General features: G+C 33.5%; 10 protein-coding genes and 1 pseudogene across 11 annotated transcripts; 5 read left to right on the forward strand and 6 right to left on the reverse strand.

Annotated features, from left to right (window-relative positions):
• The first annotated feature begins 5,281 nt into the window (after nt 1–5,281).
• On the forward strand, nt 5,282–6,217 carry LOC131844722 (protein dpy-30 homolog). Its single transcript, XM_059193667.1, has 2 exons — nt 5,282–5,498; nt 5,570–6,217. Exons 1-2 carry the CDS (start codon nt 5,427–5,429, stop codon nt 5,825–5,827), a joined length of 330 nt encoding a protein of 109 aa, XP_059049650.1. The 5' UTR covers nt 5,282–5,426; the 3' UTR covers nt 5,828–6,217.
• A 773-nt stretch (nt 6,218–6,990) lies between these two features.
• On the reverse strand, nt 6,991–9,310 carry LOC131844713 (radial spoke head 1 homolog). The gene is made up of 4 exons (XM_059193659.1): nt 9,191–9,310; nt 8,855–9,005; nt 8,003–8,476; nt 6,991–7,711 (listed from the first exon to the last, which is right to left on the reverse strand). The coding sequence occupies exons 1-4, from the start codon at nt 9,236–9,238 to the stop codon at nt 7,473–7,475; spliced, it is 912 nt and encodes a 303-aa protein (XP_059049642.1). The 5' UTR covers nt 9,239–9,310; the 3' UTR covers nt 6,991–7,472.
• Nucleotides 9,311–10,883: 1,573 nt separating this feature from the next.
• On the reverse strand, nt 10,884–13,428 carry LOC131844684 (coiled-coil domain-containing protein 85C-B). The gene has a single exon (XM_059193624.1). It carries the CDS (start codon nt 12,983–12,985, stop codon nt 11,768–11,770), a length of 1,218 nt encoding a protein of 405 aa, XP_059049607.1. The 5' UTR covers nt 12,986–13,428; the 3' UTR covers nt 10,884–11,767.
• Nucleotides 13,429–17,468: 4,040 nt separating this feature from the next.
• LOC131844718 (phospholipase A1 member A-like) lies at nt 17,469–29,052 on the forward strand (annotated as a pseudogene).
• Nucleotides 29,053–31,473: 2,421 nt separating this feature from the next.
• On the reverse strand, nt 31,474–36,713 carry LOC131844651 (RNA-binding protein 42). Of its 2 annotated transcripts, XM_059193589.1 has the most exons (8): nt 36,596–36,713; nt 36,457–36,517; nt 36,105–36,333; nt 34,799–34,999; nt 34,161–34,298; nt 33,607–33,723; nt 32,705–32,843; nt 31,474–32,122 (listed from the first exon to the last, which is right to left on the reverse strand). In XM_059193589.1, exons 2-8 carry the CDS (start codon nt 36,501–36,503, stop codon nt 31,989–31,991), a joined length of 1,005 nt encoding a protein of 334 aa, XP_059049572.1. In that variant the 5' UTR covers nt 36,504–36,517; nt 36,596–36,713; the 3' UTR covers nt 31,474–31,988. The 2 variants fall into 2 exon arrangements, with proteins under 2 accessions (XP_059049572.1, XP_059049571.1); XM_059193588.1 differs by having other exon boundaries at nt 36,457–36,713.
• A 360-nt stretch (nt 36,714–37,073) lies between these two features.
• Nucleotides 37,074–38,034, forward strand: LOC131844652 (RNA-binding protein 7). The gene is made up of 2 exons (XM_059193590.1): nt 37,074–37,267; nt 37,343–38,034. The coding sequence occupies exons 1-2, from the start codon at nt 37,181–37,183 to the stop codon at nt 37,877–37,879; spliced, it is 624 nt and encodes a 207-aa protein (XP_059049573.1). The 5' UTR covers nt 37,074–37,180; the 3' UTR covers nt 37,880–38,034.
• A 783-nt stretch (nt 38,035–38,817) lies between these two features.
• LOC131844658 (TLC domain-containing protein 5-like) lies at nt 38,818–43,483 on the reverse strand. Its single transcript, XM_059193595.1, has 4 exons — nt 43,142–43,483; nt 42,414–42,642; nt 39,889–40,126; nt 38,818–39,289 (listed from the first exon to the last, which is right to left on the reverse strand). The coding sequence occupies exons 1-4, from the start codon at nt 43,353–43,355 to the stop codon at nt 39,236–39,238; spliced, it is 735 nt and encodes a 244-aa protein (XP_059049578.1). The 5' UTR covers nt 43,356–43,483; the 3' UTR covers nt 38,818–39,235.
• A 388-nt stretch (nt 43,484–43,871) lies between these two features.
• Nucleotides 43,872–60,338, reverse strand: LOC131844653 (uncharacterized). Its single transcript, XM_059193591.1, has 9 exons — nt 58,744–60,338; nt 58,276–58,420; nt 57,184–57,312; nt 56,562–56,765; nt 55,080–55,223; nt 54,341–54,396; nt 52,841–52,953; nt 52,019–52,085; nt 43,872–45,383 (listed from the first exon to the last, which is right to left on the reverse strand). The coding sequence occupies exons 1-9, from the start codon at nt 60,285–60,287 to the stop codon at nt 44,249–44,251; spliced, it is 3,537 nt and encodes a 1,178-aa protein (XP_059049574.1). The 5' UTR covers nt 60,288–60,338; the 3' UTR covers nt 43,872–44,248.
• A 3,014-nt stretch (nt 60,339–63,352) lies between these two features.
• LOC131844647 (VWFA and cache domain-containing protein CG16868) lies at nt 63,353–67,391 on the forward strand. Its single transcript, XM_059193582.1, has one exon. The coding sequence runs from the start codon at nt 63,564–63,566 to the stop codon at nt 67,143–67,145; it is 3,582 nt and encodes a 1,193-aa protein (XP_059049565.1). The 5' UTR covers nt 63,353–63,563; the 3' UTR covers nt 67,146–67,391.
• Nucleotides 67,392–68,758: 1,367 nt separating this feature from the next.
• On the reverse strand, nt 68,759–74,777 carry LOC131844655 (la-related protein 7). The gene is made up of 9 exons (XM_059193593.1): nt 74,693–74,777; nt 74,254–74,595; nt 73,797–73,964; nt 72,841–73,122; nt 72,147–72,176; nt 71,418–71,742; nt 70,821–70,939; nt 70,030–70,122; nt 68,759–69,523 (listed from the first exon to the last, which is right to left on the reverse strand). The coding sequence occupies exons 2-9, from the start codon at nt 74,566–74,568 to the stop codon at nt 69,308–69,310; spliced, it is 1,548 nt and encodes a 515-aa protein (XP_059049576.1). The 5' UTR covers nt 74,569–74,595; nt 74,693–74,777; the 3' UTR covers nt 68,759–69,307.
• Nucleotides 74,778–75,383: 606 nt separating this feature from the next.
• Nucleotides 75,384–115,047, forward strand: LOC131844648 (1-phosphatidylinositol 4,5-bisphosphate phosphodiesterase classes I and II). Its single transcript, XM_059193583.1, has 21 exons — nt 75,384–75,628; nt 75,756–75,902; nt 82,014–82,151; nt 88,297–88,430; nt 92,544–92,729; nt 93,169–93,360; nt 93,635–93,817; nt 99,350–99,612; nt 105,907–106,073; nt 106,475–106,706; nt 107,334–107,491; nt 107,971–108,108; nt 108,859–109,092; nt 109,543–109,719; nt 110,267–110,455; nt 110,996–111,125; nt 111,839–112,052; nt 112,866–113,055; nt 113,628–113,765; nt 114,122–114,241; nt 115,000–115,047. The coding sequence occupies exons 1-21, from the start codon at nt 75,533–75,535 to the stop codon at nt 115,045–115,047; spliced, it is 3,474 nt and encodes a 1,157-aa protein (XP_059049566.1). The 5' UTR covers nt 75,384–75,532.
• Nucleotides 115,048–125,628: the final 10,581 nt, after the last annotated feature.

Raw genomic sequence — 125,628 nt, forward strand, 5'->3', positions numbered from 1 at the left:
AAAAACTCTAAAATCTAGAAAATTGCAATTTGTTATTAATTTTTAATTAAACTTAACTTCATTTTATTTTGCAATTTAACGTTAGAATCCACCTCTAAGTAAAGACAAGTATATAATAATAATAATAATAATAATAATAATAATAATCTCAAGAGAGAGAGAGGGTACTAAATAACTGATACAAATACATAGATATATATTTTTATCGTAAGTTCATATTATAGTACACATAGAAAACACCCAGACCGATACAAACAATCAAAATATGAATACAAATGTTTTTGCCGTGCGAGGAATCCGTGTCATCGGAAGAAAGGCGGTGTGGCATATCATCTTCCACTGGTGCCCCGCCAGCGTAAACCGTTAGCGCAGGCGGGTGCACCATTCCATAATCACGCATTAAAAAAAACCGCTAGACCACCGAGGCCGTCAAAATTATATACCTATTTATCTCAACTATTTACCTATATTTACCCTACAGTAATTTTCTAAAGAGAAACCTTGAAGGATGACTAGAATAAATATTTTTATGCATTTACATATTGTTTATTTATTAGCGTATTTCTATTCTCTAATAACTTTATTAGTTAAAAAATTATAAAATTCTTCAAGTATCACGATGTTTGCTCATTTCAAACCATAGTTACAGGCGTCTCCCGAATACATTGATATGAAATAAATCAACTTAAAACCATAGAGCCACAGGTCTTCCTGAGTTAGTCACGAAGAAATCATTGGAAGTTTTCTATTGGAGTACAATATGAATAAGAAAACGCTATTTCCGCTGTTTACTGCAGGTATAATCAGACCGAGCTGCAGTTATTTTTACCTTTTTACTACCTTCTAGGAAATATAAGCCTGAAGGTGATATGTAGTATCGAAAAGTCGTGTCACCCGTTCATATGGTCAAGGCTATTAGAGATAGTAATTGTCCCATAAAAGTTTCGTTCTTTAAGCATTTCCTCTTAATGGCACCACGTATTAAGAGCCTGGGGAACAGCTAGTATTAAGGAATAATTGTAGAAATATGTATGTTATAAATTAATGTTATATTTTATTACACGCGATATAAAATAATGATATAAACCTACATAGTATTTAATGACTATTAAAATGGAACACGTATACCAATTAAATCTGCCTGAAATAACAATCTGCCGTGTACACCAGATGTACCAGTATGCTTCTCGGAATATTCTCGATTACGATCTGATTCAGCGTCAGACGAATCTGCTGGCTCTATTACTCTAGAACAGGATGTGGGGGTTATGGAGATAAGTCGGATATCCGATACGTTACTATAATATACATACCGTAGTACTCCATATATCCATAACCGTGACCGAATTAGATTTTATGATAATGTCAGATAATACCGAGGATTTACGGTATTTATTATTGATAATTAATAATAATATTATTTATTATTAATAATAAATAGGTTTATACCTAAACGATCCACACAGCGCCATCTAGTCACAAGATAAGCAGAACTTGTGTTTTTTTATGGATGATAATGGAATGGTGCACCTGCGCTAACAGTTTACGTTGGCGGGGCACCAGTGGTGGATGATAAGATGAGCTTGAGGTCAGGTTAGTTAGCCCATCGTGGTAAATTCACTAGGAATTTGTAATGATAGTTGAACCACGTGGAGGTCAACCTGACATGGGACATTGCTAGCAATGAGGTCTTCAGTCCCTATTACTAACAATCCCTTTTCACCTACAGAACTTGTTTTATGGGTACCAGACAACTGCTAGAACACTTAAATACATTTTATTTGTAAATACATGCATAATAAACATACTCGTAGTAAACTCTCATACCTGAAAATATCCGAAGCTAAATATATGGAATATCCTATACTTATATCCTTAATAAAGTTAATTCCATAACCATATCTCAAATTGGTGCAATATTGTATAAATACCAATAACCACTATCTAGATTCGGAATTTGATATCCACATCATCCGTGCAGTGTCACCCGTATATATGCTAGTACTGGATATAACATACTGTGCTGATATCAACAAATTCTTTGGCCCACATTAACTCGTGACTGTACTGCATTCCATAGCAACGCAATCGAGCGCGGAAGGTCGCCCCAATCCGCTCTGTGGTCATACCTGTTGCCAATTATATTTAAAATTAACAAATAAAGTGGCAAGAATATTCAATGACCTCCGTGACGAAATGATGGACACGTTGTTCTTTCCAATTCTCAGGTATTAATAATAATGGCAATCCCATTCCAATTTAAAAGAATAAATCTGTATTTTGTAATCATGAAGAAGTTGATTTTAAAATAAGAGCTGAGTTTCTTGTCAGTTCTTCTTAGCTAGAACTCCGAACTGACGATATATTTGAGATTTCATAAAAATCTGTTATGACTTGGCTTTGGTACAGGGACAATTTTATCCTCGTTCGCAAGTTTGTACGCGATTTTGATTTAAGAAAATCGGTGAATATATTGTACAAGGTTAGAGCTAAATTTACCTAATGTACGAGATTTCGTATGAGTGTTTTAAGGCTGGCAACCCTGGAGTCCCAACAACTTAGTCGCTCATGAATTGGCAACACTTGAGATCTGGTATCATTGGCGACTATCATCACTTTTCATCAGCAGCACCTTCAACGTCTTATTTCTTCTAATATAATTGAAATAAGAGCGAATCTCTAATGAAAGCTACGAGTTAACATGTCGTCGATAAAATAGAAAAATGGCAGTATTCATAATTCATAAAAGTAGAATTTTCTAAGAATTCATTCAATTCATTGATTCATCATGCAAAATTGTTTGCTTTGGTAAATTAACAGATAATGCAAGCATTGCGGGACTTAGGAAATAAACGCTATCCTTGAATTTTTTTTAACATATAATTTATTATTATTGGTACTCGGAATTGAAAATTATCCGCAGTCAATTTGGCTCTACTGAGTTGCAAATTGTCACGCAAACCATATGTAGTTGCGACATCTCGGTGGTCGGAGTAATTCAAGAAACGTTTGCCAAGAATATCCAATTCTGTATCATTCTCTCAGATGTTCCATATCTGATTTATTTTAACAGAGGGCCGGCCTAATGGTACAGTAAAGTACAGTTATTTTTATTATTATTTATATTAGAATGCAAATGTAAATTGGTCCCTGTTTTACCCACTTCACCTCGCTTTTAAACCGTTGTACGTGTATTGTAATAGAGTATTGACCACAAATATTTTTATTTCCAGGCAAGCCTCCGGCAGTTGGATCTGTCCCTTCTCTCAGAGCTGTGGACCCTCAGCGAAGCTATGGCGTCTTGGCGGCGACAACTGGAGCGGGGTCCTCGCCTCCGACCAGCACCGCCGCCCCCGCCACCGCCACACTATCTCAGAACTTAAGACAATATCATCAGATCAATAAAGGAATTTCAAATGTAAACCGTCTTAATAATTATTACAATGATTGGCCACAAACTGTTTTGAATCTATGTATAATTCACAACGCACGCCTGATCAAGTCTAATGTTTTGCTTGAGCTAATGTATATTTTGGCATAATACATTAAAAAAGCATTGTGGTATTCCCATGGTATTCCCAAAAAATATGATATACAAATCGACGGTTGACATGTTTGCTAAGTCGATTATATCAGGCGCTGTGTAGAGATTTTTGTCGTGTGAATAAGATATTGTGATTGCACACATCAATGAATACATAATGGATTAAATTATTTATATTCAGATTAATATCAAATTAATCTGTCTACATTTATGCATATATATGCTATTACGAAACATTACTTCGTTCTATACGTTGCTTTAATATATTTATTATTATAATTGTGTATAAAAAATAAAGGTATATAAAAGCACATTTTAGAACGAATTTGCTTTCAGAAATAGTTTTGGTAAATGTAGATAATTTTAATAAATGGCTACTTTTCAAAAATTCGGCTTATCATGGATAAATTTGAGAAACCTTAAAAATTTCTGTGTCATCAATAATTAATAAAGTGTTACGTAGATTTATGTATATCGTGTGCATTGTAAAAACTTTTAGTTATAAGCTTAGGCATTTTCGTAAATAAATATTTAATAACAGTTCCATGTGTTTTTGTTAATTAATAGAAATAACGCCATCTACAATAAATTACAGCTATGAAATGTGACGAGTATATAATTGTATATTGCGGAGTGCTTGGTTATTTGATACTTAGGAATTTAAGAACTATATGGCCAAATAACGCACCGGAATTAAGCAGAGCATCTCCTATGGACTAATATAAGTAATACAATATAAATATATATTTGGAAATATTCTTCATATAGAAAATACTCAGATCATTTAAAGTGTATACAAAATGTTTATATAGAAGGGGCTTGAACCTTAAACACAAAGAAAGTACGGTTAAACCGCTACTCAAGGTCGTCAGTAATTCTAAGAAGTTCATAGAATCAAAATGATAATGAGATGAATAGCGAAATATAATATCTTTACAGACAGAGGCACAGAAAGGTTTGTGAAAATGACAATAGTAATTGCTCATAACTAATAATCAAATATTTCTAAATAGGACTCATAACAACAGGTTTTATCAAAAGTAACTTACATTGAAAACCCTTTTTCCTGCATTTTTAAAAGAACAAATTCGACTATTATTTAATTTAAACTAGTTAAAAGTTCTGCAAATCGTATCAACAATAAAATTAAATAGATATTACAAATTGTATATATAAATATAAAATAATACAAATACAGATAATTCAAACCAGCCAATCTAGTCCCAAGCTAAGCAGAGCTACTTGTGTTCTGAATATAAAAATATTTAAATACTTTGTTTGGAAATACATATAAAATAACTAGACCAATACTAACAATCATACTTATAATTACAACAGTTTGCACTCTACGATACATTGAACCCGCGACCATCGGAAGTAAGACTTAGTGCTAAACTGCTAGGCCATCGAGGAAGTCAAATGTCCATTCCTATGCATTTATTTAGGTTTTTTACTGCTACAAGTAGTAACACACAAATTTCACCGTTAATGTTATTAATATAACGCTCTTGCAATTATTTCTTTTTTACGACACAACTATAAAATATTAATAAAATATAGTAATCTTTTAAATCGCTTATATACGTAGTGATTACTTACTCAGTCAGTGATCACTACGTTTACCATCGTAGCAGCGGTAGAAACTTTTCTAGCAAGTGTAGGACAATAGTTAGCAACACTGTTTAATTGTCAAAATCAATGTCATTTTGACAGTCAGTGGCCAGTGTTAAAATCAAATACTGTCAACTGTCACTTTTGTTTATAGCAACTGTATCTAACCAAATTGATTCATGAAAATAATTAAATAAAACAACTTTAAATATTAAAACAAAATATCAACGAACTGCTTCTAGTATTAATAATACATTATTAATTTCAACCGATGTCAGAAACTTCACTGCAAGGAAGTGCCAAAGAAGAGCAACCACCGTCCAAGATACCCGAATCGGTTAAGGTTAGTGCCGATTTATTGGTTTCTCTATTTTTATATATAGAATTATTTCAAAGATCGATCTATTGTTACAGAAAATAATATCAATGGAAAAGGAGAATGAAACGAACGCTAGTCGCAAATCACGAATTGATCTCAACGCATTACCTACTCGCCAATACTTAGACCAAACAGTGGTTCCGATACTCCAACAGGGTCTATCAGCACTGGCCAAAGAACGACCGCCAGATCCAATTAGTTATTTGGCAGCTTACTTGCTCAAAAATAAAAGTACATTTGAAAATAGTAATACTGGAACAAATAATAATCCCCCTCAAAATCCTCAAACATAATTATAATGATAATATTAGTTTAGTTTTTATTATAACAACATGTTCAACAAAACCAGTGTGGATTCTATTCTAGTACTTCAGCTCAATAAATATTGACTTACACAATGTATATTTATTATTAAATTAATGTATCTATAATGAGTAAATTACTCAAATCATCTTGTGTTCTGTAATGTAGATTTACTATTAATTATAATAATGGTAAGAATTTGAATTTATTTCGATGTATAGGTAAGTATTATAAAAACTTACTTTTGAGTATTTTTTTTATATTTATGTATAAATATATGTATCACAATATTCATTAGTAATATAGTTACTTGTTATAATATACATTTTAGTATCATTATCATCAAACAACCAAATTACATTTTTGAACTATACTTTTATAATATATGCTTATCATATATTATAAAAGTATAGTATAATGATTACCCATCAACAACATATAAATACTGATCTCGTCATTATTAACAGTTATGTGTAGTTATTTAAGGAGATTGTCTACAGACTGCTTTATAATTAGATATTGAAGTAGACAATATGTTAATAACAAAATTTTCATATGGATCCTAACATTCGTGTTACATCATTATAAAGAAAATGGTAAAATAACATCTTCACCACACTCCATAGTACATAGCAAGTGTTTAAAATCCTGCAATGAATGATTGCAAATTGAATAGTAAGACAGAAAACAAGCTTTAATATAACAGTTACAGATTATGTAGAAGAATTCATTTAAGTAAAATAATTCATTCTAGTGCCTTATTAACACCTGATATGTTCTGCGAAGCATTACTGACTATTAAAATTAATATCTGATGAATATGGAATTTGTATTCCTGAAGACATTTTTAGCCAATCTCGATGTCCATGTAAATAACTGTATCTATCAATTTAGAATTAATACAAAAGCTCTGCCTTGAAATTTTCGAAAGTTTTATTCTTGCCACATAATGTAAATTCTACAGGCAATCAACTTGCACCTATATATTAGTAAGATTATAATATAACTTTTTAGCATTAATAACATTTGGTTGTACAGTATTTTTGTAATTGTTATGTATATTTTGTGAATGCACATAAAATTACAATCATTTAATTCGATGCAGAGTTATTACAAACTTATGTATGAATCTAGACTTAATTTTATAGTTTCATAATACGAGGATGAAATTTTGAAAATGTCAGCACCATGGTCTGTCAGTCTCTCCTTATAATATAATATTAAAGTGATAACGCGACAAACCAGGTGACATTGTATTGGGATGCATTTTTATTTCTCCTACTGAATAATAAGTACACTAAAGTAAAAATATTGGAAGAGGGTGGAACCCTGACCGCAAATGATTCAGTTAGATGCTGGTGAAGGTCAATGTATCAAGAAAATCTGTGATTATATATAAATGTTTATATGTATACACAAACATTTACATATATTGGAATATATCATAAACCACACATCTAATTTATCTCATCTAAAAGTTGACAAAAGAGCATAACTAAGCGAAAGTGTTCTTCTTGACGAAATATGTACTCAAACATCTTTCTAGTTTATCTAAATCTATTTGATAATTTTAAAATAATTGCAACAATGTTTTTATATGAAAACAAATCACGTACAATGAACTAGCTATATTTATTATTTCTGCTGAGTTTCTTCAAGGAATTTTTGTCTGTGCAATAACCACGAGTCATTGTCATCGGCACCCTCTTCTTCGAGTACGACGGACGGTGGTTCGAAGTGCATGATGTCGGTTTCGATGCTCTCGTCTGTTAGTGAGGGAACTGAATCATGCACTGGCAGAGGTACAGGCTCGGGAGGCAAAAACTCCGCCATGTAAGCTGTGACGTTCCGAGCACGCCAAACGGCTATTTTACCTACAAATCAGAAATCAACTTTAAATATGAGTGCCAAACAATTACAGTACATATTTGTCTTGTAAGGCCTAAGAAGTACAATTATTCCACATATTGTACTAATAGCCTGACTGTCTCTTTCTCATACTATTGTCGTCCACTGACTGTCAGAGTATCGTCAGCACCATCCGATCTTTATACAATAAAAAAATCCTATTGTAGATCCTCACATTTCGCCCAGAACATTGACTTATCCTCGACTTTACCTGTTGTCGCCATAGCTAGAAGAAGAAACTTTATGTTCTCATTTACCTAGAGATTCGTCAATTTCTGCTTCCTCTTCCTCCTCCCCTTTTTCCTCTTTCAAGTTTTTCTCCTCTTTTTCTTCCTCACCTTCACCATATTCTTCCAATGAGGGATCTTTTATCAACAAGTAAAAGCCATGTTGCATACAATTGGTATCGAAAACGAAACATCCAGGTCCTTTTGGCATTCCTTTCAACCATGAACCATGGTATCTGACTCTAGGATAAATAATTTGACCTGGCCCCTCAATCACGCCATCAACCCATGTTCCCATGAATTTGACTTGAGATTCTGCAAAGAAATAAGTTCCTAGGCCGTGTCTCTTGCCTTTAAACCATGCGCCCTCATAAATATCACCATTTGGATAGTAATAAGCACCAAATCCTTGCTTCATATCATGCCTCCAGTCGCCTTCGTATCGCGAACCGTCGGGGTATGTCATTGTTCCAACTCCATATTTCATTGCTCGTCGCCATTCGCCTGAAATAATATAGATATTTTAAACTTACTACTTCAATTACAGGTGCACTATTGCACCTACAATTGAGTACTAATACTATACTCAATTGTAGGTACAATAGTACACTGTAACTCTCAAATGGTTTAATTTTTATAATCCTTGAACTGTTGATTTTTCTTCCATCTTTATGGCAATCTTGAAATTTAATCAACAGATTTCAATTAATATTTTCGACATAATAACGAAAAGTTAAAAAGAGGTATACACTATTAAAATAAACTGTTTTTTATACCAGCCATCCATCGGTCATACAGTCCATCTAATGGTAAACAAAACAGTATAGGTCTCTGAAATACCAAGGGTGTCACGTGTTCGTTGCCAATCTTAAAAACTGTTACCTTCATATCGAGCCCCGTTTTTGAACACATAGAGGCCTTTTCCATTTCTCATACCACGACAATAGCAACCTTGATAAAAGTCCCCATTAGGAAGTACTGCCCACCCTTCTCCATGTCGCTCGCCATCAACATTCCTACCGCCTACATAAGTCTATAGAGCAATTATCGACATTAGTATATTTTGCTGTTAAAGAATATCAGGCGATTAAATATAGTAAATATGATTAAAATATAAATAATGTAAAATATGACCCATTAAAATTTACCTTACAAATAGTACCTACGATAACTAAAACAGTTTTATACTTTTGTATATAGATACTAAATCAACATTACCCCGATAGTATCAACATCTTCAGGCCCTTCACCTTTTTCCTCAACCATAATTAAATTTTAAACTTATGAAATAAATCGATATAATATAATGTAAGTTATGTCATTAATGAAATGTTAGGATTACTTCGTGTATAATGTTGGCGTCCTTGTCAAAATCCATAATTATGGCTGGCAGTAATGCCAGTAACACGAAGCATAAATAAATCTTTTGTAAATCTAACTGTACTACTTTAACTTAGGTACATTTAAAGTTGTACAGTTAGGTTTAGTTTAGTTTTGTTAGTTACATAAGTATAGGAAATATAATGTGAATAAAAATCTACACATTTATACATATAATTAAAAAATTATCGATTGCTGTCTGTAAGTAGATACATAGAAGATATATGAGAGAAACTATTATTGGGAGACTTTAAAGACGTAATAGAATCCAAAAAAATATTATGTCTGTCTGAGAATAGTACTTATGCACAATTATTAACATTTAATAGAATACAATTGTAGTGTCTATAATGTTAAATTGACAGCTTATCACTAAATGCATATGCAGTATTTATATCGAAAAACTATTAAATTATAATAGTTTTTCGATATAAATACCGCATATTTACCGCGTTTTTGTCTGTTTCTTCTTAATAATCTCTGAAATGGCTGGACCGACATTGACAGGACTTTCACTAACAATTAGGTAATGTTATAAGGTGTAACTTAGGCTACTTTTTTATTTTAGAAATTTTATTTAATACTAGCTGTGCCGGCAAACGTTGTTTTGCCTTAAAATAAAAAAAAATTAGGGATGGACTACCCCTAACATTTACGGGGATGAAAAATAGATGTTGGCCGATTCTCAGACCTACTCAAAACGCCCACAAAATTTCATGAGAATCGGTCAAGCCGTTTCGGAGGAGTATGGGAATGAAAACTGTGACACGAGAATTTTATATATAAGATAAATCCACAAGGACAAAATAGCAGATAAGTTATAGCTTGTACTAGCTGCTACAACTGATATGAATACATAGATACATTTTTTTTGTAGACCACCGAAGGCGTCTATTTTTTGGTAGAAATGAGTATACCTATATATTTTTTGTGATTTTCAAGGTCGAATATGATTTCCTGTTGTGAGTCTGAATTAAAATCTTACGCAATTTTTATTTTGTTACTAACAGAGCCCGTAATTACGTGTCCTTATATTTTTTTATATGAATACTAGTTGACCCGTGGCTACTTCGTTGGGCGGTAAATATTTTTACAAAGTTTATCGACCTCCGACTGTAAAAAATTTTTAAAGTACCAATACAACACATGTTTTTTATTGAAAATTCATATTTAGTTTATTTAAAGTTTTCTCATATATTATTATCCATAAACAAACAACAAAAGTTTTCTGAAAAGTAAACTTTTTATTATACCAACCTAGTGGTATTTATTTTCCTAAGTTATTACATAATCTAATACCTACATACTGAAATAATAAATAACAATTAAACGGAAATAACTTTATTTGTCATAAAATTCGCTGCGTAAATTACAATGCATTAAATTAAATAAAACATACTTAAATACTAAATAAACGAAACGACGATAAATTATAGTCCAGGAAATTCTAAGGTTGTTTATTTTATAGGCAAGTATAAGAGATCTGACTAGAAGTCGTGGGCAAAATGAGGACGTCTTAAGATACCTTTTGGATATTAGTGGTCATTTTTCAACAGTATACTACAACCACAGATTAAATATTTAGTACTTTCTACTACTTATTCTATACAATCTCAAAAAGTATACTGCATAAAAAGAATCTCTAACGATCGACTGGTAAATAAATTTAAATAATTTAATTCATTTCTTGGCACTATCATTAATTACAACATAAAATATAATTCACATCAAAGGAATAGTATTTTAAGTATTACATAACACAAACAGTAGAAAACATAAACATTACCAGCATTACCAGATTATTTATATATTCTGTGACATTAAATTAGTTGAAAATAGCTAAAATAATAATAATACATTTAATACAAAGTTTATCCGAAAAATCACAGATGTTATTATAACGATTATTAATAAATTTGTATAGCCTCATGTATGGATAACCCAATCATAAAATTTATGTAAACGAAATAATATAAATTTCTTTTTTAATAAATTCTGTTACCGTTGGTATAAATAAATATTTTACTATTCCATAAGCATTTTGAATGTCTAAATTAGAAATTCGTGAAGTCATTAAAACTAAAATCTACATGTCTACAAACTAATTTCTTATTTCATTTGTACTGTACGGTATTTATGTATAATCAAACACATATTCCATGTTGAATGATATTCTTTAAATATTTCTTCTACTTTCTGGGCCCTATACTTAGGTACCGAAAGTTCTGTTATATTAGAGTATTGATAAACAAGGTCAAACACGTAAGTGATTCTTTAGACCACGAAACTTGTCATGACCTCGATCAAGTCAAATTCCAAACAAATAAACGTGTAGTACGGTGTTCACTGTTCATTCATTACTTTATCCTTAGATAGTTACCAATGAATAGCTATATTTTTAATACCCCAATTAATTCAACGCGGTGGTGCTTGCGGTGGCGCCTCTTCTAACTTACCCCACACCACATTACACATTTCCCTCACTAATGCCTGTTCTCCAGTGTCTAAATCTGGCGCTGGTCTTCTTCTTTCCCTTTCCACTCGTTCTCTTACTTCTAATACTTGTAATGCACGAACTACAGCCTCAGGTCTTTCGCTAACTCCTCCGCCTATTCCTTTTTCTGCCTCGAGTTTTCGTACTTTTTGCTCCAAATCTCGTACATATTGCACAGTGCGTTCTGCAAGTTGAGGATGAGTAATAGGAACAGACGTTGGGGCTCGCGAAACTTCCTCGGCATTTGTACTACTGCTACTGCCGTCACCGTCGTCCCTCTCCCTTCCAGCTGCCCTGCCACAATTCATACAGGTGCTTCTCTCATGCTCTTCATCCAACAATAAAAATAAATTTTTCATCTGTAAATTATCACGAATTAATTCCTGTTGCTTTTCGTCCAATTCTTTTAATTTATTCTGGTATGCTGACACTTCTTGACGCATTACAGATGCTGTATACCTGCCAAATCGTTGCCACTCTCGAGCTAATTTACGTCCCTTCTGTCGGTCATCATCTAAAAAACAACACAAATCACGAAGTTCTCGATTGTCCTCGCTCAGACGTCGATTAGCTTCTTTCAGTGCCTTTATTTCGTCTAAGAGCGTTTGAATTTGACGCCTTTGATCTGTCGATGCTCGCGGGCCATCACTTTCAACTCGTTTTGTAAATTTGAGCATGTCGGCGGATCTTCTATGTATCTGCTCCTCTTCTATATTCCTTTGGGTTCGTTGAGTATCGTCGGCACTTCTTGCTCGAGTTGTAGGCTCCACAGGTTCGTGTACAATAGCCTTTGTTATTACTTCAGCTGAAGGGCGCAATACACGAAGTGCACCTGGCGGTAAAGGATATCCTGCGGGGTAGCCTTGTGGATATGCTCCAAACGGGATCGATCCGCTAGGATATGCACCCGGTATTCCACCGTGCGCTCCTAGCGGATAATGTAATTTGCTCGGATCGATGGGTTTACCGTATGGAGGTTTAAACTCTTTAGTGGTCGAGTCAACAGTGGCTATATTGGGAACACTTGCCGCTGGCGGAGGCGGATGATATCGTGGTGGAAAGTTAACCAGTTCTGAACCTTGTTTACCTAGTTGTTGCTTCTGTTTACTAAACTGGCCTATGTTCGGATTGATTGACATTGTTATTGAAACAGATTTGCTATCACCTCATTACTCAATTCATTGTTCCTATGCTTCTCTGACGATTGTGTTCAAATTGGCACCAAATTGGGATATAGAGCTCTTGAGAAAGCCCAAACAGCATGCGGTCGACTATTGGTCCTTGAATGAACGAAAGAGGGGGACGCCGCCGGCTGCGTAGGTTGTGGACCGTGGCATTCGCGCTATTAAACTATCTCGTGTTTTTTTATGTTATATAGAGACACTAAATACACTTCTTGCACTTTTTCTTCCATTTAAAGTTTATTGGTCTGGACAATAATAACACTTGTAGGCGATTTTTTCTTGTTTGATAATAAAAGTGTATAGTTTAAGATTGTACTTAATAGCGCCTATATCGTGCGGCAAGAGGACGCGGGAGCGCGCGGGGCGCCGGTCTCGGACTGGCTCGACGCCTCCGCAACTCTACCTGGCCGAAGGCTCTCGCGGTGTCCCGCTCTACCGAGCCCTCTCACCTGTGTTCACACACACAAAGTTAGCGTATATTCGTGAATAGCAATTATTGTCATCTCCACTATACACAGACGTGCGCATGCGCAAGTGCGCATCGACATGGGTTATGTTGATTAAGAGCATGCACATGGGCTCTGACGAGTAATTCATTCGCGTTAAATAACCTACGTCTTTAAAATTCAGTAAATTCTTTCTATTACAAGTATAGAACTGAATATATATTTTTCTTGCTGCAGACAAAGCTACATCACTAATTTTCAACTGAGGCCTTAGAGTAAATAAATGCACATAAAACAAGTAGTACAAAGAAATAATTTTGGATCGACTTATACCGAGAAACTAAACCAATCAGAACATAGATTTTAGGTTAGGTGATTTCTAATAATTCATTATGTCAACTTAAACTGTCCATACGTTTCTATTTAAAGTATTAAAACAGTGTTGTTACATTACAGTGGCAGAGCGAGTAAAGTATAACGGGTAATTATCCAGAAGAGGATACGAGAAGGCATACATAGAAAAAATCGAATATTTATTACTCAATTTACAAAAAAAATGTGCTTAATGTATAGAAACGGAAACATAAAGGTGTTAAGATAAAGGAGGGCTGAGATCCTCATCTGTACCATTTGAACACAGCTAACCATGGGTTTGCTGGGTTCAAATGGTACAGTTACACCGCTAAAAACAAGGTTATAAGGAAAAACCTAAGCACTCCAATTCAAGGTTTTGAATCATGTATCCATGATCACAGAAAAATTATGTAACATTTATTATACAATTTATAATAAAAAATGTGTTTAATTAATAGAAACGATAACAAAATTATTAAGATAAAGACATCGTCATCTATCTCAGATTTCAGAAAACTCTTATTTATAATAGAATAGCCAGAAGTGGAATGGACAAATATAATTATTTTATAAGAAATAGCGTAACTTATCGGACATTGATTCAAAATAAGTTAGAAAAGGATGACGACCTCGGTGGTCTAACGGTTTAGTACACCACTTTTCTTACCGATGGCCGCAGGTTCAATTAACTCACAAAACAAACATACTGATGTATTTGTGTATATTTATTTGTATTGGTCGCAGTGTTTTGTTTTTCTGTGTGTATTTTTGACGGTCTCGGTGGTCTAGCGTTAATGCACAGGACTTTACTTCCTATGGTCGTATGATCGATTCCTCACACTGGTCTAACATTTGTATTCATAAATACAAATGTTTGTACAGTGCGTGTTTGTATAATTGTTTGTATTGGTCCAGACTACAAGTCTAAATATATACGTAATACACATAAAACACATCCAGGTGATATCTATCTAAATTATGTATGCACTTATACAAAAATATAAGTATATCTATTAGTTGTCTAGTACCCACAACACATGCGCTATATAATATGGGAATATAAAGCACAATTTCTATCCTGGTCTATTTACTATTCTTAAATTGATCAAAACTGTGCGTATACAAAAATAAAAAAAGTATAATAAAATAAAAATACATTTGTTACATACATAATGTAGCCATAGAGGTCAGACAATAGGTTCAGGGCCAACGTCAACTGAAGTTAATACACCAGTGATTTCAGCATAGCATCTTATTTTCCAAGAGTTTAAAATATACTTATCTATATGACGGACTCGTGGGTCTAGCGGTTCAGCACGCCGCCTTACATCCGATAGTCACGGGTTCGATTCCTCGCACGGTACAAACATTTATATTTTTGACTAAGACTGTTTGTATCGATCTGGTTATTTTCTATGCATATTATGTACATATTTATAAAAAATATGTATTTATATCAGTTGTCTAGTACACATAACACAAGCTCTGCTTAGCATAGCACTAGATGGCGCTGTGTGAATTGTTTTAAGATATTATTATGTAATTTAATTTTCTAATATTAGCCAGTGCTTATTAATTTTACCAAAAATAATATTGTAATTAAAATAAAATTTACTAAAAATATAATCATTGAAATAATTTATTTTGTCGAGAGTACAAACGTAGATAATAAATTTAGTCTTAAATATTTGCCTATTTACTCTTAACGCATCGAATTTAACACCGAAATACAAATATACCCACCACAGAAATGACTTCATTAATAGCTAATACAAATTTGTAAAGCCGAATGAATTATAAATATGTTTACTTTAAAATATATTTAAATATTAGCTTATTTGATTTGATTATGTAAGCGCTAATTTTTCCCGCCATGCAACATCACACCGGTAGAAGGTCATACAACATCAGAAGTAGGGATGATCACTCGTTACTAGCAATGTACCATGTCAGATTGACCTCCACGCGGTTACCCCTGGAAACCATCGTGATAAATTACTAGTGAATCACTAGTGGTCACGATGGGCTAACTGATCTCTAACCTCATGTTCATCTTATCCTCCTCCACTGATGCCCCGCCAGCGTAAACCGTTAGCGCAGGTTGGTGCACCATTCTATTATCATCGAAAAAAAATACATCGATGTTAGTTCTTCGATAACACTGAAAGTGGAAAAGAACCGTGAAATTGAAAACCCAAAAATGGTACATAACTAGTACAACAGCTGATGATAATGGATGAACTAAAACAAAATGTGTACTTGATAGTTGTGGATTTAATAAATATAATTGATTCGATATACAAATTGATATGAATTTATGAGGGTTTTTTGGGTACAGAACGGCATCTAAGTTCAATGAAATTTTATTTGATATATCTCTATAAAGCAATATAACAAGAATAATAGAAGGACAAGAAACAATGTAAAATCGTTGACACATAACTTTCCGAGTGCCTGTACTAACAGAAATCAGATAGACTACTTCAGAAAATCTCGAATTCCCCATGGATATTGATTATATCGATCATTCCTAATCGGCTAGACACAGTAATAAAGTAATTGAAAGTAATTACACCCTTAAAGAAATGACTAATAACAAAAATTTTTTAACCATAATTTATTTAAATGTTTTGCAAGTTAGTCTCTTCTTGTTGTGAGAAAATAAATGACGTGTTTAATATGGAATACGTGGGGAAAGAGATTATTAGTAATGTGAATTAATTATGATATAAATAGTTCACATTAACATAGCACATTAGCTAGTACTAAATCAAATGGAGGTAAACGGGGTTCCACCTAAATAGTGGTGATAAATTACTGGTGTATTTGTCACGATATGCTAACTGGTGCTCCTCATGCTCATCCTATCATCCCTCACTGGTGCCCCGACAGCGAGCGGATAATCATCCAATAAAAAAAGGGATATCGTGATATCCGCGTGAATTCGGAAAGTATATTTACAATATTTCTTCACATCATTAAGTTTCAGTCGTGAAATGGTAAGAAACAAATAGACGGACATACTTATTATTTCATAGTAACAGTATCCTGGGACTTCATCATACAATTTATACAATAAAAGTAGGCTAAGCTACTCGTTATAGCTATCTGCGAGCGAGAGTCCAGTCAAAATCGGTCTCTGTTTAGACAGACAAAATTTTACTTAAATTATTTTTTATGACCTTGACCGCATCTACTTTGCATATGCATTTAGCTGTTAATTGTAAATTATAAATAGTCACTGTAATTTTATTTATTTGTACATAGTTCAATTTAATATTAATATTATTTTTAACTGTATACGTATCTGTTAATATGTTAATAACTAAATTAAAGTAAACTATTATCACTTTTTTCAGGAAATAAATGATTTGATTCGATTTTATTTAATTTTAATTTTGTCATAACAAATTGTAATTACACCAAATAGATGCAGTCCATAAAGAACGCACTTATTTATTATTATTAGTATATAAGTGCGTATTAAATACGTCAATAATCAATTGTATATTATGTAAAGTAATATAAAATTGATTTACAGATGAACTGTATAATTTGCAATCATTACAAATGTCAGTTGCGAAGCTTACGAAACGCATAGACTTCCAGCAAAGTGACGCAGAGGAAAAGTGTACGCAATGAAAATTCTTTTACATACTGAATATATTACAAGTGTCCCCCCCAGGTCGAATACGATACAATATACCAACCAGTCATCAGCCAGGAAGGATGGCGATTGCACGGGCGCCAACGGCGTTTGCTATAGCAACGCTCCTTGCTTACGGTGAGTGCATCTTGCAAAACATTGTTAAAATTAACGTATGTACGTAAGAATTATTACAAATAATAGGCCATAGTTCTGCAATTGATCATTAGAAATGTACACTAATTCAATTAATTGCTGTTTTTTAAAGCGATTTTTTTTTGTCTATGTATGCCTAATTTATATTTATTTTTTATAAAAAAGACTAAGATATATTCTTATATTAAAATAATGATAAAAGGAGTACCTACCTACTTACAACGTAATTTCCTATAAAATAAAATTTTCATAATTCATGTATTTATTTATTTAAATATATTTATAGAAATATGTATTTCATATATTATAAGTAAATGGAAATAAAAATATCAACTGATTTTTACGTTCCGGCGGAAAGTTCCAACCCCTAGTGGTGCTGTCAGACTAGAGACAACCCCGAATTAAAAAAACTGAATGGAAGTTGACAATCCAGGACATTTCAGTTTAAAAAATAGGACGCAGTAATAAAGTATGTAGTGAAAATAAGTGAAATGAAAGACAAGTAATTAAAAGAATCATGTTTTTTAATGAAAGTTTCAAAAAAATTATACGAGTTAATAAATAGTTAAAATTAAAAACCCAGATGCTGCTTAAAATCTATGCAGGATGACCTAGGCACTACAAAAACAGGAGGATATGTGTGCGAAAATTGTATTGGCAACACTAACTCAGACTAAAGTCGCATTCGACCCGTCTTCCCGCGGTTTGGAGTGATTTTTGCACTAACTCCTATGGCTATCAGCCCTTATAAAGGCTAAGGCCAAAAAAAATAATTCGAAAAGAAAAATTATATATAAAATAAATAAAATTGAAGGGTCCATTTGCAATTTCAAGTTAACGGCTCTTCACTAACAAGGTACTTATATAAAAAAGATATTTGTCTGTTGTTTCTTCTTACTAATCTCTGAATCGGCTAGATCGATATTGACGGGTCTTTCAATCATAGATGGTTAATGTTATAAGAAGTTGATTTATGCTAATTTTATTTTAGAAATGTTATATTCCACGTGGAATTATTAAATACTTATATTAGTCAAGTACGTTTGAACTGAGATATCGCTGCTACTGGTGTTATTTAGTATTCTGTTAAATTGTTTTATACCCAAGTCATTGTGAAGAAATTGTTAATCAAGTATAGAAAATATTTTTTTCTATTAGCACAGCATTGACCCTGAATTAATGACATCCTAGTTAATTCTAAGTTGTCTTGTTGATATGTGCTAATGAGTTTGTTAATTAATAAAAAACAAACTTTTTCAATTACCATAAAAGTGACAAATTAAATCGTTACTTAATTAAAATAAGTACTTTTCGATATCTCTACTTAGAATTTTTCATAGTCCTCTGTATTTATTAATAATTTTATTTTAAATGCAGAAACCTTAAAATTAATCCAACTCACACTTGGGATGTTTTTTTATATACACGATTTTATAGTCATAAATAAAATAGATATCTATTGATTTATGTTACTTTCTATAGCAGTTGACAGTGTGAGCGGAATATAAGATACGGTGAAATTTACGTAATTTGCTGTTACATACACACGGGGAATATAAAATCGTTTTCTCAACTTTTTATTAGACTACCAACAAGAGCCAATGAAGGAACATCTTACAATAATGAGTTAAACATCCGTTCAGTGTATGCCACTCTTTATTACAGCTTGTTCAAATCTGTAATTCTATAGAATTATAAATGTTATCTATAGAGCTTAAGGGACGAGTGTGTATATTATATAAACAATATATTTACTTTATAGCATTATTCATCTCGATATTTCGAACCTGTTGCGAACATTCTGTGCCTCTCTCTGGAACTGAGAAAGGGCGTAATTTCTGTATTATAATAATAATGTCATTTATTCAGCATTACAGCAGTATTCTTATTTACTACTAGCTGTTCCCACGACTTCGTCCGCGTGGAATATAACTTTATTTTTCTAAAATAAAAGATTTTATCTAAAATAAAAGTAGCCAAAATTATTCTTTATTACATCAGCTACCTCCCAAAAAAAAGTCCTGTCAAAATCGGTCCAGCCTTTTCAGAGATTAGCCGGAACAAACAGATAGACAGACAGACAAAAAAAACGGTTATTTCAATATTACAAAAAAACACTCCAATTTTATTTATATGTATAGATATATCTTATTTAATGTTTACTATATAACTTAAAAGCTAAAAATATAACTACTGGTAACGCTGAATGTGACTCCCATTCAGCATTTATACTGTAGTATAACTAAGTTATACCACAGCGCTGATTTCACACACGAGACAGCGTACGTATATTACAAAATAAAAGATTTTTTTTCGGACTACTCTAATGCTGCAATGTGTATAAATAAATTAAAATTTCATTAATGTATTAATTAGCTTTTTTTTTTAAGCTACTTTAAATAAGTACCTATTTCTATTTTGAATGTTACAAGAAATACGGTTCTCTTTATTGTTGTTAGAAATATCGTTAGTTACGTATACCGTAACTAACGATATTTCTAACAACGGTTAGATATACAAGATAGCAACGGTTTAAAAGACTGCAATTAACGTAATATTTGCGATAAAAAGTCATAATTCGAAATATGTAGAACAACAGTATTTTACAAAATATATATAATATAATGCCAGAAGTTACAAGTCGGTTAAACCTAACAACTAAGTTCTTTTTTGCAACAAATTAATCTTTTTGAATCTATTTTAATATGCCAAACAGTAGACGTTATTAAAAATGAATTTAATTGTACTTCATTTATAAATATTAATTGCATTATATTTCTATCTTACTTCAATATTATGGTCAAATATTGTTAAGTAATTAGAAAATATATAGGTAATACGCAATGTCTTTTAGCGCACACCGGCTGTATCCCATTATTCATAGAGAAATAAAATAAATATGTACATATACAGGTACGCTGGCCCAAAGACCCAACCCTATCAAGGAAGCACTACTGCTGCATAACACCAACTTCACAGAGGCGACGTTCGAGGACTGCATATGGAAACGAGATAGGGAGACATGTCCGGACCCTGATGTTATGCTACATCTTTATACAGAAGCGGAGCCGGTCAAGAAAGTTGTAAGTGTTTTTTAAATATGGTCTGAGGGACTAAGGAAAGTTCCTATACTAGAGGTTACTAGTAATGGAACTTGGGTTTAATGTTACCTCCACACGATTTACCATCGTGCTTTATGACCTATGTAATTACATTATCTTTTACGGAACATTCAGTCATTCAAATTTTACTCGAGCTCTTTGTAAAGAATATCTACATTGTACCTTATTCTGCCGCCACAACTTGCTTTACTATGTTTTGGTTTAAAAGACGAGTAACATATTGCAGTGAAATTATAGGGAAAATACAGAGACATAACAAATTAATTCTCAGAAAAAACCAACACTCTGGTACTACAGACATTTTAATGTATTTTTCAACATCACATTCATGTAGGCTATAGTCGCCATCAGGCATTCATCTGATGTTCAGATTAGGCATTTCACTGCCTACAGGATAAGAGGCATGAAATCTTAGTCCTTTGAAATAGCAACGCATCAGTAACGTGATCTTCGTAGTGCTATTCATGCAACTATTATGTTCCCGCCAGCGATAATGGTTTACGCTGGCGGAGCACCAGCGGAGGATGATAAGATGAACATGAGGTCAGGTCAGTTAGCTCATTGTAACAAATTCATTAGGAGTTTATCACTAAGGTTTCCAGGGGAAACATGTTGAAGGTGAACCTGACATGGTACGTGGCGAGGAATGGGGTCATTATTACTAGTCGGTATTACTAACAATCCCCTTATGTATTACGAATATCGCTTACAATCAGCTGGGCAGTCAATTTGAATATAATAATTATGATTAGTGGATTTATATAGATACAGGCAAATATGATCGTAATAACAAGTTATAACAGTTTTATGAAACATTTGTAGGTACCTACTGCTTATTTTAATTATCAATGGGTACTTTAACTTTTACGCATAAATTAATATCGTGTAGTTGCGTGTTGTGGTGCTTTGTTCTTACGTGGTTCCCACGCATTTATTACTTGTTGGACATAACGCCGACACGTCTAAAACTTTGTACTCGTAGCTGTTGTAACATGCGATTTCAAGTTATAAGTATTATTTGTTTTAGTATATCAAGCGCTCCATATAAGTTCCTTTTATCATAAGGTGATCATAAGCTGGCGCTTGTTTTTGAAGTGGGTACATCTCAGAACATCTTTACACAGAAATGTAAAATGAAGTCGCTTCCGCGTCTAACAGCTCAGCGGATTTTAATGCAGTAGCAGCAGTTAGCAATAGATAGAGTGATTCAAGATACCCACTTTGGCTTCGCTCGAGTATACATATAAACCTTCCTGTTTATATGTATACTCGTGCGAAAACGGGACTGGTAGCTAAACGAAAATAAATAACGCTATCTATGTATAAATTATAAAATTGTCAACATCATAAAAATAATTGTATTGATTCCAAAAATAAATGTTTTAATTAAGTTCTGTACCAATATATTTATCTAGATAGATTGTAATTAAATGATCTAAAAAGTTTAGATTAAAGAAATCCATGCCGTCTATTTAGAATTTAATTTACAAAAAAATATTGATACCACTCTACTCCATTAAAATAGGTATTGAATAAACATAGATAGAAGGGAGAACATGAACAAAAAACAGATGGATTAACTTTATGGAAGATTTCTTATAAGCGAGAATAGTAAGATGACGACTGGTAGGTTCTAAATCAAAGTTGAAGAACTTGCATCAACCTCAAATAACGTGATAAAAGCAACGCATTTCAATATGTGTTGATACATTGGGAAGCTATGGTCCTACACAAACCAATGAAATATTGAGGTAATATGTAAATATTTGTTTACATTCGGTGTCAACATAAAAAATAGTAATAATGGAAAGTGTTCCACGGTCGATTCTGTGGAGTGTAACTGGCCTGTATACGCAAGGGCAAGATTAATATTTTTCAATACAATTATCTGTTATTCAGCAGTATATGATGTAGGTAGGACCTTATTATTTGCTTATCTTCGGAAAATAAACATTAGACTTATATATTTAAAATAATAGTGCACATAGATTTCCAATGCATCATTTTACATTACGAGTATCTCAATAAAAAACGAATTTACGTTTTATATATTTATATTTCTTTTGGTTATTTTTTGATTGTAATTTTGTATATTACAATAAAACATAGTTTAATTTATATAATAATCATAAATACTGACTTATTCACGATTCACACAGGAATTAATATATATTATTGCATAATTAAATCCACACCTACATTAAAAACTGTTTTTTATATTAATAAAAAAATATTAAACAGCTAAAATATATACCACAAATCGAATAGATGTCGTCTATTTGAGGTAATTTTCATTTTTCCTAAATCAATTGTAATATAGATTCACCAAGCTGATCTATAGCACAGAGTAGCTTCATGAAATGTACGCAACTTAGTGTTTAAAAATATAAATTATCAGAAGTCCCACATAAATTCCTAGAAACTGTCAACATTGCGGTCTTCTCTTTCACTTTTGTCTGCACATTATAATGTAAGGAACGTTAGCGAGACAGTTTTGTCAGTACTACGAAGAATGCGACCGGAATACCGCTATTCGTCCTCAACGGGAGCCTTACTTGCCATTGTGACACAGTCATGGATTTCATTGTACATTCTATATAGAAGAATTATCGAAAATCAAGGTCTTAACAGCCCTACATTTTATTCGAGGACGAGGGCATAGTCAAAACTTTTTCTGAATCTTAAAAACAAATCACAATGTATTGTACTATATTCTATTCTATATACTGATCTACATATCTGTGTCAGTGCATTTTACATGGATACAGATAGTACAGATAGTAATCAAAATCCCTTCTTATTTCCAATTATGCATGCAAACACGATTCATTATTACGAAATATTCCCGCGGTTTTTAGGTAGGTATATGTATACATATTTTTTTGAGGATATTTAATTTTATTTATTTTAGGACGATTTACGGTGTAATTTTACAGGTTACTTGTCATGTTAAATTGTCCTATGCCAATTAACAATCTTCGCCAATAGTATATATATACCATATATATATATATACCATAGGTACACTATGTATTTTCTTAAAAAATAGAAAAATTATCGGAAAATTTGAAATCCGAATAGTCTTTATTTTTCAATTTGTTAGAACCTACGTTTCTTAATCTTTTTGTTTTTTAACACAAAATTAACACTCAGGATTATGTATAAAGTGCCCTAACTGCTTTAGTACGATCACTGATAAAATAATATTGTTTGATCTTTGTTATTTTGAGGTGGACTTGGACAGCGGGGATTGGCTGAGACAAAGTGGATGGGAGCCGTCACATGAGACTGTGCTATTGATACACGGGTATGCCGGCGGTGATGATACCTTACCAATTACAGTACTTAGAGACGGTAAGTAATGATATCTACTATCATTGAACTTCAAAACGCATTCTTTTTTTAAAGATATTTATTTTTAATTTGGATATGTATATTTTTTTAATGGCATAATGCCATTGCTTTTTTAATTACTATTGTTGATATTATTTTTCTATTATGCAAACGTATAGGTATATTAACCAGTACATATAATTTTATTTACTTTTTTATGATGCTTCATAGTCATAAATATCTAGCTATTACCTATTATTGACTTTGTCTGATTTATATTTGATATAAAAGATATATATATAGCTTATGTCCAAAACCGTGATATATTTGTCTAATTTCAAATTTCACCAAGAGTACTTCAGCCGTTTAGTCGTGAAAAGGTAACAAACATAGAGACTGACAAACTTTAGTATTTATAATATTAGTATTGGTTTAAATTTATTAATTATACTCATAATGAATGTAACAAACATATTATTTGAATACTTAATTATTATTTACTTTGACCTCACACAATATCTCTAAACTCGATGTAAAATTATAAACGCAATTATTATGTTTACGGATATATTGTATACATAATATTAAAATAAATTGAGTATGGTGAAAGTGAAAGCAATAGCGCGACTGCCGATTGCCGGCTCACAAGGAAATAGTCCTGCCTGACACTTGTTTAGAACAGTATTTCTTAATCTGTGGTTCGCTGACTAGTGATCGCGGGGTCTATAGATATAAAGTGCCTATATTTTTTTTACGGTTTGGTGATCTAGCTTTTTAGTACAGCTTACTTACGTAAGATTATGTATCTTATCTGTGCTTCCGATGATCGTGGATTCATATAGTCTGGTCGGTCTGGGTCTTTTCTATGAATATTATGTGTGTATTACAAAAAAAATATATATATTAGTTTATTAGCACCCATGATGCAAGCTCGGCTTGATTTTATCTGTAGTCTAGATGGCGCTGTGTGAATTGTCTTGAGATATTATGTACTAACGTTAAACGCAGGCGGTGCACTAGGATGAGCCTAGTGAGAAATTAATACAGGGGTACCGGGTGGGGGTTGGCCTGGTATATTATTAGCTATAAAAATGATGTCCACTAATCCCTGTTGATAAGGATCCCATTTCGCCATCCACAAATATTATTTACTGCATCATTCGTTTAACTACGATGCCACATAAAAACTTGTAAATTATAAATAACATAAATAGGAGTAATAGGGTACAAAAAGCGGTTATCTCTTCCAGACAACCAATATATAATTAGCTGACCCGCGAAACTTCGTCTGCATCACACTTACTTCATATTTACCATTATGTTTCGCCCGATTTACATAACATCTTTTAAATGTGTTATTATGATGCAAAAGCTATATTATTGTAAAGTTGCACCAAAACCGTTCACTAGTTTTTGCATGAGAGTAATACCATCCATTCATACAAACTTTCCCGTTTATAATATTAGATAAGATAACCAATCAATTGTCTAATGTACTATATAAGCGAATAAAACGAGTACAGTGGCTGAAAAATATTAGGAAACCCATCAAAGTAGTACCGCGCGGTCGCCGGGCTCCTAGCTTACATCAACTCCCATGACTTTCTCCCGCTTTATGCCATGTCAACGACCGCCGTAGTATTGCCTCGTAGTAATCACCATGTCATGGTTAAATCGTACATACACACATCCGCAGGTACCCTTACCGTAGGTAAATGTTAAGTGTTTCGACGACCTCGGTGGTCTAGCGGTTTTGAACATTGCCTTACTTTCAGATGAGTTCGATCCTCGAACTATATAAACATTTGTATTCTATTTGTTTTGTCTTATGTTTGTAATATATTATGTTCGCATAACGAGATGTTTTTAAGTATGACGGTAGGGAATAAATATTAATACAAAAAATTTGATGTTTATAAATGGCTAAAATGTCCTAAATGAATGATTTTTATTTTAATTTTAACTATTGATACCCATGGTAGAAGTTGTGCTTAGTTGGAGCTTGCGTAGTTTAAACTGTCTTTATACTTTATCTTAAATGTAGTTTTAAAATTAATTATTTAAGAAATACAGCTGCAACCTAAATGGTTACCATTGAGTTAGGCTGTAATGAACGTTCATAAAAAAAATATTATTTCTATCCTATTCTAGCGTATCTCCGCCGCGGTGGGTACAACGTGTTCATGCTAGACTGGGGCGCTCTGTGCCAGCCTCCTTGCTATGTTGCCGCAGTCCATAACTTGAGGCCGGTAGCTCGCTGCGCGGCCGAGACCCTCAACTCCCTGCGGCGAGCAGGCCTCCGCCCCGACCGCCTCACCTGCGTCGGACACTCTCTCGGCGCTCACCTCTGTGGCATACTCGCCAACTATATCAACTTTAGATTGAACAGAATTATTGGTACGTATTTAACATCCTCTTCCGTGAGGACGGGCAAAAAGTTTCTGGAAAAACGCACGATGATCCTCCACCGTGCGCAGACTGGACCCATTGGCTTTCTTTGCAGCGAGATCTCGGTGAGGGTTCTGAGGAATTGTTCGAATTAGTACCAGCTGCTAAGTTTCACATCGTACCACCCGCCAGAAACTAACTACTAACATTCAGATCATCTGGATGGCTGGTGCTCCTCCACTATGCAGTTTTCTAAAAACTATTTGTTAGTTTTTGTTTGTATCAGCCTGTATGTTTTCTATGTATATTTAAGAATATTTTTTTATTATACCCATAACACAAGCTTTGGTTAGACTGGGTGATGCTATGTATTATTTCTATTTCTTTTCCAGGTCTAGACCCGGCACGTCCTTTAATCAGGTCTGCGCCTGCCCTACGTCTAGACCCGGGGGATGCCCGCGCAGTGCACGTGCTGCACACGAACGCCGGCCGATATGGCGAGGCTGCAAGACTTGGTCATGCCGACTTCTGCCTCAACGGTGGCCGTAGTCAACCTTACTGCGAAGACACCCTCAGTACGTTTACAATTTATTATCATCGACCCCTGCTGGTATAGCGGTTAAGCATACTGTCTTAATGTTCAATTGTCATGAGTTAGAACCCCGTGCAACACAATTTGTACCTGTTGTAAGAGACAAACTTCTTAGCATTCTATGGGTTCTACGTGCGCGAACCGGGTCCATCGTATGGCAGAGAGGAAGCAGTTTCTTGGGACTTGGGACACGAGTGTAGATTTACGGTGGGACGTACATTGTTGATTAAAAACACAAGCAATGAAGGTGAATGTTGACTCATCTTCATTGCTCGTGTTTCTCTCCCTGCCCAGCTAAATTTAGTAGGAGCGGATTAGGTTTGCCAGTAGATTAGGTAGGATGCAGATTTAGATTCTAGTATGACAACCCTAAATTACTACCCGAAATGTTCACCCTTACCATTTTTTAATAGCAATATTAGTAGTACTTTAATAATCTCCTACTCTCTGCGGCTGTTGAAATCTCTTTGCACATTTTTATATATTTATTTTTGTGTTTGTTTTGAATGTCCTTTTTTTACAGTTATACAATTATCTGTTACTACTACTGTTTGTACCTATATGCAAATATTTTTACAATTTTTGTCCATTGTTTCATTCGTCTCTAACAGTCCACTTGTTCTATCGCCCTCAGGGGTCGATAAATGATCAATTTATATGGTAAAACTACGTTTAGCCGGGTCAGATACCAAAAATATACTATTCCGCAGACGAGGCGTTGTGCAGTCACGTGTGGTCGGTCTGCTACCAGGCGGAGAGTCTGTTCAAGTCGCGGGAGGCTGTCCCGTGCGGCCGCCGGTGTTCAGTGCGGGTGCCTCCGTCGCGGGCCTCCGCAATCCCAGTACCACTCGGACAACCCGCACCCATGACGTTAGTACTCTATATATTTATTATCTATGTACCTCTATTTGTGCATTTGCGCATTAGTTTTAATCTTAATCTATACATATAAATAAAATTGGAGTGTCTGTTTGTAATATTGATATAACCGTCTTTTACTACATGCATATGAATATAAATACGGTACATACACCTATTTTACAATTTTTGTCTGTCTGTCTGTTCCGGGCCCGGCTAATCTTTGAAATGGCTGGACCGATTATGACGGGACTTGTTTTGGCAGGTAGCTGATGTACTTTCATTTTAGAAAAATAAAGTTATATTCCACGCGGACGAAGTCGCGGGTACAGCATATTATAAACGCAAAAGTATGTAAGTATGGATGTTTCTTACTCTTACACGCAAAAACTGCTGAACGGATTTTGATGAAACTTTACAGTATTATAGCTTATGCATCAAAGTAACATGTAGGCTATATTTTTTATTGAAATTTGACGCGGGTGAAACCGCGGGCACAGCTAGTTAGTATATACCTTTGCCTCTAGGTGTTAAGTCCGCCTAATTACATCAGTGGTCTAGTATCCGTAACACAAGCTTTCTTAGTTTGTCATTAGTTGGCGCTGTGTGAATTGTCTAGTGGTTATTATTATTGACATTTGTCATTATTACTACCATCACCATTTCAACCATACTCATTTATACATTTGCTTAACATCCGTTAAAATCAAATTATGTTTCATACATTGTATATTTTTTATTTCATTTTATTGATATATCTCTTGTACACAGTTTTAGAATTCAACAATGAACAAGTAAATATCACGTACAACTTGACATTACTCCAACTTTTTGTTCTGCTAGTGCTTCAGGCGCCTACTGTATCGAAGATTTCGCGACGCCATTCTGTCCGAGCACCACAGGACTCGCGGAAGGTGACCGTCGCTGCTGTCTAGACGATCAGTACGCGGCTGCAGCTACCACAACGCCACCGACCAGAAAACGGCCGCGACCACTCGTCAAGCTCCGCGCTAACAGGGTGAAAACTGGCCTCGACAATGTAGTGCCACATGATTAGTGAATATTAGTAGTAAAAATATTAAAAACTGGATCGAAACAGCGGTCAGGTATGCGACAATTTAGGGTTATAAGTAAAATTTTGGTTTGGACAGAAACCGAAAAAAAAAAACTGAAACGTGTTTTGTTGATAATTTTCAAAGTCGGTGTTAATTTTACGAACTGGTTGAATCGAAAGGAAAAATTAGATAAGAGACTATCTTTTTTCGTGTAGAAATACCCATAATATATGTACAAAACATATATACTATAATAAAGATCTAAACATGTTTCGTTTATATATGACTATATGTAGGTATCAACCAGCATCTTTCATCCATATAGGTATACTTATACATTTTTCCATTTACAACGTTAAGTTGTAAATATTTATGAAGTTGTATACGTTTATACTTTGAATTTACAAAAGGAGAATCAACTGAACTGATTCAAATTAAATTGGCTAGGGGTAAATTGTAAATAATTATTTAAAAAAGGGTCTAGATAATAACGGTGAAATGAATTAGACGCATAGTCGCAGGTAACAATTAGTTTGGTCAAAAGCATACTTTATTTCCCAAATAATAAGTTTGAGAATATAAATGTACAGATAGCGTGAAACAAAGTTCAGGGGGCAGTCGAAGAAAAGTTCAAAATATGTAAGTTCTATAGTATATAAGGATGTACATAGCAAGAATTATACCTATCCTTAATTATATCCTAAAAATACATTTGTAAAATTGTAGCAATGTTACCATCAATTCCTGTTTGAGACTTGGACAATTTTTTGTGGTATAAAGTTGCGCTGTTAAATATCTTGATATGTAAGCTAAATACTATTTATCTTTATTCTTCTACAAATAAAAAAGATCTGTTGTTTATTTTTTTTAATTTATACATTTATAGCGTCCGTTCAATATGCATTTGTCCATATTTATGTAACAGTATTTAATTTAGACTTTAGATAATTACTTAATAAGTAGGCTAAGAAGATTTTTACCAATAGATATTAAGCCAAAGAATCTACTCTTTACCTGCTTATTGTTGAATAAATACTTAAAAAACCATTCATGTATTTTTTTTACATTACGCCTGCGGTTGCGACTTGTTATTGTTTATTTACGTTTAGGTTATTTGTTAAATCGCATGAAGTAGGTGGATAAGAAAATTGTTAGAAATAAGGGTTCTTTACTCCATTGCTATCAATTATCTATGTAAGATCGACCTCCACGCGGTTCTCTCTGGAAAATGTGGTTAACTCTTGGTGATTTCCTCACGGTGGGCTAACTGACTTGATATCGTGGTCATCCTAGCACACTACTGGTGCCCCGGCAAGCTAGCAGAGCTTATGTATAGGAGTAGAGAATTGTTTTAACTATTTTTTGTAAGTCAGTCATAGTCATGAATACATCGCTCAAGGAATCGAGCCTGCGGAAGTAAAGGGGCGCGCTAAACCGCTAGACCACCAAGGCCGCAGTCGTCGTAGCCCAAGGAAGTGTATTTAAGTATTTATATCAGTTGTCTATTACCCATAAAACAAGCTTTGTTTAGCTTAAGACTAGATGGCGCTGAGTGAATTGTCCAGGTTTATTATTATGTATAATGTACGGAAAATTGGTTAAGTTTGCCATTATCAGCGATTTATTTACCATGTGCATATAAATGCTCCCGGCCACTTATTACATGTTACAAGCGAGCATTTCTTCGTCAGAAGGAAATTGCAATATGAAATATACATTTAAATAAATTTATTACAAAAAATGGTACAACTAGGTATAATTTACATTTCATTACTGCTGGTTCATTATTCTTATTCAATTACTAACATAATCCAGTTTGTTATTGATACTAAATATGAGTATTGGGATATTTCTTTAGAATTATTATTGTAAAAGAATAAATGATATAATTAGTAGCATGAAGTATGGCTATTTCTTCGTTGAAGAATTATAGTGTATTGTGTGTACCACCTCCTATTCTATGTACATAAGTTCTCATTTCCTGGTTGTAAAAAATTGCTTATAGCGATAAGACTGCCTTTTATTACTTTACTATTTATCATATTACTAGCTTTTGCCCGCGGCTTCGCTCGCGTTAATTTATCCCCTTAGTGGTGGAATTTATCAAAATCCTTTCTTAGGAGATGTCTACGTCATAGTAGCTTTATGCATGCAAAGTCTCAGCCCGATCGGTTTAAAATTGACAAACTTTCATCCCCTATTTTATCCCCTTGGTAAAATTAATCAAAATCCTTTCTTAGCGGATGCCTACGTCATAACATCTACCTGATTGCCAAATTTCATCCCGATCCGTCCAGTGGTTTGGGCTGTGCGTTGATAGATCACTATGTCAGTCACCTTTTGAGTTATATATGTTTAGATATTTCTTCTGCCTTACAATTATCTTCAGTTATTGTGACTTTCTTTTCATATATTTTATCGGAATTAGTTAAATAAATATAAGATACAAAATATAATATACTATAATTATTCAATAATTATGAAAACAAAAAATGAAGATGAGCAGAATAATGATCCAAGCTAATTATTAATTCTATGCACATTTCAATTAAAACACTTAACAATATGGTGACAATATTGTTAACACAATTAAAAAAGGCAGGATACACACAAGAGATGTACAATTAAAATTCTATACATGTTTAATTAATCGACTGTACAATAGTGCTTCAATATAAGTTCATTTGAATAAATGATATTCTATTCTATTCAACGAAAAGATATAATGAGGTCGACATGTTTGGTAACAAAGACTCACAATCAATTTTGATAATAAAAAAACACTTTATGCCTAAATTTCATTAGGATGCCAGTACTAATTTTACCAAATACAAAAATTTCTTTGAATAAAAATATTATCTATTTATAAAAGTGACTTAAGACTTGCAGATATTCTGAACAAGCCCGCCTAAGAATAAGTGCACATTAGTCTTTCAACAAAATTAATGTAACTATAAATTCAGATGTCATAATGTTCCTTGAGCACATCACGTTTGGTTATTTTGCTGTCAGCTCTTGTTTGTCGACATTAGCAATGAGAGTAGAGCCGCCTTTTCCTTCTCCTTCTTCCTCACTATATCTAGAGAACGATTCTTCCACGTGCTCTTCCTTAGTTTTATCGGTCTGCTGCCTACGTACCGACCTAAAATTCATAACGTCAAATAGTTGAGAAATGCGACAATTGTGTTGTGATGAGAATTAGTGAGCTAGCACTGATATATCAGGTTAACCTCCACGCGATTCTGAAAACCCGACTTGACTTCATGCTCATTCTATCATGCTTTAGTGGTACCCCGCCAGCGTTTGCCGTTAGCACAAGCGGGTGCAACAAAATAAGTCGTGTTGAAATAATAAACATTTCTTCCTTTATCTATCTTTAACCTATCTCTTTCTTTTAATTAAGTAGTTCGTAATTTTAAAAGAAATAATCAATTAATAAAGTACAACCTATATAAGGTTGTACTTTATTAATTGACGGCTTTGAATATTCCTTTCATTGGCAGTTGAATTCATCATACTATTTAAAAATGTATGTATGTTCCCGATTATCTACTAAACTTTTGAAGGGATTTTCATACGATTTATCAACAGATTTTTGAGGAAGTTTATATTCTTTATTCATAAATATTCTGTGTAATGTCGCTATATCCGTGTTAAATAAAGTATCCATGCCAAGTCACATGTGTAATTTACTAAATTTAGATTTTAATAAAATTAATCTTACCATCCATTTCCTTCATTGCTTTAATGAAGTCACCAGGGTCTTTGAAGCTAACAAACCCAAAACCTTTGCTCTTGTTTGTGCGTTTGTCCCTCACGACCTTAGCACGTTGGAACGAACTGTATTTGCTAAACGTACGCGTCTGAAAAGAAAAAAAAAACAAATAATAACTATTAATAATGCTTTCTCGAATTTGTATTCGAATAGATAGCTACAAGCAATAATGACTAGATACCATAAAATAATGATTTATTTGCATTCTCAGTACACATACAACACAATAAGAGTAACCAATTTGGAGTAATAAACATGTAAATAAACTAATGTCGGAAAATATCTGTATGTTACAGATTAAGAAACTATTAAGCCTAGTTTGGTTTTTATCCAAAAAACAATCAGATTATTGAGTTATAGCCTGGAATAACTAAGGGTGTGCACCCACCTATATCTACCACTACACACTACCACCTATAGCTTTGATAATAACATACATAGTTGAATGAGATATCAAACTGTCTGATTAGTGTATATTGCTTTTTTGTTACACAATATCATACAGTACTTATAATAAAAGAATAAAATATTCTGAAAAATCACTACCCCCCTTGGGTAGTGATTTTTCAGAATATTTTATTAGTGGTGGATGGCAATAATAAAATGGAGTCAGTATTCACGCCAGAGGCCTAACAAGGTAAGCAGAGAGTGCTATTGGATTCTGTCTTTCATTGACATTCATAGGTTGCCTTATGCATTCTAGTCCATTCTGACTGAAACCAAAATATGAAGATTTTTTTAGTTGATTCCTCAAGCTAGACATTGTGGCTGTCAATATATATGAAGAGATTAATAACAAATAAAAATATATAAAAGCTGTTACATAGAGATATTAAAGAGTCAGCACTGACCAGCAGTTCATCGGTGACGTCATTCCCGAGGTCTCCGCAGAACATTCTGAAATCATCATCGGGCCAGTCCAGGAGAGTTACATCCTCCCACACTTGACCGCCTGCCGTACGGACCACCTAAAACAATAAAACTCTCCATTATATTGCATTTTAAATAGGTTATTTTATAGCATAGCTGAGGTTGCGGCTCACCTGATGGTAAGTTATCACCGCCGTCCTTGAGCACCCCCAACACCAGGGGAATTTCAAGAATATTGCCGGTCTTTTAAGAAGAAATAAGCTGTGTTCTTACAAGTCACAATATCGGTACGGAAATACCACTGCTAGATGGCGATTCCACAATGTGGTTGTGCTTGGTAAAAATTAAGTCATAAGTTCAAATGTATAATTTTATGTTTTAACCTAAGTGTTGTACCAGTATTTTGGTAATTTCTTTTGTTTACCCATACTTAGCAACATAATAATTTGTTCATATTGTTAACCAGGTCTTAACAGGAATAACAGTTGCTCCAGTCGTGGTTACGAGCTGAGTCAGTTAGTAGTTATAACTTTACCTTTCTACTCTTTTTTTCTTTCTTCTTGGGTACTACAGGCTCGGTGGTAGTGATTGGCAGAGGCTGAGGCGGGGGCGTAGGCTCGGGGATCACTACCAATGGCTCGGGCTTCGGGGGTGGCGGCGGAGGTTCCCGTTTCTGTAAATACATTTAGTAACTTATATAAAATGAACTGTTACTCGTAATATCGTCCGCCTGGAATTCAACATTTTTAACATTAGTGTACTCCTGCTTATAACATTAGCTACCTGCGAGAAAATCCCGTCAAATTTTGCAAAGATCCTGATAACGTGTATGTTTCAAGTCATTTCACTTTCTTTTAAAATTTTACTTTTATTCCACAGATTTCATTTTGCAAAAATATATTTAGGATTTATGAATTGTCAATAACTCTATAATTATGTATTTACTTCAGATGTCCTCCATTTTGCAATGATGAATGATTATTACAGGCACTTGACATGCATGTCATAATTAAAGAACGCGGAAAAGTCCGGGCTTCCGCGCATTCTCCTTCTCTTTAACTACATCTACATAGATATTCTAGCAGATACACGCGTGAAAGAGCGTACGAGTAAATGAAGCTGAATGAAGCTGTTAGTAAATTCATAAATAACAGAGATAGATAGAGTACTCACTCTTTTTCTACTTTCATGTTTATCTTTTTTTTCTTCGTCATCCTTTGGCTGTTTATAGAGTTTTGGTGCAGCAGACAACACTATGGGTTGTGGTTTAGGTGGTGGTGGAGGTATCAGCTGAGGTCCAGGCATACCAGGCCGAAGAAATGGCATTGGTCCGGGGAAGTTGTCTGGAGGGCCGGGTGGCCTATGTCGTTGAACCTGAAATAATAATACTAACTTAGGACAACTCACAAAACACCGTCTAGTCCCAGGTTAAGCAGAGCTTGTATTATGGGTACTAGACAACTCATAGAAATACTTATTTAATTGTAATTACACTTATATACTATACTGGACCAATACAAACTATCATATCCATGAATTAAAATGTTTGTACCATGCATAGACCATCGCAAGTAAAGGGGTGTTCTAGCCCACTCCACCAAATTAGTTATTTTTAGTTTATTTGTTTTATTTACTGTGCTGAAAAATTACTCTGCTGTTAAAGTACACTAAGAGAAGTGATTTTATTTTGTATTATGTTCCTGTTTAGCTGCAAAGCTAAAAAATGCCTATTTTTGCAATTTGGATAGACATGACAATCCATATCTAGACTATTAGAAAGTCAGGTTTTTATTCAACTTTTGATCAACAAAACAGAAACAATAATGTTTAGACAGTTCTTCCTTTTGTAACTCTAAAATGGACTCCCTTGTCCAAGTAGCATAAGTTGCATTTGATCTGTTGTGCATATAGTGCAGAGAATACTATAGGCAGTCAAGCAATTCCACAAATTCTCCCTTTTATAGTAGTTGTTTTTTTTTATTTAATGGGCTTATATTTAAGACACTCCATCCACCCTGTTTGACATGGACAATGCTTGTTAATTATCAAAGTTTTTTATTGCAGTTTGTTCAAACTTGGAAGACTCACTAAGAAACAATCCCGTACTTACATACTAAAGCTAGTACTGTTATTAAGAGAAGGGATGGCACTGTAGGAAACATCATCCTCGTTTCAAGCACACTGGGGTCAAACTGTGGTATCAGAGATAGACAAACAATTATCCCAATTATAGTAGTTGGTTTAAATTTAGGTCAGTAAAAACAATCAAATAAATACTAAAGCTGGTACTGGTATTAAGGGGGTGGCCTTGTAGGGAACATCATCCTCGCACTAAGCACACTGGGATCAAATGGTAATATTAGAGACAAAACTAAAATTCTCCCTTGTATAATAGTTAGTTTAAACTTAGGTCAGTATTACCAGAGCCAAAAGAAGAGGAAAAAAAACTTAGGTTAGTAAGAAACAATCAGATACATACTGAAGCCGGTACCATCATTGAGGGCGGGGGCGGCGGAGGTGGTACCGTTGGGAACATCATCCTCGCACCGAGTACATTGGGATCAAACGGTGGCATCAGAGACGGAGGCGGCGGCGGTGGCGGTACAGTGCCTTCTAGCTGCCGCTGTACTGCACCAAATGTTCCAGCACCAATTACAGGCCGATGTGCCACTGAAGGTATATCGGCACCGGATATTTCCGCTTCGAACCTGTTACAAACAAAATATTTAATTTACCAGCGTTCTCATGCTAAGGTACCACGTTTAAGACTAATTTCTGTACTCGATCAAACTGCATATAGGGTTAACTTTATAATATTCGTATGTACTAACCTGGACATTTCATCTTGCATCTGCTGGAATTTGCTGGGTTCGTCCATGGTGTAGGTTTAACCTTAAAGAAGCCCAAATAATTAACGTACTAACGAGAATATTATTTTGTACGATATTTAACTTTTTCTTCAATACATACACTTTTGTACATTATTGACGAATTTCAGTATTCAAGTAAATAGTAAATATAATAAAAAATATTACTAAGAACTGTGAATTAGAACAAATTATAAACAGAACTCAATATTTTTTTTAAGTTCATTCAAACACAGTATGACTGATGACACTTGCTGAAGAATGACTTCAGACTCAATGATCAGAAAGTTTGACTGATGTAGTTAGTCTCTAGGAACTTATAATCTAAACTGTTTCACAGATCGTCAGTATATAACTGATTGCTAAATTTTGATAATTAGTACTGTATGAAGATGTTAAAATTCAACCATAGAAGTTTTGTTCTTTATCATTGGCTGAAATTGTTGACTTATAAAGTTAGTATCCAGGGCTGTAAAGTCATAAAACCGTAGTTTTTGATGACTGTCATTAGGCTGTCGTCAGTCTGCGTCAGTTATTTATATTGAGTTCTTAATCATTCCTTTTATTCGTTTCAAAGCAAATCATTCATCTTAGTCTATTCATTCAATCTATTTAAATTTTTATTTATTGTTCTCATAGTTTTTTAACTATTTTTATTTTTATGGTGAATGCATATTCATAAATAAATATGATTGATGAAGATAGAAAAACGTTATGGTGTGGTAATCTACCTGAACAATCTACTGAAGAATTACTTTATGAGCTTTTCCTACAGGTTAAAACGTCAAACATTACATACCTATTTTGCAATTCTTGTTAAATCTTTCGTCTAATGTTTGTGTGTTTTCAGGCAGGACCATTGGAGAGTGTAAGGATAGGTAAAGACAAAGATGGACGTCAGAAAAACTTTGCGTTTATTACATACTGTCATGAAGTATCAGTTCCTTATGCTTTGAAACTATTTCAAGGTACAGCCTTGTTTCATAAGAAGCTGACGCTGCAGTTCCGAGGTCGTCCAATGCCACTTCCACCGCCGATACGATGCTACGGCCCAGAGATGACAATGGACTTTGACACTCTCAATAATGTTACTCAAAAGTTTATAGACATGACAGAAAAATTGAAACATGATGACTATGCCCCTATTCATAATGTACGGCAAAATCAAGACTACAATGATAAGCTAGTTAGGGCGAGTTTACAAGGTAATTGGTCACACAGGCATCACCCATACAACCCACATAAAGACAATAATATGTATACACGAGACAGCTACAGATCACGGGATAACTATGGGGACAATTATAAAAGTAGCAATCGCAATAAGCGTTCAAGCAATTGGCATGACAGACGGCATCACCAAAAAAATTATCACAGGAGAGAATGACAGATTATTGTAATTAATACAACAAATCATGAACACAAAAGCAACAGCTAAGTTTATGTTAAAAAATAAAGACGGGAAGTGTTGATAATTTTAAAAGAAACATTTCAATAAGGGAGTTGGTATTAACTGCTAAATGTATGATATTAAAAAAAATTGCAAACATATTCCACTGGCACCACACTTTCAACAATACAATGTTCTTTTTTTTAATGATGCTATACTTGTACTTGTTGTAATTTCTATTATTTATCAAAAACATTTTACAATCAAGCTATCAAATTTGCATAGACCCCTGATTAAACTATGCCTTTTTATATTGTGTGTTACCATGTAACAAAATACAGTCATATCTTTTAAAATATTTTAATATTTTTATTATGATAAAATCGTTTATTAGACCAAAACATATGTTTATATTATTTTAGTTCTTACAGATAACGGGGATAATTCTATGGAAGATATCTATGGGTTTATTTGTCTTCCAATTATTCAAACATCTGAATTTTAATAGCAATAATTTATATATTGAAATCTTAATTAATATATCTAATTTTTTGTATAACTTTCAGTTATTTTTCAAACATGTTAAGTAAAGATATATTGTAGTTTTCAAAACATTATACTATTAACACAGAATAATATACATACATATATATTATAATACAGTATAATAGTTATAAGGCATTGACTTGTGTTTTAAAAACAATGTAGGCTTCCGACTGGCAGTATATAAAAAAATTAACATAAATAGTATAAGAAATTATATTTGTTTAACCCTACAAATACAATTTCTTATACTATGTATGTTTATTTTTTGACCTAACCTAATTAACCTCTATCATACTACCACTGAGTTTTGGTGACATTGACTATTATAAATATGTCTATCCTATATCCAAAAGGAATGTATTCAGACAAATCTGTAAATATATATATGTCTATCCTATATCCAAAAGGAATGTATTCAGACAAATCTGTAAATATATATATATATATTTATCGTGTGAAAATATAAATTATCAATTCTTTGTAGCAGTCCCTAATTTATATGTTTTTTCAAATATAACCCAAGTAAATTTATAAATATTATATTTTAACATATAGTTTTAGTTTTATCTTAATTTAAAAATACATAGTGAACACACTAGCGTATTATATTCATTCATGAATAAACACTGGTGAATAGCATTTTAAAAATAAATATTACTGCCAATTAAGTACTGGACACTTCTGATGTATTGTTTTATTGAAATACACATATTATGTAACTTAGTTTTCGGCAAAATGCACTATTGTGCAATCAAAGAACGAATGATTGATGTATATTTTAATAAAACGTGCGTTATTTTTACAATATTAACTTTCATTCAATAAAATTCCTCTTTCGTCCAAAAATCCCCTGAATTCTTCCTGGAAAATAATAATATGTTAACAAATATGAATAAAAATAACATACTTTGCAATCAATATGATTTAATTAATTAATTAAATACATTAGTCGTTTGCGACTGCGTGGATACCTCTGTCTTACCTATTTCAACGACCAAGAAAACGGTGCTTTGTGAGCAGTTCGGTTCTATTTACATCTTGGTTGTTATGTAAAATATGATGAAATAATTACAGGGTAGGTTAATACCTGTAATTTCAAAATTTTACCTGACCTCGTGGTCTGACACCTTAGTCTTCTTGAAGGCAACGTACTGGGGACACAATCACAGAAGTCACGTCACTTGCGTCAAATGATGACGTGATGAATGGTGCTGTTCATATAATAACTGTTACTACTTTGGGCTGCGAATTCAGATTATTCAGACTTTGGTGTTTTCTTATTTCTTTTAACTCGGTATTTATTTGTAAATACATACTTCTGTCCCCCGAGATACTACTGTCACTCGGAGAGGACAGGGCGAGTTGAGAGAAAAAAACTGTTTATACTTGTTTACTTACTTACCGTCAGCTTGTGTACCATTTCAGTAACTTTAATAAAAGTAAAATATCCATATACTTACGATTTTATTTTTGTATTTATATAGTACGTATCCAAATATATCGTACATGAATGCTATCGACACAATATAGAATACAAGAGACATAAGTTTTTCATCCATATCGAATAAGTCAGATTTTAATATCTTGTACATAATATAGCTACCGAGGAGTCCCCTTGCGCCCAGGAACATTATTAAGTATGATGCCTCCACTATGATATATATCAGGGTTTTATCATATCCCTCATGCCTAAGAAACCTGTCAGACAAGGTATTCGATTTAATTTATAATTAACTGTTACCAACGACGAAAGTAGTCTTAAGTTACTCCTTATAATATTAGCTATTTGCGAGTGAAGATCCCGTCAAAATCGGTCTACCCATTTCAGAGATTAAAAAGAAAAAAAGAGGGACAGACCAAAATTTTTAAAATAACGTACTATCAAATGTACTTCCATATGCATTTCGTGAAAAACGTTAATTTGAAATGACAAACAGACGTCAATTTCATTTATTTAGATTGAAAAATGTTCTATATTCTTGATAAGGAGCGTCGTGGTTTACTAGTTTACTAAAATTAAGAAAGTATCGTGTCAATTTATATTTTTTACTAACTCCCTGGAATAATTAAACAGCGCTAGTCTTACAGGTTACTTTATACTCAAATTATATATCAAAGACGATTTATATTTGCCGTTAATTTCACATTAATGATTTTTTAATTTACTATTCTAATGCTTTCTCTTTGTTTGTCGAACTAGATGTTGTTTTGGGGATTGCTTTCTACTTCAATACTTAATGAACTTTATTATTTTGTTTAATTTCCCCTAGTACCTAATTCCAAACACTATCCGAATTTTATTTTTATTTATGTAGGTCTATTACTTACTCTTATGATCGAAAATCGATAAATCTACCGTCATTTCGGAATGCTTTCGAGATGAGAACTGACAAGAAACTCATATTCTTTTCAAATATGGTTTTACATGTTTATAATAAAAAAAAATTAATCAAATTTGGGAAAATACAGTGACTACCAAACAGCATATTTTTAAAATCACTAGTATCCTGACGACTTAGGCGTAATGCCGGTTAGTCAGGGAGAGAAACATCTCAATGCCTACAATATTCACAATTACCTATCTCTTATTTGTTTTTATAATAATATAAACACTTTCGCTCCAAAACTCCCGCTGCCTACGTTCAATTATCCGTCATCCACTTGTCAATGTCACATAGATTACTTTGGCTCTGGCCTCTGACGTTCCGTTTCAGGTTACATGATTATTGACTTTACCATTTTTAATTAATGGTGCGTCACACGATAGTTAACAATATGCTATAGCAATTTTATGAAAAGCAAATAATCTATCAGTGTTCGTAACCCGAACTGACTAGTCCCAACAGGCACTCGTTCACGAGTATGACCGATGAACGAAAGAGTGAAACACGTTTCGCAACATGGGTGTAGACTGTAGATCCAAAAACGGTTGATATTTGATCACTAATACAACTAATGGTGTCATTACGTTTACAGTTGCAGAGGTCAGATTTCCGTACTGATTATTTGTCGTCTTACACATGGTAATGTACTAATGGTAGGTAAAAATATCTTAACCTACAACAGGACTATCATCGGGAGTAAATGTCCAAATATATTTCTTTGGCATTCATAATCTGTAACATAATTACTAATATTATGTATGTTAACATTGGACATAATTACCGCAAATGAGTAAGTACGTACCTACCTATATCGATTTCTTATGATATGTATTTTACATGCTATTCGTACTTAGTTATTCACTTTTACTTTGAAGTATTTACATAATGTTATTCTAGTCTAGGTAAATCTTTCTATGAGAGATGATCCCAATCCTTAAATACAATTTAAAAAAAAAAAAAAATTATATTTGAAACGATATTTAAATTTTGAAACGGCCGGCAGTCCTAAACTATAAATATATCAAAATCGGTTGAAAATTGTCTAGAGTATCGCCTAATATATACGTATACAAAAATACAATGGCATTAAGAACATATTCTTATTTTAAATGATTAACAAATTACTAGTAGATCAGCGAAAAAATCTGGTAATATATACTGTTATAAAGTCGATAAAATATACCTACATATTAGATAAACACGTTCATTGAATATTGCGATCTACGACAAAGAACCTGACTACCTGATAGTAAGTGGTAACCGTTGCCTATACATTACGTTATCATGTAACACCTATGATATAAGATGTCATCCCATTATCCTTTAATTTCACTGGCGTATATATGCTTGTAACCTTCCAACAATAACTGTTGCCTGTTGACTACGACATAAACTGTTAACAATGCGATTAGTCTATCTGGAATATCAATTGTGATGGTATACTACTTTTACCTAAAATATTTAGTCAAAACTTTCGGGGATCGATCTTAGAACAACTACATCAGACAATAAATGATCTGTAAGATACCTTCTACAATATATAGGTAATATTTAGACTAGCCGCCATCTTTCTAATTATACTAGACAAAAATCACTCTAACCATCGTATTTGCAGTAGAGGATTGGTGATTTCTAATAACGTCAACGTGCAGGCAAAGGTACAGCCTTTATAGATCTTCTGCATATACATAGTGATGGCAATGACAGCGCTAGCGTGGTGACACAGCATTAATATATTCTCGTTCATGTACAGAATACACCAGAGGAGGTCGAATGCGAAGTAGCCCCATGACCAAACCATCAGTGCGTAGTGTCGCGCTGTTATTTTCACTGAAAGTTGATTTAAATATTGAAATGATGGTGTTTCTTTGTTAATTTTATATTTAGTAGGTAGAATTTAATATTTTCTTCTTTGTTTAAATTTTGATCCCACCGGTTTCAGACTGTTCGAGGTAGATTTCTGTTGTTTATCTAAGTAGATATATAAAATCTATTCCCCTTTTTTATATACGAAGATTTTCAGCGCTTTTTATAATTTTATGATCATATTTGTTTTATACTAGGTAAAGATACTAAATATATTATTGTACCTATCGACATATACTGACCTTATATATATGCATATATAAATCGTATATAATATCAATTTATTTAATCATAAATCTATAAAAAACTTGAGTCACGATGTTTGTCCGGAATAAATTTTGGTGGTTCAGCTTAGACATTCAAAGGATGGTAGATTATTTATTTAGGACCTTCAGTCTGCTGCTTGAGCTCAACTGGTTTATTATTTTAAAAAGGCAACGTATAATTTGCACATAATACTTACTGGTGAAGCGACATGGTGTGAGTGACTGTACGCCACATTGTGATAAGCCGATGATGGTAGCTACACTCCCGTGGAGCAATGTCACCACACGAGAGCGCCACTCTGGGCTCTGTTCTGGTGCCCTGACAGAACACCACAAGTACAATGCACTCCAGAATAAGAACGACACAAGTTTCAACAGCGACGCGGCAGACAATTCGTGTTTCACCTCCATTCAGGACATTTTGGATATTAGGATGAAACCAGCTCTCTCATTATTGAATTAACATTTTTTTATGGTTTTATATTAAGAGTTTGTGTATGTAGTGTTTAAATGTTACTGCACGACATTTCTTTTTTGACAGTATACATGTTTTTGTATCAGGATGGTTGTAGTTAGATATTGAATCTCCATTGTAATCTAAGATCTCGTAGTTTTGTCAGTGTATGAAATGTCTTACAGAAATGTCAAAAATTTAGCAACTTATAAATTTTTTAATCAAATATAACATTTTGTATAATATATATGATGGTTAACAGAGTACCTAAATAGTAATGTGTGGTGTGACATGTATGTGGATATCTCCGTAACTACACAACCTATTTTTGTTAAAGAAATATCGGCTAAGAACGTCTATGACGTTGCTGTATTTTTAAAGTATATTCGTATTGTTACAACTCTAAATATATAAAAGAAGTGTTATAAAAATAATAGACACTTTGTTGATATTCTATATTTTAATGTACTTATTTCTACAATTAAAAAGTTATAAATTGTACATGCTGATAACAATAAGTAGATACATTAAATGTCACTCCGCTGGAGGATAACAATTTAATTTCTCATGTACATAATTTCTGTATAAGAATTTACATAACTTAAAATTTACTACAAAAATACCTTTCGCACAAATCAGTCAAGAGATCAATATAAGAGACAATTGTCTCGTATCGTGGGTGCTATAGTCAGTCATACAACGATTGCATTCCTTACTACATGCAGTCTATTAAAACATCTCGTGTAATTCCAAAACTACAATTTCAAACTTACATTAGCGTAAATACTTACGATATCTGTAAATCATTTAGCGTTTCAATTTCACCGTTTTAATAGACATTACATTATCGTCATCGTAATTTATCGACTAACTTTTCTATAGCGCGATACCTTGATGGCAGGATGGACTCTTTCAACAATGACCGGAATCTTGTATCGGTAGATAATGATAGACAAAGGTGACGGGCGTGTAAGCGAGTTTCGGCGTTGGCATCGCCAAGTAGTTCACCGGCAGCTCTCAACAATACAGTCCTGGGTTCGGGAGGCATATCCAGCGTTCTCGAAGCCCCGTTGTGCTGCACAAGACGAGCTAGTGCTTGAGCGGCTGCCGCTCGCACGGGCCCAGCTCGGTGTGTTGAGCCCCGTCGCGCTAACGCAACTGCAGCTCGAGCGCCGTTACTTCCGCATGCTAGACGTACCAACGCTGATGCTGCATCAGCTCTGAGGAACCTATTTACATCTGCACAGCGCTCTAACAGCGCCGTAGCTGCTTCTTCCAACTCAGGATCTAACGCTCGCCCGCGATGTTCAAACAGAGCACCTAATGTGGAACATGCCGTTCTCGCTACTCTTGACCGTAATGAACGGACATGGGTCGAAGATGATCGGACAACCGCTCTCCAACTGGCAGCTGGTGCACGAGCGGACGGATCCATTGCCAACCGTTCGGTTTCAAGCAATCCATTCACTATTAATTGCCAGTCTTCATGTCGAGCTGGTACTATACATTCTGCTAATGCATTTCGTACATCTCGTTCGATGGGTGACGCGTCCTCGTGGTAATTAGCACTTGATGGGTCCGGCGTAGGTGATCGACTACACGACGCACTTCTACTTTTTGATATACCAGAAGAAGATTTTTGACTGTGTGGTCGCGATTCAATTCCGAGGGAATTTAAAGATTTTTGAGATCCGAATAATCTGTCAGGAGTTTTTGCATTCTCTGTTTCATTTGAACGTCGACTACAATCATCAGTTTCCGCTCGAGACCGATGACTGTATATTGAATGATTTGATCTTTCCGAATAATCTTCAATGTGTATTGACGGCGATCGAGGTGGTAATGGAGCATCTTCTGTTTCGCCTGTCGATACATCGATGACTGTCGTATCGCCTATAATGATACGATCAGCAGATTTGCTATCGGACAGTTGATCACTCTTTTCAATTTCCTTTTCTTCATAGGTCGTAAAAGCGCTCGACTCTCTGTAAGTAAACGTGAAGAAATAAGTATACGTGGAAGTTATTAATGTTTGTTTACAGTGGCTATTGAAGTCGGAAGTTACCGAGTGTGTGGGGGCAGGTCGGCGACGAGGTCGGGAGCGAGGGGTGGGACGGGTGTAGGCTCGACGACAGGGCGAGGGCAGCACCACAGTAGCATGGCCGCCTGCCGCCGCGGCGCCACCACGACTGACGGCGGTATTCTACCCTACAGTCGACGCCACACGCCATCAATTGTACAACGGACCGTCACCTAAGCACCCTACTCACCGTCCGCGATCAATTGCCTACCATGTTGATGAACTCACTCTAGTACCTGCATATTATGCAGATTAGGTAAACACATACCCAGAATTGATGTAAACGTAATAACGTTTTCCAGTTAAGATACATGTGGGCGAAAATTATTTTTCCCATTTGAATAATTTGCTTGACAAAAGAAAAAAAATAATTTATCACCTAAAATTTTTCTGTATACTTATGCTAGGCAATATTTTTTCTAATATCTTTATTACAATATAAGTACTGTGAGATGAGGTGATGGTAGATATGTTTTTTGCATTGATATGTTTTCGCTATCGGTCTTATAAAGTTCATAATTTTGTTACAGTTGGCAATATACCCCTATTTTTTTGCTAGATTTATCGCAGTTTGCAATTGTTTCCAAATAACATGTTGTTCAGCAATTTAAACTATTATATGCGGTTTTTGACATACATATTTCGATCATAATGTAGAACGATGGAACGATAGCGTAAATGGGTCGCCTCTGACCGTCTATGGCGTTAGCTATAGAAGTGGGCCAATCATTTTGGTCTCAAAATGTAGGTTAGTGGTGGCACGCAATTACATCCCCTAATTCTAGGGTCAACAAGGCGTGCCGAAAGAAATTCTGTATAGTTTAACGTTTATTGTCTGTTGAATTCGTAATCAAGTGTCGCTTTTGATAAGTGTAAAGTTGCACGTTGAAATTTTTAAGACCTAATCGATAACCTGTATTTCCTAGACCTACTTTAAATAACCTAAATCGATGAGTGTAATAGTAACGGTACAAGAATGTAGAGAAGGTATCTACTTTTTTTATGGGTGATAATGGTTTAAAACACCCGTCTGCTTTAATAGTATGGGGCACCAGTGGACAATTATAATATGAGCATGAAGTCAGGTCAACCTATCATCGTAGCGAGTTCACAGGATGAACGACGATGATTTCCAGAGGGGACCGCGTGGTGGTTGATCTGACATGGTACATTATTAGCAATGATGCCCCTATTTCCAATTTATAACAATAATAATATCACAGGACGATTAACACAGCGTCATGGTTTGTATCTTATGTTTTCCTCTTAGTCAAGCATCATGAACGAATGTAGGTGGTCCTTGGGATGTATAGGTATCCACATGGTATAGTTTTTATCCCGGTGAATATAACTCCGTGGGTGGCTTAAGAGCAGACTCTAATAATCTATTTATTGATAAAGTAGGTACGTAAATAAGTTAGTTTGTGGCTACTTTTTCAGAGTCTGTACCTAAATACACGATTGCAAAGCATCCTATTTCTAGAAATAGAATGAAGATATTTCAGGACACACCTATAGAAGAACTGATCCTAAAATATCCTACCGATTATATGTATAAATAGAGTTTGTTAATTATGAAACAATAGATAATGGTATTAGATCGTTTAATCATTACTCACTATTATTATTTCAGTTATTAATTTGTCTACTGTTAAACATAGATTAATGGACCAATCACTTCAGTGAAATGGAAAAATATGGTAACACTAGATATATTATTATATCTTCACTATAAATTGTTTTTTTTATTAAGTAAGACATTATAATCAAATAGTCTTTTTTAAGGTTTTGGGCTATGGTCAGGTGTTAGGATCTGTAACACTGCGACCTACGTAGATCTATTGTGCTCGCCCTTTTCGTTCGCTACCTAGGCTCGTCAGTGACAGTCCTTGCATACTTCTTATTTTATTCGCATGATATCAAAAGCATATCGAAGTTTGTTTTAAGAATGAAGAATGTAGTACAGAAGACTCTTAATTGCTACATCAGACAATATGTTCGATACATAATAGTATCAACAACTGACTGAATTAAAACAAATAAATAAATACAATATGAAAACATCAAAAAGTGTAGTGGAAGTTATTAGATATACTCGCGTTGATACTGAAGAATAGTTTAATCTACACTGAACTTAAGTAAGTAAATAATTATATCGAAATTGAGACATTCGTTTTATATGATAGGATAAAACGTATGATAGGATAGGGCATACGATGATAAAACTACCAAAAGAGGAACATATACATATTTTTTTAAATATACCTATATTTTCATTGTAATAAATAAAATTAGATTCAAAAATTTAAATCGTCAAAGTTAAATCAACGTAGGCAAACCACGTAAACCAACATATTACTATAAAGGGGATGAGGATTGTCAGGTCGTGCGGTCGTCCTCCACGTGTTTCTGCTGCAAAACAACGTGGGTATCTAATCCTTATTTATTTTGTCACAATGACAAACAAACTTGACTTAATTCTCATTCTGTCAGCCTCTACTGGTTCCCGACCAGCGTATACCATTCGTACAGTGTGCACCAATTCATTAGCATGCATTAAAAAACACAGTAACATGACCTAGTAAAAGACACCAGGTAAATTGTAATTAGTCTGGCGATGTCTTGAGTGGCGTGGCGGCCATTGTCACCATGGAGACAGCATTTGATTAAATATTAAACAACAACCGCTTATATATCTTCGTTAGCTTCGTTTACAGCTTGACATTCACGCCTCGCATTTCTTGGAACGGATACTGACGCGTATTCAAAGGCTATGTAGCTTCAGGGTCATTTTCTTTGGTACTTGCCAGTAGGGCTGTAAAAGCGATGACAAATGGACTACTGATTAGTTACCAATCTAAGTAGTTCTCATTACTACAGATACTAGTTACTTTAGTTACAAATGACAGGATACTGACTCTTCGTTTTTTATAATATTATTATATTTTTCTATCTGTTCTGATCTCGATCGATCTGTTTTATTTGGTGTTTTGAGAACTCTATTTGTCTTTTTTAGAACTAATGTATTAGTTCTTTTTTGTGCTAGTATCTCTTTTAAGTAGTTACTGTATCTGCAGTTTCTAACTGTAGTCAATAGGACAATAACTATATTGACTAAGTAACTAGGTACAGTAACTACTGAGTACAAAAATTTCAAAGTAACGTTAGGTTAACAAAATAACGAATAAAGGGATTTCGTTACAGGTGTCGTACTAGTCCTATTCGTGTCATCCGTCAATGGTATGGTTTGCAACAGCTCTACACTTTAGCCCTCGTCTATTGATTGGGTGTTAGTAATAATGTTAGTCACAATTCGATAGGGTGGTTGACTCGACGTAACGGTAATAAAAGTAAATATGCCAGTTTAACATAGATAACGATCAACGTCTGGCGGTCAAGTCAACAATACATAGAATGCGAAATTAACAGAATGAAATACTATTAGTTATAGTTTCCTTGGCGTATAGAGCCAATTTATTTTTAATTTACTTCTGTTGCGATAACTATCGCGTAATAAACCCACTGAGCCGAATATAAGTCGACTAATTAACAGAAATAGAAATGTTTTCAGGTCAAATCCTGTAATTTATAAATCCAAACTCGGTTACTAGGAACATTATTTACATAAGTAATACCATACAGTTTTTTACTTTTTATGTAATTGGAATGGCGAATAAACTGACCGCCCACTTTTTTTTTCGGACTACTGTAATACTGTTGGCCGCTGCTGGCCTTTACAGCATCACCGGAGGATAGCGAGTGCAGATGGCACTCCAAACCCGCAGAAGGACTTATGGAGCGGCTGAAGGTCAACTCCCGCCTGATGGATACGACTTTAGTCTAAGCTAATTTGGTAACAGTTGTTACTAAATTATAGAAGTCAAGAAAAAAATATAGGGTTTTACGTGTATGTAATTAAAGATTTTTCGAGAACCAAAACCTACGCAGCTTCTTATAAACGATGATGAATTTCTACTCCTGAGTTCGTCTCATAATAATTTCGTTACAAAGGTTTTTTTTTATCGATATTTTAAAATAATAATAACAATATACTTCATACAATATTGATTAAAGAATATCAAATATATATTGTTTTTTTTTAATATTTTATAGCATAAAGCATTGGTGATATAAATATGAAAAATAAAGATTTTTAAATGAATTTTACTGCTATATATTTCAAATCTGTTATACGTTAGAGATATGTTTAGAACGTATAAGGTGATTAGATATTTTCGGGGAAACTGTTCAAGGTTGACAATAAGTACATGACACCCCTAATGTAATGTTGCAGGCGACCTTGGTGTCTAAAATCGCCTCTTCAATGTTTCGCAATTACGATCCTATAACAATTTACATATGAAATTGACTTTTAATGAATAAATGCGAAAGAATGAAATTTTATTATTGTTATGTTTTATAAGAGGCATGACAACTTTAGATGTCACGTATTAACGTGATGTCCGTAGCGCTGTTCATATGTAACAGCTACGGTTATCATCACTTAACATCAGATGGGCCGTATGTTTGCTTAATTTCAATTATAGGTAGATTAAAAAATAAATTCAGTGCAGTTAGATTTTGTAATGGTTTTTTATCATAATATTATATATATTATATTGTCTTTTTGTTTAATACCAGGATGTTTAAGCTAAGGATGTAGAAGCTTTAGATCAAACTAAAAATAAAAATCATTTATGTTTATTTAAAAATTAAAACTTAGGAACATGGCAGGTACTTAATCATCTGTTTTCTTTCAATATGGTTTAGAGATTTCTTTTTCATTATAAAATAATGTTCTCTATTAACTATATTTACTACTTTGAGAGTACAAGAGTCTTTGAGAAAGAGTTAAATACTAGTAAGATACATAATTTTTAGATTGTATTTTGTGAATAGCAAATAGTAGTGCCACAAATAAGATAACATTACATAGAAGTAAAGCGCAGTATAATAGTTATATATAAAAAATATGCTCGTCTTATAAAGCAATACGAGCCCATCAATAGCCCAGGTGCTGCAACTCACATGAACCCAAGGCCAATGTCCAGGGTAGTTAATGTAGCCTACATCGTCTGTGAATTCTTTATTCAGGTAGACAGGTATCTAATCAATTATTACGTTGCTAGAAAATTATGGGACGCTATTGAACCTTCGACACCGAATAAATAATATTACGAGTTCGTTGCTTTCAACTTACAAGTATCATATTAGGTACGGAGACAGTTTCCCGTATTTATAGAATGCCATCGCCCTTTTTGTTAATTAAGTACTTTAAACTTTGATGTAGGTACCTGTAATGATGATTTCGCACGAATAAAATACCTACGATATTAAAGAAAAAGTTTGTCGTATTTTTGCCGTCGCCAACTGTAGCTAATCTCTCGATAACGATGTTTGAAAGTTGTTCAAATAAAAATACGCATTATAATCTCGTTTAGGAGATATAAAGACACATACAGACACTCAGACACGTTAAATCTTGAAGACCCTTGTTTTTATCATCTCACAGTGAGTTGACAGTTACATTATATACAACGTCAGCACTCTTTTACATCCCCAGTATGTTTTAAGAATTCACTGGCTAAACAAATATTGATAACCAATAAAAAAAGTAATCGCCGGCAATTTGGACACTGCAACACTTTCTTCTGATTCTGAATAAAGTTTATTTATGTACTGGTACTGTATTGTACTGGAATGAAAAACATTAGACAAGGCCACGTGACTACGGGTCATTCTCAAAAATTTAATACATTCCATATTAATAATTTTATCTAATAAGTTATTGATAAGAAACGAGAATTTTATTTGTACTGTAGTTTAGTTGTTGTGCTGTGCTACCCTAGATTTATAATATGTTTTTTTTCATTGCAAAGTTTTTTTTATTCATGTAGGTCTATTACAGTTTATCAATTTCACAATTCAATTGTTTATATGGAATTATAATAAACATATTAAAAAAAATTTGGTGGAAAAATGTCCAGTTGAAAACCAGCGCCGCATCGGAGCGTCCTGTCGGCATACGCTAAACTTTGCGATTTTAATTAAGCATAGTTTAAATGTAATTTCTTTTATGTATCACTGGCTGCAATAATTGATTCTTATTCTTAACTAGCTGACCCCGTGACTTCGTCCGCGTGGAATTTAACTTTATTTTTCTGAAATAAAAGTGATCTAAGTTACTCCTTATTACATCAGCTACCTGCCAAAAAAAGCCCCGTCAATATAGGTCCAGCCATTTCAGAGATTATCTGAAATGGCAGAAGAGAATGTAAAAAATATTATATTACAAACAGACACTATTTTGTAATATTGTATGTAAAAACTGGTTATTTATATTATCAAATACATATATTATTTATATGTATAGATAATATAAATAACATGTACTATACACACTATCCTATAACATTTTCTAGGTATTCTGGAAGAAATTTCTTTTTAAAGATAAAGCTCGCCCTTGTACATTACATTTATTGTATCACTGTTTTTTTTCTGATGTGTGTGTACAATAAAGACTAAAGTATATGTACGTACCTATCGCTTAATGGTATCGGAGACAGTGCTGGTTTCATAAGGAAATCCCTTCCGGGCTGTGAAATACCTGTAAATAAAATAACCACATATTACCAATTAATAATAATGTATATTATGTATGTATATAAATACGTAAGTTAAGTAAAAAAGATCAGCAGTATTCTCATCTTCTTCATCCTCGCCGTACGTAGGGTCGTCTTGTCTAATCCTGAGTCGCCACGCATTTCGCTGGTAAGCATCGTCATTTGACATGATTACTGCCAATTCTTCATATCCTTATGGACATTCCTCAACCAAGTCGTTGGTGGTAAATATCCACATTTTTCATATAATATTTAACAAGCAATGCATGTTTTTATGTACTTAATGGCAACGACAAAAATCCTGCTAAGTTTATACCGTCTGTCCAGGACATGACAATAGGCATCAAGTCAGCATGAATACAAAAATCAAGTGTAATGTTTGTATTATTTTTTATTAATTTAATGTATTTTTTATGCATAATTAAAAAAATAGATTAGCATTCTACTCAGCTTCTCTATTAGAATTATAAATGTGCAAAATTTCATATTTCTCCGATCGCGCAATTTATATAAAAAGAGGTACAAAGTTTTTATTGTTTTATGGCAAGTTAGACCGATAAATTAAGTTAATATACGAGATTTTATTTTGTATATTTTTGAACATTTCTATATATTTATTTTTGTACAAATTACTATATATTGCTTGATTAATATCACGCATAGAGTCTCTTCTTGCTAAGGTAATTGTTTTAAGGTAAGCAACATTGTTCTTACCCTTATATACATATAATACAATTACCAGGTAAAGGTGCAGAGTCTGGCAGTGGTCGAAGCCTCCTGGGTAGTGTCGGGGCAGCTGGCGGCGGGGTGGACCTGGCTCGTCGTCTAACCGGAAGTGGTAGTTGTGAACTCCTACAAACGTTTACACATCTTAATATTATAAAAGCGAAATGTATATATTGAAATTTAACGCGGGTGAAACCACGGGCGCAGCTAGTTTAGACATGATTGTTAAACACATAAGATATTTACAATATTGTAAATTAGGTACATTTGATGATCATTGTTGGCAACACTTTTGTATTGCTGGTAATACTGTATTAACGTGTCAACGGTCGACGTTGTGATAAATAAGACACTATTTCGTTGAGAAAGAGAGAATAGTTGGGAATCCAATACGACTGGGATGAGCCAAACGCCGCATTAAAGACAATTAATACATAAAAATAAAAATATTATATTCACAATTATATCACCAACATGTTATAAATACACATGTTGGTGAAACGATCGTCAGTTCTTTTATTATTAAAGTTATTAAGTGAATTAATTTTGTATTTTGAAACAAGCAGACATGGCCTATAGACACAGTTCCTTTTGCCTTTCCTTTAAAGGATAAACAGACCAAAAATATATAATACATCTTCTCATATAGTGTCTTATTTAACACAACGTCGATATTAGATAAAAATGGTCGAGAACTCGAGTCTGACCAAAATTACATACAAAAAAGTTTTTATTTTAATTTCCGATTAACTCTCCAGTGATATATATGTATATCAATAATAAGAAAGAAGACAACGATTGGTTCCCTCTGCCACATTGGATTTAAATATACTGCCGAAGAGAAATTTTAATATGTCAAGTTCACCGCTGTATCCGTGGACAATTACTCTGACTACCCAACTAGGGATGTCAGTCGTGAAGGTAAATATGAATTTGCGATATTATCTACTGAGTAGAACTGGAATTGGAAGCTTTTGAAATGTGGTGATGGAGAATGGGAATAATTAGGTAGCTGGAAGCATAAATTAAGAAATGAAGAAGTACTGCAAAGGGACAGCTGGAGAAGAAAAGAGACAGATCACAAATATTATTGAGAATAGACGGGGAAAATGTTGGGGCATTTGATACGACGAACTTATGATCGAAAAGAAAAATAGAAAGAAAGAGGGGAAGGGGTAGACCAAGACACAACTATACAAAACAGATTAAGAAAAATTTGGAGTCTTGCCATATCAACTACAGATTGGCGGAAGACTATGGAAAATGGCAAAAGCTCCACCGATAAGAGCGCGACTATTAAATTATGAAATAATGAATCCTCTGAAGATCTGATTCCTACGTACAAGTATGCTTGTTCGGATGAACATCAAATGGTACTTCCACCTGGGTTAAAGGCACGAGGTTAGGAAAGGATAGTATCATGCTAGTGACTCGTCAGCAGTGTTTAGTCCAGGTAGAAGCACCATATCATTATAACCCATTGTTTGAAACAGACAGTGTTTTGTATACACACCTGATCATGGGACTTGGTTTTATGTTTTCAACCGGTCTGTTCAATCGCTCACGTAACTGAAAACAAATTAATAATATTGCAATAAACACAATAAATTAATTAAAAATTAGGACTAGACACAATTAAATAACTGTATAATTTGTGGAATAGACCACGAACAGTAAGTAAAACAATATTGTTCTGAGTCTTCCTTTTTTAATCAAAGTGTTCACCTTAGATAAAAACCAAAATAAAAATGGCGCGGCAAAGGTAACACCTAAAAACTGTCTCAATTTTATTCCACTTTTGATTCGATTCAGATTAGTGTGAAATTATTTTCTGATAAACATTTGAAATAATTGTCTGTCAAGTCTTATCAGGATGTTGAAAAAATCATTTAAATATTCTACGTATCATAATTAATCTCTGTTTCTAATTTAACTGACACTGATTTGATGATAATTTCGATTAGAGGTCTTTTTCTCATAGACTATTTTCTAAATTTAGCTGGATCTGGACAGCAGCATTGCATTACATTTCTACCATACTTGCAAAACTCGACAAAAAATGTGCTTTAATAGGTGAAATAGCGATAATCACCAGATGAATTTTTAAGAAATTTACCTCGGTAAATTCTGAATTATTAACCATTACTTTAATCAATATTGAATTGATCAATTAAAATTTGATATAAAATATATATTAAATATATAAAAAACAGAGAGTAAGAAAGTATATGCTAGTGAAATCTAAGAATCACCTTATTGCAGAAAATGTCAGCTCTGGCAGTACCGGCGAGTCTTCTCCGAACAGCTGAAAGCACGGCCGCTGGTCCGGCCGCCCGCGCTAAGCATAGAGTAGCTCGGAGTTGAGCGCTTTGAACTGCTTCTGCATCTCCCGTTACCTATAGGTATAGACAACATACTTTCTTTAAATTTATGAATATGGAATAGAGAAATGGACTGCGCCAATTGTTTACGCAATGTAGTAGGCACCTGTAGAGGATGATAGCATGCGATTAAAGTTAGCTCAGTTTTATTACGAGATCAGCCCATCGCCCAGTGTTTTATATACGTGCTCATTTACGTCTAGATTAAATCTCCTAATAAAATCCTAGCGACAGTTCTCAGAGTACTAGAGTATATTCCCATATTAATATGATCATCTATAAATTAACTATTAGTGGTCTTCCTACACTCTGTTTATTCAAGTAAATACAAGCCGTATATGATTTGACTCTGTACCAAATTTTGTTTGAATTCGTCTGTTCGTTTGTAACATTTGATTCATTTGACGTTTTATTGGCATATCCTGAGCTTTAACTAGCTAACTTTTTGATCCCTGCACATTGTTGTTTTACAAGTGTGTTACAAAACACTTCGCATGTTTAATTAAAATGTGAATGTATTAAATATTATGTTTTCTTTCTTGGAATTCTAATGAAATTTGCCATATAATTGGCATTTGTGCTGAATAAGAACAAAGACCACTTTTATTTTACGGTGTCCTGATCACGCAAATGTTAGCGTGGCCTGTTGATAGTAATAAAAAAGTGTATAAATGTCCTGTTAGTTAATACTTTACAAATAATAGTTGGTAGTCAATTGACCTAAAATGATAAATAAAACTATAGATAGGTCAATCACGCATAACTGATCGCTTGATAATAGCTGTGATAATAGTTATTGCGTGTTGAATCACTAATATTAATGATACTTAGTTTGTTAGTAAATGTACTAAATAAAAAAGATGTGTGTATGTAAATGATGTTAACAATGATTTAGTAGTTGTAATAGATTTGTTCTATTATATTCTAATTTTACATGAAGTGTAACGCCATAGATATCTTTTTCTATAATCTACATCTCCCCAGCACCAGAGGACGGTAAGCCGGCCTATCTCATATATATAGGATATCCTGGACATATATAGTAATGTCCAGGATATCCTATATTGTAGACTAAATGATCCGACAGACGTGGTCTTTTTTAAACTATGAATATTGAATTCGTATTGGTATTATTGACAAAAAAAAATCCGCGCATATTTCTCAATTTTTCTTTTCCAAAGATTTTTATTAAAACGAACCTCTCTAAAAGGAAATAATATTTTTAAATACAATCATGTTTATGAAATAATTTATAATTATAAATTCGTTATTAGGCCTTATCAAATTACATATCTACTGATTTAATGAAGGTAATTAATTATAACAATATAAGTATTAAAGACTACAACTTACCCCAATCATTTTAGGGTCGAAAATGAGATCGACAAGATGATGTAACGCCAGTCTCTGCAGCAGGGCGTGTGGGAGTGCTACAGGGAGCGGCTCCTGGCCCATCCTGGTGATCAGAGCTGGTAGTAGCTGACGTGTGCAGTCGTTGCTAGCGCCACGGACAAGAGCACAAACCGCACTCTCCGCCGGTGCTCTCGCTGCCATCACCTTTTTCGTTTTTAATACAAATTTGGTTACTTCATTCTTTTTGTAAGCATTTCTATTTCGCATTTAATGTTAAAAATGCTATTAATAATAATAGTTTTATTTGTAACAGATTTTGGGTACATTTCATGTACACTGTTATTGAAAATACGGTCCTTGCAAAATTTAATTTTATTAAGCCTACAAGTCTTTAAGTATTAAATTATTGATTGTTCATACAATTATTATATTTTATTCTATATGTCAATTTGTATGTAATCTAAGGTATAATTTATCATTATGAATTTCTATAAATTCTTTTATTTTTTTTGTAGGTCAGCAGACGGACAATGTATAGACTGATAACTTTGCATGGTGATAATTATTTATTTCAAAGCAAGTATCTAATAATTTATTCCCTATATTAGTAATCGATACGCACCGCTTCACTGAGTGCCCACATATGTTGTACGAGAGATAACGCGGATGACTCCACTTTCTGCACGTTTGCGGCTTCCAACAATGCACTGTGGAGCTGGTCTGCTGCTTTCACAGCTGATATCCAATTTTCCTGTATAAAAATGATAGATTTTTCTTCTACAATTTGCATTGAATTAGAAAATAATGAAGTTTTCAGATTAAATCATAGATCCTGATAGAGGCGTGGCCTGTTTCGACTTCGAGACGGCAAAACATTATTATTAGATACAGACACTAAAACTGTATAAAAGTTAAGAGTTAAGCGAATAAGTACAATAGATAGATGTGAATAGTCACTTTATTTTACGAGTGTAGTAGCTTAACAATGGATATGAATGTTTCTGGTTGTGATTATTTCTTAATATCTAATATTATCTATATTTTATTATATATTCTATATTTCTGAATACCATTAATCATTTCCTGGTATTCTTTATATTTGAACTAATAAACCTATATACACCCAAAATATAGGTTATTAGTTAACAAATATTTAGATATAACTGCCATATAATTCAAATAAAATTCGAATACATACCTATGTATTAAAAAAAAAATCAGGCACGAATTCAAAATATTAATCACAGTCGTGTATTTAAAAGCTATTTTACTATTGTGATAAGTACCTGATTTTTATTGATTTTAAATCTACGCCATACTTTTAAATCTATTTACATTTCGGCATAAAAAGTGTAAGAAAAATAAAAGAGCAAGTGTATTAAAAAACCATTACCGATAATGATCTCGTGATATTATATAACACCATACATCGATTTTTGATTTAAACAGAGTTTGTGTTATGGTTACTAGACAACTAATATAAATACATAGATACGTTTTTTTTTGTAAATACATACATAATATACATAGAAAACGCCCAGACCGACAATCAATCACACTCATGAATACAAATGTTTGTACCATGCGAGTATCGAAACCGCGACCGTCGGAAGTAATGAGTTGTGTTTAACCGCTAAACCACCAAGGCCATCAAACATATAGATCTTAGATTTTCTTATGAGAGTTATAACTATAGGTAGATAATGTAACACACCGTGTTATGTAACTGGTTGGCAACATGCTGAGGCACAATTCCCGATTCCTCCCAATCATAACGGTCTCTCAATGGAGACGGAGCTCGAGGAGATAGCAAATCTGTTTCTGCAGCCGGTGTTGACGTGAGAAGACTCAGGACAAATCTGGGTAAAACCAAACATCTTTAAAATTTAAGTTCTCAATATAGAACAAGTACTACTTCTAACCAACTTCAAATTAAAGAGGTTCTCATTTTAACTGATTTTTAATTTAGATCAAAGGATTTAGATCATTATTTTTACATTTTGAAGCTGGTGTTTCTCATATTACTATGTGTGGTGTCATCATTAATTAATATATATCTATATAATATCAATTTCAGCATACAGAAGATCATTTAGTATTTTTTTAGCACTAAGTCGGTTTTTTTAGAAGCCTGAAGACGCTTATATAATATTTATTAATAATCATAATTATTGTAACTAACCCATCTCGTTCTAATTGAAAACGCGTTTGATGCCGCCGGGGTGATACGGTTGGGCTCCTCTGCAAATTGTGCAGTACCTCCACTTCCCTATGTGGTTCTATAGGACTGGGAACTTTATCTGGTGATCGCACTTCTGACAGGGTTAAAGCAAATCCGGACCCATCCCTCACAGTTTCTTGCTTGTCGTTTTTAGTCCGAAAGTAGTCGTATAACTCACTTAAAGATTTCGATTTTAATGTCACTTTTCCGTCGGTGATATAAGTTTGCTTTTGAGATTTAGTATGAATAACTGGCAGTGGTATTGGTATGCCACTTTTTTTCGGCGGCTTTACTTGTACTTCATTTAATAAAGCCTTACGCTTAATTTCGTTCATTTTTGTTATTATTACAGGCGTTAATTGTGTGGTCATTTCAATAATATTGTCTTTTTTTAATGAGACTAATTTATTTTGATTAAGATCGTCCTCACTAGAAAGTAGATTTTCACTATCTGGCGTCCGTATTTTAATACTTTCCCCTCCAAAGCGCACTTTTTTGACCACAACATCAGTATCCTCAGAGTCACCATCACTATATTTCAGCATATTTCTATCCGAACTATCACAGTCTTCTTCACTTGCAGTATTCTTCTCTGAACCTGACTCGTTTTCTTCCAATACGGTCATAGTAATGGCAGTATCCGCGTCAAACTTGATTTCAGTTTCTATTATTACTTTAGCATAATTATTATTACTACTGTAGTATGGTAGGTGTGCAAATGACTCTTCGGAAGAAGAGTCAGTCGATACCCTTACGGGAGTAGTAATCGGTGTATTAAACACGTGATTAATCTTTAATAAAGTTTGATTATTTTCACGATAAGCTTTCCTAGGTGCATAATAAACGTCCATAGAATCCTCGTCATACATTTCACACAACTGTCGAAATTTATCTTGAACTTTGAAATCTAGCTTGGAGAGCGACATCATGTAATCTCGTGGTCCACAAACTCTTCGAAGTTTCAATAACGCTCGCTGAGCAACATCTCTGTGTATAGGATCAAACAGTTTCTCTCCTAATATTTGAAATATTGGGAAAGTGTTCAATGCGGGATTCCTTCTTTTAAGTATGTTCATTACGGATGGTATAGATAGTATTAATCCAGTTATGACGTTCACTTTGGTGTCAATGTTCGCTGATTGCGGCCTTATGTTCTGATATGAGCATTTATCTAGTATCGCCCGAGCGGCGCACTCTGTATCCTCGCAATGCGTGCAGAAAACTTTGAGTGCATCCAGTGCACCCTTTCGGACATTTGGCGAGTTGTGGCCCAAGTTGTCCACTACTTGGTCGAACGGGAACGACAGAGCGTTTCCTGACAGAGGTAGAAGGTCAGCGAGCACCCGAAGCGCATGAAGCCGGACTTCCCATTCGGGATGAGTGAGGCGGTCACGGATAGCGATGTAAAGAAGTTCGACATCTAAATCCGGGGGCAGAGCCTGTGCACGCAGCACGCGGTCCCACAAGGGAGCGAGAGGTGGCGGCGGCGTCTCGGGTAGTTGCATGGTGCGCGAATGACGGGTCGGCGGGCTGGCTGGCGTGCCCAGCCGCGCCGCTGGCCGACGAACAACTGGGTTAATGATCGGACGGTAAGCCACGCGTTCCTGACCAATCGATGGAAACACATATCCATAATTCCATATACATAATTTAAAATGGTTCCTATACAATGCAATTCCCTAAGCATGACGGTAACAAAAGAATCCCTTTTCTATACTTTATCGTCGATACTAAATAGACGTGAAAGTAATGAATTTTCTAAAGGATTGGAAAAAATATTACCTTTTATCAATTGTAAGGCACATTGTGATTCAGACTCATAAAATGAAGTTAATCATCACGATATTAGGTACTTAGTTACTAACTGGTCTTAGACGATAACATAAACATTACATACCTACTTTAATTTAACAAATCTGACTGACCGGTACGATCGTAGACTCGTCTCTTCTATCTTAATGTGAAATCGTCTCTCCATCCTGTAATATGACTGCCTTATCTCACCCATCAACCATCTCCAAAACAAATAGCAGAAAATGTTAATTCCCCTGCGAATGATGCCTAAGTTATATTTTAACCTGTTCTGCAATAATATTGATAAATATGAATGATGATAGTAAGAACCATTAGTGTGTTTAGCAAGAATTTTAATATAATAAATTAGCTAAATTTGAATAGAATTAGTTGTAACATATTTAGGCCAAAGTGAAAGATTTTTCATTCCTTATTATAATAAAGGAATTACTGGACTTGACTATAATAATGTTTACTATCTACACTATCCACTAAACGTAACGAGGTAAACGCTAGGTACTCTATTAATTGCATAAATAATTAATCAATATTATTTCAGAACAGGTTAAAATATAACTTGTTGTCCTTGATTTGAATAGTACATGCTGTACTTCGAGGCTATTATTTTTGAACTAAGGAATGACAAATCTTACACTTTTACTTATCGATTAAAATTTAACCAATTCTCTTTCAGCATTACTGGAAATTAGTAACGTAGAAGAAATGAAATAGGCAATTTCATTTCTTTTACGTTATTCACAATAACCTTCGTGCCAAATATTAAGATTTAGTCTAATTAGTAAAACTTTTCTAGTTGCCTGCCTATCGCAATACACAAGGAAAGGTCAACATCTTTACTGAATTATTGAGAACCTATAAACTATAAACCTTAGGCATTTAATATTAATTTCAACTTATGAAGGTGTTGTACAAGGTTTATAAAATTACTACCAATACAAGAATACGCCTGAATAATACGAGAAACATTTTTTTTATGTCTGGCAATGGTATGTTGCACCCGTTTGCGCTAACGCTTTACAAAATCGGTCTACCAGTGTAGGATTATAAAATGAGCATAAGATTAGGTCAATTAGCCCATTGTGAAATTATATCATCGGAAACGGCGTGGAGGTCAACCTTTGTACATTGTACATTTCTAGCAATGAGCCCATCAGTCCACATTACTGACCCCTTCTTCAACCCCTTCCCCCATTCAGAAATTATTTTTTTCTAAATGGATGATAATGGAATGGTACAGTGGAGGATGAAAAATATAGTTAGTTATCGGGACAAATTGAATTTGACATGGTACATTTCACAATTCAAAATTAGTAACAATCCCCTTCCCCCCAAAACTATAGACCGAGGTAAACTTTGTCTGCGTCCTCAGTATCACCTCAGCATTTCAGCCTACACTATTTTGGACTGACATATTAGACCTCCGGAATGACAATGGAAGTGTACCTGCCACGTACACACGGTCACGTGATTAAGTAACATCCGTGGTGCTATACACTATATTGACGATGGTTACCATTGAACCTTGATGGATGGGTGCTTACCATCCAGATGGCTTGCCATTTCGGTTACATAAAAAAATATAGTAGATATGAATTTTGCATTATTCAAAATTAGTTCCCTTTATGAACGAAATCGAATTCCCTTTATGTTCGAATCCATTTGTTTTAAAACTGAGTAGATTCTTTAATTCTTTTAGTCTTCTGAGAGTCGTAAACTTGTAAATTCATGTATTACATGAATGTGGGTACACGTTTTATGAATGAAGACGTAATGGTACCCGCCTATTCGAACGGCTTTCTTTGCTAGGGCACTAATAGATGATACGATAATAACAGACTTAGGTCCGCCAGCATTACTTAACGAATTAACCAGGATTTACCCACGATAATCTAACTAAGCTAACTTTATGCTCATCCTATTATCCTAAGCATAGCACAAACTGGTGCCAGTCAATGATCATCCATTAAAAATCACTATCATTGCCCTTCTATACACGTAAATTAGCAAATGTGCCATGGTCATTGTCATACATTAAAAGTTTGGATATATCTACTTGAGTTGTATACCTACTTTTGTGAGGGAAGGCCAAGGTCAAAGGTACGATGGAATGAAAATAAAAAGTCGACGTTCTGGGTATAGTGACTAATGATTAATCAGCATTTTTTGTGTAAATTTAATAAAATGTAGACAAGTATAGAAATATCGGTTAGTCTTTTTAATAAATAAAAATAAACTAGTCTTTTATAATTGTATATTAATATTATAAATGTAAGTGTCTGTCAAACTGTCCGTGTGTTTGTTATTTTTTCACATCTAAAAGACAGGAGGAATTTTAATTAAACTTAACATGAAGGTAAATTGTAACGTAAAGATGTACATACTTAGGCTATATATTTTCTCAAAATAGAAAAAGTCGCGGGAAACCGCTGGTTACCCATATACTTCCCAATCAATAGGACAGTTTATATGGAACAACAATGAGTTTAAATAAACCGGAATATGAGTACCGCTAAGTAAAACTGATAATTCCCTTATTAAAGTCCCTTTTTTTATTTAACATAATCTAGATATGAACTTTGAGATTGGTAGTTTTTAATGGTGTGCAGCGGTACAGACAATTTTCGAAACAACAGTTGGTATTTATTTCTGTAACAATTTTAACTTCTGTACTTACATACACAATCAAAAATTTTCATCTATCCAAAGCATTATCTAAACGCAGTCCGCCATTTTTTATTAAAACAAACAACAAAACGTCAAAACGTCACTTTTGGCTTTGATTTGTCGCTATCGAAGTATTATAGTTTATTTGAGAATATATCTCGATGTTTTTAGCTATAAAATACATTAAATGAAATTATTCTAATTAAGCAACATGGAAACTGTGTCACTCATGTATATTAAATATAACTACAAACAACAAAATGTGTGAATATCTATGAAGTTACCAAGATAATGTCCATACGATGGAGTATTTCTCACTGTTGTTGTTGATTACTAGTTTTGGAATTATTGATATATTTGCTGAAAATGATAACTGTACGAGAGCCAACATTCGTGGAGACTACAAGTTGTGTGTACGCAAATTGTCAGAATCATTGTCGACAAAATTCAACGAAATAGTTATTAACGAGCTCGGAAGCGAATACACGGCACATTTCGAAATAAGGTCAGCGCACAAAATAAACCACTACCCGGTGTCTGATAATGACACCTTGTTTATTATTGCCGATAAATTGAGCTACAAAATTTCAACTGCTGCAAACATACTGCAAGATATTATGAAAAATGTTACAGGTAGTAACAATACTCCGTCCTACACGCATCCGTGTCCATTCAACTCTATACGTAAGTCAGTGTTTATTAAAAGTTCCAGTGTCTACTATAATTTGCCAGTTGTGGACTCTACATCCAAGATAATGAGTAGATTTAAGGATTTAAAAGTTAAGAGACAGTATTTTTTGTCGCACATGGATTATGCAACTGATAAAGACTGCACAACCATGCCCCATTCACATTTACGGTATTTATACCATAGTGTTGTCCACCCTGAACCAAAACTTGTTGTCTTTATAATAGACAACAGTATGAGAGCAGATTCGTTACAACATGCTGTCAGTGTGGCCAAAGAGACAGCATATGCATTGCAGAGTACTGACTACATCGCATTGAAAATGACAAACACAACTGATTTTGTTAAATTTGAAGATAGTTGCAGTAATGATGGTGTGTCTGACTTAGGGAACGCTACAGAAAACAATAAACTACTACTGCGAGAGTATTTGGCAAGTTTAGATAATGCTCCATCAAATGTGTCCCCACTCACTATTAGTCAAGAGTTAAGTAACCTTTTGACACTAAAACCCTTGCCAAAAAATAAGTTATTTATTTTTTTAACTGATACAAAAGTATTAAAAAATGAAACATGGCTCAAAATATTTCCATACTCAAATGGTGACAATAATATGAAATTTGCAATAGGTTTAATATATGAGAACCAATCTGATAGAAATAGTTCATTAGGTATTCTCCATATTGATAAGTGGCACAATCACTCAACCAATCATTCTGTTATGAGGGTTCACATCAATGACAGTGGTGTCATTGGACAAGTTGCGTCAGCATTCATTTCATTGCTGCCTGGTAACTACAACAGTATGAAGTTGAAGGTCATAGGTCCCATTTGGGAAGCGACAGAAAGGGATTTCATGGTATCTCTAGTAATACCTACAATCAATGGTGTTTTAGGTTTAGATCTGTATTGGTCCGATTTAGCTGAAGATATTGTTTATTTTCAAGGTGTGAGTGTACAGAAGAGAGCATTTGTTATGGACTTTTCAGGCAAAGTTCTCATGCACACATATTTTCCACGACCTGAAATATCCTCTGAAAAAATTAAATTCACAACTCTAGAGAACATAGAAACTTATGATTTTATAAATATAGTAAAGCAGGAAATGTTATCCAATAGCCATGGTAATTTTACTATGACCAACCATAACTCAAGTAAATCTATTGTTTATTCCTGGAAATGGGTTGAGAATTTGTATATTGTGTGTATTGTATCTGAAAGTGGGGAACTCAGCAATCCCAATAAGACTAATATATATTTTACTAGAAGCAACAAAGAGATATTGTTTCATAGATTAGATTTATTTCCTCCAAAAACTGGTAAAGTTTGTAGACACTTTAAACAAATTGCAACTATAGACCAAGGCACAGTTTATTTAAGTCCATCTAGTTTTCAGTCACCATTCACATATCTGTATGATATGGGAGATGGTCAAGAAGCTGTTACTTACATGCAAAACTATTTGGCTTACCTGAAAAGTTTAGCTTATGGTTTGCTTTCTAATCCGGGACTAAAGAATGAAATTCAACAAGATGTTGGTTTCCTGAATCCTATCCTATCATTTTATAAAAGGCAGCATTTACATGGTGCTTATTCTAAGTATATAGTCAGAAGATATGCTGTCACAGACAGTGGTGTATTGGTTATGTTCCCTGGAACTGTTTTAGAGTATGATTATGAGCCTGTAAAGAGACCATGGTACACATATGCTGTTGAATATCCAGGTAAAATAATTTTAACTCCACCCAATTTAGATGTTGGTGGAGCAGGTTATATAGTGAGTATTTCATATGCAGTGAACAGTCCTATGCAACCAACAAAAGTAGTTGCAATGGATGTAACAATGGGTTTTCTTTATAAACTTCTCATTGATAGTTTTCCTTTATGTGCTTTGTCTTATGTGAAATGCTTTATCATGAATAATCGTGGTTACTTAGTTTCTCATCCTGGATTGATGGATCCCAACAGCTCTGGCCCTATAGAACAGCAACATATCACACACAAAGAGTCAATGATTGCTATAGATATGTTAAACCACAAAGGTTTCGTTACAAAGAGGTTGTGTAATAATTTTTATGATAAAACAATACAAAGGTTTTATGAATTTAATACATCATTACCAAATGTACTCTCTAATGTTGTGTCAGGTGATCATTGTGTTCATTATTATATAGCCGCAATTCCCGGTACAAATGCTTTCATTGGTCTTGTCAATGCATCTTGTAGTGTTGGTGCATTTTGTCCTTGTAGTATGGTGGATCGCCTCTGTCTTAACTGTAATCGTATGGAACAGACAGAATGTGAATGCCCTTGTGAATGTAGTTCTGAATTATATGAATGTCCTAATGCTAATGTTTCTAGATTCAACCAAGACATACCACTCTGTGGAATGATGCCAGAAAATAATAACCATAAATCCCACTATTTTAATAACTTTGCAGAAAATTTAAAAACATGCTTTGACTTTCAATGTGAAACCTATTTGACACATTCTTCTTGCCTGGGTGTGTTAGGTTGTGAATGGTGTCAAGTGGACATTGATGGCAGATCGCCACTGTCGGCTCCATTTTGTACATCGCAGTCAACATGTTTCAATGGAGTTTTAGGTGCACTAACTCCATATGGAGAAAGCACTTTTGGTCACGTAAATAGAGACGCGTTTGGCAACTATTCAGCCATAGGGCCAATTGCTGGGTGTATAGTGACTGTAAGTTTAGTCATAGCTGTAGCTATTTACTGTTATAGACAGAATGTCACTTCTGCTAGTTGCCATAATTTATATGTAGATGGTCCAGCCGAAACTTGGCACGAAGCAGACGTCCAAATGAGTCATTTACAATCTGAAGATATGCACGACTTATCTGGCCAGGATAAATTGTTACCCGCTATGGAAATAGAAGCTCCAATATCACCCTACAGGGTTGTAACCGGGTATAGACGAGCACATACTGCAGGTGGTTCAGATCATGGTTATTCAACCATGACCCCACATGAGGACTCTGAGGCAACTGGCTTCTCTGTGAATGATCCAATTGTTTTATCTGATGATACGAAGTCAGATGTAAGTTATCCTCTTCCAGCTAAAATAAAGCCTAGGTTGATAAAAGGTGGTGACTTAAGCATAACTGTTCTGCCTTGCGGCAAAAATAGCGTTATAGCTCCAGTTACTGTCCATAGACACATGGAAGCTTCCTAACAGTTAATTTATTTAAATTAAATCTACCTCCTCTGTAAATTATAAAAAATAATCTGTACAGTACATAATAAAATATACCTAATACTTACATTTAATTGTGATATTTATATATTTGTCATAAGTTTTTGATGTGTTTTGACAATCATGAATGTATTTTGTTATGAATAATTACACCCACTGATGTGACATTTGTAATTTTTTATAGGTAGTTAAATAATGCAAAATAATATTTTCTATTCAAAGATTGCCCATTTCTTTTTTTTTTAGTTTTTTACACTATTAGGTGCATACAGATTGTATATTGAGTATGTATCACTAGAAGTGATTCTTTATGTTAACTTAAGTTTTGTATATATTGTTACTAACGTAATGTCAACGCAGTTTGAGGTTTTTTAACAAAATATATGTATATAACTATTACAAATTTACAGAAGCATGAGTCTTTTATGAGAAATTAATATTAAAATTATGACTTAAATCGAACTGAAAAAAGCAATCATAGCAGTTGCAACGGTGGGTGTTTTAAATGTAATTAGTATCACAATAACTTAATTATGGTGCTCTTTTTTTGTGAATGTTCATTTTCTTCAACAATTTTAAATGTTTTTTATAGTTTTATAATAGTTAATTAAATTAAATTCATTAAACACAATTTATACTTACTGTGACTATTTCTCGTATACTTGTTTCTTGTTGTTTTTTTTATTGTAGTATAATTAATATCAAATATACATGTTTGTATACAATGTACTTATGTCCTATTGTCAGTATTGTATAAGATTAAAGGTATTAAGAGATTTAAGTTACTGGAACACTAAATCGGTGATTGTAACTTTTTTAAACACATGACATGTATTATTAAGTAAATTGTTACTTAATGTACATTAATTCCTACCTTATTTATAAATGTGCAAACATATTTTAAACTAAATCTTCAGATTATCTAGAATTTCTGTAAACGTGGACTGTTTACAAAATTTATACCTACAGCACAGGACAAATAAGGTTGTCTTTACAATATACAGGTTTCTAGTATAAGCTATGTTTTTATACTTGTACTTTATGTATTAGATTGTAAGTGAAATAGATTTTTAATAAATAATGTGCCAGTGCCTCCTGTATTGTTAAGTTACTTATTTTTAAAACGTATTTTTAAGACTGATTTCTATGTTGCATTTATTTGATGTAATAAATTTCTTTTTTAAAGAAAAAATATCTATTATTTATGTAAACTAAAATTATATGGATTTAAGCATAGTAAAGTGAACGAACTAGCATCTATATAAAAAATAAAAATAAATAGAGGTGCCCTATTGCACTGTTAGAGTAACTAATGTTATAAAAGAATATAAAAAGGAAATCCATTTGTATGATAACAAATAATAAATAAAAAATAATTCAATTAATTTATTTTCTTTTTTACCAACTATTTTACACATATTAATTCACTATATACAGCTCAGACTGATGAATGAAACCATTGACAATGTCGAATTAGATCCATTTTAAATGGAACAAAACAGTAATAATTTTCCCGAGTGCTATTGCATACGATGGATCGGTGGAATCCAGCTGCACCATTCGCAATCTCTATCTATCTTTATCTTAAACAAGCATACGGCCCATATGTATATTACTGTAGAATTGGTAACAGTAGATATCCCCCTATATTTTAATATTATAAATGTGAAAGTGTTGTTGCTGTCTGTTTGTCTATTTTTCATGATTATATTTCGAAAAAAAAAAAACTTGACATGAAGACAAGGTGTCGTTGACTAGACTATATTTAATATAAAAAAAAAACAGATGAATTCGCGGGTAACCGGTAGCATGTATACTCTTCGGATATCTATTCGCAGGAGTGCCGCGTTTTTGCTGTAGTCTAGTCATGGATGACAAGACGCAAGTGACAATTGAATATATTTGAACGTTGAAGAATGACACTTCTATTGTAACTAGCATATTTAGCAATACAAACCCATTGATTACCAAAAAGAACACAAACATTGTCATTCCTGTGATATCATTAATGATCTACAGTCCAGTTTGTTTTAAACTTTCAAGATTGTTAAGAAATGTATACATTATATAAATGGGATATTGCAGAACTCTTAACAGAAATATGTGGCAAGCCTTAGAATTGCGCACGCAATGGGTGTAGTTTATTCATCATCGAACCGTATATGTGTATGCGTGGGCTGCGGCGACGCGGGCGATGCGGGCCCGGTGTCGGCGGCGACGAGCGCAGAATGTCGTGCGACAAGCCGCGATTTACCGCGCGGCCGCTTACTCGCACGATTACTTTCCGCTCGCAACCATTGCTCCTCTTCCTCTGAGCCGGAGAGCGTTCGCGCGTGATTACTTGAGTTGGCGCAGTACTGAAATGTATATTGCTAGTTGAGATGGGAGGAAGTAAAAAGAGAGATGTCAGCAAAGCCCTTTGCTACATTTTTTTAATTGTAACCTCGGCTCGTACCAGTTAATTAAGATAGTTGATCATAAAAGTGAAATATTTTCTCAAAGGCACAGTCAAAATATATAATATTGAACTTTCATCTTACTAATATTATAAACGCGAAACTTTATGAGTATGAATAGAAAGATGTTTGTTACTGTTTCACGCAAAAACTACTGAAAGGATTTTGATGAAACTTTATAGTAATATAGTTTATACATCAGAATAACACATAGATTAAAAAGATATTATTTAAATCAGGCGCAATATATAATGATAAATGTCAAGTAAGTGTGCTGCAGACGAAATTAAGCGAGTCAGGTAGTAACAAATATATTGTAAAGTCGTGTTGGTTACTTCATAGGTTAAACAATCATATTCATGCTTCAAGTGTACTGCGTAATAAAAAAAATCAAACTGGTACAATACCTCGTCTGCAGCTTTTGCAGAATCGAATCGGATTATGACTTCCGATTGTCCTTCTTTGGCATCCACGTGCATAGCATGAATGTTGCTTCTAATCTGTAAATAAAATAAAAATAGTTTTCCTGATTAAGATCACAAACTACCGTTACATACATTACAGAAAAAACATCTATATTATTTTTGTTTTTTACTAGTTGTATACTAGTAAAAAACAAAGTACTGTTTTCATATTTATTTCTAAGGTTGTTAAGGTTTTCACAATAATAATATTATATCAGGACAATTTGGTCTTAGAGGTCTAGCGGTTAAGCACACCGCCTTACATCCGATGGTCGCGGGTTCGATTCCTCGCACTGCACAAATATTTGTATTCATTAGTATGATTCTTTGTATCAGTTTGGGTATTTTCTATGTATAATATGTATTTACGAAAAAATATATATCATCTAGATATATATTTTTAGAGCTGTGTATTAATAATAGACATATATAGATACTAAAGCTTATTATTAAAGACATATATAGATACATTTTAAATTGTAAATACATCCATAATGTTGATAGAAAACACCCAGACCGATACAAACAATCCTACTGAGTAAAAATGATATAAAATAATTGATTCGAGCCAGGAATCGAACCCGCGACTATAGGAAGTAAAGCAGTGAGGTAAACCGCTAGACCACCGAAGCCGTAATATCGTTAATGTTTACCCGAATGTTTATGTTTGCATACGACACCCTTGCGAAGCTTGTTATTTTAGTTTATAAATTAAAGAAAAACATTTTACTTACTGTTCTTTTAGTGAGTCTAACGTCTAAACATGGCTCGGTGAGAACTTCCTTAACGAAGACACCTGGTATTCTTTCGAATGGCACTATATTTTTGGTATCAGTCTCCACTGTGTTATTAACTGAAAATAATTGTTTATTATACACACAATATCCAATCTATTCCTTTTTTGTAACTGGTATTCTTTTTTATTATTGAGTAGTATTTTTTAGCTGAAGCCAACCACTTTCGACATACATGAACAGCACAACAAATATCTTATAGTATCATCATGACTTCCGTGGTACCCCTAATTGCATCCTGAGGACTCGATTAAGTCTCGTCATGACACCCTGTAATTTCATTGCCATATATCTCAATTTTTCTTTAAATTGAAACAACTTACAAAACAAGAGAGGCAGCATTGATAATACACATGCATATGACTCTCTACAAACACTAATTCAATAAGATTTTGAACAGGTGGGAGGCTCGGTGTAAGCTCATTTGCCTTAGTATTTCTTTGGAAATACAACCCCGCTGGAATTTAAGCTTGCTAATATACTGTATTAAGTTCTTTATTTTTTGTGAAGTGAATTTTTATGTGAATTAATTTATACCTGGCTCTGCGCCCACAGAAGAAGCCGCTGGCGCTGGAATGCTGGAGTAAAAGTGTCGTTTATTTTGCAGATTGGCCTTCATTTCCTTCATATACTTCCTCTGTAGATTCAAATATTTATTCCTTAGAGATTTCCACTCTGACTTCGAGAGAACTTGCAGTCCCCATAATGCACCCTTGGGTGCTTCATTTTTGTTTGAGTTGTTTTTCCCTTTACTTTCTCCAGCTGTCCGTTTTCTCAACTTATTTATAGACTGATTTTCATCTTTACTTTCATCGTGACTTATCAACTCATCTTTACAATCACTATCTACTGGCTTGCTTTCCTACAATAAAATATAATAAGAATATCAAATTATACATACTTTTTTAAACCAACTGCAAGTAGTTAGTCAGTCTTACAAGTTACTTGACACAAGTGTTGTAAATCTAGAAAAAATCATTCATTCATTCCCTCAAACACTGACTTGGGGTTGATTATGGGCATGGTTCTTACCAAAATATCATTTTACTTTTGTCAACCCTAGAGTATCTATGGTCTGGTTAGTGACTTCTTTGTTTATCTTTTTTGTAAGTTCTATTGTTATAAGTATAGCATCCAGATCATGAAAATGCTTGTAGCTATAAGATCACAATTTTGAATTCACTTTTTAACATGTTATTTATTATCTGTGCCCAATAAGCAGTTATTACTGTTATTATAGTAAAATACAATTAAAATAGTACTCACAGTTGGTGTCAAAATACTCTTATTTTCATCCTGAAATTAAAACAATGTAAGTAATTATAATTATCTGTGTATTTATTTTATTTATTTATTTAATTAACACAATATAAACTTACAGCTAATTGCCAACACGTTTATATTTTATAACTATTTATACTACTTAAAATTATATTTTATTAATTATGGAAGGCAAGGCTTCTGTATATACGTCAGCATCTTGGACCTTACCTAAAAATAAATTTAATAATTGCAATGCTCTCATAGTGGGAGAATTGCTAGCGTGGCTTGTGCGTACCGACGCGATTGCAAACAGTCGGACACGACGACGGGTAACACTTCTCACGTAATTCAGTGGGATATTGAATCCTATCCGTTCTACAATGTATAATACATATGTATAAACATATAATGTGTGATTAAATCTATACACAGGGAGTCAAAACATAGCTGGTCATTAACAAATTTACTATTATATTTATACAGTATACATTTTATTATGTCTTTTTTGATCTCCTTACACATATAATACATATTGTAAAATTGTATGGTTTGATGTTGATCTAAATAGATTGCCTTTTATACCTCATAGTGTTATAATTGTGTTTCTTAAATATATTTCTGGTATATTAAAGTGTTCAAAAATAAATAAGAACCATACAATATTGTATAGTATATAAAAAGAAATAATTCAACTTACACTAGGAGTTACCACTGTTTTTTCACTATCAGACTCCTGTTCCAAACTCTTTTGGAGCTTTTTGTCCTTATTCTTCTTACTTTTCTTCTTTGGTGGTTCACCATCTCCCTTTTCATCTTTATTATCAGACCCAATATCTATAGGTTCCTCCATCGAAAACATCTTAATGGATGATAGTTCCTCAGGAGGCATGTATGTGGGTAGTTTGCACCCCATCTTGGTGAATGCATGGATACACTTTTGTGCATCTTCTGGCTTATCAAATTCTATAAAGCCATAACCCTGTAACATAATAATTATAAGCATTCATAAGTATATCTGGCGTAATCAGACCTATTGTTGACTGTAGATATGGGAAGGCATCCACATTTTATGAATACATTTGAATCCAATGCAGTAGGCATTGGATTCAAATGTACATATAAAATGCATAGGAGCCTACCTATCTTACTTACTTGTTACATTAGTCCCAAGTATAGTGTAATAGCTATTTTATTTTTTGTATAGATAAGAAAGTACATTATGTTTGATTTTATTTTAAGGTATACTATGTGAATTTATATATTTAAGCCTATGTGGTCTAACAGTTTAGCATACCACTTCACTTCTAACTACCTACCTAACTACCACTACACTTCACTTTTCTTCTTGTCATGGGTTTGATTCCTAGGATGGTACAAACATGTTTTTACAAAAAAAAAAATTAAGTTTTCCATCAGTTGTCTAGTACCCATAACACAAATTCTGCTTATAATGAGACTAGATGGTATCACTCTATGAATTGTCCTAGGTTATTATTAATATTATTATATTATAAAGAATATTCTCTCTTTTTTGTTGATTCATATAATTTGTACCTTACTGGACTAATAAATGTTTGATTAGTATGTCTAAACATATGCATACTACTATGTATATATACTAGTAGAGATAGAATAATTAGAAAAGTGCTTTACCTTAATTCTTTGAGAGTTTTTGAATTTTGGCAATGAGATATAGGCTACATGTCCATATTCAGAAAATACTCTTTGCAACCACTCCCTGCTTGCCGTGACTGGTATAGACTCCACATACACTGTTCTCTGGTCTGCGTCATATGGAAGAAATGGTGTTTGTCTTTTAACCTGGAGAAAAGTTATTTTTATATAAAAAATATTTTGTCACCTTTGAGGCTTCTTTTCCTTAGTATTTACTAGGATTCACATCAAACATTGGAAATTTCAAAAATTGCAACATAGCATTAAATATTCATATAAAAAAAAAATGTATGTTTGTTTCTAATGGATAAAGTAAACAATGTTTTATTTTAAATTCTTTTACCCTTATGCAGGTACATTTTCAGTGTGTAAAATAATACGGTATTACCCGCGAGTAGTGTATGAGCCTATAGGTATGAAATTAAAAAAAAATTACCTTTGTTTTGTCATCAGACAATTCAAGCAAAGTGGAATGTTTCATTGCCTTCACTATATCATTCATATCTTGTGTCATTGATCGAATTTTGTTAAACTTAAGGAAAACTTCAACCGGCACGTAAGGGTCAGTTTTTACAAGTTCTCCTAAAAATCTATCCTTAGCTATGTTTGCGTCACTGAAGTAAAATTCCATTTGCTTTAATATGTTCTCATATAATTGTTTCTTGCGATGCCGTACTCGTTTTCTAGGACTGGTATCGAGTTTGGTCTCACCAGTGTCGCCGGTTACTTTTGCAACTTCTAAGTCCGACATTGTGATTGTAAACAAATAACTTCTAACCTAAAATTTATAAATATAATAATATATATAATTATAAAATAGATTATTATATAAATAAAAATATTAATATAATATAATATGTTCTTCACGAAATAACCTTTATTTATATGCAAAATAAAAATGTTTATTTCTGTTATTTTATCTCATTGCCGCCGCAAAAAATGAAATGTTTTACATTGACATTACACGATATTGCATTTCAATGTCAAATTGGCATTGACAAACCACTGGACTGACATAGTTATCCCAAGAAGGCGTAGTTTGGGGCCTCATTGCAAACTCCTTAATCTCGGATAATAACTCTTGGGGACTAGACGAATAATATGATAAAGACACCACACACCTTCGAATATTATAATATAAATAAATTTAAGTTCTTTAACACTAATAAAAATGCTCCTTGTAATGCGTTATTAAACATATTTTGGCGGCCTCGGTGGTCTTAGGTTTAGGAAATCGCTTTACTTCCGATGCTGCTTACTTTGGGACTAGATGGCGTTGTGTGAATTGTCCACGTCGCGTTGTCTGCATGAACTATTTAATAGTTTCTTGAAATCCGTGGCGTGATATGACATTATAGTGACATATTATATTTCTAATCTGTGCATTACCACCATAGAGTAATTATATAGCTGACACCGATTATGGATGAGTTTATGACTTCAGTGTATGTTTTCTGGTTCGTCTCCGTGATTAGGAGGGCAAAAATCGTTGTTTATTAATCATTTTAAATGTGTACTTAATCCTAATGCTGTTCTAATATGTTCATTGTTATTTATGTAGCCTCTTACTACCGTTTGTGCGAGTTTGTCGGGTGTGTTTGTTCATAATGTACCATCGTTAGATTTCCCAGATATATTTGTGCACAAAAAGAAAGATGACAGATATTATCTGCAATAGTGGCATTGTATCCGCTTAATTGTGTTTATTATTCGCGATGACTACAAGCACGAGATCTGCTAACGTAGGCTTGAAGCCGATCGAAGTGTCAAAGGCTTTGCAAGAGGGAGAAAAATTCATAAAATGGGATGAGGTGAGTTCGTACTATTCTTTTGAGTATTCGATATAAAATTTCACATTTCTTAATTATTATGTATTAATTCCATATCAAGAGCTTTTATTTCATTATATTTGACTTATTGTGATCTTGTTTCCAATAGGATTCTGGAAATGGTTTACCAGTCACTCTTCGTGTGGACCCTAAAGGTTTCTTCCTATTCTGGACTGATCAAAATTTAGAAGTGGAAATGCTGGACATTGCTACTATTAGAGATGTGAGAACAGGTGTTCATGCCAAAGTCCCTAAAGTGAGTAACCATTTATTGTCTTGTCATGATTTAAATTTGATATCTATTTTTAATATACAACAACTTAACATTTTAAAATTAAAATATATGCTCAATGAAATTGTGTGTATGTCTCAATGTATTTTTATATATAAATACCAATTGAAAGGTATAATTTGAAATATTTATTCTCTTAACTCTCTAAACTTATACCTACTACCTCTAATATGAGTTTTTGAGAAAAAGAGAAATGTAATAAATAATATTTTACTAATATGGTATGTTTTGCCAGAGAACTTAATTATTTGTCTTAATTATTTTTGTAATCATAATTAATACATATATGTATTATTTCAAATAATTGATGTTTTTTTATTATTAAAACTAATTATGCCATAAATTTATTATGGGAGTATTAGAAAACCTATTGACATTATGTAAGTAACTCTTAACTTAGATTACTTAACTTCTATTTTAATATTTCTTTTCTTCCTTTAGTGAGTCTTGAACAAATTAAAAAAAATAGTTTGAAACATTTTTTGTGAAGTTGGTAGTTCACTAGATTATTTAAAATAAAAAAATATATTTTGCTATAGTTTATTGTGTGGTTGAAAGTGTGTATACAGAAGTACCTATTTTGTACATATTTATATTTATGTGAGATAACATATCTAATAATAGTTTTCATATTATATTTTCAAATCTATCTCCAATAGAGAATTTGTCTATACCTGACTGTCATGTAGAAATAAAGTTATAACTAAAAGTTTGTTTTAGTGAGCAGAATTAGAATACTTGAATCTATAAAATTTATAATTGATCACAAAAAATTGTTTTTATTGTGATTATGATCATCAAGATATTGGTGTAATGATATCAATACAAATTACATGACTATGATGTGTTAAGAATAGCTGTCTGCTGATTAACATCTGTAAATTTTGAAAATTTATATACATAAATGAGTTTTTGTTAGTGAGTAATGAAAAGCTATTTATTTTAAAAATATTTATTTATTTGTAACACTTGAATGTTGTAGACATTAAAAAGTAAAAAAATATTGAATATAAAATCAAATAAGTACTGTTGTTGTGTGTTAATGTTTATTTTGAGAGATTTAAGGAGATGATTTTGTGCATTACATTGCCAAGTGTCTAATCATAAATATATGATTTAGTCATTTGGCAATGATCTAAAAAATGTGTGCTCTAAATCAAATGCTGGGTTTCTATCTGTCTATGTATGATATAATTTGTTATTATTCTGAATATGGGAGGCCCCTGTCATCATCTAGTTGCTTCAATTGTGTACAGGCTAGAATTTGAAGGATCAAAGGCATTATATGTTTTAGTTTAACGCTGGTACTATTAGTAAACATTTTGACAACAAATCTCCTGGCATTTCAACAAGTGTCCTGTTTACATTTATATTGTTTTTTTTGTTGTTCAAACATAGATAGTTGGCAACCCTAATAAAAGGCTCGCAATCGCGGCTAGTCGCTTAAAACTAAAGCGAGATGAATGGGTTGCGATTTTATTGCATGATTATTTACTTCCGTTGTTCACACAGCAGTGCCGCTTATTACAGCAATCTAGCGGGATAGGCGATGTAGGAAGTAGTGTAGTTAATGTATTCCTAGTCACTGTATAATATATGTAATATAGTTTCAGTGAACTATTAATATCCAAAGAACACTATTAGGGGCCTTTCATAAATAACGTTACAAGATAAGAGGCAGGAAAGTGGGCGACAAATTGTGACGAGTTCTAAATTTCGTGACGTCATTCAAAACCTAATTTCCGAACGATAAAATATTTTCAATACAATTTGTGACGTCACACTAGGAAGGGGGTTCACGAATGTGACAAGATTGGGTGGAGGGGTAAATATCCTGATATTTATGTCACGATATTTCTGGATGACTCATTAAGTATCCCGCTTCTCCGTTGCATATGTATGATGTTCATTATTTTCCTAGACAGCTCTTACCTGGTTATGAAGTTAATTGGTGATGAAATTTTTCTTATTTCATCACTAGAACAAGATATAATGAACATCTATTATGTCTATGAGTAAGATACTACAACACCAGAAACTAATGAATAGATTATTGTCTATTAACTATTTTCCTTTTGCCTTTTTTATTAGTCTTCCTCTCATCTCTAATTATTATTTTAATGACGGATAATTAAGACTGTCGCGACCTCGTTCTTGTTATTGTTAGACTATTTGGTATACCGTAGTTCGATTTCCATGAACGAGAAATTCTCGCAGAATAGAAGCTAAATTCTTGTAACGGTATCTCGTAATTTGAACGTATCAATAATGGTCTTCAGAATGTATTAAAAGGAAGAGGTGTTCTCGTTGTTAAACACATTTTTGCAATATGCTACACCATGTCTTCATTTTTCATTTAAATTGAGTCTATCCTGGTTAGTTTCATATTCGTTTTATTTTACACCACTTTACTTTCGATGATCGCTGGTTCAATTCCTTCATGATTATCATTGTTTGTATCGGTCTGGGTGTTTTCTATGTATATTACGTATATACAAAAAAAAACCTTAGTATGTATATATATATATCAGTCGTTCCCATAACACAAGCTCTGCTTACCTTAGGAGTAGATGACATAGAATGTGAATTGTGCAGGGGTATTAATATTATTATTTCGTCAGAATTTCTTAGTTCTGTACATAATTTTATATATTTATTTTTAATCTAATGAATGTTCTATTAGGTATTGTCCTCCGCTTCTAATTTTAATGCTGGATACAGATAATACAACTTGCGTCGAACTTTCATTAAAGTTTTACTCGTGGATCTCGGCCTGGATGCTCCGAGCCATCGATTTTAATTAGCAAGCTGTTTAATACGTAACCATTGTATTCATTTTAACCTTTTATAGAACCGACATTTAGGTAGGAACTTTCTTTAGCTTTAAGTAAATACGCAGTTTTCCATTGTCTTCCTGGAAAATAATTTCTGGAATCTAACAGCACAAAAATAATTTAGCACTGTAGCTAAATTATTTTCTGGTAGGCAGTTTTAAGTGTTGATTTTAATATGTTGCATCATATGTGATTATCAAGTAGAGCATACATACTAAGTTTTACAATATTTTATAATATTCAGTCTAGGTACAATTATATTGGCAGTGCACTCTGCTAAAAGTTGTACACAATGGTACCTTAGTAGTCCCCATACTAAGCTGACCTTGTGACGTGGGTGACTAGTTCATTTCTTATTATAGTAAAACAAACTGTATCCGTTCATTAAAGACAAAAAGACTTAAAGGCTTCAATCTTACTAATATTATTATTAACGCGAAAGTTTCTGAGTATGGATCGATGTTTGTTACTCTTTCACGCAAAAACTACTGAACTGATTTTGATGAAACTCTACAGTGATATAACTTATACATAGGAATATATCAGGCTATAAATTTCACGCGGGTTAAACCGCGGGCATAGCTGGTAAATGTATAATAATAATTACAATAAGCGGTAATCGTCGTCTTTGCACAAGAAAAGCGCTGAAATCTCATATAACGCCCTGTTACCACCCATGGGTTACCATTCCGAAGAACTAAAATGTCATGCCCCTTAGCCTGTAATTTCACTGCCTAATCTCACCCTATAACCCAAACACAGCATACAAAGAAAGCTGCTGCAAGAAGATGGGAGATGATAGGTCGAAAATGAAGTCAGGTCAATTAACACATCAAGACCACGGGAAAGGGGATTGTTAGTAATGTGTAATTGTTACTAATGTCCACATAGCAATGCACCATATCAGGTTGACCTCCACGCGGTTCCTCTTGGAAACCGTCGTGATAAATTCCTGGTACCAAAATTTGCCACGATGGGCTAACTGACCTAACCTCAAATTCATCTTATCCTTCTCCACTGGTGCCCAGCCAGCGTAAACCGTTAGCGCAGGTGGGTGCACCATTCCATTATCATACATAAACAACCCATCATGACCTATTTACTAAGCAATTTATTAACGATGATGGTTCCAGGGAGAAACGCGTGGAGGTCAACCTGACATAATTACATTGTTAGCGATGGGTTCGTTCCCATTACTATCTAGGATTATTTATTTGTTACTAGCTGTACCCAAGATTTCGCTCGAGTCCGAGTGTTAAAAATTCGATATTTCCATACAAACTTTCAGCTTCCTTATTTTTCGTTTTTCTTTACTTTCGCCTTTATAATATTAGTAAGGATATTTGAATCTTCAGAGTCCAATAATATCACGACAATCCTATTCTTTAGCATGGATATGTTTAAAGTAACAAAGAACGATGAACTATTAAATAGATATTGAAATATAAACAAAAGTTAGAGGTCAGCATTTTTATCCAATGTGTTCAGCAGCCTCCGATGGCCCCGACCACGGTCTTGTTAAACTTAGTTAAGCAGTTTTTGTAGTGGTCAGTTTTTTATTTTGTTTGTTATTGACTTAAATTAGAATCTTGTATTTTTTGCCGAACCATCGTCTGTAGATCACAATATTTAATAATCAATTGAAGTAAGTAAGTAGTGTACTCTAGTAGTTCTTATGAATAATTTTACTTTTTGTTTCAATAATAATAAGTGATTGCATTTGTGACAAAATATACGTTATATTACTATCGAATATAATAACGATAGGATCAATTAAAAAAAATTATATTTTTATAATAAAAAAAGAATTGTATTGAAAGAAAATATAATAGTTACACAATTATCCAAAAATACCACATACTATATGTAAAACTCTAGAAACTTCTGAATGGGGGTCAAGAAGGGTAGTAGGGTAGGTTAAGGTTTAAAAGGGTGACAACGCCAGGGGTGTGCCCTGGTGTTTTAGGCGTTCATAGGCTACGATAACTGTATACCTACCATCAGTGGGGCCGTATGCTTGTCACAAATCGGGGTGTAAATAGAGATTTCTCTTTTTGAAAGCAGTTTAAAAATGTCGATTTTAACTTAAATGATATTGGAATTTAATGTGTAAAATAAAATGCATGATTTAGATTTATACCTGTATATATTTGATACAGTATTTCGGGAGCCATCATCTTAATAAATGGCGCGCAGACAAAGCCGCGGCTGAAATCGAATCATACAGAATTACAGTCCAATAATAGTAGGTATCCAAGAACATCTGGGCGACATTTTTTATAGGCCCCCGCAGACACCAATTTGTACAAACAACCCCCCGTCTTATCCGATAAATTGTATTGAGTATGTGTTACATAGTTGTAATATAGATATTGTTTGTATCATGTATGATTCAGGATCTAAGGTTTACAATGTGTATATTATAACATAATATTGCATTAAAACAGTAACTCCCTATTTTTTTCTCAATGATGTTCGGGAATCTGACACCGTTAGGTCAATTTTGAAGTCTAACCGATTTCAATATTGAAAAAATTGTATCGAAACCAAGGCGAGAATAAATCCCGTAATTAAACTATTAAGTGCCTATCTAATTAATGCCACATTCTGCATTTAAGGTTAACCAATAAATGCATTCATATCATTACAAATTTAGTAAGCTATAATGATATGAGTTCATTTATACATACTATGTTATTTTCATTTCTTCATGTGGCATGGTACACCGCATCTGTGATAATCACAGAATAGACATACCGTGTATAGTATAGTAATAACGTGACAATGCACCTCCACCACCTTTGGCTAGGAGTTCTGCTTTTGGTAGTATGTCCTGCAAAACAAAAATGTAGCAGTATTGCTATCAGATTGGCTTCTCTACATGTATACTGTACATCTCTACAGTCACTTGCAGTTTTTTCCCTTAGATATTTTAAATTATACAACGGATTTTAATGTAGTTTTTAGCAATAGATAGAGTAATTTTTGAGGAAGGTTTATGTATAACACGTGTGTTATTGTGTAGAACAAACCGAGAAATTGAAAGATGCGTTCGTGCGAAGCCGGAATGGGTTGCTAGTAAAAATATGTTTTTTTAATCATCAAATTTTTATTCGATTAACAAATGATTACGTTTGATATCTTTGTATGATTGTCAACTGAGTGATTGACACCGAAAGTGGTCACTTCCATCAGGTGGGCTACTTTACCATGACTTACGATACTACATTTTTTCCTACAGGATCCGAAGATTCGAAATTTAGTGCTGATCGGCTCACAAGGTTCATTAGAAGAGAAGACTGTCACCGTATGCTATGGAGCTGACTTCGTCAACGTTACTTTCATAAATTTCTGCTGCACCAGGAAAGAAATTGCCCAAGTAAGTGTATCATGCATCTTGAACATGTTTGACGGCCTCAGTGGTCTAGGGGTGTAGCACACTTGGTAGTCGCGGGTTGGATTTTTGCTGGGTATAAACATTTGAAATGGGTTTGATTGTTTGTATTGGTCCGGGTATTTACTGTGAATATTATATTATAATAATAAGCGTGAACAATTCACACAGCGCAATATACAGCTTCGCAAGCTAAGTAGATCTTGTGTTATGGCCAGGGATGTTAAGGAGCTCCGTAACCGGAGCTCGGATCGGATATCCGATATAAAATCCGAAATAAAAGTTTCGGACAATATCGGATAGGGGCGGAGCCTAATTGAGACACGTTATGTAACCGTTTTATTAGCTATTTGTATTTTACTTTTGAAATTCCTTAAAACATTAATATCAGTAACCGAAATTATCCGAAACTAACGGATAATCTTTCCTATATCCGAAACCTATCCGTATCTATCCGAAATTTCATATCCATAACATCCCAGTACCCATAAGGTACTATTTTGTGTAATACATAAAAACACCAATGCGAACAATCATCCTTATGTTATCAATATATTATTTGATGCTATAGTCAAGTGGTTAAGAACTGTACGCATTATATAAACGGGATTTGCCGTTACTAGTGGTCGGCCCGTGGTCGAAATTCGACCACTAATTTAACATTCAGTAAGACTACAGATAAATTATATTAAAGACAAACAACATCAATCTATTCTCAATTTGACCACAGACTAACAATAAACAAAAGAGTATATATGCGTGTGTATGTCAAATGCGTGGTAGCGTGTATAGTATTTTTTATTGATTTAATACACATAAATATTATGTATTATTAAAAAAAATATTAGCATTCTGCTTAAGGATGCGAAATTTCATACTCCGTCCGCACAACTTTCGTAAAAAGAGATACAAAGTTTTTGCATCACGTATTAATATAATGATAACGTTATTTTTATGCTCTTAATATAATTGTACATTTCCCTTTATATAATGTATATCCGTCAGGCTTGTTTGCAATTAAACAAACAGTAGCTAAGAGCTATACAGGCCACCAGACAGTAAGCGGTCATCGTAGATTATTATAATGCCTGAAGAAATCTTTTCCCACGTCTTTTTATGTAGCAGTAACGACTTATGCACACCAGAGACAATTAACGGCGTACACTATCACTCATAATAAAACAGAATTGCATTCTTCCATAATTCCCACAGGTACTCTTAAGTATCTATACGACTGACCAAAACAAAAGATAAATGATACTTAAATAATTGATATGTATGTATATCTATATACTAAAATAATGTTATTATATTTCTGTATTTATCATATCTTAATATTCATTATTAAATTGCATCGCCTTATTATGTTTGATTAACGCTACAGTAGACTGGTAGAGAATGCCATCAGGTATTAAGTCCGCCGTGTATACAATTTTGTGTGCAGAACAATAAATAAATAAATGAATTCGCTAAAGATTGTCTAGTCCTTAAGTTTCTTTTTCGGAAATTTCACAAAATATGTACGAATAGTTAATTAAACGGTAGAAAGATATGTAGCATCTATACAATTAGTTACATTTCTTAATTTTATGTGTAAATAATCACTTCGTCTTTATAGAAGTATATATCTATACAAAAGTGTATATTTTGTGGACATTATGAAATCCAAAGGGCAAGCTTGTCGTCCCTTCCCGTAACCCTTCGTGATCTTTCACAGTCCCATCCCTTGTAATGCAAAAGTTATTGACTTGACGCACTATGGTTAACTTACTACCAAATCATGTGACTTTTAACAAATAGATGTATATCATAAAAATAGACAATAGTGTGTGTATATAATTATGTCAGTGAATACAATTTCAATTTGTTTAATCATTATATTTATTTACGTATTACGTATTTATTCACAACCCCGTTGTGGAATCACCATCCAGCAATGGTATTTCTGAACCGATACGATATTAAAACATAAAACAAAGAAAATAGCTTATTCCTTCTTAAAAGGCCGGCAACTAGCTTGCAATTCCTCTGGTGTTGCGGGTGCTCAAGGGCGGCGGTAATCACTTACCATCAGGTGAGCAGCTGGTTCGTTTGTCCCCTGTGCTGTAAAAAAACGTATCTTTTTTTGTGTTAAGGGAGACTAAAGACAAAAATATGAAAACCCCTAGATCCGTAAGATCTTCAGTGATCTTTTAAACGCTAATATGGAAGACAATTTTAAATAACAGTAAAGAAAATATGCTCTAGGTAGCAATACCGAAACTAGAAGGTTTCACAGTACACCCACGACTTTAAAGGGCTATGAAGGCCCAGTGACCTACGGGGTAAAAATAACACGTCACCGCTGTTTGGCCCTGCTGGCCTTTACCTGCACCGAACATTATGAAAGACGTTCTCGGCACTGATAAATAGACTATCGTAGCCTACACTGCTAATTATAGAGTTGGGCGAGCTGTAGTTTAATTTAATAATGTCAATTTTGTCTAAAAAGATTATGTATTGTGATTGTCTCTTGTGATTGGGGAATGTCTTGATTTCGAATCCGGCCGCCAGCAAAACAAAACTTTACCGTTTTTTTCTAACTGATTATTAGATGTAAAACACACCAAATTAAACAGAGAGGCAGCGGTAAACTCGCCCTCCTATACCTAGGGTATCAGATATAGCCATAAAGTATTGCATTCACCATGACGTGGACATTTGATCAAGCTTTTGGCTAATCCTTCGGGCTTAATTTATAATTATTTCTTGTGGTTGGATCTTATGGTGTAATATGAATTGTACAATATTGTAATTTGTTACATTTAGGTATAGTAATAATTAAGGACTAATATTACGTAGTTGATTATTACGTATCTTTAGAAAGGTTTCGTGTCTGTCTATTGAGTAGGACCTCAATATATCTTGTAAGGCGACTTTATAGTTTTTTTAGAATCAGAATCTTTGCAATTTAGAGTTGCAGATTTAGTTTCAAAATGAAGTACTAGAATAAATTATTTTCGAAGAGAGTATAGTTCACTGTAGCCTATTCCTACTATAATTAATCTGAGCCGTTTGTTTTTCCGCAACTAGAAACGTACAGTGCTATAATATGAGATGAGTTAGTCCATCATATGTCATACTTTACACAAAACGAAAGATAAACTGACATATTTCAAATCCGGGCAACGGGCCATGACGCCCAGTGCACTCGCGTAGGTAAGCCGGCTCAGAATATCATAGTGTCATTGATAAATTATCTTTGACCGTGTCTTTGCTGGTGTGACATAGAGTGACATCCATGCATAAACGAATGTGATATTACGATACGGCCGTCGCGCGGTTAGGTCAAGGCCGAAATGTCACGCATTGTTGTCCTATGCTCTTATTTATGAGCTTTTTGTGTGTTACTGTACATACGAGAATGCGTGTACTGGCGTGAATATGAATACCTCTGTGTATACAGTTGTCCCATATTTGTACAGTCAACTTCATAAATATTTTCGGTGACAGATGATGGATTTGGTCAATAACATGTGAGACTTAACTTAAATATTTTGTATGTTAGTGTTATCAAATGATTGGAAACAATGGATTGCCTTATTGAAAATTCAGTTGCGTATTGATAAGTTATTGGCAATTATTGATGTTTATAATAATGTTGTTATACTGATAACACTATCAGTATTACAATATTGTACAATGTGTTTGTTGAAGTGCACACAGAAAGTCGGATGTGTATCAAATACATTGATTTTCTGTTAATCTATGACTATATTGACTATCTTAGATCGATAGATATAGATATATCTACACTACACTTTATAAAATTTAATTTATTATATTTTTTTCAACTCACTACACACCAAAAGGTTTCGGTTCTCAGTTAAATATGAAATATTTGTTTTGTCATTTCATGAAATATTTTTTTAAAGAGAAATAAAGAATAAAGAAACATCTATGTTTTATAGTTATTTAAACATTTTAAAGCATATATACGCGGACTGCTTGGTAACCGCGTCCTGCTGCTGAATTTGGGAGAGAGCTAAGACCTCCAATATTAATGGGGCCCTAAAGTTGTTCACGAAGCACTTAGCGGGTACTTTGTTAAGTTGTCAGATTAAACTCCAAGTTTGTAAACAAATAGTCTCATAATATTTAACATATCCTGGCGTTTTGACGCCGCCTCAACAAATACTTAAGTGCCGGAAAAGGGAGAGCACTAAGTACTAGGAGGCATTGTTAGTAATCGTAACTAGTGGTTATTTTGCCAGTAATGGACCATTTCTGACCATCGTTGACCTTCACGCCGACCTCCTGGATATCATTATGGTTAATTACGGAAGAATTCGCCATGGTGGGTAGACTGACATGACTCCAGCATCCTTCTCTAGCGCTCGCGATAAATTAATTGTAATGGACATTATATAACCTGTTGAAGATATTAGAAATAGAAAAATCTTGATTCAAATAATTATAATATAGGCTCTTTTAAATAGTGTTACATATTTTTATTCTACCTCTCATTTGGAACCCAGATTCGTAACAAGAAAAATGCGTAAGAAACTTGCTTGTTGCTCTTTTAAATATTAAAACTATAACTTTGCATTAATATCTTTGCCATGTCCATATCTATCAGATAACGGAAATACGATGATATTAAGTACATCCTTAAACGTTAAACGGTTGAAACCACAATTAAATTATATATATGACAATACCCATAGTCCAAGGGTGGTGTTAATTTTACCACTCCCAAATTTATGGTTAATTTGGATTTTATTTCTATTCTATTATGGAATCAGCAGAGAATTGCAAATCGTGAAAAGTAGTCTGATATTTTTTGTAATATATAAAGGAAAATGAGAAAATTAATTAAGATTGCGCCGGAGCAACACAACATGATTTGGGGCTCAGCAGCTTCCAGCTGGCTATTATTTCGCCTTCAAAACACTGATATTCTGCCATATAATTAAATAGTTAGTCGTATCGTTGTAGGTACGCCTTATTTAATCCTAGCTACACAAGGTAGTGGGTGTGTATGACGATAGCTTCATTATAATACAGGACATCCTAGTTTAGAGATCAGACAATTGATTTACGTAACTTATATTATTTGACGGCCTCGGTAGTCTAGCGGTTTAGCGCCCCGCCTTATTTTCTGATGGTAATGGGTTCGATTCCTCTTAAAATACAAATATTTGCATTCATTTGTATGATTGTTTCTATTGGTCTGAGTGTTTCTTATGTGTTTTATGTATGTATTTACAAAAACATGTGTTTAAGTATTTATATCAGTTGTCTAGTTACCTATAATATAAGCTCTGCTTAGCATAGGACTAGATGGCGCTTTTTGAATAGTCAAGGGATAACATTATTATTGTAATGTAAAAAATTATCAAGTTGCACCACAAATATATTTTTCCAACTTATCAGCATGTGGCCAGTGTATATCATATTTAACTTTGTAAAAATTAATAATGGATAACAAATGAACTATTATTAAAATCTCGTTATTCTGCAACCTGTACCCACACTGCGTTTTTACGAATAAAGAAAAAAAGTAGTAGTTTAAAAATACAGCACAGCTACTTAGTATATATTTTTTATAATTCGATCTATTAGTAAATATGACTAAATAACAGACATGCAAATATCTTTCTGAACGCGGTATAGAATATTTTCTATTATACCTGCTGAAACTGTAGCAGTATGATGGTATATGTATAATTATGGGGATCTAATTGAAGATGATGTACACTTTGTACAAATTCGTCTGATATGGCTATTGCCTTCAACCATTCGGACTGATTGCATTCTGATCCCAGATCACCGGAGGTGGAATATTTTACAACCACAGTCCAAATACATGCCCGTTGGAATCCCGAATCGAACATTCGGAATTTAAATTTATTCAGTCGAAATTTGTTGAAGTGCAGGCCATGTATTTTACAATTTGTTATGTATATTTTACTTTGCTCACAATGTCTATCTGTAACTCGTCCAATCTGATTCATGAGTCATGACTATTTACAAAATATAACCAACCACCAATACACATACAGCAATAAGAGAAACAATCACTCCGGTCTGTTTGCATGTATCTATTGAAATGATATTGAAATAAAGTTTATTTTAACTTTCAATCTAGATGTGGACCGAGGAGCTATTCGAGCTGGCGCACAATCCGTATCAACTAAACAATCCCACCATCAAGTTCCTAGAAAAACTACACACGAAGATAATTCTCAAGGCTGACAAATCTGGGAAGATACTCGTCAAAAAGTATGTATATTATTGTTTTTTCTATAAGTATTTAACTGTCATATATCTACTCACGTATTCAGACACGAGATTTTAAGTATATTTAATATGTTAGGCATTTATATTTTTTTAATCATATAGTATTGATATGTTAGTTCCGGCAGATTCTTCAGTTGAGAAGCAAGGAAGTGAAATGGCACATGTTTCGGTATTTTTTCCATTAGTCTTTAAATAGAATACTAAAACTACGAGTAGCAATTTGGTCGCCGAACAATCAAACCTAATAAAATGACACCTAATTTGATAAAATATAACCATCGAAATAGGGATATGTTAAGTGCCTCATTTATCGTGACGTCGATAGATGACAATGCCTCTGACAACTCCATCTGATGTAACAGTCGTGAACTTATTATTATAATTAAATTACCGTTTAAACTGATTCACGAGACATTACAGTCCGGACAAGATTGAACAATTTTGTCAGTGTCAATTACTAAGGTCAAGTTACTCAGTTGAGACACGATGTCAACTCGAGTCGATTCTGATAGTGTGATCATAACATGATAATTATATCTGCTTGATTTGATCACGAGCTGAAGCCTTTACTGTTTTGATCCTTCGAGCCGGATAAAAATGTGGGAAATTGTCCCTACATTTGTAGACAATGATAATTGCTAATGCTTTTGATAATATCTACGAGGATGATAAAATAAAAGATACGTCCCGTTGTGAGTACTTGATATTACGAGTACACACTGATTGTATTATAATACTTAGTGAAATTATACATGCTGCGTAAGTAATTTATATATTTTGTATATGATTTTTATTGTATGGTGTTCCGTACACTAAGGATGCATTTATATGTACAAAAGCGTCTTCCTGACCGTCTGCGTTTTTATTTCGGTATTTTGTAGCGAAATATCTCAGGAAGTTCTCATAAAAAAAATCCCCAAAATAGATTAAATTTACTTTGAAGAAAACATTTTCTCTGACGCAATTTTTTTAAATATCTGTAGCAATTCACTTATACTACCCATTTTCATAGCGCTCCGTTGGGGGATACCTTAGAGTTTTTAGTGACTAGGAGTTTTCTAGGGCGGGAGGGTCTCCATGAGGGATTTTCTGTAAGTAATAAAATGGGTAAAACCCCAACGTGTAAGAATCACAAAAGTTTAAAAATAGTTTCAGTATTATTGATTATTGGATCGTTAGTTCTATTTTTGCAAATAGCACTTCGCGAGTTATAAATTAACCGTCTGCATTAATCAACTAGAAAACGGCCAAGAGCTTATAACATTTAGCGTTGATAAGATTCCGTGTATATGTTTTTTATATTTATATGGTTAAGAAAGATTAGTAACTACAAGTTAAAGAAAATTACACTGCGAGATAAAACATGAAATTTTGCTAGGGTTCATACAATTTTCATTTTATATCTGTACCCGCAATATAAAGAAATGAAGTGGTAGGTTCTAGTTTAGTTTATATTGGAATAGCCTAGATGCGTAGACTGCGTAGCCTAGATGTTCAATGCTTAGTGAGTTTCAAAGACTTTTTAAATGATGAAGGAAAACATGGTTCTTATCGGTAAAGGTTCCAGGTTCTTTGTTTCCTAATAGTAATATCTGCTTTCTCTTACTCTATAACATATATTAATTACTTTTTTACTAGGTTTTTATTACTATCTACACTGCAAAGCATTCTAGAATTTTCTTTTAGTATCTATATAAACTTCTTGCGTGCGACTAGCTTTTAAGACAATTAATAGCACATAATACATTTGATTCAACGATATCTTTTATAGTGCTTTTATTGGGTTCCACCCATTTGATATAAATAGCCGGTACTACCCTGACCTGTCTGCTGTCGGGGCAATATTTTTTAATTTAGACCTTTGTGTTTTATCAATTAACATTCTTAAAAGAAAGCATAGGTAATAAAAATTAATGTTGTTATTTTATTTTGCGCAAGAAGTAAGATAAGATAATAATATACTTACTATATAAAATATTAAGGCATTTAAAGTATATTCGAGTAATTTATCACAGATAATTATATTAGTTACTATATTATGTAAAGCTAACTGTCACGTGTGACACAAAATAGAATTAATTACCATATTTGTGTAAACGTGTCAGTAAATTATCACAAAAATCATTGTCGATTTCCCTCTGATGATGATGGTGTTCGCACTATTAGAGGTATATTGAACATCATTAGTGTTTGTCTGTTTGTACACTACCTGCTCATTGTCCATTCTATGAGTTTACGTGACTTTTAGAGTTCGCGCATGACATAATCGCATGAAGGCTACTTACTTTGTGATGTCTCAATAAATATTTACTTTGTTTGACATCTACATGTTTGCTTATAGTTTAACTATTATTACTCGCCTGCGTTCGTCGAGTTTATTTTAATATTTAAGTATGTTATAAATGTATAGCATTGCACAAAAAAAATATTTACTGAATTTAATGCAACACTATTTTGCAATTGATTGCAAACGAGGAGGTTTTTAATTACACTTTATTTTTGTGTGTGTAGAAACGTCTTTGCTAATTGTGAATCGACATATGAGCCTTTTAGCAATCTATAGAACTTAATGTTTTTGCTTTTATTTTTATCACTATTGAAGAAGCTGTTTTTTGGTAGAATTAAACTCTGCTTGTAGGGAGAGGTCTACTATAATCTATACGACTAATTTAATCTTATTTAGTTACTTAAACAGTTAATTGTGTGTTTCATAATTTAACTCTAATGAATTAGTGCTAGTTGGTAGTATAATTATTTAAAAAAGCAACATGCATGTTCCATGCACGATCTTCATATGATGAGACAGATTTCCGATTGAGCGGTAGTAAAAAAATTGTGACTAATAAAAAATGTTTAAATTTATTTGAATAAAAAATGTTGTATTCTATTCTATTGGAATCCAGATTGGAAATATCGTCGTAAAAATAGATACGTGAATAGCTTGGACATAATTTGAGGTCATTTCAATTCATTTATTTAATAGGTACAGTTGCATCACGTATAATAAGATTGCATTAAGTGGATAATAAGGGGTAATCAGAACTTCTCGGGTATCATCTGTACGATGATTAGAAGTATTGGTAGATACGTTCACTAAGTATGTAATTAACTTAGATAACTGATACCTATGCACGTTTATGTCTAACAGGTATCCGTTTGGATAACGAACTTTATTTAAATAATTCTAAATATTTAAACTAGTTATTTTTTTATCGTTATTGTGTGGAATTACAAGATCTTATCTGTAAATATAAAACAGAGTCGCTGTCTGTTTCTCTGTTTGCGCAATAGCGGATTTTGATACGGTTTCATTGTCATGTACATATTTTTTTACGAAAGAATTTTATGTATGTCTATACATAATATACATAAAATTATATATTTATATATTAATGTATATCGCTCAACAAAGAGCAACGTTTTAGCGGGGTGCTAGTAAAAAGTATTTGTAATACCCAACAATAATGAAAGGTACATAGTACAAAACTCAAACAATTTTAAAATTATAGTCGTAACATACGTAAGATTTGATACTTCTGAACATCATTTGAATATATGGTAGGTACTAGCTGATCCATATAATTTATTCTGCGTCACTTTTTCTCTGTTTTTACTTTTTTTTTTATTATAACTCCGCTTCTATTAGTTGTATCATAATGTAATGTAGCGAGGGGTTGTTAGTAATGTGCACTGATGACCTCTATAGTTAGCAAGGTATCAAGTTTTGTTGCCTTCACGCAAAAACCATTATAATATATTCCTAGTGGATTTGTCAAGATGGGCTAACTGACCTGACAGCATGTTTATGTTATCCTTCTCCTCTGATTCCCCGCTAGCGTAAACCATTAGCTCGGATAGTAGCACTACTCTATTACCGTCTATTAAAAACATGTAGCCTCGGTAAATGGACTATCTAACAAAAAAAAGAATTTTCAAAATTGGATCAGTATTACTAGAGGTTATTCCGAACATCTATACTCACAAACTTTATATTATTTCTTTATAAATATTTATACGTTGTTTTTTGACATTGTCCAGAGACACATTTGAAATCGCAAATACCATAGTCAATGTACATTTATGTTTATGTCACAGCATCGTCAGGTTATTTGCTCAAAACAAAGAAGACAAGAAACGCGTGGAGAAGGCTCTGAGCGAGTCAGGCCTGCCCACCGGCAAGAACGACACCATTAGTCATTCCAAATTCCAGTTTGAAGACTTTTTTGCCTTCTACAAAAGCCTCACACAGCGTACCGAAGTACAGAAGATATTTAACAGCCTGTGAGTTATCAGTTTTTTATTGTTATTTCTGTCGTTTCTACTACTGAACATGGAGTGTCACAAGGATCTATTCTGGGCCACTTTCATTCAGTTACGTACTACTTACTCTTTTACTTTATTTTTTCTGTTTTATAATCGATATTGCCTCATATAAGATTGTGGGAATCTAATATTAAATTGCTCGCATTTTACTCATAGCAACGTAGTATTTATTTGTATAGACTTACTTAGAAAGTGAAAATAGGTATACCTGGCTCACGTTTTGTTTTATATACTTGCTTCTAATAATTTGTTTTATATATTGGCTGTAATTTTTTTGCATACATTATACCTATATTATAACTGTTTTAGACAATACGATATCGTTTCATGGTCTCTAAGTATAAATCAGAAGTCTTTAAAATAATGAATCAATTTCAAGTTATTGTTTCAATTTTAGAACGGACGGTAAACCCCATCTCAGTGCTACTCAACTCGTGGATTTCCTTAATGAGGTGCAGCGTGACCCACGTCTAAATGAGATACTACATCCATACGCCGACTTACAGCGGGCAAAAGACCTTATCAAGGCATATGAACACAACAAATACCACCAACAGCGGTCACAACTCACATTTGATGGCTTTTTAAGGTGGGTTTCCAATATACATCAAAATACCGAAATTTTGTACAACTTCTTTGCGATATTTTACCGAAAAAGCAGTTGACTCATGTCGAATAGATTAAATATACTCGAAGGTGTGTTCCCATTTATAGCATTATCGATGGTCGAAACTGAAAAATATTATATGTATTTTAGTAACGTTAAAGTTCGAATCAATCTTATTCAACGTCCATTTAATTTCGATTCTATTGAAAACAAAAGTTATAATTTTGAATTTTATTGACAATGATGTATATTGCAGGTTTCTAATGTCAGAAGACAATCCAATAGTGCCATTGAGGAAGTTAGATCTCTGCGACGACATGGACCAGCCTTTAGCTCATTACTTCATCAACAGCTCTCACAACACGTATCTGACTGGACATCAGATCACAGGAAAATCAAGTGTGGAGATATACAGGCAGAGTCTTCTCGCTGGCTGTAGGTAAGATTAATACTTACATATTATATTTAACGTAATATAGATACAAATCAGATTTTCAAGGTATGTATGTAGTCTCTGAAGAGTATGGTTAAAAAAAAGTACACAATAAAATATGGAGATATAATTCGGTTAAACTTACAAAATAATCAAAATAATCAAATACTGAGACTTTTTTATCCTGTTTTTACTTCAGTAAACAGGATGAGAGAGAAAAAAGTTTTTTACCAAAAAGTCTCAGTCGTATTTATGTACTCAGGTTCTCTATGAGTATACAAAGTATGCTATACATTTAAAAAGAAATGGGCTAAGGTCGATGCCCTGTGGCACTCAAATGGAGATCGAAATTACGATGGCCGAAGCAGACATTTTCCTTTTTTTTCTCAAATTATAGTCGTATCCGTCATGAAGCAGCTACCCTTCTATCGCTTACGGCACCTGTAGCACCTGGTCATGTATATAGGCTTTCATCCCGAGCTAGAGAGCATGCATACGTTTGGAGTTTGGAGCATATAGTAAACTCCTCCTAGTTAAAAAAAAATTGGCTGCAATTTCGTCTAGTTAAGCTCCGGTAAAGGTCAGTTGGCTGACTCCAACTAATAAACTGACAAAACAATAGAATAGTTCGAAAACATTTTTTGTTATTAATAATACAGCACGATCGCAATCGACAGAGAATTACTTATATACTCTAGAATCTAAATGTTCGCACATCGAACTTAACTTAGTAAATATACGTGTGTATGTATGTACTTTTTTTTTAGTTTACAGAGTCTGTTTCTATGTAATATATTCGTAGATTACTAAACTAATATTTCGATGCCTCTTGATTCAATAACTACTAGAGTTTGAAGTTAATCTTTATCGTGCATCGCAAATACTACAATAGCGACAAAATACACAGTAGTTACTTGACCTGTACCTTTGTGTCTCTACTACAAAAAAGTAGGTACGTCAGTACTTTTTGCCTCTTGTATTTTTTCGCTATACATTACACTTGGTTGTAAGCGGTATATCAATCATATCATAAACCACTCCGTGCAAGAAATGAAGAACTTTATTTATTTATTTAATTTTATTTATTTATTTAAAATAGAAAACATGTGTACTATTTACTGAAGAAACAATGCCATTGACAGAAGTATAAAACTGTGTTACGAATATCGACGCCCTCCACCGTCGTAGTTATCGTAGAAATCGTTGAACGGCGTCTGTAGAACAAATGTAACGATATAGTAACAATATTACGTAGCAGTGAACTATATAATGTTAATAACAATATTGACGGCCTCGGTGGTCTAGCAGTTTAACACATTGTCTTACTTCCGAGGGTTACGGGTTCGATTTCTAGAACGGTAAAAAAAGTACAATCACGTATTCATGAGATTATATTAGTTTGGGTATTTTCTATGTATATAAGTATGTATTTATAAATAAAATATTTAATTATTTCTGTTAGTTGTTTAATGCCCATAGTAGAAGTTTTGTTTAGCTAGGGACTAGATGGCGCTCTGTGAATTGATCTAGGTTAGTATTATTTTATTATTACTATAATAAATAAAGAGGAATTTAATATTTTGTATTCTTCATACAAGCAGCGCGGTCACGTGACCATTTTAGTATACCTTTAAAAATTATTTTGCAGGCAGTATGGTCTGCCTGCAAAATAATTTTTGTTTGTTATCAAGATTTCCACATTGTTTAGTGATATTGCTTCAGTTTTATGTATACTATCACTGCCTTTAGTACTATTTATTTATTTACTATACTTTATATTAATCATAAACAATTCTAATTTAGTACAAATTGGTATTAGATAAAATAGCAAAAGATTATTAATCATTATACCCTTTTGCTGTTAATGTAAAGACGATATACAATGATTGACTGTGTTTGTAATTTAAAACATCGATGAAAGTTATTATACAACTGCCAAGAACATGTGGAAACAGAATACATCATTGTTTAATCGCGACATTTCGATTAACTTGTTAGTTACTTGTAAAAATATTATAATTTAAAAAATAAAACAAGAAATAATGTCACTTGTTTTAAAGTGTTTTTATAGGTGGGTGTGTAATTAATGGTACTCCTTCATTTAATTATAATATCCCTGTATGATTCACACAGCGCCATCTAATCCCAAGCTAAGTAAAGTTTGTGTTATGAGTACTAGACATCTGATATAAATACATAAATACTTTTGTTTTGTAAATACATACATAATATATGTATATTACGTTATATTAACAAAGGTATTATAAAACACTCAAGAAAAATATCAGAAAACACCCAGATCCTTTACAGAATTGTCCTGAGATTATTATTATTAAAACAATCAGACCATATCACGTGGCGCTCGTGATACCAATAATACATTGCTTGAGGAATGGCAAGACCATGAAGTACTAAGATGTCATGCGCCTTGTCCTGTATTTTCATTGTTTTATTTTTTACCCTTCAACCGAAACACAACTCGCAAAACTGTAACTTAGCGACTGATATAAGTGAGACTGAGGTACCCACGCAAACTTTTTACAAAGTGTATCTTATTTATTTGGTAACTTTTTCAATAGTGTAACAATTAAATGTCCATGAATATAACCTCGCAGACAACTTTTTACAAAGTTTATCTAAGTACATTTCGTAACTTCTTCAATAGTGTAAAAATTAAATGAGCATGACTGTACCCGCGCAAGTGAGTTTTTATAAAATCTATCTAAGTAAATTTCGTAACGTTTTTCAATAGTGTAACAATTAAATATGCTTGACTATACTCACGCAGACGACTTTTTACAAAGTCGATCTAAGTAAATTTCGTTATTTTTTCAATAGAGTAATAATCAAATGTTCGTGGGTATATCCCCACGTAAACGACTTTTTACAAACTCTATCTAAGTAAGTTTCGTAACTTTTTCAATAGTGTAACAATTAAATATGCTTGACTATACTCACGCAGACGACTTTTTACAAAGTTGATCTAATTAAATTTCGTTATTTTTTCAATAGAGTAATAATCAAATGTTCGTGGGTATACCCCCACGCAAACGACTTTTTACAAACTCTATCTAAGTAAGTTTCGTAACTTTTTCAATAGTGTAACAATTAAATGTGCATGACTAAGTATCAGAGGTCAAAGATAACCTCTCTGATAGCCTAACTTGACGGGTCACGCGACTGTTCTCGCCGAACGAACTTACAGTAGAAATTACTAATATACCTATTACCTCATAAATCAATATATAACTGTAACTAGGGAAAGTACAGTCAGCAGCATTAATATGTAAATATTTAGTACACTGTCATTGTGGGTTTATTCACAGTTCCACTAAATTTTAATTAAAATAATTGAGAGTTACTGCAATCATATACAAAATTATTCTCTTGAAGGTTTTAAGAGAATAGTTTTGTTTTTTAAGAATAGTTTTTTGGCAGGACAATTCACACAACGCCCTCTAGTCCTAAGCTAAGCTTAGCTTGTGTTGTGGGTGCTAAACTACAGAGATTTTACAGACACATATTTTATAAATATGCTCAGAATATACATATGAAACACTCAGACCGATATATACACTCATACTCATGAATACAAATGTTTGTACCTTATAAGGAATCGACCCGGAACCATTGGAAGTAAGACGGTGTGCGAAACCGCTAAACCATCGAGTCTGTAAAAATATATCTTGGTGAATTGGTAAAATAGTGTTTTTATCTTTTCTAATAATTATAATCCCGGCCATGTGGTTATCGACTAGTCGCTCCAATTTATACAAATGAGTTGCGATCCCATCAATGTGATTAGATAACAGAATCGTTGAGTGCGTTTATCATGTTGCGAACGCTAACGACTTCATTAGTGGTCACAATTTCAAATATGAAAAATTCTCCATATGTCTTGATCGGATTTTAATACATCGTCTAATTAATTATTTATCGCTTATATTGTCAATTAACGACCTTAATTGCGTCTCAAAGGATGTAAATAACTGTAAATATTTGGGTATTGTTTGTAATGTTTAGGAATTTTCCGATATTTAATTAATTTACAGTTGCAATGGAAAAATTTTGTATTGGAAGGAGAAACATGAATAATATGCTCTCTTTGTTCTGATTACCTCTATTTGTTTTGTGTTTAATGCAGTAACATTGTCTATTTTTTTTATGGATGATAATGGAATGGTGCACCCGCCTGCGCTTAACGGACGGTTTACGCTGGCGGGGCACCAGTGGAGGATGATAGATGAAAATGAGGTCAGGTCAGTTAGCCCATCGTGACAAATTCACCAGGAAGTTATCACGATGGTTTCCAGGGGGAACCGCGTGGAGGTTAACCTGATATGGTATATTGCTAGTAATAGGGTCATGAGTCCACATTACTAACAATTCCCTTCCCTCCTGCATTGTCTTTTGATAAATACCCTTGTTGGAAACTATTTTATGTAAGTTATATTGTCTATGGTTTTTATAGTAATTGTTTAGTTTATATTAGGGGTTAAAATTTGAAATTTCCGATTTGTTCGGAAATCTGGAATCTCGTTTCTTTCTTAGATGTAACATATTCATTTAATCATTGCTGTCATCTAATTTAGGAGATTTATTTGTGCCTTTACAATATCACACCATGAAGGTTTTATGTCAATTCAAAGTATCTATTACTATAGAACCGCAAGTTCATACTTTAGCCTATTATATGGTATTGTCAGTAAATTATTTTCGACTAAACCGGTGCCTTTTTTACTCGTCTCGTCATTGATCAACTTGGTTTACTACCCTTTTAATATGTTTTTAATGAATATCTACACTACATACAGTTGTGAATATCTACAGTACGTCATGTATTAACATATAATAACATTTAAGATGTAATTTATTGGGTACCTACTCAGTAGTGCAGTATTTACCTAAGTAAGGTTGTTGTATATATAGGTATATATTGTATTAAAAGTTAATTACAAGCATTAAAATGTATATAGAATAGAGTAAAACAATTAATAATTAAGAACACAAAAAAACCAGTATGTCTACAGAAGTCTTTTGTAGTCTTTTTACTTTCCCGCGCAAAATATAATGCGCCACAGATACACAATATTGCACGGCGCGCCACCGCAGTAGGATGACGAGCGCGTCATAGCTGTATGCGATATTAATACTAAGTATTAACACTACTATATAATAACAATTATAACATTAACTATTTTTAAGTTTAAAGAAGATCCCTCTTTTTCCGTCAGGTTAAAAACAATTTCATTAGTGATTAAAAATGGATATGTTACATCTTTTAATACTTTTTCATACTCATTACCATTCTAAAATTAGAACATTATTTGATTATAAAAACTGAACTATGGAACAAATTTTAATAAATTTTATTATGGGATTAATCTGTATTATTTTAAAATAAATACAGGCATTTTACATATCACTTGACGTCTATGAATGACTTTTACACTAAAACACATAAAAAATAGTCGAGTTTTTTTTAAGCCGGTTAAAATCGCGGTAACATATTAATAATGTACGTCTAATGTCCCACAGATGTGTGGAGTTGGACTTCTGGAATGGACGCACCGAAGAGCCTGTCATAGTCCACGGGTACACTTTTGTGCCTGAGATCAGCGCTAAAGAGGTGTTGGAGGCGATCGCTGAAAGCGCTTTTAAGACATCGGACTATCCAGTCATATTGAGCTTCGAAAATCATTGCAACCCGCGCCAGCAAGCGAAGATAGCGAACTATTGTAGGGAGATTTTTGGAGAGATGCTGCTGGATAAACCTTTGGAGACGCATCAACTTGAACCAGGTGAACAGACATTAATTCAATAATTTTGATTTAAAGATGTAATTTTTTTGGAGGAGGCCTTTGTTCAGCAGTGGACGTCTTTCGAGCTAAAATGATGATGATGGTAAAAGATGTTCGCAGGCGCTAGTATGTAATATTATTTTTCATTAGTAGAAATTTGGGTAGTTGTTATTCTATTTTATCTCAGTAGTATTATACAAGATATGTACTGTGTAATGAAATGTCTATTGCATAAGATAGTAACTCTTATCTTTTCATTGATAAGAACATGAATGAGATATATTTAAGAAATTTTTAATTACCGAAAATGTTGATTACTATAAAATAGAGATACATAATATGATATAAACAAGGAATGAGATTGTAAGTAACGGCCTCGTTGGTCTAGCGGTATGGCACACCGCCTTACTTCCGATGTTCGCAGGTTCGATTGCTCCCACGATACAAACATTTGTATTCCTGAATATGATTGTTTGTATCGATCTGGGTGTTGTCTATGTACAATATATAATATATCTAAGTATTTATATCAGTTGTCTAGTATCCATAACACAAGCTCTGCTTACCATGGTGCTAGATGGCGCTGAGTATTAACACAATTATTGTCAGCCTTATTTATAAATTTAAAAAAAACATTCAGTGTGGAGCACACTGCGACTGTCGAACAGTTAACATTAGCCTTCCAAGCTATATCCAAGCTATATTCATTACCTAATCATGCGTTGCGTCGTTCAGAGGCGAACACGTGTAGTAATATGCACGTGTAGATTCAATAACGGTCGGAATTTGATCACCAATAGAGAATGTCGTAACGCTTCCAGTAGCGATGGTCAGGTTTTCGCTCTGAATATTTGTGATTTCACACATGCCAGTGGTAGCGGAAATAAACAAAATGATATGAACCCAATAGTGGTTTCGCCAACGTGGTTTTGCCACATAAATTAATATTCCAAGAAAACATAGGGGTAGATAGTATATGGGTTAAAATTAGAATTTGTATATATTTTTTTAAATCTGCTAAACCATAGTAAAAGGGAAAAATGGCAAAAATAAATAAAAAATAATATTTAGGGGTGGGTTATTATTGAGGGGTATGAAAAATAGCTGTTGGCCGATTCTCAGACTTACCCGCTATGCACACTACATTTTATATATTAGATTGGACATCCGTTAAATAATACCTAATTCGATAAAATATATGCTAGTAATATGAACATGAAAGTTCCTAATGACATTTGGGGTGAAGATAGATTGTAGCACAAGGAAAATTAGACGAATTTGAAAAAAAAATATTTATTTATTTATATAACTTTAATGCACATAATTTCAAAGTACATTGGCGAACACCATGCGGCGATATCTACCAGTCAACTATGGGTGGTGCAAGATAAATCATAGTTCCTTTAAAAATGGCATTGTGTATGTCAAGAGTAGCCTGAACTTGAATCATTCGGAATGTTAAAAGCGTCTTAATTATAGACTTAATTCATGCCACCATACGTATCGTATTTGTTTTCGCGTCGTTAGTGAATGCCCCGGCATATTGAAGGTCTTATACCTGTTGTTTATATTGGCCTACTACCAAGCATCTGCCGGGTTATGACGTGTAAACAGGCTGAGACAGTTCGCTTTCAATACACATAATCGACTGCTGATGTGTTCAAACACTGTTTATTTATTGTGTCTGAACTGTAACTTTGGGCGTTCAGTTGCGACACGATATTTTTATATTAATTTTTATTTACCCCTAGTTGTTTGTAAGTCAGAAAGTAAAATATATTAAAGAGCTTGAAGTTTAATTTATATTCATTTATGTTTTTAGTAATAAGTATTAGTAGTATAAGTACAGGAACGAACAGAATATCAGCGCTCCAGATACTCGCTTTTATGACAATAGTGAGTTTTTAAAAGTTATTTTTTAATAAATACTAGGATGGCGGCAAACAAGCATACGGCACATGTGATTATAAACGGTTATCGTAGCCTATAGACGCCTGAAACACAAGGAGTATCACGTTGCCGACCCTTAACAAACCTTTATATACCCTTCTTGAAAAACCCCATTCTGTAGTCTCTTATATTAAGGGTATGCAAATGTTAGTTATTAAGTGTTTGTGTAAACAATATTGTTTATTCAGATTGAGGTCAATATCGTATTCTAGATCTCAATTTAATCGAAGTTCAGATATTTTAGGCGTTACTCTAAAGTTTGTAAGATTTTTTTATTTATATCGCCGTGGTAACCGGGTTATGCGATGGTAGAGCTATTTTATCAGTCCACCATATGTGTTGGAATAAGCCAATGGGAATTTACGGTTTTAAATTACAAAGAGATATAAATTGATCTGCGTCTAGTGTAAACTGGCTAACTAAACAGTTATACGCGTGTTGCAATCAACCTTTTATTCTTTACTAGCTGTTCCCGCGACTTCGTCGGCCTGGAATTTAACTTTTATTTTCTAAAATAAAAGTAGCCTAAGTTACTCCTTACTACATCAGCTACCTGCCAAAAAAAATCCCGTCAAAATCGGTCTAGCCATTTAAGAGATTAGCCGGAACAAACAAATCGACAGACAGACAGTCAAAAATTGTAAAAAATGATATTTTGATATAATGATCTATAACACTATACACATAAATAAAATTGGAGTGTCTGTTTGTAATATTGATATAACGTTTCTTATATCATATTAATATAAATATGATACATATACCTATCGTATTTATATTCATGTGTATAGTGTTATAGATGTTGATGTTGTCTGTTTGATAGTTGTTTACCTTTTCGACACTAAAAGGCTGTAGGCATTTCAATGGAATTTGAAATGAAGGTAGATTGTACCACGTGTATGGAGATAGGCTATCTATTCCCTCAAAATATTCACCGATGTCGCGATTAACGACTTGTTTTAAATAAGTTTGACTATAATTGTGGCATGGGCATATTCTTCGAGACCTAACATCTACCTTAAAATATCTACACTTAAAATCCAGAAACGGTTGAGTCCTTATTATTTGATGTAAAATATATGACGATCTAAGTGATCGTAATTTTTTTATTAGATAAACACTATCCAATCTTTTATGTAAGTGAAACAGAAAATAAACTGACGCCCCAGCTAACGGTAGATGGTAACCATTCTCAGTATAGAAAGAAAGCACTACATAAACCACGACGTGATGAACATTACCATCAGTTTTGTCATCATCACTGCTGCTGTTTTCCATTCCGTATTGGAAATTTTCATTCAGAAGTATCTTTATCGTGTCATTATAAAATCAATTGGTAAATAACTGAAATAATAAACGGTAATAAGTATTTCTAAAATATTATTTTCATATATGTATTTTTTTAAACGGCTAAATTCTTTAAAAAAACCGTCGAACATTGTTTAGTAAATATGCCATTAAAAGAAATCTAAGTCAATATTGTTTTCCAATAATATTTACGGTACTGTCAGATTTTGTACCCATTTTTACCGTAGCCAAACCTGTACTTCACATATAAACGTATTTTTAATTTAATTTAATTAAGATTCGTCCTACTGTTGTGTCGTGAAAAGAAACACAACAGACAGACGCTCATTCCTGTTTAAAATATTAGTATGGATTTAAATTAATGCATTTTTAAATAAAGTACTCTTGCATTTATATAAATATTTGACCTTTCACGTGATCAATCTTCATTAAGTAAGTCGTGCATTCGGTCGACTATTTCAGACTTTTAAATATGGAACTTACTAGATTAAAGTATTGATTTTCTTGTGCTACTAAAATGGTCGGCCGCTCGTCTAAATAAGGTTCTTATATGTTTAAAACGTTTATTACAAGAGTACTAGTTGTGCCCACGGTTTCGCCCGCGTGAAATTTATAGTCTATGTGTTATTCTGAAGCTATATTACTGTAAAGTTTCATCAAAACCGTTCAATAGTTTTTGCGCGAAAGATTAACAAACATCTATCAATACTTACAAACTTTATAATATCAGTTAGATATTAGTGAGATTTGCGGCAGCAATCTCTCAAATTTTCAACTAGATTGAATGTTTATATTTTTTGGATGAGTGGTTTAATGATTATGATGAACTTTTTACATGGTTGTTTATAATTGTACACAAAAATATCGGGAGCTCATGAATATGCTATGATAAATATCCCGTTTATATAATGTGTATTTTATAGTAAACTCATTACAACACAACAATACACATACCACATACAAAAATATGAACACTGACACATTTATATTATAACGCTTGTAGTATAACTTTATGTAAGCTGTTGTGTACGTATAATACACAATATATATTAAATAGACAATTGTAGATAAATTGACACTTAAAAGGTTATGTCAGAGACACTACCTATTATTAATCTATTTATTTGTTTCGGATATTTATATCTTTATAAACTACGTTAGTAAAATCATAATATATAACAATTACGTGTCACGTTGTTTGTCCGCGATGAACTCCTAAACTACTGAACCGATTGCAAATTTGATTTGCACATTGTGTGCAATTTTATCCAACTTGAAAGATAGGATAGCTTACATCTCAATTTATAGTCGCAATATTATTTAACCTTAGTCCCAGTAACGCGTGGCCGGAGCTGCTAGTATGAATATAAGCTCTATTCATATATGTACACCACCACACTGGATGCAGTGCCTCACGTGACCTCCACGCGGTTCCCCCCGGAAACCATCGTGATACATTCTTGGCGAATTTGTCCCGATGGGCTAACTGGCCTGACCTTATGTTCGTCTTATCATCCTCCACTGGTGCCCTGCCAGCGTAAACCGTTAGCGCAGGCGGGTGCACCATACCATAATCATCAGGAAAAAAAAAAGTGCCTCACGTGTGTACAATCCGACATACTGTGATGGTTAGGCTATATGAATTCTACACTGCATTTCTACCAATTATATTATGCACTTCCGGAAGCGCCATAAGAATATATAAAAATATCTACTATATTGTAATATATGTGTGGTAAACAATGTATTGTACACTAGTCGCACAGCATTCCACTATATAATTTTATACAATGAAGGTTTTAATTTAATGTAATGTTCAACAAATTGCACTTGCTAACACTAAATTATATATCTTTATTCATAGTTTGTAATCTTCTAAAGTGATTTGTTTGAATCTTATGAGAACTAAATGTCTAAAACCGTAATATAACTTGCAACTTTACACGGGTGTTCAGTCTATATGACGAAGGTTGACCTATGTTATATGAAAGTATTATTATACTTTTTAATATACAATCGATTTGTTTACATAAAAATTTTAAATTAGTATAATTTAAGAAGTGAAGATATATGTATATATAGTAGATATAGAACCTTAGTTAAGTCCATTTTGTAACTGTTTTTTGCACAACAAACTTATTATATTATACACATAAACGTTCTTGAAGAATTTCTCTAAAAGATAGTTAAAACTTATCAAAATCCGTCTTGTATTAATACGAACTAAGCAGATAAAAACACAAACGAAAACAGTGAATTTGCTTTATACTAAAATATTACACATTTCTAATCCAAGATAATATCATCTGGGATGTTATATTATGAAGTATATTGTACTAATTTTACGAAACAATAATTCTGCAAAGTCGTGCATGCAAGAAACGCTATCGACACTTTATTCACCGGAAATTTTACACATAAACTATAATAATAATAAGAACTCTATATTCCGCTCAGATAAATATTTCGAAATTGAAAACTTTACATAAATGTGCTAAACAAAAAGCAGCCTTATCGTTAAAAGCAATCTCTGTTTCATCAAAAACTATGTCATGTCGCCGGCTATTATTATATAATTGAATATAGGAAGTAAAACGTTCTAAAATAAACTATTTGGATATGGAAATAGATAATGCAAGTGCAATGTCGAGTTAACTGTCACCGGTCAGGGGTCAGTTAATATAAAGTCTTTTTTTATTTTGCTTTTAAAAGAATTGTTATTTCATATTGTATACTGTAACCTATTTACATATTCATAGTCGGGTTAAATACACTCTTAGAAGTCAAGTACGACTAGACCGATTTGATCTTTGATTTGTTATCGCTCCGTATATCGAAAAGCTTTTAAAACACCAGAAAAACTACTGATTAAAATAGTAAGAAAATTAATTACAAAATGTGTCATAAATACTGGAATGGGTAGGTGATGTGATGAAGGAACACGAGTGGCCGCCATATCTTTCAAATAAAATGGCGGTTGAAACAGCGGGTCGCATTCAGTTTATAATAAAAATCGTGTTTAATCTTCTTTTCTAGGAGGAGAGCTGCCACCGCCATCCTTGTTGCGGCACAAGATAATAATAAAGAATAAGAAGAAGCATCACCACCATCATAAGAAGGAAGAGTCGATAGCGTCTGAGGAATCAGAGTCGCGCCCTGAGCAACCAGTCGTGCAGGGCAACGGGGAAATAACACATTCCACGGTTAGTTCAGGACGTGTTGTTTTCTGTATAGTGTGCAGATTAATAAGTGATAAAAAAACGAACATAAATGTAATTAAAAAACACAATTAGTTTGTATCTGCAATCACATAAAAATACATGAAACACATAAACAGTAAGGTTTAATAAATGCTTTTATACGAAAGTATTCGTCTATTTATATGATTGTTACATTTTCTCTTACGCATTTTTTATATATTTTAATATACACATAAGATTGGACGTCGGAGAAAAATAAAGTAACCGTTTGTCGCAGAAATAACAGTCGAAGGGAGTCGTGAAATAGGGAATGAACGTATAAGTTACGGGTTAATTAGATGAATACTATTTTTATATCAATAAAAAAATAGTAACAGTTCGTAATAACGAGGCTTCGGTCGCAGCTGGTGCGGCAGGGGTCGAAGGAGTCGACGTCGTCGGAGTCGGAGAGCTCGTCGGGCGAGGAGGAGGCGGCGGGGCCCGCGGGGGGTGCGGGCGGTGCGGCGGGCGCGGCGGGCGCGGGCGGGGGCGCGGCGGCGGCCGACGACGCGCGGGAGACGCACGCCGCCGCCGAGATCTCCGCGCTCGTCAACTACGTGCAGCCCGTGCACTTCAGCTCCTTCGAGAGCGCCGAGAGTCAGTATACCGCCCATACGTTTCCACACTCGCACACACACATGCTACAATGCTCATAAATTATAAGTATCATTCGTTTTATTTTATATACATTGTCTTTCTCTAAATGTTCTTCAGTAGTAATATTAAATTTTTTTTATTTTTTTATTTAAATGGTATACAATGCTCTGGAGATGAGAGACCACAGTTTTTAGAAACATTAACATGTTATTGGTATAACTTTGTTTTTGGTTTAAATAAATTCTTTAATTCTTCTTCTTCTTCACTTACATTGACGGCCTCAGTGGTCTAGCTGGGTTCCTCTAATGCATGCATGCGCGCATGAGTGATACCACGGGTGTTAATTCAACGTGATGTCCTTAGTGGTGTTCATATATGTAGATTACGCTTACGATCAGGTGGACCGTCAGCATGTTTAAAATTTTAAACAAGTATTTTTTAATTATTGAATCAAACGCCTCGTTGGATGTAAATACATCTAGCGAAACGTGATCATGTCAAGTATTGCATGCATCACAATATGTTGATATTGTGATGCACGCAACAGTTGACAATGCTTCTGATTACCCCATATGGGATGACAGTCTAGTGACTGATATGTTATAATTTACATTATTAATATTATAGAAAAGAACCGTTTCTACGAGATGTCATCGTTCGATGAGAAGCAAGCCACCACTTTACTGAAGGAGAGACCAATAGAGTTCGTGAACTACAACAAACATCAGTTGTCGCGCGTTTACCCGGCGGGGACACGATTCGATTCTTCCAACTTTATGCCACAGGTGATGAGATTTTGTTATGGAATTACTATATAATATACTCATGTTGGTATCCAGAGAGCATCTTAGGTAATTTGCCATTAGAAAAAGCTCAGGGGTTATGTTTATATTCAAATGTCATACTATTTCAAAGTCATACAACAGATTTTACCATAGTATTGATAATTAAAATGTAGTACAAATAAATGAATAAATTTGGTAACAAGACAGAATTTTTGTTAAGCCCACTCGACCAATCGATCTTTAGTTTTTATTATTATATTATCCGTATATACACGGGTTATATACGGGTTTCAGGGTTTAGAAAAAAATGCAAGTAAGTTTTGCATAGAATGAAAGTGAAAGAGAAAATTAAAACATACAAGTCATTGTTATACTGGACTTTTACGTTGATCATATTGTATTTATGTAGCAGGCCAATCGTAGGTCTTCCATTGTTGTATTAGAAATTTACATTATTCATATTGTACTTCATTTTCAAGGTGTTCTGGAACGCTGGGTGCCAGTTGGTCGCGCTCAACTTCCAGACGTTAGACCTGGCGATGCAGCTCAACCTGGGCACTTTTGAATATAATCGGCGCTGCGGATACTTACTGAAGCCGGAATTCATGCGACGGAAGGTACTACTTTCGTTACTTTCGTTATCTATATAATAATAATAACCAAACATAAATCACGCAGCGCCATCTAGTCCGAGATTAACCGGAGCTGAGTGTTATAGGTACTGAGCAATAAACAACCATACTCATATTTGCAACTTGCGAGGATAATCAATCATTAAAGTGCTAGATAAAGCTAAAGAGGATCAATAGTAAAGTGCTTAGTGCTAAATGGATAGACCACAGTGGCTGTCGAAAATGTAGATACCGATTTACTGGTAACATTAAGTCTTTTAAGTTTTGTACCAGATGTAGAGTCTTTTTAGAATTATTAAATTATAGTATAATATTATATATAAATATATCTGAGATGATCATATAATTTTATACTATATGAAAAAAAATTAAAAATTCTGGCAATGTCTGCGTAAAATATAGATTGAATTGTTTTTATTTGTGTAAGCAAGCATGCTTTTGGGTATTTATTACCATAGTGCATATGTTCAATAGTTTATCAGTTTAAACTCATGTTCGTCTGGCGACGCATTTTCGTCTAGTTATTGACACATGTGTCTACACTATTTCTGTATGTGAAATATGACCAATATTATGCGTCTTTGCGAACGCGAACTTTGCTACTTCTCTCCAACTCATCATTCTGCAATATCATATAATGTTGTAACCCCTCCCCCCTCCCCTCCTCCCCCACACATTCCTTAACGTGACGTAGTGTTTGGATACCAAAAACTACATGTTTGTGCTTTGTGTCAGGACCGGCGGCTGGATCCGTTCGCCGAGAGCACTGTGGACGGCATCATCGCGGGCTCGCTGTCGGTGACGGTGCTGTCGGGGCAGCTGCTGACGGACAAGCGCTGCGGGACCTACGTGGAGGTGGACATGTTCGGGCTGCCAGCAGACACCGTCCGCAAGAAGTTCCGCACCAGGGTCGCGCCCAACAACGGCATCAACCCCGTCTACGGGGAGGAGCCGTTTGTCTTCAAAAAGGTCAGTCGCTTGATCCAGTTAACACTAACCTCATAACGAATTGGGGAATTGATTGGAAATGGTAATAGCAAACAAATAGAAACAGCAACCATATCAAAACGGTAATTACTGTATATAGCAATAAACGTGCATAGCAATAATTGTTTATTTAATTTTAGACATAGACACCTATATAAGTGTACAATGCAGAAACAGAGCTTACAAAGCGAACTGCTCGTCGGTCGGAATGGTTGAGACTCACTGACATCTCAAAATCGATTGCAATCTTCATAATGCCTCATATCTTGCTAAAGTCTTGAACACTATTTACTATTAGAACTGGAATACTATGCGTATTCCAGTTCAAACAGTAAATAGTGTTTTTTATTAACAGCAAGCAGGCGGCAGTAATAGACGACAGTGAGGTACACCGGCATAGCGAGTAACAGTAATGAGTTATGTGTCGGTCAGGTGGTGCTGCCGAAGCTGGCGATGCTGCGTATCGCGGCGCACGAAGAGGGCGGGCGGCTGGTGGGGCAGCGCGTGGTGCCGGTGGGCGCGCTGTGTCCCGGCTACAGGCATCTCAACCTGCGCACAGACCTCGGCCTGCCGCTGCCCGCCTCGCTGCTACTACTCGTCGTTGTCAAGGTACAGCGCACTTGATGAGTATGACATCGACATCATAAGCACGCATTATTTTAGATTTAGTTGCTCACAACATACATAATTATCGACGTCGTCATTACAACCTTCATCACCATTATCATCATCATCTACGTCGATGTCATAATCACCTAAATTTTCATCGACATCGTCATCACAACCATCATCATCATTGTCATCTTCGTCATCATCATTACCCTCATCCACCACAAAAGTTACTGCTAATATTAATTAGAATGATAAGCTGACGACCTATCTGGCGGTAAATAGAAACTGACGCATACATACATTGTTATCACATCATAACATAAGGACGGTGACATTGTTACACACATTACGTCATCATATCATGGCCGGTATACCCCTCACGCGTTGTCATTCTGAAGAAATGAGATGTCAAGCCTCACTATCCTGTAATTTCGCTGCCATATCTCACAATTGACACGCAACATCTTTTCTTTGCCATCATTATATTGCATGCAACATAATCTACTTTCCTAAAAGCAATTAATATAAATTCGTTTATTGACAGGACTACGTGCCAGATCGGCTTTCTGAGTTGGCGGAAGCGCTGGCAAATCCCATCAAGTATCAGAGCGAGCTGGACAAGCGAGAGCATCAACTGGCGGTCCTTACAGAGGATACGGATGTACCACCGCCCACTGCTATCACCGCTACTGTCACTGCCACCACCGATGCACGCCCCACAGGCACCATGCCCGTAAGTTTTTTTTAATTATGGATACGAAAACAGAGAGGACAAGTCAAAGAAAAAATAAAGCTTCTGAAAATGTAGGTTGGTATGTAAATTTGAATTATAAAGTGTTTGTAAATATGTAGATAGATCCACTTAATAAATATTTTTAAATTAAATAAAAAGTATTCCGAACATAACTTATAAGGTTCTACTTATGTAAATAAGGGTGTTTCATCAATACTGTTTAAAATTTGAATGCATCATGGTTTACTACTTCGACTTACACCTAAAAGGACTAAAATTCAATTCTACTACCTCCTATTTCTAACTACTACTAAACTAACAGACTCTAAAAAAATTATGGCGATTATATCTTGTATCGCTCTTACGAATTACTAGGTTCGCCTACTTTGACGTTGCACTCAAAAATGTAAAGCGAAATATGGGCACGTCAAATTTTACGTTCACTATTTGAGACGAGAGATACTCGTCTCAAATAGACAATTTTTGTTGCATTGCACAACGCATAATTGAAATGTACATTTTTTTTTTATTTCCACCTAGATCAGACACGAGAGCACGTCTGACGGTAGCCCAAGCAAGCTGACGGTAGCTGTTGTGGAGACGAAAAAACTAATAGAGAGCGAATCGTCGACGGCCATGCCGTCACCGCCGCCAGTCAACGACAAGGAGGGTAAACTACCTTCTTCTTTCCTCTTTTTTTATTCTAATCAGTCGTATTTTTATGAACAGCCGGCATCAGTTTCATCAAGTTTCTTGCTCATTCTTGTGATGAGTCTGCGTTCCGAATGAGCTGTAGAATAAAAAATATTGACTATTCAAAAGTGCTTATAGTAAGTTTATTTGAATAAAGATTATTTATATTCTATTCTATTCTATTCTATTCTATTCTATTCTATTCATCATCAATCAAATCAAATAAAAAGTCATTTATTCATGTAGGACATTTTAGCCGCTTTGATCGTCAAATTTTTGGTATTAAATTTATTTTTCAATTTGTGGTACAGATTCGTTTGAGAAAAATTGGCAAGAAACTCAACAGATTTTTTTTAAAGCCAGTTTATTTACTTTATACACTTATTTACATGTCAATGTCGAAGATTTTATGAAAATTCCGTGCATGAACAACATGCCATGCACGTTTGTCATTTAAGTAATCACTATACTGTGATATACTGTGAGTAATAGACTATACTCAATAAATATGATGTTGTCTGGTATATTTGTCTGTAGGTCATTTGACCGTAGTAATTGACGAAAAGATATGCATCTCCAATATATTACATATAACATATATATTTCTAAGGATATAGTATATTCAGAATGTATAGATATAGTTTGCAATAGACATAAAAGTTATGTATCTATCGTCGAATATGTCTGCAGATCAGTCGGATAACAAGTCAAACGGCGGATCGGACGACACAATGTCTGAAAACCTGGAGAGTCTGCTGTCAAGTGAGATGGTCCGTAAGAAGCGCGCAGAGTTAGCTCGCAAGTTGGACGCACTCCGGCGCAAGCACGACAAGGACAAGCGACCCACATCCGCTAAGTTCTACGTCAGCAACAAACTCGTCAAGAAACTCTCCTCCAAGAATATGTAAGCCTTGTCCTCTTTTGTTATTTTATGTGTTGTTCTTGATCGACATTGGAATATATTTATTTAATAAAAAAAACCATGTATAAATATTTAATACAGAAGCATTCACTGCCAGCTAAACAGTAAATCACTACTTCGCTAATTAAGATAAGTATCGAATCAGTATTGACTTATATACTAAACGTCATTTAGTCACATGGTAAAGTGAGGTTGTGTTATGAATACTAGATAACTCATATAAATATTTTTTATTTTGTAAGTACTTACAACTATCATAGCCATGAATACAAATCTTTGTACAATTCGAGGAATCGAACCCACGTATACCCGAAACAAAGCGGTGTGCTAAACTGCTATACCATTGGGTCAGGCAAAGTAAAAAAGATTTTTTTATTTAAATAAACTTAAATTTAAACACTATTTAATAGTCATACTTATTTTTTTTTTAATTACTACTCATTCGGAAAGCTGTCTAATCATAAGAAATACGAGCAAGAAACTTGCATGTTACTCTTTTAAATATTCTTTTGTATCTGTCTTCTATATATATTATATATGTATTTACAAAAAAAAAAGTATTTGTATCAATTATCTAATAACCATAACACAAGCTTTGCTTATTGTGCAATTAGATGGCGTAGTGAATGGTCTAGGGGTATTGATATTACTCGACTCTACTCCACCCCTCTTCGCTCCACTCCACTTCACTCAACACCACTTGGTCCAGGGAATATTATTATAACTATTGCTCTACCCCACTCCTCTGCTCTTCACTGCACTGAACACGACTGTACCGTGTCGTGTTGTGGTCAGGTACGGCGGCGGTGCGAGCGGAGAGGCGGGCGCGGGCGCGGGCGCGGGAGCGGGCGCGGGCGCGGAGGAGGCGGCGGGCGGCGAGGCGGGCGCGGAGCGCGAGCTGCGGCTGCGGTACCACCACGCCATCTACGCCGCGCTAGAGAAGCACGTGCGCGGCGACCAGCACCACCAGATGAAGGCGCTCACAGTGCGTACACCTCAATCTATACATATAAATAAATTTGGAGCGTCGGCTTGTAATATTGAAATAACTGTTTTTTACTACATGCCTCTAAATATAAATACGGTACATACACTAAAATATCATTTTTTACTATTTTTGTCTGTCTGTTAGTTCCGGCTTCTCTAAAATGACTGGACCGATTTAGCTGGGACTTTTTTTTTGCATTTAGCTGATGTAATAAGGAGTAACTTAGGCCTACTTTTATTTTAGAAAAATAAAGTTAAATTCCACGCGGACGAAATCGCGGGAATTACTAGTATAGTAATAAATTCACAAGCCACGATCATATACAGGTCATAAATCTTATTTATATTAACAATTAGTGATCGTGTGAGCCTGGGAACTAAATTAGACACCAAGCTTCTCAGCCGAAATTCAAATTCATATTTATAAAAACATTATTTGTTACTGTAATCTTGTTCTTTTTCTAACATTATAATCTCGATATCTGTTGCCTTTATGTTATGTTAAATCACTAAATATATTATATAGTTTTGGTTATGTTGATACTAAAATATATATTATTTGTATTATAGGACTCATTAGAACTGGAGAAGAAAGAGATATTGAATAAGCTTGCGTGTTCGCGAAAAGAAGATGTAAAAGCACTTGCCAAAAAGACTAACAGGGATAAAGATGAAATACTTAGGATAAAGAGGGAAATACATTCTCAAGTGAGTATATAATTTTATCTATAAGCTGCTTTTACATGATACGTTATTTCATACGCGGTCAGGTATGTTCACTCTATTGCATGTGGTTATTTCAAGTCATTTAACTTTCCTTTAAAATTATTTTTTTATTCTACTGATTTTATTTTCCAAAGACAGGTTAAAGTTTCATAAACTATCAATAACTCTATTATTATGTCGCGCGGCACGCGGTCTTTCTCGTTCTCTTTGTCGACATTTACATACACATTCATTCCTACGTGAAAGCCGACATTTTTACGTAACAAATACGATTTATCAGAATAAGCACTCGTTGAAAAGCTTTCACTCTGTATATGTAATCGTGTGCTATTGCGCAGTCTGTGGAGCGCGGTGTCGCCGAGTGCTCACGACTGGAGCAGGCGTACGCGCGGAGACGAGAGACGCTCGCGCGCAGACACGAGCGACTGCGGGCGCTGCTGCAGAAACACAGGGACCAGGTAACATTCATTGTTGTCTATACTAATATCAGCTGGCTACACTGGACTCTGTTGAATGCCGGGCTTTGAGGTTAATTGCCGATGACATTCGTATAAAATATAGACTTCAGAGGCTAGAACGTCGACGCAAAGTGGTTTTTTTTCGGACTACTTTAAAACTGTTGGCCGCAGCTGGTCTGTACAGCTTCACCGGATAGGGGGCGAGTGCAGATGGCACTGCAAACCCGCGGAAGGTCTTATGGAGCAGCTGAAAGCCAATTCCAGCCTGACGGATACGAGTTTAGTCTGAGGGTACCGCTACTGGTTCGAACCTCGGCTTAGGCCGTCGTAATTTCGATCCTTGTTTGTATTGGGCGGGGAATCGATCGGAGGGAAGAAAAAGAGTCCAGTCTGTCGGTGTTTTATAGTATACACTTTGGCGAGTGTGCACAGGATCTGCATAATTTTATTTTGTTTTCCCCTTTTTCTCACCGCACTACACGAGGAACACTAGGACTTCGTCCTTACTTCGTGGAAATTCCGCATATTCGCACCGATATAATGAGGGCAAAACAGTTAGACCATCGTGGCAAATCCTCCAGGAATTTATCACGATGGTTTCCAAGGATAACCGTGTAGAGGAGACCTGATATAATTATAGCTAGCTATATTATTATACGTATTGCTGGATACTTTAGTCTAACATTACTAACAATTCCCTTCCTCCCAATGTTTTGGTTTTTTTAGACTAAGGTTATGTATGTTCTGGAATGTTTCAGGAGCTTTTAGAGTTAGAACGTCTGTGTGGCGGCGCGCCCGAAGGTTAAGGCTGGCCCGATGCCTCCGGCGCCCCGCCCTCGCCTCCCGCCCGCGCCCCGCCCCCGCGTCACTAGGAGCCTCTAGCCCTCGGCTCTGTCTGTACGTACGTGAGTCTCAGCGTCATTGTGTGTTAATTTTGTTTTAGGAATCTGTGATATTATCGCCTAAGGAGCAAAACGTAGGAGTGACTGACGATCGACGCGCTCGTGTCGCCTCCGGACCGCAAGTTACGCCAGTATTGTTTTCTGTAACCGCAATCTCATAGTTTAAGTTGGATTTCTGAGGAGTGGTGTTCCCGAACTGTAGCATGTTTGCGATGTGGAACTCTCGCATTCATATGGAGTTCTCGTGTGCATGTGTCGTTGGAAGTGTATATGTAGGTCGGATATTATTTTACGTCTACGGTCCACACCTGTAAATTATCGTATTCTCGGCAGACATTGTACTATGTTTTCGCTCGATTCGTATACACTGTGTGGTGATTTCGTGATATGTATATAGATATAATGTTCTTCGTATACTTTATCATAAGGAGTGTGTTATGGGACTAAAGCTCGTATTGATGCATTTAATTAATTTATAGTCGATAGGAGTTTGCATGAACTAACGCTTTGGTGGGATTGATAAACTAGTCATCGCTGTCGTCAGTTCGGGAAAGGAGGGCATCCTTTCTAATTTAATACGGACTTTAAGGCTATGTCGGTATAACTTATTATTAAACTCTAAGACGTCTCCTTTCTTCGGGCGATTTAACAACTCTATACATATCTAAAGCACAACAAACTGATTTTCAGTGTTAATCGCGTACCTAATTTTTCCTTGCAATGGTTCTTCCTTTAACTTTATACATAATTATATCTGTAGTTTGTAGAGTTTATTCCAGAGGAAACAAATTATGAAATTGATTCTTATGAGGGTTATTCCAATATTTTTCTGGTTAGTGATTGTGTTTCAAGTTTGTTTTTGTAATTAGTATCGGAAACTAGTGTGCATAGTGTTGTATTTATGAGATTCTTCCGATGTTATATATTATTGATATTGTCATTAGGGGATGATTTATTTCAATTCTAACTGCACTTGTTACAAATTAGGTGTATACAATATTGTGTAATGTATTTTTTTTATAATGATATTTCTGTATGTTTATTTAATTAATTAATTAAACATAATAAGTAACGCGTGATGCTTGTATTCGTGTAGTGTTTATATATTTTGTGGCTTGTTAGTACTAACAGGTAACAGTGAGTGTAGTCTGTAGATTAACATTCCAGGTTTTATTGCATAAAATGTCAGTAGAGGCGATACGAAAGATTGTTCTTGTCATAAAGTAGTCAAATAGCAAAGACATTTGTCTCTTTCAGTCATGTACATTCGCTTTATATGCGATAGGGATAGTTTTATTTGATATTAGCAGTAGTAGGGACGAAGTGTTGTCTCTAAATTTTTTTGCAGGTCAAGTCAATATTCGTGTAGCAATAATTTTAGTGAATGACTTATTTGTAAGTTATGCAGTGGCCTTGTCTATTACATTTTCAATGAAGGGGCTTGGTATTATTGATGGTATTCTTTATAGTAAAAAGATTTTATGCGAATAAACGTGCACGTGAAAGTATTTATTGAATAATTTTTAAGCAAATAAACAAAAATTAGTATTTTATATCTAATTCTCCTATACCTGTCTGTCTGTCAAGAAATTAAACCAAGCCCTTTTTAAGCCCCACTGCCAACTTAGATCTCATATACTCTTTACATTGTCTCTCTCAAGTGTCGATAAAATGAAAGAACACAACAGATAGAAAGATATAGCTTAAAATATGTCATAAATATTTTCTGAATATAGTATTGTGGCATATTGTCTTGAAAGAAATCGTTATTATATAGGAGATATTAGGACTTGGCCGACTGTATATAAACCTGTTTGATATATTTAGTATATTTTGAATTCACTGCATGTTACTTTTCATTCAAGTTCTATAAAATCTATCTGATTTATATTATTGCAGGTAAATATTATTAATTCATGCCTGTTCTCATAAATATATATTATACTAAACACTTATTAATATTATGTTATATGGTGCTGTTTGGATGTATAGGTTCAAAGTACTTAACTATAATGGAATTTAATATATAAAAATGCAGTGTATTATTAATACAAATATGTATTTATATATTTTTCATAGAGCTTTTCACAATCCACTTAGAAAAAATATTAATCTTTCCATAGACATATATATTAAATATATACATTGATGAATTTATTTTATTAAAGGTATGGTTTTTGCTCAAAATTGGTTAATAACTTGTCTTCTCTTAGTCAACAAATACCAAATCTAAACATGGAAAAGAAAAGATTATTATCGGATATTCATTGTTTTCTAAATTGAATATTTAAAGTTATTTAATTAAAACTATATCTGTTCTCTATATGAAATTATTATTTCACACCTAAATGTACAATTTCGTTGACAATAATAAATTGTCATATTACAGAAATAGTTATTAATTAATCCAAATCGAAAAAATCAAAATATCTTTATTCATATAAGTCTGTTACAGACTCTTATAATATGTCAAATGTACCAATTCGGATTGCTTTTGAGGTAAGAACTGACAAGAAACTTAGCTCTTATACTTTTCAAATTAAACCTTGTACATGATTAGAGAAAACATCCTCTGAGCACAATAATTTAAATGTAATTATTTCCACATGATTTATTAAAATATTCTGTCCAATTTAAATATCGAAACTTGCAATAATATACAACTCATATATATAGGAAGCTATGTTGAATGAGTTGAGTATGTATTATATATTATAGTTATATATTCCTATGGATGTAATAATTTATATTAATACAGTATCAATTTTATGATTCAACTAGTAGTTTATGGTAATGAGTTTTAATTAAAGGAATTAATTACAATCTATATCAATGAATACCTCTTTTCGCTAAAATGTGCTTATGAATAAAATATTTCTGATGACTGACTGACTTATGTATTCGCTGTACCGATATGAATACGATATTTAAACGTTTCTATACTAAGTATGAAGCTATTGTTATAACAAAGATTATGATTGATTGGTTACCTCAAGTTATATGAGCCTCAACGTCACTATACACATATTATACTATATTTTCTGCGCACGTATACTTTTATAAAATTAATTAAATTATTATAATATTGATAAGTATGCACTAAAACTTAATACATATAAATCAAACAAAACTTTATGAAAATAAACATATATTAATGATACATTAAAATAAAAACTTTAATCCTCCTTATTCATTGAAACTTAACGTGTAATAATCCTATTTTAGCTAATGAACGGAGTTGTCTTTTTCTTTTGAGTTATTTCCATTACTTTGAGAGAGTGTGAGAAAATACTAGTACAAATATTCCCTAATTGTGCGTCACTATCCCAGATTCTTCGCAAAACCTTCAGAGTCGTGGTTTAAGAAATTAAGCCCAAATCCGTTTAATTAATTATAACTATTGTTTCTCCTTTTAGCAAATAATAATTATTGGATTAAATAATCTAAAATAAAAGTTGAAAAATTCAAAACCTTATGGAAATAACATTAAAAAAATGGCAACCTCGGCTCTAGTAGTCAAAATGAGATTGTAGGTTTAAGTTTTTTTGAATAAGGTTATAATTTAATGAATGACCTCATCTAGCCATTATCTAGGTTAGTCCAGTCCAGTTAATTAGAAAAAAAAACAATAAAAATAGAAATTCTAATTCTGTCCCTGACCTGCCTTGAGACCTATTTTAGAACCCGTTTGAGCCTTTTTGTTAGCAATATAGTTAAATGTTTCGTACAAAATCTTCTAGTTATTGGAATTTAAAAGTGCCATGGTCACAAAAGTTTTTCTATAATGTTAAGTAGTCATATTTTAAACCCCTTATAGTTAATGAAAATGTTATATATAATATTAGAATTATTTATGATGTTATAACAGGTTTTTCGGATTGTTCACAGATTTTTAAGGCTATATTTTTTGTTTCCTAAATGTAATTCGGATTTCGTGTCTACTAAAATTGTATTAAGCGCGCACTGGTTTGATTTAAGCATCAAGCAATCGTCTATTAGGTTTGGCTAAAACTGTAAGTTTTGTTGTATGTTATAAAAAGTATGGATGGCGTCATAAATAGTTCTAATTTAATTTCATAAAGTAAAAATTGAAGAAGGGAATGCTTACCGTCTCTATGACTATATTTATTGATATTTCTATACTTATAAGTGTTTACTGGTATGTAGACACTTAGTTATATATATACATACAAAAGTGAAGTGTATATGCGTAGCTGTATGTTGTATAACTTATAGTTACAGAGCCTTTACTATATATCTGTATATAATAATATATTCTTAAGTATATATATTTCTTGATCGTTCCAAGTTTTGGATCAAATACCTTTTTTATTTCTATTCTATATACTAGCAGTCTGACGGAACCGAGCTTATGTAATTATTTATGATCAAGAGTAGACTTGCTTACTTAATGAGAGTAATCGATCTTTAGTTTTTAGTAGCAAATTGTGTAAATTATAGTGATGTTTTATGCTTATTGATAAAGGTACGTAGACTAGTGTTGGTCAGCTGCTATTGATCGTTTAATCCGAATGGATAGTGATGTCTGTAGGAAAGACAGTAGGTCGCTTAATAACCAATCATGTTTATAAAGGACGAGTTAGATTATGAAAGCTCAAACACATTTCGTTGATAAATTTGGTATCATTGAATTTATCAAAATACAAACGCAGGGTTTCAAATACATATTAACTGTAGTTTTGTTAGAACTAGTATTCAACCGTTGATTATATGATATAAATGTTTGTATTATTAGTTTGTCGTATGCTATTATATCTGTATTTATATATATTTTCTTAATATATTAGTATTATATTAGTACTCAGTTTTTCGAATACAGTTTAATACCCTGGACGTTTGAGACTTGGTTTCTATGTTATTATTTATATATTTTTTCCGTTTTATATTGTTGTATTGATACTCACTTTTTGGGATACATACCTTATATTTTTCTTCGGCAAGATTATGGCCAACCGACTGATCGTTGTCGAAAATCCTTCGCGTTTTTTTTTCTCTCTGCGATGCAATATCGCATTGTAATGTAGATAATATTTATAATCAGTGTTACGAGTAGACTTACGGATGTGTACGTAAAACATGACTTGTTCTTGCCTTGTGTAAAATTTAAAATTATTGTCGTTATATAAAATCTGTTCGCTGCCATTGGCAGTTTAGGAACTGGCTCGAGTTTTAGGATGTAAATGTACTTAGTTCACACTTACATACCATATTATATCAAGTTATATTGCAACGTAAACATATTTACTATATTGTCGTCAACTAAGGAGGCCTAAGCACATTGATACCTTTTCTTGTCTATTTTCTTTTAAATATTGTGTAATCTGTATTACGGTGAGTATTCACTACCACAGTGGGTACGTATCCGTACAGTAATGTTACCTTGTAACGTGCCACTTTTATTACACTGGTTGTTACACGGTCATGGTGAATACTGACCCTTTCATGTACACATAAAGCCATTATGAATAAAGATGTATGTGCCCCAAAATTGCCCCAATGTTCTATGTAGATTTATCAATAATACATAGAATAGACAGTATTAGTAATAATTTTGTCACAAGCGACTGATCGCTGTCGACATAAGGTTGCACATGAGCTACGTACATGTTTATAAAATACATACCACCGTATATTATATTTCATATATCATATTAACTTTTGTGCCTATAGGCAAGTGGAAATCTATTCTATTTCTTGATTTATCCTAGCACTTTTTACTGCGAAAGAGTAGGAAAATAGGTTACCTTTCCCTTTTACTCTTAGAAAATTATTGTTGGTAATATAATTAACTGTAATCTATATATAAGTTTTTATAGCGCACAGGTAACAAGCATACAGAAAGATATTTACAAAGCGCAATTACAAAATTATTTATCGCTATATGTAATCTGCAGAATTTTTAATAGAAATATTCATAAAATCAGTGATAGAAAATTTCAATCACAACCGTCGAATTTACTAGTCAACAATTTAGTAATGGAACGACGATGTTAGACGTACGCTTGTCTTCAGAGCACACATTGTACTTGTAAAAAAAAAGGATATATTCATTTTGTCTCTAGAAATCTGATTCGTATATATCTAGGAATAGATTCGTTTACTACTTGTTTATGGAGCTAATAATAATTGCTATATGTGTATATACCTGTTTACTACAATGCGTTGCTGTGGTCTCCATGTTTGGCTACACAAACATTAAGGTGTAATAAATACTTGCCTTTGACAGCTCGTGTATTCTGCCAAGTAGATGTTAAGGGTTAGTTACTTCGTTGTAGTGTCGCGATCCAACTGCAGCTTCGACCATTTGATGTTTGCCAGGTATTAAAGAGAAGATTCCCATTAGGATCTTCTAGAGTGTTAGATTTCTTATGTAGTTGGTAAGGAGTTTATACACTAACATTAACATCACATAGCTCCGATAAATCGTTGCGATTAGTAATTATTCATATATTTATTGTGTATCGCCTTCTGATATTTATAACGTCATTCCAGATTTCCTTGGTCTCTCCATTTTATTAAAAAAAATAAAGAATTTTGTCTGGTACGTCTGTAAATATTGGAATTGCGATCATATAAATACTTACAGGTATCTCCTACGTACATATAAACGTGTAATAAATTGCAATATTTATAAATATTTATTGTTAAAGTTATCTTTATATAAATTAATATTTTCTACTTAATCTACTCTCGTTGAGCCTTCCTTCTTTTAGTGATTTACATATTTTATTATATTTAATGTATGTTTTTGATATTATATACTCTAATAGTGTTTTAGAGATTTTTACACATTATCATGTATATAGTTTGCTATCTCTTTTACTGTTTCTACTTGATGTTTTGTGTCACACAAAATGTAATGTTTTAATGCTTATTATTCCATTGTTTCCTCTTAAAATGCATATTCTAGTAACTTTTTTTTTTAAATATTGGTCTTTCCTATTCAGTTGTAAGTTTAACATAATACTAATTAGTATCTAAGGTAGGTATTCTGGCCGCGATTGTAATGTCAACGTTTCAATTGGTGATAATTGTACGGAATCCATCAAACATTAAGTCATATGCTTAAACTTAAAAAAATATATGGTGTATCATTTGTTTACTTTTCTAGTTTAAGTTTGTTTCAAATTAATATGAAATAATGTCACATGGCATATACAAAGTATAATAGATATTTTTCTCAATATTTCGATATCACCGTTATGATGTATCAAATTATTTTCTTATAGTACTGAGTACTCATAAGTAATCTTTTTCTTGTAGATTTGTGCTTATATTTTTGTAAGCGTCGGCGGTAGAGAGCGATCATTATAAAGAATTGAACATTCGAAATATTTACAAAGCAATTATCTAATGATCTGTTATTATATGAAATTTATTTTAAGATTTTTATTAATTTTAATATTTTTCCTTTGAAATCTCATTTATTATCTGTTTGTTAGAGAAGAATGTAACTGACCACAAAATATTATATACGAGTCAAAATCGCTATTAGGTCATTATTAGTCATTCTAATGATTGAACTATCATTTTATTAAATTTTATAATATTTATTTCTTATTATTATTCGATTCGTATGGATTCATTGGCATGCAACCATCCCTACTCGCCGGCATTATGAAGTAAAGCCGCCAATTAGAATGTGAACATTATAAAGCGGTGCTTATACAAGTGATTGTCACATTTCTTATGACCTACTTATTAAGCGACGCAAACGACGGGTTGTGAATAGTACGAAAGGTAGTTTTAACTGCGAGATATCGGAGCTGCAGCGGGTTCAGTATTTAGGGACCCTTGTAAAAACTTCGCGAGGGGAGCCGTCTAGCTCTTCTGGTTTGATAGAGATCCGATGTATATTATAGTATGTATATACATAACAGCTAATGAAAATGAAGATCTGAATTTGTTGCTACGATCTGATATGATAAAGTGATCTTTAATGTGTTATGGTTATGTTTGTATTTTGTTTGATCTGCAATGTCAGGGAATCTGTATAGGGATTTGGTTAGTTTATGGCGAGATACGATACGTTCTTTATTTAAATTATAATGCTCAAAACACATGGTCGCCGTAAGAAATTGTCGAATATTGCTGATTTTATGTTACAATATGCTAGAGGTAATTATTAATAAAACCGTTGGATTACTAGTTTAAAATCAGTTTCATTTTAAGTTTAGTTATTACCAGTTATCATTTGAGTATTATTCGGAGTTTAATTGTGGGCATTTGATATAACATTTATTTACATAGCTATTTATATTTTTAACTAACATCAAGAAGCAGAGGTTCTGAATTTTACTTTTTTATTATTTATTTTTATATGTTCTATTTTCACTAATTTAAACTGATATTTTTAGTTTTTTTTTATTTCCATATTAGTCACAAATTTTGTTAAGAAGTTAGTTTATTTTTTCTAAATGCTTATGCATTCTGTATAATTTTGTTAATTATTTTGTTAATCCAGCATGTATTAATACCAGCAAAGATCTGTTTATATAGTGTGTTATAGCCTAGTTTGATTTGAGTGTCAGATTAAGTTGTGTATGTAATTTTAAGTTTTTTTTTATTCAGTGGTATATGGGAAGTGGTCATTAAATTACTAGTCAAATGATTTGTGCCAATTATATAATATCTATTGTTGTATTAAGGTGGTTTCTTGATACCGGTGTGGTGTGGTATTTCACGTTAAAATTATATGTTAAATACCACTGCATTTGCCACATTTCAAGTATCAAGATGCTACTTTTATATTCAAAATTGTAAGAGATATATGTTAAATTCGAGAATACAGTAGTATTCTTCAATATTTGTAGCAGTTACACGTTATATGGTTCTGGATGGTAATCATTGTTATACGGAAATCCAAACAGACTATCTGTAGAGTATTTGATACTCCCTTGTTATTACTGTCTGATTTTTTGTTATCTATTTTACGATTGTTATTCGAATTAATGTATTTTTAAGATAGTATCTAAATTATAAACCCTTCTCTTATACCATTGATGCATAAACAGGAGTTTTGTGAAATTGTGTGTAATTATCATATGTAAAAGGAATTTATTGTGGCGTTTGATGAATTTTGCTTTAAACGAGTTTTATTTTACAAAAAAAAAAAACCGTAACTAATGTAATGTGAAACATGTATGTATTTAATATCAATTAAAAATACTTATCTCCACTAAGAAAGATGCTATATGTTTGCTCATACTCTTGCCTCTGAATAAATTTTAACAATTTTGTATAACTGAATTAAAAGGTTTCTTTTTATATTAAAATTAACGAATAATTGATGCTATTAAATTATAGGGTGCAAAATAAAATAAAAAATGCTATTTGAGGAGAATACTGTTATTGAAATGTATAACTATGAACAGTATCATGGGAATTACTGTGAAATATCTATCAAATATACAACGTACATTTTTTTTCTAAAGAAATGTTCAATGAGACTACATGTCCGGTGAAATATTAGGACTTAGTGATTATTGGAAAATCTCAAAACTCATCATTTACCTCTAAAAGAATACGTACTTTGTTAATTTGAACAAAAATCCAAAAGCGTTTTGATTGTTGTTTAAAATATTGTGTGGTTGTCAGTATTCCGTGCCATAGCACGTGCTGTTGGTTCAGCATTACTTTATTGGAATTATATTAGTATTAAGAGCAAATGCAATTCATCAAACGACACAAAACTAACGCAGGCAGCAACTAGAAAGTGTACAAATTGATCATTTCAAAAGCAACGAAACTTTGTATACCCTGAAATTTGAACATCAAACTGAAGTTGTGTTTGTATAAATGTGTACCTATTTATTGGATTTGTGTACCAATTAGATAAAGATTTGGACATGTACTTAGTGGTGGGTGTTGCGTTGAAATGTAAAAGTAGTCTGGGCGGCTTTCACTCTCTAATAGTTCTAGTCATTTTTAATTCCTCCGTGTTATATCTATACATAAACAGTATACCTGTATATGGGTAGACAATATAATATTAATCAATATGAATGTTAAACATATAGGTGAAACTTAATATATCTATTAAATTTGATGTCTGTTCCATGATTCGTTTTATTTATTTACGTATTTCTCTGCGCCCTCGATATGTTTATCACCTAATTATGATGACCATATCTTGTCGTTAAAAATATTTTGTATAACAAAAGATCGTCACAATTGTTTTTCTAGATGAGGTAATAAGAGGCATTGTTAACTATCTACTTCGTGCCAGACGCAGCATTTGAGATACCCGCATTTCGGTAGGTATATGAAAGTTACTTTGTCAACAAAAATAGTTTTATTAAAATCAATATTAAGTAATTTCGGAGTAAACCTGCAGTTTAGCTCAGAATGCAACTAAACTCTCAAATGATTTATGTATAATACTCTCAAAAATGGTAATTTTCGTTTACTTATAATGAGGGAGGGATATGAAGGAGCTTATGCTCGGTACTACCACTCTTATTT

This window comes from Achroia grisella, unplaced genomic scaffold (genome assembly GCF_030625045.1).
Source record: "Achroia grisella isolate CSIRO2021 unplaced genomic scaffold, CSIRO_AGI_Agris_v1 utg4116, whole genome shotgun sequence".
Lineage (NCBI taxonomy): Eukaryota > Metazoa > Arthropoda > Insecta > Lepidoptera > Pyralidae > Achroia > Achroia grisella.

Bases quoted from the DNA above. Each gene is read 5' to 3' on its own strand.
- LOC131844655 (XM_059193593.1), bottom strand. From the start codon at position 74,568: ATGTCGGACTTAGAAGTTGCAAAAGTAACCGGCGACACTGGTGAGACC. The intron at 73,123-73,796 runs GTAAAGCACTTT...ATTATGTTACAG, and splicing joins AAAACTCTCAAAGAATTAAG to GGTTATGGCTTTATAGAATT. The intron at 70,123-70,820 runs GTAAGTAAAATG...TTTTATTTACAG, and splicing joins TTAGACTCACTAAAAGAACA to ATTAGAAGCAACATTCATGC.
- LOC131844653 (XM_059193591.1), bottom strand. From the start codon at position 60,287: ATGCAACTACCCGAGACGCCGCCGCCACCTCTCGCTCCCTTGTGGGAC. The intron at 57,313-58,275 runs GTGTGTTACATT...ATTTTTATACAG, and splicing joins CCAACCAGTTACATAACACG to GAAAATTGGATATCAGCTGT. The intron at 54,397-55,079 runs GTGATTCTTAGA...ATTTGTTTTCAG, and splicing joins CTGACATTTTCTGCAATAAG to TTACGTGAGCGATTGAACAG.
- LOC131844713 (XM_059193659.1), bottom strand. From the start codon at position 9,238: ATGGTTGAGGAAAAAGGTGAAGGGCCTGAAGATGTTGATACTATCGGG. The intron at 9,006-9,190 runs GTAATGTTGATT...ATTGCTCTATAG, and splicing joins AAGATGTTGATACTATCGGG to ACTTATGTAGGCGGTAGGAA. The intron at 8,477-8,854 runs GTAACAGTTTTT...ATATTATTTCAG, and splicing joins AAACGGGGCTCGATATGAAG to GCGAATGGCGACGAGCAATG.
- LOC131844647 (XM_059193582.1), top strand. From the start codon at position 63,564: ATGGAGTATTTCTCACTGTTGTTGTTGATTACTAGTTTTGGAATTATT.
- LOC131844684 (XM_059193624.1), bottom strand. From the start codon at position 12,985: ATGTCAATCAATCCGAACATAGGCCAGTTTAGTAAACAGAAGCAACAA.
- LOC131844651 (XM_059193589.1), bottom strand. From the start codon at position 36,503: ATGGACGAACCCAGCAAATTCCAGCAGATGCAAGATGAAATGTCCAG. The intron at 35,000-36,104 runs GTATGTATCTGA...TTATTATTTCAG, and splicing joins CAATGATGGTACCGGCTTCA to GTTCAACGACATAGGCCACC. The intron at 32,123-32,704 runs GTAAGATTAATT...TATGAATTTTAG, and splicing joins AGCAATGAAGGAAATGGATG to GTCGGTACGTAGGCAGCAGA.
- LOC131844658 (XM_059193595.1), bottom strand. From the start codon at position 43,355: ATGGAGGTGAAACACGAATTGTCTGCCGCGTCGCTGTTGAAACTTGTG. The intron at 42,643-43,141 runs GTAAGTATTATG...ATCAACTTTCAG, and splicing joins CACACCATGTCGCTTCACCA to TGAAAATAACAGCGCGACAC. The intron at 39,290-39,888 runs GTAAGTATATGG...ATTATTTTCCAG, and splicing joins ATAAATACAAAAATAAAATC to GAAGAATTCAGGGGATTTTT.
- LOC131844648 (XM_059193583.1), top strand. From the start codon at position 75,533: ATGACTACAAGCACGAGATCTGCTAACGTAGGCTTGAAGCCGATCGAA. The intron at 99,613-105,906 runs GTGAACAGACAT...CTTCTTTTCTAG, and splicing joins GACGCATCAACTTGAACCAG to GAGGAGAGCTGCCACCGCCA. The intron at 107,492-107,970 runs GTGATGAGATTT...TTCATTTTCAAG, and splicing joins CTTCCAACTTTATGCCACAG to GTGTTCTGGAACGCTGGGTG.
- LOC131844722 (XM_059193667.1), top strand. From the start codon at position 5,427: ATGTCAGAAACTTCACTGCAAGGAAGTGCCAAAGAAGAGCAACCACCG. The intron at 5,499-5,569 runs GTTAGTGCCGAT...CTATTGTTACAG, and splicing joins AGATACCCGAATCGGTTAAG to AAAATAATATCAATGGAAAA.
- LOC131844652 (XM_059193590.1), top strand. From the start codon at position 37,181: ATGATTGATGAAGATAGAAAAACGTTATGGTGTGGTAATCTACCTGAA. The intron at 37,268-37,342 runs GTTAAAACGTCA...GTGTGTTTTCAG, and splicing joins TTTATGAGCTTTTCCTACAG to GCAGGACCATTGGAGAGTGT.